Source organism: Tasmannia lanceolata, unplaced genomic scaffold, assembly GCF_043159265.1.
Source record: "Tasmannia lanceolata isolate RefF3 unplaced genomic scaffold, GAP_Taslan_0.1 ptg000008l, whole genome shotgun sequence".
Taxonomy (NCBI): domain Eukaryota; kingdom Viridiplantae; phylum Streptophyta; class Magnoliopsida; order Canellales; family Winteraceae; genus Tasmannia; species Tasmannia lanceolata.
In genome coordinates, this window is record NW_027518685.1 from 65,718,867 (window position 1) to 65,824,835 (window position 105,969).

The following is a 105,969-nucleotide window of genomic DNA, read 5'->3' on the forward strand; positions in this document are numbered from 1 at the left end:
TTTCCTGGATTTCTTCAAGGGTTCGAAGCTCTGAATATACACCGAAACAATGTGCATACACCTAGAGAGTGTAAAAACTCAACGGGGACAGAGAGAGAGAGAGAGAGAGAGAGGTGTGTAAAAGCACTTACCCCCCTCCCTATTTATAGGGAGGGGGTAAGAATATCTGGTTCGAACCCAAATGATGATGTCGCCCCCGGGCAAATTTGGGATGACATTATCTGGATAGGACCATATGATGTCGCCCCCGGTTCGCACGATAGTTTGTCTCTTCTCTAGTTTGTTTTTAGTGGTTTTCGTCTTTTATAGGTTAGTTTCGATTGTTCGTAACTTTTCCGATTGAACTCCGATTCGTACGCGGTCAGATCCGTTGGATTTCTTGTTTCAAGAGCTTTCCAATGAATCTAATATTGTACGTATTTGGAAGACGAAGTATCCTTTGGGTGTGAACAGAAGCTTCTGACCCAAAGTTAACTTACCGATTGGAATGCCGTGTGCAAACAGGCTTACTAGTTTATGTCGTAAAAGGCGGGTGTTGTATAAAACAGGCTTTTGGTTTGCCGAAAAAGGAGGGTTTTGTGTTAAAACAGGCTTTCCGGTTGTTTAAAACGGTTTTTGGAAATTGTTGGTTACCCTAAAGAGAGATTGGGAGAAATACAACTGGTGCTCTGCGACTCGTCATAAGGTTCTTCCTCGCGACACCTATCATTAATATTGCCTTGACAAAATTGGGTGTCTACAGATGCCCCTCTTTGGTAGAGGGTGCAAGGCACCTGAATGCCAAAGTAAGGAGAAAGCAAAATTTTGTCACTAGAGACTAATGATAAGCTTGCAAGATTCACATCAGATCCTAAGGCGTGCAACCCTCACCGATGAATCTTGCTGTCTGGTCATTGAGTGGAAACCTCTCGCCGATAGTTTTGGGCTTTCGAAAATATGACCGTTAGAATGAGCCATGGGATGGACGTCATTACTAACAATCGGGAGGGTCATTGATAGTCAGGTTTAGGACACCTGACTTGGGGAGGGACCTCGAGGGATGTCATTTTGACATCCAGTGCGGACACTGATAACAAGAATGTCAAAGCGACACATGTTGATTGATACGATGGATCGTACGCATGATTTTGATATGATACTGTGTTTTAAACAGTGTTTGATTTCGACGAGATACCGTGTACAAACGGACTTACTCGGGCTTTGATTTGATTTGTAGGATCACTTCATGTGATCAGACCAATTTTAATTTGGAGGGTTACCGCGTAAAAGAATGGACTTACCCTGGAAAGCTTACACCTCGGAACGAGTATGCTTGTATTTGGATACAGTGTGAAAGCGGGTTTACACCGATTTAGAGGGTTAACGCGTCGGAACGTGCTTACCCTGAAGAGCTAATGCGTCAAAACGAGTTTGCTCATATTACGATACTGTGTGATAATGAGTTTATATTGGTTTGGAGGGTTAACGTGTAGGAATGGGTTTACCCTAGAAAGCTAACGCGTCGGAACGGATTTGCTCAGATTGGATACCGTATGATAATGAGTTTACATCGGTTTGGAGGATTAACACGTCGGAACGGTTTCCCTATAGAGCTAACACGTTGGAACAGGTTTGCTCAGATTAGATACCATGTGATAACGGGTTTACATCAATTTGGAGGGTTAACGCGTCGGAACGGGTTTTCCCTGGAGAGCTAACGCGTCGGAACGGGTTCGCTCGGATTAATACCGCGTGATAACAGGTTTACTCTGGAGAGCTAACGCGTCGGAACGGGTTCGCTCAGATTAGATACCGCGTGATAGCGGGTGTACTCTTGAAGGCCAACGCGTCGGAGCGGGTTTGCTCGGATTGGATACCGCGTGATAACGAGTCTACTCTGGAGAGCTAATGCGTCGGAACGGGTTTGCTCGGATTAGATACCATGTGATAACGGGTCTTCTCTGAAGAGCTAATGCGTCGGAACGGGTTTGCTCGGATTAGATACCGCGTGATAACGGGTTTACTCTGGAGAGCTAATGCATCGGAACGGGTTTGCTCGGATTAGATACCGTGTGATAACGGGTTTTGCTCTGGAGAGCTAACGTGTCGGAACAGGTTTGCTCGGATTAGATACCGCGTGATAACAGGTTTACTCTGGAGAGCTAACTCGTCGGAACGGGTTTGCTAAGATTAAATACCGCGTGATAACGAGTTTACTCTAGAGAGCTAACGCGTCGGAATGGGTTCGTCGGATTAGATATTGCGTGATAACGGGTTTACTCTGGAGAGCTAACACGTCGGAACTGGTTTCCTCGATTAGATATTGCGTGATAACGGGTTTACTCTGGAGAGCTAACGTGACGGAACGGGTTTGCTCGGATTAGATACCGCGTGATAATGGGTTTACTCTGGAGAGCTAACAAGTCAGAACGGGTTTACTCGGATTAGATACTGCGTGATAATTGGTTTACTCTGGAGAGCGAACGCGTCGGAATGGGTTTGCGCGTGATAATGGGTTTACTCTGGAGAGCTAACGCATCGGAGCGGGTTTGCTCGGATTAGATACCGCGTGATAACGGGTTTACTCTGGAGAGCTAACGCGTCGGAACGGGTTCGCTCGGATTAGATACCGCGTGATAACGGGTTTACTCTGGAGAGCTAACGCGTCGGAACGGGTTCGCTGGATTAGATACCGTGTGATAAGGGGTTTACTCTCATTTTGAAGGTGTTACTAGAGGTATGATGCTAGGGATGATGCCTCGGGGGACTTATATAGGTTTTGAGTGCCTGGTTCGGCCACAAACTCTGTTGTGGATTTGGGTACAAACTCCGATGGAGACTTGGGTACAAATTCCGCTGGGGATTTGGGTACAAACTCTGCTGGGGATTTGGGTAAAATCTTTGAGATCATACGTCCTACACTGAGGGCCAAATACAAAAGATTCTATTGGGATGCGAGGTGCATAACTCTCTGGGAATATAAACTGCACAACTCTCTGGGGATTCGAATATTTCAAGGAAGGAAAAGTCGATGTTACCTCGACAAATTAAAGAATTGACTTTGAAGGGGATGTAAACATCCACCGATAGTGTCAGAAGTGGTTGTGTCTGACCGTGCCTTGATGAATCCGCTAACAGACGGACTGTACAAGCAGGGAATTGTGTCGAAAGGTATTGAAAGGTCTTCCCTCACCTTGACGTCACTAGGGATTGCTCGTCCAGTTGGGGAAGAGGACCAAGGGTATACGTTCTCCATTGGGAGTTTAAACGTATGCGGCCCATTGGTGAGGATGATAAACAACAACGGTATTTGCCAGGGATAGAAAGCTTCTCCGACGGTCAACCATCTTGGCAGAGGCCGCATGTTGTTCGGACTTTTGATGGGGACAACGGCAAAAGTCAGGATTTTCTTGATTGCTTCGAACGGAGTTCGGATTGATAATCGAATGAATCCAACTATGTTGGGGAATCGACGTTCTGTCGAACCGATGTAGAACTTTGACTCTACTGGGAAACATGATTGCTCTGCTGGGGAGGCTTTGGGTGGCAAAGGCTGCCTTTGAGTTCTTCCAATAGTGAGTGAACATTGGCATATCCAGCTGGGAAGAAAACGGGACGAGTTCATGTCCCTGATTAAGTTTGATGCGATGTGAGACTCTTTTGGAGTGATTGGACTTTGCCAGAGATGGATGCAAGATGCACTGGATTACCTCCGAGGATCTCGGAATCCTGATGTAGGAGATCTTTAGATGCACGACATATCTATGGCAAGGACCAACAACTGAATGGTTTATTAGATCATCAAAATCGGTGCTCTCCATTATTCTTTTGGCTTCAAGCGGCAGCATATAAGAACTATTTGGTTAGGACCCCAGATAATCGGGATATATAATAAAAAAAATAGAATATAAATCACAACAAAATGAATAGAAATGTCATCTGAAGTATGTAGTTTGGATTCGGATGGTCGGACTGTCTGGGTCCAATGATACCTCTAGTTGCAGCCCCAATTGTCGCCCCAATTGTTACATACATCTACTTTGTGCAGCTGGACAATGAAAAGATTCTTGCAAGTTAAAGCAACTTGCAATAATCTCATGCCTGTTTTGGCCAGGGATGAGAACTATTCAAAGTGTGAGTGAATATTTATGTATGAATTATGATCCCCATCAAGTACAACATGTAAAATGGTTTGTGACTAGAAACGATAAGCCTAGTTGTTTGATTGAATGGCCAAAATTCTTTGGACAATATGCTTAATAAACGTTGATTTATAGCTGCAGGAATGGAAGGGCTAGGGCTGGCAATTTCACCCGTTTTAACGGGGATCCGCCCCGCCCGAATGGGGCGGGGACTTGAAAATTTCCCCGAAGCGGGACGGGGCGGGGGATGGACCCACCCCGCCCCATTTTAATATGCAAGCCATTATTAATATCCTCTTATTTTAGTATTATTTTAGTGTTTTTTAAGTTCACAGTAAATATTTTTTTATGCTAGTGATATTGGCACTACCAGGTTTTGATAAGTGCACTAACACGGCTTGTCTTTTTCTTTTTTTGGGTGCTAAAAAGTTTTTTTTGAGGTGAGGCAGAGATGGGGGCGGGGATGGGGAATGCAACATCTTGCCCGGCCCGGCCCCGTTGCCAGCCCTAGGAAGGACTAGGGATCTCGTTCAAATGAATAATTAGGACCGTACGGTTAATAAGTTTTTCAGGCGAAGGGAGACTGAAAGGCTTGTTAGATGAATGCCTCAGATTGATGAATGGGTCCCTCCTAAAGAAAAAATGCGCATCACACGTGCTAACCATTGTAAAATGAAACGGTAATAGGAAATACGGGTGCAACTTGGGTCGGGTTGAGGCCAACCCCAACCCAACCCGAGGTAGCATTCCCTCAACCCTAACCCAACCCGAACCCAACCCGTTTTCAAATCGGGTTTGGGTTGGGTTGGGTTCGATTCATCTGGGGCAGACATAAAAATACAATTAAAATAACATAAGCCCGAAAAAATTATGACAAAATTAGAGGACGGGTTTGGCTCATATCAGTTACCAATGCCCCAGCCCTAACCCAACCCAAAATTAAGAGAAAAGTACGGAATGCGGGTAATAGTTTCGAGCGGTTACAGATTTTGGGTACTTTTTAAAACAATCATCAAACATGGGTGATCCTTCAAAATAGGGTGGAAAAAAGACCTCATTACCTTTATGACATTATCAGAACCAAGATGGAGTCCTCGTATGTTGGTCCTTCATGATTCCACTTTTCCTTAATTTAGTATTTTCTTTGTAGAGAAAATCCCCCTATATATAATGCATCTCACCCCATTTACATTGGCACACTCTACTGGGCTTCTTTTGGTTCGTCTGAATGTGTATTTGAACCGATAGAACTTTGGGTTCGTTTGGATCTTGGCTGTCGGAAATAACTAGAGACGGAAGGATGCTTGACACGTGTTACAAAAACTTTTTGGAACGTTGGCGCCTTTATTCACAGCTGGTTTGGTTTGGATTTGATATTTCCCTTTGAACCAAGAGACCCTTGGGTTCATTTAAATCTTGGTTGTCGCCAATCTGTATAGACGGCCAGATCCACGACACGTGGACATCAATATGGAACGATGGCGTCTTCTAATAATACCGTCATCTCTCTGTATGGGATTCCGCTAGCGTACTCTAGAATCCGGCGGCGTACTTGATATATTTGAACAATGGGTGATTATTGAATCCGGCGGTATACTTGATATTTCGGCTGCGTACTCTAGAATCCAGCGGCGTTCTAAGCCAAAAGAGACGTGAGAAATAATAAAATATTCAATAACGTTGCAGTTCCAAGCCAAAAGAGACGTGAGAAATAATAAAATATTCAATAACGTTGCAGTTCCAAGCCAAAAGAGACGTGAGAAATAATAAAATATTCAATAACTTCGCCGTTGTAAGGCAAATGTGACTTGAGAAATAATAAAATATTCACAATGCCGTCGTTCGCAACCAAAAGACATGTTTAAATAATAAAATATTCAATAACGTAGCGGTTCTCAGCCAAAAGAGAAGTGATAAATAATAAAATATTACTTTAAAGCTAATGATTGACGTTGGATTGTGAATTTGTCAGGAAGGGCAACATACGAGGGCTCTGATCATGTCAGAAGGGTATTGGGGTTTTTCCACCCGTATTTGATGATTGTTGTAAAAAGTTCCCTCAGAAATGTTATCAGCACTACTATATTTTGATGGGGGTACTCCTCACTTTATTAAAAGTATGGTATGACCCGCACTATAAGATGATCCAAACCGTTCATTAGATGGGCCACAGCCAAAATAGGTTGTGCCCCTAAAATTATTTATATAGGTTGATCCTAACCCTCCGATCTATAAAGGGTTAGGATCAACACTCTAACATTCAAATCGGAGGGTTAGGATCAACCTTTGGAAATGATTTTTGGTGCTCAACCTATTTAGGCTGTGGCCCATCTGATGGACAGTTTGGATCATCCTATGGTGCGGGCTATACCTTACTTTTAATAAAGTAAGGAGTGCCCCCATTGAAATACAGATATGTAGTAGTGCTGATAACATTTCCCAATCCGTAATTGCCCACATTCCGCAAATTAAATCAGCCCTCGTTACATTTACCTTTGTTCGTTCTTGGGCTCTGCAGTAGAGGGAAAATGGTTTCCACGATCGCCAAATCAAAACCCAGGTGGCCAAAAATCAGAAGCTACTTTCTGATATTGCTCATGGCTCCTTCTCATTTGTCTTCATCTTCTTCTTCTTCTTCTTCTTCTTCGACCATGCATACTAACAATTGGGCTGTCTTGGTTTGCACCTCTCTGGTACTCATTTATATTTTCGTTGATTTTTTATTTAATTTTTTTTCCCTTAGATCAGTGAAAAATAATCCTGTTCTAATGTAATGGGTATTTTGAATTTCATGTGATTATGTAAGGAAATTAAGAATGATAAGGTTTTTTGAGATATGGGTGAAGTTTTGATGATGGTGCCTAAAAAACTTATGTTATTAGATTAATGAAAATTTTGAAGTTTCTTAGTTTTTGGATGTATTTTTGTCCATTCATGTAGCCACCAGCACACAGACGTAAATATGGGGATCTGATTTGAATCCAGCATTGTGTTTCATATGGTTTAGGTATTTTATCATACCCAATAATGAAAGGAAGTGAGCACAGATATCACCTTTGCATTGAACTGTGAATCCAACAATTGATGGAGACGCATACAATATAATGCCTAAAGATATACTTTAAGTAAAGTCAGTGGAGAGTTCTGACGTATTTACAACAAAGAAACAACAATTGAGATATTCCTTGAATTTAACTTCTGGTTTTTCAGTTCAATTGTGGTATGATAAACTGTTACATTGAGAATCGATGTTCCTTCGATTCAACCTCCAGTTTTCAGTTCATTTATGGTATGATACACTGTTATTTTGAGATTCCAATATAAATATTGAGCATCTTTTTTGTGTGAAAATGAAAGTTCTTTTTTATTTTTCAGATGATTATGGTGGCTGGGTGTATTTATGGCACATTTTAATATGGAGGTTATGAACAAAATCAGGGTTAATATATTATGTCAATAACTAATGTATAATTCTAGAACAAAATCAGGGTTAATATATTACAGAAATGATATCAACACTGCTATGTTTTTATAAGATGCGCGACGCATCTTGTCGTGCAGTATTTAAAGGGCTGTGTTACATGCATAATTGGCCGTAACGGAAATAAACGAACGGAAAATAGAAAAAGAGAGGGTGAGAGGTTGATTGGAGGCAACTGGACCTCCTAATGGCTCGATTCGAGAGGAACCATGACTCTCCTACAAAGTTTCCTTTGCTGTAAAATTCTCTTCTTCCCCATTTCATTAAAATACATAAACTTAAATACGAGCACAATGAGAATGCCACATCATCAACCCACTTACCAATAACATGATACATAATAAAAGCTAACACCCATGACTCTAAAACCAAGGAAGCAGGATTCTTCCCTGGGAGCCTTCGATTCCCGCTTTCGATTCCCGCTCTGGCAACCTTGTCTAAAACACATACCCACAGACCTAAAATGCAAATCCCAACAATAACTACCTCGCAACTACGTCCTATACACCATACATATACATATCATTACTTCCCCCTTATAAACGACCTTGTCCTCAAGGTTGAATTATTGAATAAAATACTTTAATCCACCGGGGTCCCAAATCATAATGGCCGTGATTATTTGAACTCCGCCTACAAATTCCATTGTGATCAAAGTTGGAAGGGAATAAGGTTTTTCATGAAGACACTTCAAAATGATGAAATGATCAAGATGATCCTTGGTGGTGTCTTCGACAAAACTATCTTTGTCGCCATCAATTCTCGCATTTTTCTTCACAATCAACACTTTCAAGATTTAACTTTTCTATCTTTACACATTTCTTTGATCTCTTTGTTGATTTTTTTCCAAGGCTTCTGCAAATCACCGGTGTTCTTTCATCATTTTCATAAAAAACACTTTGATTTACTAGAAATCATCGCATAGGGATTCCAAAATCTCTGAAGGCGCAGCCATGGCATAGGATCTACTGCTTTGATACCACTTGTTACGTGCCTAATTGGCCGTAACAGAAATAAACAAACGGAAAATAGAAAAAGAGAGGGTGAGAGGTTGATTCGAGGCAACTGGACCTCCTAATGGCTTGATTCAAGAGGAACCATGACTCTCCTACAAAGTTTCCTTTGCTGTAAAATTCTCTTCTTCCCCATTTCATTGAAATACATAAACTTAATACAAGAACAATGAGAATGCCACATCATCAACCCACTTACCACTAACATGACACATAATAAAAGCTAACACCCATAACTCTAAAACACATACCCACAAACCTAAAATGCAAATCCCTACAATAACTACCTCGCAACTACCTCCTATACACCATACATATACATATCAGGCTGTCAGTAGAATATTGCAGTTCTCAAAAACCTTTTACAAGCCCTCTAAATACTAAACGATAAGATGCTTTCGCGCATCTTATAAAAAGAGTGGAGTGCTGAAGTCATTTCCCATATATTATTGTCAATAACTAATGTATAATTATTGTCAAGAACAAAAACAGGGTTTTTCTGTACGAGGATGAACATATGGTGCTCGTAGAAGACTATTTCAGATATAAATGTCTAGCTAGTTAGCAAATTGGAGAGTTTTCATGTAGCTGATTTTACACTATGGGAAAAGGAACCAAGGAGGCAGAAATATTAAGATAATTAGAATTTTTGAATATGAGAGGAATTACTCATTTTGTAGGGATTGTGGGTTTGAACCTAATACAACCTGATATTTTCTTAAGTCATGCTATACCTCAACATGAATGAAGTACACTTCAAGGTATCATAACCAATGTTTTTTAGGGTTGCTTCTTTCATTGGAATTAGAAGGGTTATTAAATTGCAGAGAAGATGTATTGCAATAGCTTGAGTAAACTTCGTTTTACTGTTAAAGGCCAAATTGTATGGGACATCCGATTGAGGTGAAATCTAAAAGATTCGGAGATTGTTCTCTTCGGAAACCTTTTGGGCCAATTGTCTTCTATATATTTATCTGTGAATAAGGAGGATCGTTGCGTATGGACTCCGGATTCTCAAGAGGGATTCTCTGTCAAGTCTTTTTTCCGTAAGCTCAACGACGATCAGGGCAATCCTTCTAGATACGTCAAAATATGGAAACCGGTCGCTCCTCCTTGCGTTTTGGGCCTTTTGGCTCCATGTGGACTCTACTTCACAGAGGTATCAACACTGTCGACAGGCTAATGAGTTGAGGATTAAGTTTCGCCAATCGATGTGTTCTATGCAAAAACTCCGGTGAGTCCCTGAACCACATGTTTCTGTTATGCCCGTTCTCCTTCCAGGCGTGGATGATGATATTTAAAGCTTTTGGTTTCTCATGGGTTATTCCACTAAGCATACGCAGATTAATTTTGAGTTGGAGAGGTGCTTATGTTGGTTGTACTGGTGAAGATATATGGTCATCAATTCCATATGCTCTCGTATGGCACATATGGGCGGAACACAACAATCGGATTTTTGTTGGCAAAGAAAGGTGCCCGGTGAAGTTTACCTTTGCAGATTAATTTTGAGTTGGAGAGGTGTTTACGTTGGTTGTACTGGTAAGATATGTGGTCATCAATTCCATATGCTCTCGTACGGCACATATGGGCGGAGCGCAACAATCGGATTTTTGTTGGCAAAGAAAGGTGCCCGACGAAGGTTACCCTTGACATTAAATTATCCATCATCAAATGGGTCAAAGCTAAAAGTGGCATTCATTATGCAGTGGGTGACATTCTTCGGCATTGGGCTAAAATTGTAGGGGAGAGGAAACCTAAAAATATCATATCTCCTCAATGGCAACCACCTCCCGAAGATTGGCTGAAATTAAATTTTGATGGGAGCTCTCGTGGGAATCCGGGGAGAGTGGGAATTGGTGGAGTTTTACGCCATCGTTTGGGTATTACCCTCATGTCTTTCTCCGGTCTGGCTGGGATTTGCGATGCGAACGAAGCTCAGGTATCGGCTCTCTTGTTCGGTCTTCAATGGTACGCGAAACACAAAACTAACCACGTGATTGTCGAAGGTGATTCCTCCAATACTATTGCATGGGCCTCCAATAATTCCAATGGTCCGTGGCGTATTGCGAACAAACTTGACGAGATTAGGGACTGATTTCTCTGATCCGTCCTAAACTACAACACCAGCACCGATCGGCAAACGACCTGGCGGACAATCTTGCGCAGGAGGGAGTGGACCGGGAATCAATTATCGTTTCTGTTCAAGGTCCCCTGGATCTGTAGTGGTTTCTGACCTTATGCAAGGTCTTTGATGTATTTGGGGGATGTCTTGTCTCCTTGTACCGATTGTCATTTTTGGCATTATTAATAAATTGTCACCTTTATAAAAAAAAAAATAAAAAAAAATCCACATCTTATTCTCTTAGTTTCTTGTGGGGTGGGGTTTGTTTCCACATCTAGTTGTCCCATACATTTTATTAGTTCACTTGACGATTTTACTTCTTAATAACACATTCTTCTACACATGCCGATCTGTTAATCTATTGGAAATAAGTGTGTATGTTATACATCTCCATGCCCTCACATACCATCTCAAAATAGAGTTGTAGAGTGTACGCAATGACATAAAACCGAGGCTGGTCTTTTGATGCCATTTCACTATGGGGGCTCCACAACACCTATAGGCAGACAAGCTTTTCATACAACTACTCCTATGTTTAGTGTGCTCCCCTTCCCTGTCTTGGGGCAAATATCCCCTCTACAGATCCTTACATTTACAACACAATTCCAGATTACTACACATTATGGCATGGGTTTTTATTTGCTATGTTCACGTTCTAGCCACAACCCACAAGAAAATTTATCCTAAGGCCATTACTTGCATATTTGTCAGATACAATGATGAGCAAAAGGGGTATCAATGCGATTCTCCTAATATCACGCCGTGTTTCTTTCAGTGAGTCTCTCTTTAATGCCTCTCCAAAGTCCAAACGTTGTCTGTGCGATTAAAGGGAAGACCAGTACTGCTACAATACCTATTTGTGTGCCATCTTTACCTGTAGAGTGACAAGCAGTTGGGGGGTCGAGATAGTAGATGTATCGCGTGTACTTGATAAGAAAACACAAGTAACCTTAAACTATTTGAATAGTCAAGGCAGCTGAATCGTCTTCATTTATAGAAGAAGTGGACAATGACAACTCACATGTGGTTTGAATCCATGGAAGAAGACATGGATGCTCTGTACAGGATTGATACATGGGGCAGTGTTGCTATACTTGAAGATAAAGGCATAGTGGGATGCAAATGGGTATATAAACTGAAGGAAAAACCTGATGGAACTATCGATAGGTGCAAGGCTAGATTGGTAGCCAAGGGCTACAACCCGCAATATACTGGATTATGAGAAGACTTTCAGCATGGTCATCAATGAGGCTTATTTTGGCTCTGGCTAACTCTTTTGGCTGGAAACAATTCAAGAAGGGCGTTAACATGCCTTTCTGCATGGGTTCGTAATTGAAGAAGTTTATCTGGAACAACTGTAGGGGTTTAAAATGACATAGAAAGATACTTCCATGTGGAAGCTCAAGAATCCAATTTATGGGCTGAAAAAGGCACCAATTGCCCGATTTGGCATGCTTAATGAACCTTTTGAAACAAAATGGTTGTAAAATAAGCATGTCAGGCAATTGTCTCTTCATCATACACTCACTCATTTATGCTTTTTTATTTGTCTTTGCAGATCATTATTTTAAAACTCTCCGAGTCAATCAACAAATTGCCCGAGTTGACTAATTTTAACGTTGGCGGAGTTCTTGTCTGAGTCTGAGTTTTGCTCTGCCAAATCAATAAAAATACTCCTTTGACTTGCCCGAGTTTATGAAAATCTGATTGTGTCAATCGTTGACTTACGAGAGTTTAACTCCGTTTGGCGTCGGCCAAATTCTTATACGAGTCCGAGTTTTTAAATACTGATGAAGATGACATCATCATTATTAGAAGTGTGAATCTATAGATCCAGGGACTGAAAGATGGCCTTAAAGAGAACTTCAACATGAATTCGAAAAAAAAAACCAGCTTAAAGAGTTACTACTTTCCTAGGGTTAAGGTAGATAGAACAAAGGAAGGCATGTTATTGATGCTGAAAAAGCATTCCATTGATCTTCTCTGCTGGCTTCTTATGCTAATTAACCAAACAACAATGATACTTTACTATAAAAGGCTAGTAGTAGTAGTAAGGAGAAACGATGAAGGATCCTCTTACCCATTGTATAATGGTGATAGCTCAACAATACCTCACTTTTACAAGACCTAATATTAGATATGCAATAAATCAAGTTTACCAATTCCTACATGACCCAAGGGAGGGACACTTGCAGGGAACGAAGAGGATTGTGAGGTATATTACAAAGACTCTAATTCACAAGAGCTTCACATGGGATTAAATTCCTGGCTAAGGCACCTTTTTCAAGAGCTTCACATGGGATCAAATTCCCATATCACAAAACCCAATCTTTCATGCCAATACGAAACAGATAGAAATACACTATTATTTCGTTTGAGAGCAAGTAGAGAGTTGTCAGATCCTTTAGATCTTTGTTTTGATTGGAGATTAGGTTGCTGATATTCTTACAATGGGTGTCACAACCGATTATCATTTGCATTTGATTGTCAATGTGATCATGTTCCAGGGAACATTTCAGCTTGAGGAGTGTTCTAGTGTATGTGTCATATGATTTAGTGGATTGCCCCTCATTAAGTGTATTTTGGTCTTTTGCTATGATTTGTGGACACGAACACGAGTGTCGCGTGTCGACACGGACAAGGAGTGTTGGACACGGCAAACTCCTAAAATTTAGAAATGGGGAAACAACTAAAATTAAAAGTACAAATATAATCATGATTTGTGGACACAAATTTGTGTGCCGAGTTTCAACACAGGTAAGATGTATCTGACTTGACAAAACCTAAAAATCTAGAAATAGTGGCATGCTCATTCACACACATACATATAATGCTACTAAAGTTACTAACACTTCTAGTAGTACATTTAAAAATGTCTAAAGGAGTGTCAACACGTGTGGACACGGGTGTCGTGTCGGACACGACACGACACGGGTCTCCACAATAAATTTAAAGTGTCGGCTGAATCATAGGTTTTTTGATATTCTTATATATAGAAGTTAATGTTCCTCTCCTTAGAAAATCAATGAAATAGAGTACACTTCTCCCCCATGACTTTTCACCGTCTCTATTCTTCCTTCCATCATATGAATTTTTTTTGACTGGTGAAAAGATTTCATTACTGAAAGCGAGACCGAGAGGGTCCCAAAATACAACAAAGGAGGGAAACAGAATTAGAGAGAATAGTACAATGATAAAAATAGGAGTTACAGAGGAAGAAAATCAAACAGCTCCAAGCTCTCCCTTGAGACTCCTTTTCTTCCATCATATGATTAAAGGAACTTTTATGTCTTCTTGTTACTTTGTTATTCAATATGTTTGTTATCATGGTATTAGGGCAGGTGAATTATTATCATTGTTGTTCCATGAGACTCTTTAATTCCAGATTTAGGTTTTATATTAGGATTTTTCTCCGAATAATTCATTTTTGTCCTAATTGGACTTCGTAAATCAACACAAGTACCATTGAGTAGTTTGTGAATTACAAGTATTTACAGGGATCATTTCTTTTAGCATGCTTTATGGATAGTGTTATCTTTGTGAGAATATCCTGTTTATCTGCGGCTAAGTTCCAATTCAGAGAAGTGTATAGTCAAGCAGTAGCTTTTAGAAATACTTTCAACGCATTCTTTATGCCAATTCCTGGTTTCTCAAGAAATAGAAACAGTTGGCGATTTTCGCTAGCAATCTTTTTCTTTCTTTTTTTTTTTCTTTTTTTTCTTTTTGAAAATGTAGCTTGCAATCACTATTGGCAGAACAAAATATGAATGTTTTTTTTTTGAATGGTAACAAAATATGAATGTTGTGGGCTGTTAAAGTATAAAAGATTAAATAACGCCTTCTCCAACAGCTTAAGCTTTTGGAGTTATTGGTTGTTTGACATGCTATCAGAGCAAAAGTGCTGGGCTCAAAATCCGTGATATTAAAAATCCACATCTAATGGCCAACCCAAAAAAGGGGCCACATGTGCCACGTGTAGGCCAACCCTAAAAAGAGGGGCCACACGTGGTATAAAAGATTAAATAACGCGTTCAAAATCTGTGATATTACAAATCCACATCTAATGGCCATCCCAAAAGAGGGGCCACATGTGCCACGTGTAGGCCAACCCTAAAAAGAGGGGCCACACGTGGTATAAAAGATTAAATAACGCCTTCTCCAACAGCTTAACTTTTGGAGTTATTGGTTGTTTGACATGTGTTTTAGAATATCAATACTTGTCCTCCAAAAAGGTCAGATAGTTTTCCATTTGGTCTTTCCTGACTCATGAATGTTAAAGTTTGCTCTTATGCACAATTCCATTCTGAAAGTACAAGGGCAACTTAAGCTTTGTTAAACGAATTTTTATTTGCATTCTTCTCAATGATTCGCCAATATCAACCGGATCAATACAAAATTACAAACATCAATAGTTGCATGAGTTACTAATAGTGCCCAGCTTATTCGAAGTCAGCAGTTTAATTGCTGTGTCTTGTGTGCCTTACTTTTTTTTTAATGGTGTCTTGTGTGCCTTCCTTAATCCCAGATAAACTATTTTTGGTGTTTGTCTGATTCATGGAAGGCCAACAGCAATCAAGGAAGTTTCGCTGATAATGCCTTTTTATTTTTGTGAAGGTGTTTTACTAGTAGCTTGCCTTAGATTATATGATCCATTTCCTATGAATTCAACAGTTTATTATCATGCTAGATGATGACAACATTACTGAAGAACAATATTTTTTATCAGTAATATGAGCTCACTGCCCATTCAGTCTATTAAGACTCAAGTATATCAACACCAATGTCTAAATTTATTTATTACCTAACTATTTATAGTTATTTCACTTTTTAACTATGCTGGTTAATCTAAATTTTTTATTTTTTATCAGGTTTAATTACCGGCACGTGGCCAATACTTTATCCTTGTACAGGTAAACAGAATAGTTTTCTGGAACTTTTCATAATTTTTATTGTTGCAGAACTTGTTCAAGTAAGTGATTTGTTTTACTTTTTCCAGGACAGTAAAACGGCTAGGAATACCTGATGAGAGGATTATACTTATGTTGGCAGATGATATGGCATGCAATGCTAGGAACAACTACCCTGCCCAAGTTTTCAACAATGAAAATCACGGCCTTAACTTATATGGAGATAATGTTGAGGCGAGTTATCCTTTGCGTCAGTATTCTAAAGAAATTGCATTAAGCTTTCCCTTAACAATCTAGGCATTAGCATGCTAGTTTTAAGTGGGCATCATGATCCATTAACTTCACCTTATTACTTAACAGTGAATTAGACTTTATGTTGCACGAAATAGAATATTTACGATGTCTCTGCATGTGCACTCTACTTTTATAGACCCTCTGATAGGATTTATTAAGAAATTTTCATTAAGAAAGTGGGATCTTCGACCTTCGGCCTTCCTTGTGCAATTTGGGAAGGCACCCTCTGCCGTTGGCATCCTTAGCAAATGTCCAAGGGTAGAAGCATTTTCTGATTTGCTTTTTGGTTGTGAATTGTGATCCTTGGTCTCCCTTTTTACGATTCACTGCGTTGGGTCCAAATTTTGGATGGAGACTACCATGCTTCCATTTTTGTTGGAGTTTTTGAGTGGGATCTTTATGGATGTGCAAGAAAGGATATCACCTTTTCCATAAACTAGGATTCCATTATACTTTTCTAGTTCTACACTATCTTTACTATTTGATTCAGTGTGATGATGCTGTCTAATCCTGGCTTCTCTCCTTCAAGAATGCATAGGTCAAATCTAATTAATATTGCATGCCATCTTTATTCTTGACATGCATCTTGTTATTAAGCATTTATACTATGTAGTCTTATATTGTATGTATTTTGTGCAAGGTTTTAAATTTCGGTTTCCGTTTCAGTTTCAGTTGCCTCAGAAATGGAAATGTTTTGTTTTCAGCTTGAAATTTTGGTGAAATTCCCGTAAAATCATGAAATCGTATGGAAACAGATGCAAATGTTAGGCTCTATTCACTTCTTTTCCCTGGTGCTGTTTTCCCTGGAAAACAACCTTTTTTTTCCTTGACAAGACCTTGACAAGACAGAATTTCTGTGTTCACTTCTTTTCCAAGGAATAATATTATCAGATGTGGAATTTCTTATTTAAAATCTAAAAATGACATGGAAATTGACTTTTTCCCTGTTACTCGAGATTTGGTTTCTGATTAAATATATCGGAAAGAGGCTTTCCAAGGAAAACAAAACCTTTTCCTTTACAATTTCCCTGGATTCCTTTTCCTTCTGCCATGTCACCTGGAAAGGAAAGGAAAACGAAATCCTTTCCTTTCCTTTCCGGGGAAAAGAAGTGAACAGAGCCTTAGGGAATTAAAAAAATCATATTCAAATGATAGAATTTTAAGATGAAACTTAAGTAAATGCTAGAATAAGCACAAATACACTTAGAAGTCATTAGACAAGTAAGATAGTCATCCACAAATGTAATTGAGTAATACATACTGGTATAGTATGCCGCTATTACACATGCGGTTTTGGTTTCAGTTTTAGTGGGGATGGATATTGGAACATTTCAGCCTTTTCGAGTCAGTTTCGGTGGAAATTTCAAACCAAGGTTGCCAGAGTGGGAAGCGAAGCGGGGAGCGGGAAGCGGGAAGTGAAGGCTCTTAGGAAGGTGGGAAGCGGGAAGTGTGAAGGGTTGGGGAATTTTTTTAATAGTTAAATATTTAAAAAATTTAAAAATAAAAAAGTAATAAAAAATATAGAAATAATTTTATGATCCAAATATTAAAAAAAATACTTTTTATTAAAAGATCCAACATTTACTTAAAAGGAAAATCACTATCAGTTGAAATGTCTGTGTTGACCAGTGCCATACAAGAAGAAAAATGTTTAGAAACCAAAATTTGAGATTTTATTACCAGACTTTTGAGATAATAATGTTTGGACATGATAGAATTTATGAATTTATAAATTGGAAAAATACCCCATCGTTTGGAAGTTAAGATTTTGACCTGACCCGTTTTTTTCGAATTTTGTACTAGAACCGAAAAGTTGACTTTTTATCCTTTTAGATTTGGGTCTTGGTACTATTTTTTATAAATCCAAATGGGGGTTATTCCCTTATTTACATGTAAATTTTAAGTACTTAAATTACTTTACATGTAAATACTAAGAAGAGGAAGAGAAGAAGACTAACAAGAGACAACGAGGGTAGATAGGAAACACGCTTCCCATAGAGTGGGATACACGTTTCCCATAGAGTGGGAATCAAATTTCCCATAGAGCGGGAATCATGTTTCCCACGTTTCCGAAACGGGATTCCCAAAAATCGGAGAATCGATTTTCGCCTTTCGGGGAATTGAGATTCCCCATTTTGAGTAGATTCCTGCTTCCTTGCTTCAAACTATCCCCAAGAATAATAGTTTGGTTTCATGCTGTGACCATAAGATGTGTTGATTCCAAGAAATATACCTCAATCTTCAGAAAGCTCATTATCTTCTAAGGGGGAATCCTTTCATGCTGCAATATAACTATCAGTTAATGTTACTTGAGATCACATTTTCTTTCTATTTATCACAATTTGTTTGTCAGGCAACAAACTATATGTTAAAACAAGGAAGCAAGAAAACAGCAAAGAAAATAACGAAGTGACTGATTTTTAACAGTATTATTACTGCCTATGCTTGTACTGTGTGCATTTATGGTCAACAATAATTGCAGCTATCTATGATATTTTCCTTTTTCTAAATAGGACTTCTCCATGATCTGTTTCAACTTTAAATCTTCAGGTAGATTATTGAGGCTATGCAGTAACTGTTGAAAACTTTTTACGGGTTTTGACTGGGCGCCATGACACTGTCGTTCCAAGGTCAAAACGTCTTTTAAGTGAAGAAGGAAGCCACATACTTCTATACATGACCGGGCATGGGGGAGACCAATTTTTAAAACTCCAGGACTCAGAAGAGCTTCAAAGTCATGATTTAGCTGATGCTGTAAAGCAAATGAAAGAGAAGCATAGGTGAGAATCTGTCTGTCATGTTTATTGTGGCACACCACCTCCCCTCCCTTCTCCTTTTGCTTCATTTAATTTTGATTTGAAATGAATTCAAGTTATGCATTATGACTAAAAAAACCTTAGTATATTTTAGTTTATCTTTAGAAGAATCAATTGCTCATTATAGATGGGTTACTACATGGTCTTTTCTAGAATAATGCATGTGGTCTGATCAGCTCATTTCTATTCAATGCCATCTCTTCTGTTCAGATTCAAGGAGCTGCTGATAATGGTAGAGACTTGCCAAGCTGCTACCCTCTTCTCTCAGGTTTGTTGTTCGCTTTATTATTATTTTTTTTTTTTGAGATTTTGCGTGAATTATTATCTTCAGCAGTTGCAAATGTTTGTAGGGTCTTTGGAAATGACATGTCTATAAAATAGACTATTGTTCAGCAAAGCAATTGTATTAGTTCCTTGGTAAATTTTTCAGAAACATGTTTTGAATGAAAAGCTGATTAATTTATTCAATGAGAAGAGAGTTGTTAGGAAGACACTTGTGTCAGGGAAGTCCCTGACAGCCCTCCCTATTCTGCCATTTCTCAAGGATACATTGCTTTAAGACAAAATTACGCCTACCTTGACTAACCTATCCCTGCTGTCTGGGACAACCTCGACATAAGCGTGTCTTCATATCATTTCCTGTGAGACAATATATGCACTTCAACAGCCAAAATAGGCAATTATAAATATGTAGGATTTCAGGAAGATACATAAATGGGGGGATATAGGGATGCTAACCCCTGGAATGAGTGTAGGATGATAAGAATAACATCGTGTAAACACGACGATCTTAACATGCCACTGAAACATGTTTAAGACTGAAAGGTTGGTTCCTAATTCATTGAGGGGAAATATATAAACATAAAAAGGCTAGCCACTTGCCATTGTGCAATGAACCAAACATAAATAGAGGAATTTGCATTCAATTTTCCACACACACAAAAAAAAACTACAGAAATTATGGTCATATAAAACTCTTTTGACTTTGGCTTCGACGCTGAAGAATGACAATGTTGTCTGTTCTTTTACTTGTGTGTCTATGGGTTTCTCCTTTCTGAATGCTTTGGTTACAAAGACCAGTCCTCTTTTGTTCCTTGCTTTTAATTGTTGGATGCAACCTTTGATTTGTGTTCATGTTGTCACAGAACTTGTCTATGGGTCAGATTGCACACTGCTAACATAGTTTAAAATTATTTTATTTATTTACTTACTTTCTTTTTGAAGTTTCATGGCATTTATTTCAAGAAACCCTAGATCTGGGTGTGAGAAAACTCCAAATGACCCCCATCCCCACCACCCCACACAGAACTCCCTCTCTCTCTCTCTCTCTCTCTCTCTCTCTCTCTCTCTCTCTCTCTCTCTGCTATCTTTCCATCCTTTAAGCTGTGATTTACATGACTCAATCAAGACGACTGATTCTTTGAGTTGATTCAAATTGATCAAACTATGAGTTGGGTCGAGTTTTCAGGTTTTTAAATTATGCCTTACACATCAATAGTGAACAGAGATCAGCTCAGCTCACTGGGGGTGATTTTGCCGCTCATTTTCTTGCCAATGACCTAATCCAAGCCATGGATGATCTCCTGCTTTCCCATGTATCTGGGTTGTACTTAAGCATGCATTTTTTTACGCCAGTGTTCCTGTTGGTGGGACATCCAAACTCCCAGAATCTCTGTCCAGTAATTTTACAATACATAGATAGGAGCAACCTATATGCCATATTGGATGCTCCTTGGATAGGCAGCATATATGTTATTTGTACCAGTTAAATTTAACTTGATATTCTTGAGAAACAAATGCAACAAACTTTCACAAAATCTAGTGCGGAAGCCAGGTATAGAGTGCTTAACCTGTATCCCTAAAATCTACTCATGGGACACACATATTTCTCTCTATATGGAGTCTGTCTCTGCTTTTCTAATCAATCAGATTAGCTGGTCAGTATTGGACCTCTTCTTTCTCAACAGCATGCCATCTTATGTGGCGGTCTTTGCAATTCATACTTTACTACCATTGCATTATGCATTTGACTATTTGTTTAGCCACGGATAATTCATACTTCATAGCATGTAATTTTCATGCATTCGAATAATCAATGCATGTAATTGTCATGCATTCGAATAATAAATGAATGCATAAAAATAACACACCCGCTTTTTTTGTGCTTCTTCGAATACTTATTGATTTTGTCCGTAAATTGACATTGCATTTACAGTTTTGTGTTGCTGACCTTTATAAATCTTTGGTTTGGAAATCCGATGACACCTCTACCTCTTTTATTTCTGAACTATCTATTGTACTTCCAGCCCCTATTATTAAAAATTTGAGCATATCTACTCTTGTTCTTGGGGTTGTTGTTTTTGCTGATCCGAATTGTTTGAAATATGCTGTATTTGCTTAGGATAGGACCTGAAAAGCTTAAAAGGCAATGTGTCTGCATTGATCCTCTCAATCTGCTTGATATAATTATCTGTCTAAATAGTACTTTGACTTTTCCTTGACATTGTGCAGCTTCATTCGCCTGGTGTTTTGGTTATTGGGAGTAGTATGAAAGGAGAAAATTCATACTCTCATCACCTCGACTCAGATGTAAGAGCAGCTTCATTCTCTTTGCATGGGAAACTTTGTTGATCCAGTGAATATCTGGCGTGTGGGTTTCTGTATATAGATTCACATTAAGTGCCTATGGAAGCAAAGTTTGAATTCCTCCTGGTCAATTTGTTTCTTCCATGCAGGTTGGTGTATCTGTTGTGGATTGGTTCACTTTCTATACCCTTGCCTTCTTTGAGAGGCTGAATATGTACAACAATGCTTCATTGAGCAGGTAAATATTTGGCCTTTTTGAGTCTAAATGTGTTGGTGGTATCATGTTTGATATTATTGTTCAAAGGAGTGATGAAATTATTGGTTGAGGAATAGAAAGTTCATATCTTTGTTGTAACTGTCTAGACAGGGTTGATTTATAATACTTCAAAAATATAAAATTAATTTTCAATTCATAAAAAAAAAACTGTCTAGACAGGGTTGATCAAATCTTATGGCTCTATGAGCTAAATCTGTTGTTTTAGGAAAAAAACTTGATAAGATTCTTGGAAAGCTCATGTAATTAGTACTTCAGTTAAATGTTCTCTACAAAATTGGTAAAGGATTTGCTCAAAGAAAGATATAAACCATGGCACTAAAAACGGTGGGACCCTAACCGGCTTCAATTGGAACATTTTAAAACATTGTTTCATCACGACTCCAAATATCTATTTTCTTTGTCATCCATAAAGGCTATAATTTTGTCAGTGACCTTCAGAAAATGATTGATACTAGGAGGAATTTGGTCTAGAAGGGGAATTTTAAATAGGATGAATTTGAGTGTTACTTGAGTCTTCGAGGTTGTTGGAACTTAGAAGAAGGTTTATATGTCATCCAATTATTTTTGGGGTTATGACCCCTCTCCAAGTAGAGATTTTTTGTTGGATGACATTTGGAGGTAAACTTAATCTCACATGTGAGATGTTTGTGAGAAAAAGTATATGCTTTATGGTAGATGCATTATGTGTATGGAGGCAGAGACCAGATATCACTTTTTTCGTAAATCTGCTCATGGTATTTTGGGTTATTTATTCAAGCAATTTTTTAAAGTTTCATGGTTAATTCCAAAATCGGTGAAGTTATCCATTGGTGGTACGGTCGAGACGCCCATTTGGAGAAAAAAGGTGGGTTCTTTGGCAAATATCCCCTTTTGCAGTCATATTGGGTATTTGGAACGAGAGTGACAGATCTATTTTTGAAGATCCTCACAAGTCTATTAGCTTGTTATCTGTCCATTAAAAAAAAGCTTGTTATCTGTGATCTACATATCCATAAATGGGCAATGGTTGGGAGAGAATTTTGAGGCCTTTGCACAGGTGTGTCTTCCGCAATGGAAGATTAATACGTGGAGCCTTTGTTGCATGGATTCGGATTCGCATGTCGGGATCCGACACGGATTCGAGGTCTTGGATTCGGCAAGCCCCCAAAAGTAGGATCCGGATTCAGTAATTTTTAAATAAAAAAGAATTTTCAAAATTAAAAATATAAATATATATATATATATATATATATATATATATATATATGAGGAAACTGTTGGTGCGCTTAAGCTCACCGAGCTTATGGTGTGCTTAAGCGCCCAATCACATGGGTCCCACATTTTCTGTGGTGATCCAAACCATTCATTTGCAAGGTCCTATCGTAGATAGGGGGTGTACCAAAAATCAGCTCCAAAGGATCATCCTAACCCCTCCATTTGTGGAGGACAAAACTGGGCAGATTTGTGGACAAACGATGTCTGTCCATTTTGACCTCCAAAAATGGATGGGTTAGGATGATTCTATGGAGCTGATTTTTGGTACACCCCCCATCTATGTAAGGGCCTTTCAAATGAATGCTTTGGATCATCCTAACAAAGTGGGCCCACATGTGATTGGGCGCTTAAGCGCACCATAAGCTTGGTGAGCTTAAGCGCACCAACAGTTTCCTCTATATATATTTGAAAGGCCTTTACATAGATGGGGGGTGTACCAAAAATCAGCTCCATAGAATCATCCTAACCCATCCATTTTTGGAGGTCAAAATGGACAGACATCGTTTGTCCACAAATCTGCCCAGTTTTGTCCTCCACAAATGGAGGGGTTAGGATGATCCTATGGAGCTGATTTTTGGTACACCCCCTATCTACGATAGGACCTTGCAAATGAATGGTTTGAATCACCACAGAAAATGTGGGACCCATGTGATTGGGTGCTTAAGCGCACCATAAGCTTGGTGAGCTTAAGCACACCAACAGTTTCCTATATATATATATGTGTATATATATTTATATGCATATGTATATATGTTCATGAAAAATTTTGAGGGTAGAGGGTTGTTGCGAGTCTTGTATTAAGAGAGTTGAAGGAGGAAGGGGGTCGATGTACGATTGTCGAGGCACTAGCGTTTTTATTAAAAGAGTACGGGTTGTGCTTTCATATAAAAAAGTTAAGAAAACACATATAAAGGGAAAATATACATGATTCGCATTTTAAAAGAGACAGCGATGACACGGATTCGCATGTGGAGAAGCGTTGACATGGATTCGGCGTAGGGGGCAAAGAATCCATGCAACATAGCGTGGAGCAATAGATGCTCAAATAGAGCTGTTGCAAGATGGAATCCCTCCATTGAAAGGCATACAGGTTGTGCAACATGCAGAGTAAAGGACGAAGAGCTTGAAGGTTTCAATCGACGACAATGGACAAGGAAATGGGAAATTGGCAATCAACATTGCTGTCGAGTTTGATGAGTTTTGCAAGGTCACCAAAGCGCATCCCTCCATTGATGAGATGTGCGAGATATTGGATAAACGATTGATTTGCAATTGCTCATGCAAAGGGTTTTATAGCGAATGGTAAGAATTGCACATACACTATCAGGGACCGAGCAAGAAAGAGAAGAAAGAAAAAGAGAGAAGAGAGAGGAGAAAAAAGAGGGGAAAGGGGTCGATGCGTTAACCCTCAGGAAGCTTTTTCCTCGATTGGGGTTTCCAGCAGTTGCTGTCGGAGTTCCTTGATCGTTCTGGGCCAAAGGGGAATTAGAGATGTTCCCTCGTGGCGCCCTCCCAGATCTTTCCCCCGATCTATCGGAAGCAAAGAAGATGTGGATCTGTTGACTCGACGTCTTGATCTCAGAAATGGCTTCGCTCGCTTAAAGCAGTTTGTTTCATCTCCTAGTGACTGGAGATGTTACAATAATTTTGGAACTAGACGCATATGTAGAAAATGTTTGGAGCCGAAGACTAGGAATACCGCTGAAATCGGTAGAAAGTCAGCTTTAGGCCAAGTATGGATACCGAAGATGCCCTCCCAAAACATCTCGGAACCCTCTAGGGAAGGCAACCCTGCAATATCTATTCCTAGTGAAGTGATAAGCGAAAGGAAGAATTTTCTGAAAAATTGTTTGATTGGTACCTTGAGAAATAGAGCCCTCTTGGAGGAAATCTGGTCTTGGGCCAAAAGATATTGGGCTTTGCCACAGCTTAGCAAGCCCATTTGTTTGAGCCCTTTATCGGTGCTCTTTCCCTTTGAGTCTCAGCGTCAGGCTACCTCTATTTTGTGTTTGGGGGGGTGATGCTTTGGGAGGATACCTCTTGTCCCTCCAACCCTGGTCTCCGATTTTGAATATGGATGCAAGATCGGTGAACCTTAGATTTTTTAATATCCCCCTTCACGCCTGGTCCTTAGCCACGGTGGAGAACTTGGGTCAGCATTTTGGTCAGATCCTGGATTCGCAACTGTCGGGTAGTCACGATCATTGTATGGAATTTGCCACCGTCAAAGTATTAACTCCCTTGTGGAATTGTCAGCCATCTTTCATTAATATTATGGTAGATTCCATGATTTCCCCAATTGGAGTTAGGTTGGTGGAAGAGCCTTCAAAGCCCATTAATGCTCCTCCTCCAGAAAGGCAACCGGTGGTTTCGGAGGAAGACGATCCTGTCGATTCATCTCCGGTGGAAGTTCTGGTTCCGGTTGGGCCTCATCTCGTTGCCAAGGTTTTAAATCTCGGTTTCGGTACGAAATCTTGTAAAAATTTCACCGAAATTTCCGAAATTTCACCAAAGTTTTATTGAAACGAAACGTTTCGGCCGAAATTTCCGAAACGTTTCGGCGAAGTTTGGTACTTTTCTGACTCACTGTGAATTTCGTTTCGTTTGGTACTTTTCCGAAATTTAAAACCATGCCCGTTGCCTCCGGGGGTATTTTTGACAATTCCACTGGGAAAGATCCGTTTGGAATACCTACCCCAGAATTTGAATTTTCTTCCTCCTCGGGAATAGTTGCTCAGAAAGTAGAAGCGAAAGGCCCTGTCCCATCACCGAATGGGATTGTGGTCAATCCCAAGGAAATATCGGGTCAGGGTACTCAAAAACCGAATCTAGCATTCCAACGGGGAAAAGTGTAGAAAGGACATATTTGACAGCAACCTTCAACTTGTGTCAATAGAGAAGTCGGTAAAGATCAAAAATCGCTTTTTCAGAAGGAAGAAAAATAAAATTATCCAGAAAAATTCAGCAAAGAATACTGATAGTCGAAATTTGAAAAACTGTACTATCATAAAAAGCGATAAGCCCCAAAAAGGGTTGCTGGGGCGCGGGACGAATATCGAGAAAAAATACTTATTGGCAACAAAGGGCGGGTTGTCTCTCTTCAAAAGAAATCTCTTGGGTTCTTGTAAGAGAGAAGCACCAAAAAAACTGTCTAGCGTCCAAGTTCAAATCTCTCCTTAAAGATTTTGACAAGCCTTTCTGCCTTCTTGCCCCTCCTATGGATTCTCCCGCTCCTTCTCTTACCTCTTCTTAGGAGGCAATCATGTTTGAAGTAAGTGATCTTCAGTTCCTCCGAGAATTACAGTATGATGAGGTTCTGGCGGCCAAAGAATGCCCTACGCCCAAGGAAATCTATATGTCTATCTTGAAGAATAAGTGGAAGCAATTCAAACGGGAAGCTATGGCTAACAAAGAAAGCTTCTTCCAGATTTCAGGCATGTCCGATCAAAAAGAAGCCTTTGTTCAAATCTACAAGATGAATTTTTTCCAGGAGGCCCTAGAAGAAGAGCGTCTTGTGCGTTGTCAACGTTGGGAAAAGAATAAGGCGGCATAGATTGAGAGGCTGGAGAAATTAATAGGCTCCTCCAAAGAAGTCTCGCTGGAGTCTCGAGACACTCTTGACAGGGAAGTTAGCTCTGAGATTCGCAAGCGGATGGATGAGAAGGTGAATAGACAGGAGATGGATTCTAGCCCATTAGACTTCTTGGAATCCAAAGAAGACTGGGTTGTCCCTCGTGAAGAAATGGATGAGCTCTTGGCGGTAGGAAATGTTCTTGGATTCGATTTTGATGACAATTTGGAAGCAACAAAAAATATGTTTTGAGATATGGCTATTAGGGCTTTGAAGGAGCACAGAGAAGTTGGAAGGGAGAAGGAGTTTAAGGGGGCCGAGGGTATTAACCCTGAATGATATGTCTTCTGGCCCCGAGGAAGTAAAAGGAAGAAGAAAGGAGAGAAAAGAAAATTACTGAAATAAAGGAAGGATTAGAGAAAAGGAGTAGAAAAGGTGGAATGAGGAAAGGAAAGCAAGAAAAGGATAAAAGGATTAGGGGAAGACAATAGGAGTAATATGTTTTAGTTCTGAGAGATAAGAAGTTTGATTTTAGGATAGTTTAGGTTGGTCTCAATGGTCTCTGGGTAGGCCATGCGAGCCATAGATTCAATGTTCAGGTTTAAGAATTTGAAGTACGTTCTTCCTCACGATTTATGGATTAGTTGCCGGTTGCTAAATGGCCAGAATTCTTGTAGCTTGAGAGAATTGTTCTTTCGCTTCGCTCTGTCTGGTCATTCTAGTTGGGTCTTTCCTGAGAAAGAAGGAGTCTCGAAGTGCAGGGGTCACAGGGCGTAATATTATCTAATTCCCACTCTCGTAAGATGCAGTTCTTAGGTTCCAAGGTATGGCCAAGTAGTGTGTGCTTGTTGGGTGGCCTAATTATGATTAGATGGTACATATTTTGCGGTTGAAAGATACTGTAAAGATTACAGTTTTTGTGAAGTATAGGGATATACATAATCCAATGTCAATGCTATCTTTTTCTTGGACTGGGGTCGGCATGTCGGCCCAGTCCACCTTAATATTTTGTAATGCAGGATGGGACTACTGGTCCCGATTGCTATCTTAATATTAATGAAATATGTCAACTTTCAAAAAAAAGATGGGGGAAAGGGACGAGAAGAAAGAGAATGAAAAATCCTTAATTGTTAAATATCGTAGAATATCGGTGTTTAAAAACGCGGATGTGACATGGAACGCGGCCAAGAAAAATCCTTGTCGACTTGGCGCGGATGCGGCCAAGATCGCGGTTGACGCAGCGGAGTACTCGGTTGACACAATCATAACTCGGGAGAGTCGAAGGAGTTTTTATTGACTCTGCAGGGAAAAATGCGGAATGCGGATGCGGTGCAACACAGAACGCGGCCAAGGAAAAAAGTGAGTCAACTCGGGGGAGTCAACGGGGACGCGGAGGAGTTTTAGTGGGCTAGATTGATACTGATACGTGGCTTATATAAACGATATAATGCCGATATTTGATACCATGGATCATATTACTTTCAAGTTACGTTTTCCAACCTCCCTCAAGGTCATTTCATCATTTCATCGTAATAAAATGTACAAAGCTTGGAGGGCTTGTGAGTTGTGATTATTATTATTATAAGTAGTAGTAGTTAGTAGTATTATTATTATTAGTATTAGTAGTAGTAGTAGTAGTAGTACTATGACTACGACTACGACTACGACTACGACTACCACTACTACCAACCACCACCACCACCACCACCACTACTACTGCTACTGTTATGTGGAAACTTCATCTTCCCTTTAGCCACAAGAATGTCATTTAGCCCCTTCAAAGTTTGAAACTTTTTTTTCATAGGAAACAGCCAAAGAGCAAAACATTTTCCTGAATAGTGTAAAAGGTACTTCTCATATTAGTGCACCATGCTGGTTTTATTTCCTCTTGATTTTTTGTCTGCTTGCTTCAAATAACGCCTTGAGCCCCAGCCTACTTGGGCACAATTGCAGTTAAAATTGCAAGAATCAGAACTCTGTAGATTGGCCACCAACTATAAGCATATAGAAACAAGACTCCACCGAGGGCTCTCAAACAAATCCTAATGTGGAAAGATGACCTCCATTAAATGCCGCTAGATCCTTATTAGTTTTGGCTTTTATGGTGATTATTTAGATGCATAGTTAATATGATTATTTTGCCCTCTACTACTTTATATTTTTCTCTTTTCTATGTTTTGTAATAATTAAATGCTCTCTATCCTCAAAATTGACCTTTGGGTTCTGATTTATGGAAATTTCTCTCCCTGTAGTCTTTTCAATTCATACAATCCAAGTATGTTGATGTCAACTGCATACTACCAAACGGATCTATATCAACGACCTTTGGACAAGGTATGGGCTGAATTTATCTCATATGCTTTTGATCTCGGCATTTCAAATTTCTATATACTTAATGCTTCCATAATCACTATTTGCATCTTTGTTTATAGCATTTATCCTAAAGTCTGGAAAGGTAATTCCTCGAGATCCTTAAATGGATAGACACATTTTATGGATGATACTCTGAAATTAAATGATTTTCTGAACTTGTGATTTATGCCAAACTCCCATCTCTATAAGGAAGACTTGGTTCCCAATGTTTATTTGATTGACTAGCATGATCTAGTAACCAGAACTTGGGCACCATGTACGATTTAATTTCAGTGAGAGCTGATCTTACCGTCATCATCTCAGGTACCCGTTACAAATTTTTTTGGCTCAGTCATGGAAACAATTCACACTGATTCAGCTTATATGGGCCTCTCATTTAAAGACCCTTTCATTCCCCAAATCAAAATGCCAATAGATCCAGCGGAGGGAAGAACCTTGACTAGTGCAACTGCTGAAGACAAAACAAGTAACATGAGCATACAGGTGAGACTTTTAGTTTCTTTCCCTATCTTCCAAAGAGGCTTCCTTTCTGCTACTTAGATGTTTGAGAAGCTATGAATTGTGAATCTGCAGGAGGAAGATGATATTCTCCTCCATATATTGAAGCTTTTGCATAATCATGTCGAAACAATGGACGATGCCGACACCCTTGTGAACTATGGTTTGGTAATCATGGTTGTAATGGTGGCAGTTTCCACTTGGCTATATCACGGTAAATATGCTAACCAACATGTTCCCGATTTTTTTAACCTTGTGCCCATGTTTGTGTATCATCAGATTGTTTTGAAAATCTAAGATCAAGAGGAGCACAGAAGTAGTTCAATTCCATTTTTACAAAAGAAAACCTGTTTTCCTTTAGATTTGTTGGGCAAGTTGCCTTATTTCCCACCCACAGTGGTTGCTTGGGTGGGAAGGCAAAGGCAAAAATAAAAATTTCTATTTTTAGCTTTTGGGGAAAACTAAACTATAAAAAGAGAATTGTTGTTCTCTTGGATTGCGGCAAAGCAAGAGTGAAGGGGTGTGTCGGCTGCCTCTTGGGGAAGAGAGAAGAGAAAGAGAAGAAAATAGAAAAAGGAGAGAGAAGAAGAAAGAGGATGTGGGATTCTTGTTGGGGTTCCTTCTCAGGGTTTTCTCTTGGGTTTTCTCTTGTGGGTTTTTCTCGGGTTACTCTTGTACGGTCTTGGGTTTGAGAAGCAAGGAAAGGGTTGCGGGTTTGAGATTAATCCATTGTAATCCTTGTATATTGTTTTCTCATAGTGGAAGATCGTGTTTCTCGCCCGTGGAGTAGGCTTGGCCGAACCATGTAAAATCTTGTTGTTCATCTTGTGGCTTGCTTGTTTGTTTACTTTTATCTTTTCCGTTTAATTTGTGCACGATTGGATTGTTTTGCCCGACGGAAAGTGGTATCAGAGCTCAGGTGGAGTGATCGTCAAGGCCGGGTGGAGTGGTCGTGGGTGTTGTGGTTGGATCGCGCCTAGAGCGATTTTTGGGAGTAGAAAGATTGTCTAAGAAAGATTCTCGTTCGAGGTGGAGCGCTACACCGTGAAGTGCTGAGTAATCTAAGATGGCGGTAAAATCAAGTTCTACTTAGTTCAACATCGACAGATTTGACGGAAAGGGTAGTTTCAGCCTATGGCAAATGAGGGTGAAGGACATCCTAGTTCAACAGGGCTTGGCTAAGACGTTGAAGAGAAAGGATGGGAAGCCGGAGAAGGTGACAGTACCTGTGTTGGGCAGGATTGATGTGGACTGGGTCCCCGGTCAAAGTCCAAGGGTTTATGTTAGTAGAGTGCCTGTAGTCTACTAGTAGTATTCGTACATTGTAGTAGGGGTATGTGGTAGTTTGGAACAGATTTGAGGGCCTTTATTACTAAGGGTAATGTGGTAGACAAGTGTAGGAGGTAGACATGTAGTAAGGGGTACAATGTAGGGGTGAAAGTGTGAAGGCAATGGGACCACAAGATTGGGCCAAGACAAGAGTGACACTTGGCAATTGGAACCATCATGGTAGCTACCCACTTGAGAGGGCGACAAGTGTATTTGGGACCACCTCAAGTGGAGGACAAGTGGCAGCCCTCATTCATCCATGCTTCCTATAAATAATGATGCATGGCCTTCATAGGAGGGGGTTTTTTGGCGTGAGATTTTGAGATTGTGTTTCGCCCAAGGCTGACGGGAAATTTTCCATCCCCATTAGGGAGTTGATGGCATTTTGGAGGGGAAGAAGGGGAAGCTCTCGGTCATGTAAGAGATCTACTTTCCTTCTCACCCTTTCTACTATGAATTCCTAGTCGATTCATCATCCTTCTCTTTCTATCTTGTTCCATATTGTTTTTCTTTGTTAAATACATGTCTGATTTCTATCAAATTTCTTGACTTTTGCTCGTTTTTCCCTCGCTATCTCCATGAAAGCAATTGCTTTATTCTTGTAATTTTTCCGGAATGTCTTCTTCTGTTGTGCTACGCTTCGGATCCACATCAAAATTGGTACCAAAGCTGGATTTTGCAAGAATTTTGTCTTCTTGCAGATCCTGAAAACCCTAGTGAGATGGATCTATTATGATCTGTTCGAGATCTAAGCTCAGCCGTGCTTAACCAGAGTTCAGATCAAGTAATTCCTGTTGTGACTGGCAAAATATCGGCAAAATATCTCACCATATTTGTATTCTAGATCTGTTCGTTTGCCTATATAAGTCAGACCCACGTGATCTTTGAAGGATTCAACTTCTATTTCTTATATTCTGCAAGAACACAGAAACAGAGCACCAGATGGCACTCTGTTATTGAGAAAATTCCGTGTTTTCTGGTTGTTTGATCCATAAACTGGTTCCTCTCAATTTTGTTTGAAAATTTCCCTTACAATTGAGGAATATCACTCTCGTCATCAATTACAGATCTAATTTAGATCTCAAATTTTAAGACAGAGGCTATACGAACAAAATTCCACCTACAAAAATAGCAACGGGGGGAGAAATTGTTCACTAACTCACGAATTTAGAAGCATTCCAGCAGCAATTCTGAACCACAAATTCCACTCAGAAAGCACACGACTGTCTCTTGAGCCGAATTCTACGCCATTGACGGTCTTGGTGACGTTTCTTTAAGGAATTTGATCTTGTCTCTGCGCATCTGTAAGCACCTACAAATTTAGGTTCTAAACTCGCTTGGATCTCAAAGTTGTTGGGTGTTAATTGTATGCTCGGAGTATGTTCATATTTGTGTGAAAAGCAACCTGAAGCTTCTTCCTAGTGTCTTGTTTCAACTCAAACTTAGTATTGATGGTTATCCATTCTTGGAGCTTTTATGCATGCCTTGTGTTTGATTAAATGTGCCTCTTGAGAACTAGAAATTAGGTTGCCAGGTTTCATTATAAAACCCAAAGTTACCACCTCAACAGTGATATTTTCAGGTAAGATAATAGCAAGGTCTACATTCCTTATTACATGGATGCTCAAGACCGCCTAGTTACACTTCTTTAGTTGGAAGGAGTATTCCAATCAGCTATTCATCTTATCAGCTTGGCAAATATTGAACTAAAGAGTCATTCTCAGTCCCATTGTTCTTACAAGTCTTCTCACCTTCCAAGACAAGTGGCAAGCACTGCTTGCTATTGTCAATTCTCTGAAGTATCTGAAGCACGAACCACACGCAATGTTATTTCTCTCTTGATCTTGCAATAGAACTTTATATTTTGAGAGCAAATTTTCCTCAGCCGAACATCAACAGGAAGTGATTCCGTGGTGTAAACCAGAGAATTTTGATTTGTCTCCATCACAATTTACATGTTGGAAGAAGGCATCAGTTCTACATGGGCATGTACTAGATTGGGTTTTTTTTCCTTTTGTCATCTTGAATCAGTTTGCCATAGTCCTTCCTTCCAGAGCAAATTCATTATCATCCGTTGAAGATTCTGGAGATTCAGAGCTAGATTCAGCTCTAGCTAGCTTGAAGTGTTTGCAAGTACCTTTCCCTATTGCAAACTACGTAAGTGTCTCTGTTGGAATCAAGCTAGTTGAGTGTGTGGGACCAAAGATTAACTATAAATCACCTTTAAGCAGAACGACGGATCAAGCTTCAAAATTTCAAAGCATGGATCTGTTTCAGTGATCCTATTATTACTTTAACCAAGTTCAGAATTTTCTGAGGCTTCAGCTGCATCGTGAGCTACTACGGTGGAACATGAATATTATTTCTTGGAACTCAGAAGAACTGAGAAGGTTCAATATTATTTCTTGGAATATGAATGCTTGGTTTAGTTATACCTGATCCAATCAAGGTCCATATTTTTTCTTTAGTTTCTGGACTGAACATTTAGCTGAAGGATCTTCTTGAGCTGGGAGTAATTATTGCCCATTGAAATTTGAGCTTCGACAAATCCTTCAACACCTATACAGAATTTCATTTGCAAAGTGCAGCAAGACTTGGAAATCCTTTGAGAAGCTGCAGATTACATATAGCAGCAGCGAGTTCCTTGTAACAGAAGAAGAGAGGTTTTCTAGTCTACAGCTCAATTAAGTATCCCCTGAGCAGAGGTGGCTTATAGAGAGCAGGCTTTCTGTGTCTTCTAGCTTAAGCAACCATCAGTAGCCTTTCTGCTACCTAAGAACCAGTAATTTCGAGGTTGTTCCAGGAAAAAAAAAATGGTTGTCTTCCGCTTTAGACGGCGAGGGAATCGGTAGAGGGACTTCCAATTAGGCATCGGCTTTAGTAACTTCATCAACTGTCCCAAATCAATTACAGCCAGCCATGTTCATTTTGCTATGCAAGCCTCTCCTAGGCTTCTTGGACCAAGGATCGAGAGAGTGACAAAGAAAGACACTCAATTGCACAATGACTTGGATACAAGAAAACAGATTCATGCGAGTTCGGTAAAATCGGCGTATCTCCTTCAATATAGGCCAGAATGACCTGATTCGAAAACCAAAATTTCAAGGACTCAATGATCTAGAACTTTGATGAAGAAAGTTTTCTCAGAAAAATACTGTAAGGCAGTCGAAAACAAGATGGAAGTGGGGGTGGTCCAGCAAAGACTAAAATCTGGGTAAAGATAACAACTTCAATGGCTACTCTTCTAGGTTGCCAAGGAAGGTGGATAACATCAATTCTTCAAGATTGATGGTTTGCAACTCTTCAAGGATGCAAACAATAGAGGAAAGCTACTACTCTTCAAGGAAGGAGTGAAACTATTATAGGTTTCAAGGTTGAACTCTTCAAGGTTCAAGGGAAAATGCACAAGGCAAAATTTTCATTCAATATTCACTAAAACTCCATTACATATGTTTGATACTCTTCAAATAGAGAAATACATGAGAAAATTTGTTCAAACTAGTCCACTAACTAGTTTAGGGACTCACATACATCATTAATAGCTTAGGAACTCTAAACACATTGACTAGTCAAAGCTAACAAACACAGTCTACCAAAATAGCCATAACTCTTAAACCACTGGGTCAAATTAAGAGAGCCTTTGGCGGTCGACCGTGAGTGACTTTGCAAATGTTTTAAATAGCCTAACGGCTAGTTTAAACTATCCATTACAGAGCCGTTGGGGGTGTCCCCAACGGCTAGTTTTTGGGTTTTTGCCTATAAAAGGGTTCTCAAACCACTTAGACAAAATCAACAAGCTCTAATATATACTTAGGGCATCGCTTGAGTGAAAAATCACTCCTTGTGCCTCTCTTCGAGAAATTTTATGAGGGATTGGATTCGAGGCTTAAAATTGTATATCTTTATGAGAGCATCTCGTGTAATTGCCCTTGAACAAGGCATTCTTTCATTCTTTTAATCTTATATTTGACAAGTACTCAGAGACGCAGAGCCTTCTCCGAAGGCGAGTGTTGGGAGACAGAGATCTATCTCTGTCGACACGTGTTGAGGCGCAGAGCCACCTCGTTGTATTGGTTTGATCTTCACTGTTAAGAAGAGCGGGTTTTACTGAAGCCATCAACAGTTGTGGTGGAGTGGATATAGGTCTGGCGTTTTAAACCGAACCACTATAAAATCTCGTTGCACTCCTTCCCTTATCTCCTTTACTTGTGCATTGATTTTAAGTTCTTTGTGTTTATTGTTAAATTTTTCTTTGATTTAATTTCTTAATCGATCCTTTAAAAGGGCACAATTTTATAAATCTAATTCGCCTCCCCTTTGGGTTGCAATCACCCAGGCCTACACATATTTATTTTCAGATTCCTTGCAAGATTCCATTTAGCGCCATGTATTCGGCCTCGGTACTGGATAATGCAACCGTTGGGAGCAAGTTTGACGTCAAACTAATAAGACCATTCCTGAACTCGAATACATAACCCATAATAGATCTTCCTTTGTCCATAACATTAGCATAACTTGCATAAAAAAAACCATGCAACGACTTCGAATCCTTCTCATATGTGATAGCATAATCACTAGTACCTCTTACATAGAAAAGCACTCATTTGACTGAAAGTTGGCAGTGGAATCAATACGCACAGCGAAAACAAGATTGAGCTAAAAACAAAAACTTTTTCAATCCACCAACCGAACCAAGATCTTTGTTACTAGATTAATCAATGGTGATGAATTGAAATTCAGATGGTTAAGAGCACGTACCAATTGGTTGACCGATACTGCCAATCTCTGCTTGATCTACTCCCCATTAGGTACCTGACGTTTCTCAAACCAAAGCTGCTCCGGAAGTCGAAGTAGTGGCTTCTCACACCATGCGGTTGAAGGAGAAATAGGAGAAAACTTGGAATCCAATCCCAAATTGAAACCAATAAGGCTTTCAAGTTCTTCTAAAGAACTAGAAACAAAACTAGGAGAGAGAAGAAGAAAGGAGAAAAACGAAATTGGGAGGGGAGATGGGCTAGACGAATTTTGCATATGGGTTTCGAAATTGTGCAAGTAATCCAAACCGTCCTCCCATCCCCTCCGTTTATAGAGTTCCCTCAAGCAATTCGTTCCCTTGTATGTGTCCCCTTGATTTTGGAAACTAAATTCAATTAAAACTCTTTGTTTCTTAAACATGTAAAACACATGGATACTCAAAACTATTTTTTCTTATTGAATGTTACCAATAACCAATGGGACTTTTAGAAATAGGAAACCTTCTCCAACTCAAATTCTCTCTTTTCCTTTTTAAATTTCCACCAATAGGAAATTAGAATAAATCAACCAATACGATCTCTCATAACTCTTATACAATAGGATTTGAGCATTAAATAAGCACATGTTAATTAAGACATGTACACACCATAATATGGTGCATCTCATCTTTAATACATGTGTATGCACCCTATGTATGGTGCGCTTCCTCCCTGTATCACATATAGTGGATCCAATCCATATCACACATACGGTCAAATCTGAAACCCATATTGTCCAACAATCCGTAAGGGTCTAGCAAGTTGTGAGTGCGATCGTCCTAGGGATCCAATGATCACTTTTGCAGGGTCCACAATGGGCCCTACTGTGATCTCATGCAATGTAGTCCAACTACAATAGCATTAGGCAAGTGAACCCCACCATGACGTTACCCTGAAGAAGACCATTAGATCAAATTACCCAAATCACATCCAATGTGTTGTCCTTCATCCGATCCTACATTTACCGAGTTGGGTCTTGTGGAGGGTGAACATCAATTACGCCATGGGCTCACTCAATGGTATACTTTTCTATCTATCAAGCTTGGGCCCGCAAATGCATTTGCAAATCCCTTCTGAAACAATCAATGTTTTTGAAAAACTTTGATAAACAATTTATCAAACGGATAGGCCAGTCATTATTTAATGGCCTAGCTGAGATCGAAATTGTAAATGATTTTCCTCTATGGGAGGGGTGGAGGATTCCATGTTAGGCATCACTATTGATCACATGGGTTTACCCCATGACCCGGCACTACTCGCTGGTAATCCCGGACCGGGGAGTACTGTTAGATAGACCAAAGCCATAAGGTGCGCCCATAGACTAAAACTATCCCTCAGGTGTAAGGACATATCCAACGGTCCTGACATAATAACCTTATTCAAATCCTTGTCCACAGGTTATTTTACAAAGCCATCCGTTCAGTGTGTGGTCCAAACATTTCGCCCATTCCACCTACTTAGAATCAACTACCCCAGTGACCTAGATAGGCCACCCCAATGCGTATATGGAGGCATGTTCGATTCTAGTAGTGTACAGGTTCGAGATGTCCAATCTCAACCCCAACCAAGAACATTCTAGCCCTGCAAAGAACCTGAAGATCATATCTCACCACCACATAATCTCATTGTGCATGACCTATCCTACGATGCCACCTAAGGATAAAGGTGTGTCTAGAAGCACATTACACACCCCAACAAATACCCAATAGATGTCATGTAACAATAAATAATAGTTGCAACATTACAACAACTGGCTTTTAATTAGGGCACACACCCTAACAATGACGGCTTCTGAATGCGTTTTACCCAGATTCCCCATAAACCGGCTTAAAACTCCAACCGCGTAAGTAATTTCCGGCCTAGTATATACCATGGCAAACATCAAGCTCCCAACAAGGGTAGCATATGGGATTCGATCCATTTTCTTCACATCCTCTTCCGATTTTGGGCACTGATTGGAACATAACTTAAAGTAAGCTGCTAATGTGTCTTTATCGGCTTAGACTTGCTCATCCCAAACCATTCAAGCACCTTTTTTATAAACATCTTTTGTGAAAGCAACAAAGTTCCAAGGATAAAAGGAATGGAACTTTGTTGCTTTCACAAAATATGTTTGTAAAAAAGGTGCTTGAAAAGTCTGGGATGAGCAAGTCTAAACCGATAAAGACATCATTAGCGGCTCACTTTAAGATATGTTTCGATCAATTCCCGAAATCGGAAGAGGAGATGAAGAAAATGGATTGAGTCCCATATGCTAACATTGTTGGGAGCTTGATGTTTTTCGTGATATGAACTAGGCCGAACATTACTTAAGCGGTTGGAGTTTTAATCCGGTTTATGGCGAATCCAGGTAAAGCACATTCGGAGGTCGCCAAATTGGTGCTTCGCTACCTAAGAAGTACTACAGATTATGTTATCAGATATGGAGAGGATTCGAATCCATTGCATGATTTTGTTGATACAACTTACGCTAATGATATGGACAAAGAAAGATCTACTACGGGTTATATATTTCGGTTTGAGAATGGTCCTATTAATTGGATGTCAAAGTTGCAACCAACGGTTGCATTATCCACTATCGAGGCATTAAGTTAAAACCTATGGTTTTATTTTGTGATAACATGAGTATCATTTATTTGGCCAAGAGTTCAGTTCCCCCCCTCACACACACACACACACACACACACACACCGATATATATATATATATATATATATATATATATATATATATATATATATATATATATATCGGTTCAATATCACTACATTTTGGAAGTCATTAAAGATGGAAGGATCTATTTGTTGAAAGTGTGAACCAAAGAGAATGTGGTGGATATGCTCATAAAGATGGTTCAAGGAGAGAAGTTATATTGAAGTTTATCTTCTCCCACTCTCAAGAAGGAAGGGTTGATAAGCTGGTGATTATGCATCAAGGTGGAGATTGTTAAAATGGTGACGCATGAGCACCATTTTTTTATTTCTTTTTTGGAAGTCGGTATCACTTGGTCTTTTAAATGGGATGTTTTCCTTGCCTCTCTCATATGGTTTTTTAAAGGCAAGAGATAAATAGGGTTTAAAAAAGGAGAAGAGTGAGAGGTTTGAGAGGAGAAAAGGTTAAGATTAAAAAAGAAGGGTTTCCTCTTGGGGCTTTAGGAGGGCTTTGTGGTAAAGCGAAAACAAGTTTTTTCTTCTTGGTTTTCCAAGGTGTGTTCCTCTTCTTCCATTCTTCAGCTCCATTAGTTTTTCCTTGAAGCATAGCTTTGGATGGTATTTTAAAGACGGTTTTCCTCATACTCAATGTAGAGATTTGGGGTTATTTTGTGGTTGTATAGAATGTTAGAGAGAAAGGTTTTTTAGTGGCTTTTACCAAGGTAGAGATAACACTGTACTATTCGGTTTGAAATAATGGATTTGCGTTGCCTTGTCCATGGATGTAGCCTATAGTGGTGAACTACGTATATTATTCTCTTCTTGTGGTTGCTTCTAATTTATTCTTTTGCTCCTTTTGTGGTTGTGATTATTTGACACATATTTTCTCCAATCTTATTTAGGCAAGATCTTCGATATTTTCTATATATTCGAAGGTAGAAGATTCACCGGTGTCAATGGCAGTGGGTAGTGACCACAACAGTCAATATCAAAGTTTTGTACAAAATCAAATGTCCTCTTTCGAACACTGTACATATACAACGAGTATTGTGGCTATTTTGAGTGGGCCATCATCTTTTGTATTAGACTGAGGTAGGGGTGTAAACGAGCCGAGCCGAGCTTGGGCAGGCTCGGCTCGGCTCGGCTCGTTAAGCTCAAAGGCTAGGCTCGGGCTCGGCCAGGCTCGGCTAGGCTCGCGAGCCTTATCGAGCTTGGGTTATATTAAATTCAGTACAACATTTTTGGAAAAATTCTGGAATATACGTGACATATCAAATGAACGGTTTGGATTATCACAGTGAGAGTGCCCTCGTAAGAAAACCGTAGTTGATAACATTTTTTTTTTAATAGGAATTTGCTAGCAAACTTCTCCTATGCCACTTCTCGGGCATGTGACTATCTTTGGTGCAGAGATTCGCACATACCAAAGGTGGCTAGCAAAAGCAAAAATAATAAAAAAAAGTAATCATTACGAAAAAAAAGTAAAATAGGTATAAAGTTTTAAATGAAAAATTACCAACAGAAGGTAGAAAGTTATGACAATTACCAAAAAAATACCAACAAAAAAGTAGGAAGTCATGACAATTACGGAAAAAAGTTATGACAACACAAATTATATTTATATTATATTTAGGACTATTGTTTTATACGGGTTTTCTTAACGAGCCTTAAGAAGCCGAGCCGAGCCTGGCCTAACTCGGGCTCGGCTCGTTAAGCTTAACGAGCCTGGCCAGCCGGCTCGGCTCGGCTCGTTAAGGATTCGAGCCGAGCTTCCGAGCCCGAGCTAAAATTGACACCCCTAGACTGAGGACTAGGCAACAGGGCTTTGTCAAATAAGTTCAATGTGATTTTAAATATTTTCTACATTTGTCTTAGGGAGTTATACACGCCATTAATATTTGAAATCACTAAGTCACTCATACAGATAAGTGGGTAGTTCACCCTTTCTTATCAAAAGAATAGTAGACCTGGTCATTTCATACGAATGGCATCCTAGGGTTACATGTTAGACATTTTCTAAACATAAAATACACAAAACAAGAGGCACAAAAGACGTCGTGAGGAGGCCTGATACTTGTAGACATGTGCCATGTGACCAATTCAGAGAGAGAGAGAGAGAGAGAGAGAGAGAGAGAGAGAGAGAGAGAGAGAGAGAGAGAGAGAGAGATGGTTTTGTTTTGTAATATTGTCAAGCAGTAAAGGTTTGCTAGAAGATCTCTTAATTTGACAACATATTTCTGAATTAAAGTTTATTATGTAAAGGATATTAACAATTATGGATTTGCTAGGAACCATCGCAGAAGGCATTTCACGGACGGGCTGTTGCATGTCCGTCGTGACCATATAGGATGAATTAAATGAATAAGGCAAAAAGAGAGCCTGTGCGATGGTCCCTAGCAAACCCCATAATATAGATTGGAAGAAAATTCCATCACAGAATTATCCTAAAACATCAAATTGTCAAAAAGATTTCCCAAAAGGAAATGATTTATGCACCTTTTTTTTACTTGGGACAACCTCCTCTAGTGTAAAAGAGTGGTCATAAATACACTAGAGGGGGCTGTCCCATCCAAAAAAAAAAAAAAAAACACTAGAGGGGGCCGTCCCAAGTAAAAAAAGGTGAATATGTCACTTCCCTTTGCCAAATGATTTTATATGAATTAGTTCTTGAACTAGTCCTCAATTTCTCAGCATATCCGAAGGAATACATGGTGTGAAAATTAGCAACTGATGTAACACATTAATAATCAGTTCAATTGATGTAACACATTAATAATCAGTTACTGGGCTAGAAATTTGGCAAGGTGGTTTTCCACATCACAACCACCACGTCAGCTAGTTTGGTGAAATGATGTATACTTGGTCAACAAAATAAAATTACATCTTCAAGCTCTTAAAAAAATTATTTGCTTCGTTTTATATGGATGCAAGCAATGGAACGATAAGAGAGAGAGAGAGAGAGAGAGAGAGTGAGAGTGCATGTAGTCCCTTAGTAAATCAGAGCACAATGCAATGATGTTTACACCAAACAGTGGGATATGCTTGGATTTTCTTGAGGGTGATGAATATGGGGCTGGATTTGGGGTTTTTTGAAGGTATTCGGTTGTATAGATGCTGTAAGTTTTTTTTTACACAACCAAATTGTCAAAGGAATTTAAAATATATTTACTTTCAATTTAACTAAGTTTTGGCAAAGAGTCTTTAATAGAAGTTACTAAAATAACAAATTTTATAGACGGTGTAAGTTTTTTTTACCAATTACAAGTGAGAAAAAAAAAAAAAAACACAAACAAAAGGTTGAAATGTAGCCATTCTTTAGAAAAGATAAACAAGAGGGGTGGAAATGGTGAAAAACGATCGGGAAAAATCAAGTTTCTAATTAGAATGGTATTTACCAACCTTAAACAATTAAGGACTGCAAAATAGCAATCAAATGGGTGGGCATTTTGGGAATACACGGTATAAATAGGGGAGGCATGGTTCGATACCATGTAGGAGATCACCCAGTTTGATTTCAGCATGTCCATCGCTCGGCTAATAGTGTGGCGGATGGGATGGAGTGAATTGGATTTTCGATTTTTTTCCCTCCATAATATGCCATTTCCTATTTTTATTCATGACCAGCTCCGTCGTGGGGCTTGCCCCATTTACTAATTCAGATCTTACCATTTCAAAACATAAAATTGGGAAGGCATTGTTTCAACTCAGATAAGTTGCATTTTTAATTTAGGTAAGAAAAGGATTGTTTCAACTTTCAACTAAAATGACATTTACACAGAAAAACGAGTCCGACGACTGCTTCTAGTAGGATAAAAAATTAGATTAGATAGCGTAGTTGTTAAAACATATATTGATTTGCTAGTAACAAGACCATTTCCATGAAATCACATGACCCTTAAGCCATGCATCTCTCTCTCCTTCTCCCTATAAATATGCACCCTTTCTAAGCTTCTTTCACACCATCAAAACATTTGCACCCAATATTCTTCTTTAGGTTGATAAAATGGAGATGGCTACTCCCCTCCTTGTACTTGTATTCCTTTCCTTGGCTTCTTCTCTTACCTTTGCCGATGATCCCAGTCCTCTACAGGACTTTTGTGTTGCTGACAATATGTCTCCAGGTACAAATGCTTTTTTATTTTATTTCTCAATTTAACTTCCATTAGTATCATGATAATCACGTGTTTGTGCAAACTAAATTCCATTTTTTTGTAGGTAATGTGGGGTTTGGCTAGATGACTTAAGAAATATTGTTTTTGCATTTACTTTGTGTGTGGAGACCGGCCCTAAGTGCATGGGTTATGTTTTTTTTCTATTGGCTGATCTTTTTATGATGTTTTTCCTTCTCAGTGTTAGTCAATGGCGTGGTTTGCAAGGACCCAATGCTCCTTCAAGCAAGCGATTTCTTCTTCCCAGGGCTTGACATGCCACGCGACACAAATAACCGAGTTGGGTCCAATGTGACCGCAGTGAACGTGGTCCAAATACCAGGACTCAACACTCTTGGCATCTCCATGGCTCGCATAGACTTTGCACCCTATGGACTAAACCCTCCCCACACACACCCAAGGGGCACTGAGATGATTGTAGTTCAAGAGGGTACCCTCCTCGTTGGTTTCGTCACCTCCAACCTGGCAAATGGCGAAAACCGGCTCATATCAAAGGTCCTCAATAAGGGTGATGTGTTTGTGTTTCCAATAGGTCTCATTCACTTCCAATTCAATGTCGGACAGACCAATGCGGTGGCCATTGCCGCTCTGGCAAGTCAGAACCCAGGTGTGATCACCATAGCTAATGCCGTCTTCGGATCAAACCTGCCCATCTCCGACGATGTTCTCGCCAAGGCCTTCCAACTTGACAAGAAAGTAGTTGATTTTCTTCAGGCACAGTTCGGGCCCAAAAACTAGATAACTACGGACAGGGATCCCATACATTAACTACCATAGTGTATTTGAATAAGCAAACTTGATGTTTGCATTTCTTAAAGTAGTAATAATAATACAGTTTGAATATGTCACTGAGGAAATCAAGGGATTGATTGACTATACAATATTGTTTTTCATGAATTCGTCTCTCTCTCTCTCTCTCTCTCTCACACAGACACACCCTGATCCGAGACCCAGGCCGGGCAAGCGACGGTGCCGCATAACGACGACGCGAACCTCACAATCTTTTTATTGAATTTAAGAACCAAATACTGAACACAAGAAGACAATAAAAGAACTTTTACTGAAGGAGAAAATAAGAACACTAAATTATGGTGGAATTTTTTTCTGATCAAAACTACTGTTTCATAACTCTATTCCAATTATTAATAAAATAAGTACAACAATCTTTTATAAAGATTAAAGAGCTGCTCCTTTGTACGGTGAATAGCCATATGACCAAACTCTATAAGATAAAGTTAAACTAGACTTGGGTGGGCCCCACACAGAAATTCACTCTTTAAAATTACTTTCCAACGCGCCCCCTAATTCAAACTAGGTGAATGATTGTACTCCCATCATCTGACGAAATTTCTTGAACTTTTTTTCTGGCAAAGCTTTGGTGAAAATATCCTCCACTTGATCTTCAGTGTTGCAATGTTTTAGTTCTAGTTTTTCTTTGGCTGTGACTTCTCTAATGAAATGGTGACGAATTTTAAATGTGCTTCGTCCTCGCTTGAAGAACTAGATTCCTTGTGAAGGCAATTGTGGATTTGTTGTCACAAAACATCCACGCAGGCCAACTTTCTTCGTCTTTCAAATCACGCAAAATCCTTCGTAGTCAAATTGCTTGAAAAGCTGTAGTTGTGGCAGCGATATACTCGGCTTCCGTGCCTGAGAGCGCCGTAGTGAGTTGCTTCTTAGATGCCCAAGCTATGACACCCGATCCAAGGCTAAAACAATAGCCCGTTCTGCTTTTCCGATCATCTATGAAACCTGCCAAATCGATCACTATGAGAAAACTAAATCAATTTGTAGTTAGTGGCTTTTGAGTACACAATACCAAAATTGATTGTGCCTTGGATGTATCTTATAATTTTCTTTACTGTCCCAAAATGATGCTTGCTTGGACTGTGCATAAATCTGGAATTAATGCTAATAGCAAACATAATATCTGGCCTTGTATCTGTTAGATAAATCAAACCACCAACTATGCTTCTAAAATTCTTCTCGTCTGCTTTTTCAACCCCATCTTGTAAAGTAAGTTTCTCATTAGTATTCATAGGTGTTTTTGTAGGCGTACAATTTGCCATACCAAAATTTTACAATAAATCCAAACATACTTTTTCTGAAATATTAAAATTCGATTAGATCCTTGAATAACTTCAATTCCAAGAAATAATGCAATTGACCCAAATCTAACATTTCAAAAATTTTCAACATGCTTTCTTTAAATTCCTTAACCATATCAGGAGAACTCCCAGTGTCTATCATGTCATCCACAAATAAACAAACAACTATGATATCATCACCATGAATTTTAACATAAAGAGTTGGTTCACTAGCACTCTTTTGAAATGAGCTTTCAAGAAAATACCTGTCAATTTTACTACGCCATGCTCTTAGTGCTTGTTTGAGCCCATAGAGTGCCTTCTTCAATTTGTACAGTTTACGCTCAATGCCTTTGATTTCAAAGGCTTGAGGTTGATCCACATACACTTCTTCCTCAAGTTCTCCATTTAGAAAACTGATTTCACATCAAGCTGAAAAACTTGCCAATTCTTTTGAGCAGCTATAGCCAAAATTGTTCTAACGGTATCCATTCTAGCCACAAGTGCAAATGATTCAAAGAAATTAATACATGGCTTTTGGGCATAATCCTTTGAAACTAACCAAGCTTTATGCCTTTGAAGAGAACCATCGGCATTGAACTTGGACTTGTAGATCCACTTAAGTCCAATTGCTTTTTTATTTGGAGGCAAATCCACCAATGTCCAAGTGTTGTTTTTAGTAATTGTATCAATCTCTTCCTTCATTGCTTCACACCATTCTTTCTTGTAGGGTATTTACCGAGTAGAACTCAACCCTAAAAGCTAGCTGTTAGAGGGAGGGTGCTCATTCCCTCATAACCCATCCACATCCACCTCACATGTCCGATGTGGGACTATTGCTTTTGCGTGGAACCCTAACAATATCCCCCCTCCACGCGGAAGCAACGTTGACAATCTCGCCCCTCCACGCGGCGGCAACGTGGGAACTACGAGATCTTCTCCGAGGGAATTCCACCGTCCTCGGAGGCACATTGGGGTTACCGAGATCTTCCCGGGTTACCACGCCCTAGCTTTGATACCACTTGTAGGGAATTTACAGAGTAGAACTCATCCCTAAAAGCTAGCTGTTAGAGCGAGGGTGCTGATTCCCTTATAACCCATCCACATCCATCTCACATGTCTGATGTGGGACTATTGCTTTTGCGTGGAACCCCAACATTTCTTTTTAACTGCATCTAAAACTAGAAGGCTCCATTGCAAAACATGCAAACTCACATCAATCATATATATCAGCAAGACTTCTCATTCTCATGGGAGTTAAATCACTCATCAGGATTTGGTAAACAAATCTCAAGGGAAGGTGGCTCACATGATGTGTTTTCATTTAGAACACATATGGGGGCTTCTACACCATTTTTCCATTTCCAAGCATCTTTTTCATTAAAAATAACATCACGACTTATAATCTATTCTTTAGAAATAGGATCATAAAGCCGGTACCCTTTTGTCTCCACACTATAGCCAATGGAAATACACATTTTACTTTTATTATCTAACTTTTATCTTTCTTCAGATAGAACAAAAGCATAGGCTATAGAACCGAAAACTTTAAAATGACTCACATTGGGTTTTCTTCCACTCCAAGCCTCATATGGAGTTTTTCCTTGAACTGCTTTTGTAGGAGGACGATTGCATATGTATACTGTTGTGGCTACAACTTCAGCCCAATAATCATTAGGCAACCCCTTGTCTTTAAGCATGCTTCTTGCCGCCTCAACAAATGTTCTAATTTTCCGCTCTGCGACTCCGTTATATTGTGGGGTATAGCTTACTGTCAACTGCATGTCTTTTGATTCCACTTTCTTTGTAGAAATCCTGAAATTCCTTGAGAATAAATTCACCACCACGGTCAGTACGAAGAGTAATAATAGAATGACAACTTTGGTTTTCAACAAGTGCCTTGAACTGTTTGAAGATAGAGAAAGCCTCATATTTTCGTTCCAGAAAAAAAATGTGTCATCCTTGTGTAATCATCAACAAATAGAATAAAATATTTATTTCTGCTCAAGAATAAGGTTTGCATAGAGCCACAAATATCGGCATGTATAAGCATCAAAAGCTTATATGCCCTCCAAGACTTACCACTTCGAAATTGCTCACGGTGGTGTTTTCCCAAAACGCAAGCTTCACACACTTTTTCACCATATTTCAAAGAAGGAAAACCAACAATCATATTCAACTTTTGCAATAAAGACAATCCACCAAAATTCAAATGTCCATATCTCCTATGCCATAACATAGAGTCATCATCAGATGCACTAAAAGCATTTAATACTAGTTTTGACAACACTAGTGGAAACATCTTAGTTTCTGTCATCTTAATAGGGAACACTAATTTTATACTTTTCTTCTCATAGAGTTTACATTCTCCTTCATCAAAGATAGCACGCTACCCCTTTTTATCAATTGTCCCAAATTTAGCAATTTTATGCCAACCCAGGAACATACATAACATCATGAATTTGTTTCTTGCCGACCATTGTAGAAACCACGATGGGACCAATTCCATGGGCATTAACATGATTGTTATCACCTATTCTTACTCTTGGTTTGACAGTTTCATCTATTTCAAAAAAATAATCCTTGTTCCCGGTCATATGGTTACTAAAACCACTATCTAAATACCATATTTCATCATTCAATTCAACATTGGCTTGAAATAATGGATCTGTATTACTTTGTCCGTGGAGATAGCCCATTCTGGTGAACTGTATATATTATTGTCTTCTTGTGATAGCTTGTGATTTATTTCTTTTGCTCACCTTAAAAACTGGGTTGCTGTTGGATCAAATATCAAGGGCGGTACCGCCCACATGAGACTTGACTGTTGGGCACCGTATTAAAAATCTTGTTTTATAATATTGTCAAGTAGTAACGGTTTGCTAGAAGAACCCTTAATTTGACAATATGTTTTCTGAATTATATTTATTATGTAAAAGATATTAACAAGGGAAAAGTGTTACTACTCGGTCGAGTAGATAACGTTATCTACTCCGTCGCATGAAACACAGTGGGCCCACATTGTTTGGATAATCCAGAGCATTCATTTGTTAGGCCCTGCGATAGATAGGGTGTCACCAAAAAATCAGCTTAGTAGGATCATCCTAACCCTTCGATTTGTGGATAGGTTAAAAATGGACAGATTTGTGGAGGTTTATAGCCGTCCATTTTTAACCTCCACAAATAGAAGGGTTGGGATGATCCTATGGAGCTGTTATTTATTTATTTATTTGGCACACCCTATCTATTGCGATCAGGACCCAAACAGTGTGGGCCCCATTGTAATTTTGGCCAACGGAGTAGATAACAAATCTACTCCGCCGTGTAGAAACACTTTTCCCTTTTAACAATTAGATTGGTAAGAAAATTCCATCACAATATTATCCGAAAACTTGAAATTATCAAAAAGATTTCCCAAAGGAAATGATATATGTGCCCCTTTTTCTCTTGGGACAGCCTTGTCTAGTGTAAAAGAGTAGTCATAAATACAATAGAGGGGGCTCTCCCAAGTAAAAAAAAAGGCGAATGCGTCACTTCCTTTTCCCAAATGATTTTATACGAATCAATTCTTGAACTAGTCCTCAATTTGTCAGCATATCCAAAGGAAATAATGGTGTGAAAATTAGCTAAGATCTATATTGACATGACTATCCACTCCTTTGAAGTATAATAAGTTCAATTGATGTAACCCATCAGGGAGAGTGTAGGAAATTTCGCACGGCATCCTAGGGATACACATTAGACATTTTCTAAACATAAAATACACAAAACAAGAGGCACTCAAGACGTGCGGATAGCGGTGCAACTTGGGTCGGGTTGGATCGGGTCGAGTCCAAACCTAACCCAACCCGAGATAGCATTCCCTCAACCCTAAGCCAACCCAACTCGAGCCTCGGGTTGAGGATGGTCAACCCTAACCCAACACGCCTCTAAATCTCTCAACCTAACCCAATCCATCTAACCCGAAATCGGGTTGGGTTGGTTCGGGTTCACCTTAGGCCAAACAGAAATATACAATAACCAAAAGAAAATCAAGGTAAAATCAGAGGACGAAGGTCGGGTTCGGGTCAGGTAAGATTGCCAAGGCCTCAACCCTAGCCCAACCCGAAATTAAATCAGGTTGGCTTTTCCCAACCCTAACCCAACCCAACTTGAGGAAATGCCAACCCAACCTGAGCCAAATTTGGGTTGAACCCGACCCAAGTTGCACCCCTACGTGCGGAGGCCTGATGCTTGCAGACATGTGCTTGTGACTCATTGAGAGAGAGAGAGAGAGAGAGAGAGAGAGAGAGAGAGAGAGAGAGAGATGGGTTTTTGTTTTATAATATTTTCAAGTAGAAAGGGTTTGCTAGAAGATCTCTTAATTTGACAATATATTTTCTGAATTAAAGTTTATTGTCTAAAAGATATTAACAATTAGATTGGAAAAAAAATTCCATCACAGAATTATCCGAAAAGTTGAATCTGTCAAAAAGATTTCCCGAAGGAAATGATATATTCGACCCTATTTTACTCGGGACAGATTCAACTAGTGTAAAAGAGTAGTCACAAATACACTAGAGTGGGCTGTCCCAAGTAAAAGACGGCGAATATATCACTTCGCATTCCCAAATAATTTTATATGAATCAGTTCTTGAAACTAGTCCTCAATTTCTCAGCATATCCAAAGGAAAATATAGTCAGAAAATTAGCTAAGATATCTATATTGACATGACTATCCGTTCCTTTGAAGTATACTAATTTCAATTGATGTAACACATTGGGAAGAGTGTAGGAAATTTGGCAAGGTGGTTTTCCACATCACAACTACCACGTCAGCTAGTTTGGTGAAATGATGTATACTTGGTCAACAAAATAAAATTACATCTTCAAGCTCTTAAAAACATTATTTGGTTCGTTTTATATGGATGCAAGCAATGGAACGATAAGAGAGAGAGAGAGAGAGAGAGAGAGAGAGAGAGAGAGAGAGTGAGAGAGATGGCCTTTTGGTGTGAATGGGGGTGAAAACTTAAAAAAAAAAATTCTGAGATCCCACTTCAGCCAAGAGTGCATGTAGTCCCTTAGTAAATCAGAGCACAATGCAATGATGTTTACACCAAATAGTGGGATTTGATTGGATTTTCTTGAGGGACGATGAATATGGGGCTGGATTTGGGGTTTTTTGAAGGTATTCGGTTGTATAGATGGTGTAAGTTTTTTTTTACACAACCAAATTGTCAAAGGAATTTAAAATATATTTACTTTCAATTTAACTAAGTTTTGGCAAAGAGTCTTTAATAGAAGTTACTAAAATAACAAATTTTATAGACTGTGTAAGTTTTTTTTACCAATTACAAGTGAGAAAAAAATAAAAAACACAAACAAAAGGTTGAAATGTAGCCATTCTTAAGAAAAGATAAACAAGAGGGGTCGAGAATCAAGTTTCTAATTAGAATGGTATTTACCAACCTTAAACAATTAAGGACTGCAAAATAGCAATCAAATGGGTGGGCATTTTGGGAATACACGGTATAAATAGGGGAGGCATGGTTCGATACCATGTAGGAGATCACCCAGTTTGATTTCAGCATGTCCATCGCTCGGCTAATAGTGTGGCGGATGGGATGGAGTGAATTGGATTTTCGATTTTTTTCCCTCCATAATATGCCATTTCCTATTTTTATTCATGACCAGCTCCGTCGTGGGGCTTGCCCCATTTACTAATTCAGATCTTACCATTTCAAAACATAAAATTGGGAAGGCATTGTTTCAACTCAGATAAGTTGCATTTTTAATTTAGGTAAGAAAAGGATTGTTTCAACTTTCAACTAAAATGACATTTACACAGAAAAACGAGTCCGACGACTGCTTCTAGTAGGATAAAAAATTAGATTAGATAGCGTAGTTGTTAAAACATATATTGATTTGCTAGTAACAAGACCATTTCCATGAAATCACATGACCCTTAAGCCATGCATCTCTCTCTCCTTCTCCCTATAAATATGCACCCTTTCTAAGCTTCTTTCACACCATCAAAACATTTGCACCCAATATTCTTCTTTAGGTTGATAAAATGGAGATGGCTACTCCCCTCCTTGTACTTGTATTCCTTTCCTTGGCTTCTTCTCTTACCTTTGCCGATGATCCCAGTCCTCTACAGGACTTTTGTGTTGCTGACAATATGTCTCCAGGTACAAATGCTTTTTTATTTTATTTCTCAATTTAACTTCCATTAGTATCATGATAATCACGTGTTTGTGCAAACTAAATTCCATTTTTTTGTAGGTAATGTGGGGTTTGGCTAGATGACTTAAGAAATATTGTTTTTGCATTTACTTTGTGTGTGGAGACCGGCCCTAAGTGCATGGGTTATGTTTTTTTTCTATTGGCTGATCTTTTTATGATGTTTTTCCTTCTCAGTGTTAGTCAATGGCGTGGTTTGCAAGGACCCAATGCTCCTTCAAGCAAGCGATTTCTTCTTCCCAGGGCTTGACATGCCACGCGACACAAATAACCGAGTTGGGTCCAATGTGACCGCAGTGAACGTGGTCCAAATACCAGGACTCAACACTCTTGGCATCTCCATGGCTCGCATAGACTTTGCACCCTATGGACTAAACCCTCCCCACACACACCCAAGGGGCACTGAGATGATTGTAGTTCAAGAGGGTACCCTCCTCGTTGGTTTCGTCACCTCCAACCTGGCAAATGGCGAAAACCGGCTCATATCAAAGGTCCTCAATAAGGGTGATGTGTTTGTGTTTCCAATAGGTCTCATTCACTTCCAATTCAATGTCGGACAGACCAATGCGGTGGCCATTGCCGCTCTGGCAAGTCAGAACCCAGGTGTGATCACCATAGCTAATGCCGTCTTCGGATCAAACCTGCCCATCTCCGACGATGTTCTCGCCAAGGCCTTCCAACTTGACAAGAAAGTAGTTGATTTTCTTCAGGCACAGTTCGGGCCCAAAAACTAGATAACTACGGACAGGGATCCCATACATTAACTACCATAGTGTATTTGAATAAGCAAACTTGATGTTTGCATTTCTTAAAGTAGTAATAATAATACAGTTTGAATATGTCACTGAGGAAATCAAGGGATTGATTGACTATACAATATTGTTTTTCATGAATTCGTCTCTCTCTCTCTCTCTCTCTCTCTCTCTCTCTCTCTCTCTCACAAACACACACACACACCCCGATCTGAGATCCAGGCCGGGCTAGCGATGGTGCCGCATACCTGCAACGGGAACCTCACAATCTTGTTGTTGAATTTAAGAACCAAATACTTAACAAAAGAAAACAATAAAAGAACCAAATGGTTAACAAAAGAAAACAATAAAAAAATTAGCTATGGTGATCACAAAAGAAAATAATAATACAGTTTGAGTATGTCACTGGGGAAATCAAGGGATTGATTCACTATACAATATTGTTTTTCATGAATTCCTCTCTCTCTCTCTCTCTCTCTCACAAACACACACACACACCCCGATCCGAGATCCAGGCCGGGCTAGCGACGGTGCCACATACCTACAACGCGAACCTCACAATCTTGTTGTTGAATTTAAGAACCAAATACTTAACAAAAGAAAACAATAAAAGAACTTTTATTGAAGGAGAAAATAAGAACACTAAATTTTGGTGGAATTTTTTTCTGATCAAAACTACTGTTTCATTACTCTATTCCAAGAGTGAAGGGGTGTGTCGGCTGCCTCTTGGGGAAGAGAGAAGAGAAAGAGAAGAAAATAGAGAAAAGGAGAGAGAAGAAGAAAGAGGATGTGGGATTCTTGTTGGGGTTCCTTCTTAGGCTTTTCTCTTGTGGGTTTTTCTCGGGTTACTCTTGTACGGTCTTGGGTTTGAGAAGCAAGGAAAGGGTTGCGGGTTTGAGATTAATCCATTGTAATCCTTGTATATTGTTTTCTCATAGTGGAAGATCGTGTTTCTCGCCCGTGGAGTAGGCTTGGCCGAACCACGTAAAATCTTGTTGTTCATCTTGTGGCTTGCTTGTTTGTTTACTTTTATCTTTTCCGTTTAATTTGTGCACGATTGGATTGTTTTGCCCGACGGAAAGTGGTATCAGAGCTCAGGTGGAGCGATCGTCAAGGCCGGGTGGAGTGATCGTGGGTGTTGTGGTTGGATCGCGGCTAGAGCGATTTTTGGGAGCAGAAAGATTGTCTAAGAAAGATTCTCATTCGAGGTGGAGCGCTACACCGTGAAGTGCTGAGTAATCTAAGATGGCGGTAAAATCAAGTTCTACTTAATTCAACATCGACAGATATGACGGAAAGGGTAGTTTCAGCCTATGGCAAATGAGGGTGAAGGACATCCTAGTTCAACAGGGCTTGGCTAAGGCGTTGAAGAGAAAGGATGGGAAGCCGGAGAAGGTGACAGTACCTGCGTTGGGGAGGATTGATGTGGACTGGTCCCCGGTCAAAGTCTAAGGGTTTATGTTAGTAGAGTGCCTGTAGTCTACTAGTAGTATTCGTACATTGTAGTAGGGGTATGTGGTAGTTTGGAACGGATTTGAGGGCCTTTATTACTAAGGGTAACGTGGTAGACAAGTGTAGGGGTAGACATGTAATAAGGGGTACAATAGCTACCCACTTGAGAGGATGACAAGTGTATTTGGGACCACCTCAAGTGGAGGACAAGTGGCAGCCCTCATTCATCCATGCTTCCTATAAATAATGATGCATGGCCTTCATAGGAGGGGGTTTTTTGGCGTGAGATTTTGAGATTGTGTTTCGCCCAAGGCTGAGGGGAGATTTTCCAGCCCCATTAGGGAGTTGATGGCATTTTGGAGGGGAAGATGTGGTGGAGAGTAGGGGAAGCTCTCGGTCATGTAAGAGATCTACTTTCCTTCTCACCCTTTCTACTATGAATTCCTAGTCGATTCATCATCCTTCTCTTTCTATCTTGTTCCATATTGTTTTTCTTTGTTAAATACATCTCTGATTTCTATCAAATTTCTTGACTTTTGCTCGTTTTTCCCTCGCTATCTCCATGAAAGCAATTGCTTTAGTCTTGTAATTTTTCCGGAATGTCTTCTTCTGTTGTGCCACGCTTCGGATCCACATCAAAATTGGTACCAAAGCTGGATTTTGCAAGAGTTTTGTCTTCTTGCAGATCCTGAAAACCCTAGTGAGATGGATCTATTATGATCTGTTCGAGATCTAAGCTCAGCCGTGCTTAAATAGGTCAGACCCACGTGATCTTTGAAGGATTCAACTTCTATTTCTTATATTCTGCAAGAACACAGAAACAGAGCACCAGATGGCACTCTGTTATTGAGAAAATTCCGTGTTTTCTGGTTGTTTGATCCATAGACTGGTTCCTCTCAATTTTGTTTGAAAATTTCCCTTACAATTTGAGGAATATCACTCTCGTCATCAATTACAGATCTAATTTAGATCTCAAATTTTAAGACAGAGGCTATACGAACAAAATTCCACCTACAAAAATAGCAACGGGAGGAGAAATTGTTCACTAACTCACGAATTTAGAAGCATTCCAGCAGCAATTCTGAACCACAAATTCCACTCGGAAAGCACACGACTGTCTCTTGAGCCGAATTCTACGCCATTGACGGTCTTGGTGAAGTTTCTTTAAGGAATTTGATCTTGTCTCTGCGCATGTGTAAGCACCTACAAATTTAGGTTCTAAACTCGCTTGGATCTCAAAGTTGTTGGGTGTTAATTGTATGCTCGGAGTATGTTCGTATTTGTGTGAAAAGCAACCTGAAGCTTCTTCCTAGTGTCTTCTTTCAACTCAAACTTAGTATTGATGGTTATCCATTCTTGGAGCTTTTATGCATGCCTTGTGTTTGATTAAATGTGCCTGTTGAGAACTAGAAATTAGGTTGCCAGGTTTCATTATAAAACCCAAAGTTACCACCTCAACAGTGATATTTTCAGCTAAGATAATAGCAAGGTCTACATTCCTTATTACATGGATGCTCAAGACCGCCTAGTTACACTTCTTTAGTTGGAAGGAGTATTCCAATCAGCTATTCATCTTATCAGCTTGGCAAATATTGAACTAAAGTGTCATTCTCAGTCCCATTGTTCTTACAAGTCTTCTCACCTTCCAAGACAAGTGGCAAGCACTGCTTGCTGTTGTCAATTCTCTGCAGTATCTGAAGCACGAACCACACGCAATGTTATTTCTCTCTTGATCTTGCAACAGAACTTTATATTTTGAGAGCAAATTTTCCTCAACCGAACATCAACAGGAAGTGATTCTGTGGTACCAGAGAATTTTGAATTGTCTCCATCACAATTTACATGTTGGAAGAAGGCATCAGTTCTACATGGGCATGTACTAGATTGGGTTTTTTTTCCTTTTGTCATCTTGAATCAGTTTGCCATAGTCCTTCCTTCCAGAGCAAATTCATTATCATCCGTTGAAGATTCTGGAGATTCAGAGCTAGATTCAGCTCTAGCTAGCTTGAAGTGTTTGCAAGTACCTTTCCCTATTGCAAACTACGTAAGTGTCTCTGTTGGGATCAAGCTAGTTGAGTGTGTGGGACCAAAGATTAACTATAAATCACCTTTAAGCAGAACGACGGATCAAGCTTCAAAATTTCAGAGCATGGATCTGTTTCAGTGATCCTATTATTACTTCAACCAAGTTCAGAATTTTCTGAGGCTTCAGCTGCATCGTGAGCTACTACGGTGGAACATGAATATTATTTCTTGGAACTCAGAAGAACTGAGAAGGTTCAATATTATTTCTTGGAATATGAATGCTTGGTTTAGTTATACCTGATCCAATCAAGGTCCATATTTTTTCTTTAGTTTCTGGACTGAACATTCAGCTGAAGGATCTTCTTGAGCTGGGAGTAATTATTGCCCATTGAAATTTGAGCTTCGACAAATCCTTCAACACCTATACAGAATTTCATTTGCAAAGTGCAGCAAGACTCGGAAATCCTTTGAGAAGCTGCAGATTACATATAGCAGCAGCGAGTTCCTTGTAACAGAAGAAGAGAGGTTTTCTAGTCTACAGCTCAATTAAGTATCCCCTGAGCAGAGGTGGCTTATAGAGAGCAGGCTTTCTGAGTCTTCTAGCTTAAGCAACCATCAGTAGCCTTTCTGCTACCTAAGAACCAGTAATTTCGAGGTTGTTCCAGGAAAAAAAAAATGGTTGTCTTCCGCTTTAGACGGCGAGGGAATCGGTAGAGGGACTTCCAATTAGGCATCGGCTTTAGTAACTTCATCAACTGTACCAAATCAATTGCAGCCAGCCATGTTCATTTTGCTATGCAAGCCTCTCCTAGGCTTCTTGGACCAAGGATCGAGAGAGTGATAAAGAAAGACACTCAATTGCACAATGACTTGGATACAAGAAAACAGATTCATGCGAGTTCGGTAAAATGGGCGTATCTCCTTCAATATAGGCCAGAATGACCTGATTCCAAAACCAAAATTTCAAGGACTCAATGATCTAGAACTTTGATGAAGAAAGTTTTCTCTGAAAAATACTGTAAGGCAGTCGAAAACAAGATGGAAGTGGGGGTGGTCCAGCAAAGACTGAAATCAGTGTAAAGATAACAACTTCAATGGCTACTCTTCTAGGTTGCCAAGGAAGGTGGATAACATCAATTCTTCAAGATTGATGGTTTGCAACTCTTCAAGGATGCAAACAATAGAGGAAAAATCCTACTCTTCAAGGAAGGAGTGAAACTCTTCTAGGTTTCAAGGTTGAACTCTTCAAGGTTCAAGGAAAAATGCACAATGCAAAATTTTCATTCAATATTCACTAAAACTCCATTACATATGTTTGATACTCTTCAAATAGAGAAATACATGAGAAAATTTGTTCAAACTAGTCCACTAACTAGTTTAGGGACTCTCATACATCATTAATAGCTTAGGAACTCTAAACACATTAACTAGTCAAAGCTAACAAACACAGTCTACCAAAATAGCCATAACTCTTCAACCACTGGGTCAAATTAAGAGAGCCTTTGGCTGTCGACCGTGAGTGACTTTGCAAATGTTTTAAATAGCCTAACGGCTAGTTTAAACTATCCATTACAGAGCCGTTGGGGGTGTTCCCAACGGCTAGTTTTTGGGTTTTTGCCTATAAAAGGGTTCTCAAACCACTTAGACAAAATCAACAAGCTCTAATATATACTTAGAGCGTCTCTTGAGTGAAAAATCACTCCTTGTGCCTCTCTTCGAGAAATTTTATGAGGGATTGGATTCGAGGCTTAAAATTGTATATCTTTATGAGAGCATCTCGTGTAATTGCCCTTGAACAAGGCATTCTTTCATTCTTTTAATCTTATATTTGACAAGTACTCAGAGACGCAGAGCCTTCTCCGAAGGCGAGTGTTGGGAGACAGAGATCCATCTCTGTCGACAAGTGTTGAGGCGCAGAGCCACCTCGTTGTATTGGTTTGATCTTCACCGTTAAGAAGAACGGGTTTTACTGAAGCCATCAACAGTTGTGGTGGAGTGGATATAGGTCTGGCGTTTTAAACCGAACCACTGCACTCCTTCCCTTATCTCCTTTACTTGTGCATTGATTTTAAGTTCTTTGTGTTTATTGTTAAATTTTTCTTTGATTTAATTTCTTAATCTATCCTTTAAAAGGGCACAATTTTATAAATCTAATTCGCCTCCCCTTTGGGTTGCAATCACCTAGGCCTACACATATTTATTTTCAGATTCCTTGCAAGATTCCATTACCGCAATGTATTCGGCCTTGGTACTGGATAATGCAACCGTTGGGAGCAAGTTTGACGTCAAACTAATAAGACCATTCCTAAACTCGAATACATTACCCATAATAGATCTTCCTTTGTCCATAACATTAGCATAACTTGCATAAAAAAAACCATGCAACGGCTTCAAATCTTTCTCATATGTGATAGCATAATCACTAGTACCTCTTACATAGAAAAGCACTCATTTGACTGAAAGTTGGCAGTGGAATCAATACGCACAGCGAAAACAAGATTGAGCTAAAAACAAAAACTTTTTCGATCCACCAACCGAACCAAGATCTTAGTTACTAGATTAATCAATGGTGATGAATTGAAATTCAGATGGTTAAGAGCACGTACCAATTGGTTGACCGATACTGCCAATCTCTGCTTGATCTACTCCCCATTAGGTACCTGACGTTTCTCAAACCAAAGCTGCTCCGGAAGTCGAAGTAGTGGCTTCTCACACCATGCGGTTGAAGGAGAAATAGGAGAAAACTTGGAATCCAATCCCAAATTGAAACCAATAAGGCTTTCAAGTTCTTCTAAAGAACTAGAAACAAAACTAGGAGAGAGAAGAAGAAAGGAGAAAAACGAAATTGGGAGGGGAGATGGGCTAGACGAATTTTGCATATGGGTTTCAAAATTGTGCAAGTAATCCAAACCGTCCACCCATCCCCTCCGTTTATAGAGTTCCCTCAAGCAATTCGTTCCCTTGTATGTGTCCCCTTGATTTTGGAAACTAAATTCAATTAAAACTCTTTGTTTCTTAAACATGTAAAACACATGGATACTCAAAACTATTTTTTCTTATTGAATGTTACGAATAACCAATGGGACTTTTAGAAATAGGAAACCTTCTCCAACCCAAATTCTCTCTTTTCCTTTTTAAATTTCCACCAATAGGAAATTAGAATAAATCAACCAATACGATGTCTCATAACTCTTATCCAATAGGATTTGAGCATTTAATAAGCACATGTTAATTAAGACATGTACACACCATAATATGGTGCATCTCATCTTTAATACATGTGTATGCACCCTATGTATGGTGCGCTTCCTCCCTGCATCACATATAGTGGATCCAATCCATATCACACATATGATCAAATCTGAAACCCATATTGTCCAACAATCCGTAAGGGTCTAGCAAGTTGTGAGTGCGATCGTCCTAGGGATCCAATGATCACTTTTGCAGGGTCCACAATGGGCTCTACTGTGATCTCATGCAATGTAGTCCAACTACGATAGCATTAGGCAAGTGACCCCCACCATGACGTTACCCTGATGAAAACCATTAGATCAAATTACCCAAATCACATCCAATGTGTTGTCCTTCATCCGATCCTACATTTACCGAGTTGGGTCTTGTGGAGGGTGGACATCAATTACGCCATGGGCTCACTCAATGGTATACTTTTCTATCTATCAAGCTTGGGCCCGCAAATGGATTTGCAAATCCCTTCTGAAACAATCAATGTTTTTGAAAAACTTTGATAAACAATTTATCAAACGGATAGGCCAGTCATTATTTAATGGCCTAGCTCAGATCGAAATTGTAAATGATTTTCCTCTATGGGAGGGGTGGAGGATTCCATGTTAGGCATCACTATTGATCACATGGGTTTACCCCATGACCCGGCACTACTCGCTGGTAATCCTGGACCGGGGACTACTGTTAGATAGACCAAAGCCATAAGGTCCGCCCATAGACTAAAACTATCCCTCAGGTCTAAGGACATATCCAACGGTCCTGTCTGACATAATATCCTTATCCAAATCCTTGTCCACAGGTTATTTTACAAAGCCATCCGTTCAGTGTGTGGTCCAATCATTTCGCCCATTCCACCTACTTAGAATCAACTACCCCAGTGACCTAGATAGGCCACCCCAATGTGTATATGGAGGCCGGTTCGATTCTAGTAGTGTACAGGTTCGAGATGTCCAATCTCAACCCCAACCAAGAACATTCTAGCCCTGCAAAGAACCTGAAGATCATATCTCCCCACCACATAATCTCAATGTGCATGACCTATCCTACGATGCCACCTAAGGATAAAGGTGTGTCTAGAAGCACATTACACACCCCAACAAGTACCCAATAGATGTCATGTAACAATAAATAATAGTTGCAACATTACAACAACTAGCTTTTAATTAGGGCACACACCCTAACAATGACGGCTTCTGAATGCGTTTTACCCAGATTCCCCTTAAACCGGCTTAAAACTCCAACCGCGTAAGTAATTTCCGGCCTAGTATATACCATGCCAACATCAAGCTCCCAACAAGGGTAGCATATGGGATTCGATCCATTTTCTTCACATCCTCTTCCGATTTTTGGCACTGATTGGAACATAACTTAAAGTAAGCTACTAATGTGTCTTTATCGGCTTAGACTTGCTCATCCCAAACCATTCAAGCACCTTTTTTATAAACATCTTTTGTGAAAGCAACAAAGTTCCAAGGATAAAAAGAATGGAACTTTGTTGCTTTCACAAAATATGTTTGTAAAAAAGGTGCTTGAAAAGTCTGGGATGAGCAAGTCTAAACCGATAAAGACATCATTAGCGGCTCACTTTAAGATATGTTTCGATCAATTCCCGAAATCGGAAGAGGAGATGAAGAAAATGGATTGAGTCCCATATGCTAACATTGTTGGGAGCTTGATGTTTTTCGTGATATGAACTAGGCCGAACATTACTTAAGCGGTTGGAGTTTTAATCCGGTTTATGGCGAATCCAGGTAAAGCACATTCGGAGGTCGCCAAATTGGTGCTTCGCTACCTAAGAAGTACTACAGATTATGTTATCAGATATGGAGAGGATTCGAATCCATTGCATGATTTTGTTGATACAACTTACGCTAATGATATGGACAAAGAAAGATCTACTACGGGTTATATATTTCGGTTTGAGAATGGTCCTATTAATTGGATGTCAAAGTTGCAACCAACGGTTGCATTATCCACTATCGAGGCATTAATTAACATGAGTATCATTTATTTGGCCAAGAGTTCAGTTCCACCCCTCACACACACACACACACACACACACACCGATATATATATATATAGGAAGTCATTAAAGATGGAAGGATCTATTTGTTGAAAGTGTGAACCAAAGAGAATGTGGTGGATATGCTCATAAAGATGGTTCAAGGAGAGAAGTTATATTGAAGTTTATCTTCTCCCAGCCTCAAGAAGGAAGGGTTGAAAAGCTGGTGATTATGCATCAAGGTGGAGATTGTTAAAATGGTGACGCATGAGCACCATTTTTTTATTTGTTTTTTGGAAGTCGGTATCACTTGGTCTTTTAAATGGGATGTTTTCCTTGCCTCTCTCATATGGTTTTTTAAAGGCAAGAGATAAATAGGGTTTAAAAAAGGAGAAGAGTGAGAGGTTTGAGAGGAGAAAAGGTTAAGATTAAAAAAGAAGGGTTTCCTCTTGGGGCTTTAGGAGGGCTTTGTGGTAAAGCGAAAACAAGTTTCTTCTTCTTGGTTTTCCAAGGTGTGTTCCTCTTCTTCCATTCTTCAGCTCCATTAGTTTTTCCTTGAAGCATAGCTTTGGATGGTATTTTAAAGACGGTTTTCCTCATACTCAATGTAGAGATTTGGGGTTATTTTGTTGTTGTATAGAAGGTTAGAGAGAAAGGTTTTTTAGTGGCTTTTATCAAGGTGGAGATAACACTGTACATATACAACGAGTATTGTGGCTATTTTGAGTGGGCCATCATCTTTTGTATTAGACTGAGGACTAGGCAACAGGGCTTTGTCAAATAAGTTCAATGTGATATCACTTTTAAATGTTTTCTACATTTATCTTAGGGAGTTAGAGTACACGCCATTAATATTTGATATCACTTAGTCACTCATACAGATAAGTGAGTAGTTCATCCTTTCTTATCAAAAGAATAGTAGACCTGGTCATTTCATACGAATGGCATCCTAGGGATACATTAGAGGGGGCTGTCCCATATACACTAGAGGGGGCTGTCCCATCCAAAAAAATAAAAAAATACACTAGAGGGGGCCGTCCCAAGTAAAAAAAGGTGAATATGTCACCATCCAAAGTAATACATGGTGTGAAAATTAGCAACTGAAGTAACACATTAATAATCAGTTCAATTGATGTAACACTTTAATAATCAGTTACTGACCTAGAAATTTCGCAAGGTGGTTTTCCACATCACAACCACCACGTCAACAAAATAAAATTACATCTTCAAGCTCTTAAAAAAATTATTTGCTTCGTTTTATATGGATGCAAGCAATGGAACGATAAGAGAGAGAGAGAGAGAGAGAGAGAGAGAGAGAGAGAGAGAGAGAGAGAGAGAGAGATGGCCTTTTGGTGTGAATGGGGGTGAAAACTTAAAAAAAAAAATTCTGAGATCCCACTTCAGCCAAGAGTACATGTAGTCCCTTAGGAAATCAGAGCACAATGCAATGATGTTTACACCAAATAGTGGGATTTGATTGGATTTTCTTGAGGGTGATGAATATGGGGCTGGATTTGGGGTTTTTTGAAGGTATTCGGTTGTATAGATGGTGTAAGTTTTTTTTTACAATTACAAGTGAGAAAAAAAGAAAAAACACAAACAAAAGGTGGAAATGTAGCCATTCTTAAGAAAATATACCATTTAGGAGATCACCCAGTTTGATTTCAGCATGTCCATCGCTCGGCTAATAGTGTGGCGGATGGGATGGAGTGAATTGGATTTTCGATTTTTTTTCCTCCATAATATGCCATTTCCTATTTTTATTCATGACCAGCTCCGTCGTGGGGCTTGCCCCATTTACTAATTCAGATCTTACCATTTCAAAACATAAAATTGGGAAGGCATTGTTTCAACTCAGATAAGTTGCATTTTTAATTTAGGTAAGAAAAGGATTGTTTCAACTTTCAACTAAAATGACATTCACACAGAAAAACGAGTCCGACGACTGCTTCTATTAGGATAAAAAATTAGATTAGATAGCGTAGTTGTTAAAACATATATTGATTTGGTAGTAACAAGACCATTTCCATGAAATCACATGACCCGGCCTTAAGCCATGCATCTCTCTCTCTCCTTCTCCCTATAAATATGCACCCTTTCTAAGCTTCTTTCACACCATCAAAACATTTGCACCCAATATTCTTCTTTAGGTTGATAAAATGGAGATGGCTACTCCCCTCCTTGTACTTGTACTCCTTTCCTTGGCATCTTCTCTTACCTTTGCCGATGATCCCAGTCCTCTACAGGACTTTTGTGTTGCTGACAATATGTCTCCAGGTACAAATGCTTTTTTATTTTATTTCTCAATTTAACTTCCATTAGTATCATGATAATCACGTGTTTGTGCAAAATAAATTCCATTTTTTTGTAGGTAATGTGGGGTTTGGCTAGATGACTTAAGAAATATTATTTTTGCATTTACTTTGTGTGTGGAGACCGGCCCTACTCGCATGGGTTATGTTTTTTTTCTATTGGCTGATCTTTTTATGATGTTTTTCCTTCTCAGTGTTAGTCAATGGCGTGGTTTGCAAGGACCCAATGCTCGCTCAAGCAAGCGATTTCTTCTTCCCAGGGCTTGACATGCCACGCGACACAAATAACCGAGTTGGGTCCAATGTGACCGCAGTGAACGTGGTCCAAATACCAGGACTCAACACTCTTGGCATCTCCATGGCTCGCATAGACTTTGCACCCTATGGACTAAACCCTCCCCACACACACCCAAGGGGCACTGAGATGATTGTAGTTCAAGAGGGCACCCTCCTCGTTGGTTTCGTCACCTCCAACCTTGCAAATGGCGAAAATCGGCTCATATCAAAGGTCCTCAATAAGGGTGATGTGTTTGTGTTTCCAATAGGTCTCATTCACTTCCAATTCAATGTTGGACAGACCAATGCGGTGGCCATTGCCGCTCTGGCAAGTCAGAACCCAGGTGTGATCACCATAGCTAATGCCGTCTTCGGATCAAACCTGCCCATCTCGGACGATGTTCTCGCCAAGGCCTTCCAACTTGACAAGAAAGTAGTTGATTTTCTTCAGGCACAGTTCGGGCCCAAAAACTAGATAACTACCGACAGGGATCCCATGCATTAACTACCATAGTGTATTTGAATAAGCAAACTTGATGTTTGCATTTCTTAAAGTAGTAATAATAATACAGTTTGAGTATGTCACTGGGGAAATCAAGGGATTGATTCACTATACAATATTGTTTTTCATGAATTCCTCTCCCTATCTCTCTCTCTCTCCCTCTCTCTCTCTCTCACAAACACACACACACACACCCCGATCTGAGATCCAGGCCGGGCTAGCGATGGTGCCGCATACCTGCAACGGGAACCTCACATTCTTGTTGTTGAATTTAAGAACCAAATACTTAACAAAAGAAAACAATAAAAGAACCAAATACTTAACAAAAGAAAACAATAAAAAAATTAGCTATGGTGATCACAAAAGAAAATAATAATACAGTTTGAGTATGTCACTGGGGAAATCAAGGGATTGATTCACTATACAATCTTGTTTTTCATGAATTCGTCTCTCTCTCTCTCTCACACACACACACACACCCCGATCCGAGATCCAGGCCGGGCAAGCGACGGTGCCGCATACCTACAACGCGAACCTTACAATCTTGTTGTTGAATTTGAGAACCAAATACTCAACACAAGAAAACAATAAAAGAACTTTTATTGAAGGAGAAAATAAGAACACTAAATTATGGTGAAATTTTTTTCTGATCAGAACTACTGCTTCATAACTCTATCCCAATTATTAATAAAATAAGTAGAACATAGAGCTGCTCCTTTGTACGGTGAATAGCCATATGACCATACGTTTCTTGACTTTCATGGTTGTAGTAGAACTCCTCCTAACACCATGACTCTTTAAAGGATAAGAATAAACAAATACTACTTCACACTAGGAACTCATGACCGACTCAAGCTCTATAAGATAAAGTTAAACTAGACTTGGGTGGACTTGGGTGGGCCCCACACAGTAATTCACTGTTTAAAATTACTTTCCAACACGCCCCCTAATTCAAACTAGGTGAATGACTGTACTCCCATCATCTGACGAAATTTCTTGAACTTTTTTTCTGGCAAAGCTTTGGTGAAAATATCCTCCACTTGATCTTTAGTGTTGCAATGTTTTAGTTCTAGTTCTTCTTTGGGTGTGACTTCTCTAATGAAATGGTGACGAATTTCAATGTGCTTCGTCCTCCCTTGAAGAAATAGATTCCTTGTCAAGGCAATTGTGGATTTGTTGTCACAAAACATCCACGCAGGCCAGCTTTCTTCGTCTTTCAAATCACGCTAAATCCTTCGTAGTCAAATTGCTTGAAAAGCTGTAGTTGTGGCAGCGATATACTCGGCTTCCGTGCTTGAGAGCGTCGTAGGGAATTGCTTCTTAGATGCCCAAGCTATGACACCTGATCCAAGGCTAAAACAATAGCCCGTTGTGCTTTTCCGATATTCTATGAAACCTGCCAAATCTCTATGAGAAAACTAAATCAATTTGTAGTTAGTGGCTTTTGAGTACACAATACCAAAATCGATTGTGCCTTGGATGTATCTTATAATTCTCTTTGCTGTCCCAAAATGATGCTTGCTTGGACTGTGCATAAATCTGGAAATAATGCTAATTGCAAACATAATATCTGGCCTTGTATGTGTTAGATAAATCAAACCACCAACTATGCTTCTAAAATTCTTCTCGTCTGCTTTTTCAACCCCATCTTGTAAAGTAAGTTTCTCATTAGTATTCATAGGTGTTTTTGTAGGCGTACAATTTGTCATACCAAAATTTTACAACAAATCCAAACATACTTTTTATGAAATTTGAAAATTCGATTAGGTCCTTGAATAACTTCAATTCCAAGAAAATAATGCAATAGACTCAAATCTAACATTTCAAAAATTTTCAACGTGCTCTCTTTAAATTCCTTAACCATATCAAGAGAACTCCCAGTATCTACCATGTCATCGACATATAAACAAACAAATATGATATCATCACCATGAATTTTAACATAAAGAGTTCGTTCACTAGCACTCTTTTGAAATGAGCTTTTAAGAAAATACCTGTCAATTTTACTATACCATGCTCTTAGTGCTTGTTTGAGCCCATAGAGTGTCTTCTTCAATTTGTACAGTTTATGCTCCATGCCTTTGATTTCAAAGCCTTGAGGTTGATCCACATACACTTATTCCTCAAGTTCTCCATTTAGAAAAGCTGATTACACATCAAGCTGAAAAACTTGCCAATTCTTTTGAGCAGTTAAAGCCAAAATTGTTCTAATAGTATCCATTCTAGCCACAAGTGCAAATGTTTCAAAGAAATTAATACATGGCTTTTGGGCATAACCCTTTGCAACTAACCAAGCTTTATGCCTTTGGAGAGAACCATCGGCATTGAACTTGGACTTGTAGATCCACTTAAGTCCAATTGCTTTTTTATTTGGAGGCAAATCCACCAATGTCCAAGTGTTGTTTTTAGTAATTGCATCAATTCCTTCATTGCTTCACACCATTATTTCTTGTAGGGAATTTACCGAGTAGAACTCAACCCTAAAAGCTAGCTGTTAGAGGGAGGGTGCTCATTCCCTCATAACCCATCCACATCCATCTCACATGTTTGATGTGGGACTATTGCTTTTGCGTGGAACCCTAACAATATCTCCCTCCACGCAGAAGTAACGTGGACAATCTCGCCCCTCCACGCGGCGGCAACGTGGGAACTACGAGATCTTCTCCGAGGGAATTCCACCGTCCTCGGAGGCACACTGGGGTTACCGAGATCTTCCCGGGTTACCACGCCCTAGCTCTGATACCACTTGTAGGGAATTTACAGAGTAGAACTCACCCCTAAAAGCTAGCTGTTAGAGGGAGGGTGCTGATTCCCTTATAACCCATCCACATCCATCTCACATGTCTGATGTGGGACTATTGCTTTTGCGTGGAACCCCAACATTTCTTTTTTACTGCATCTAAAACTAGAAGGCTCCATTGCAAAACAGGCAAACTCACATCAATCATATATATATCAGCAAGACTTCTCATTCTTATGGGAGTTAAATCACTCATCAGGATACTGTAAACAAATCTCAAGGGAAGGTGCCTCACATGATGTGTTTTCATTTAGAACACATATGGGGGCTTCTACACCATTTTTCCAATTCCAAGCATTTTTTTCATTAAAAATAACATCACGACTTATAATCAATTTTTTAGAAATAGGATCATAAAGCCGGTACCCTTTTGTCTCCACACTATAGCCAATAGAAATACACATTTTACTTTTATCATCTAACTTTTATCTTTCTTCAGATAGAACAAAAGCATAGGCTATTGAACCGAAAACTTTAAAATGACTCACATTGGGTTTTCTTCCACTCCAAGCCTCATATGGAGTTTTTCTTTGAACTGCTTTTGTAGGACGGCGATTGCATATGTATACTGTTGTGGCTACACCTTCAGCCCAATAATCATTAGGCAACCCCTTGTCTTTAAGCATGCTTCTTGCCGCCTCAACTAATGTTCTATTTTTCCGCTCTGCGACTCCATTATATTGTGGGGTATAGCTTACTGTCAACTGTCCTTTGATTCCACTTTCTTTGTAGAAATTCTGAAATTCCTTGAAAATAAATTCACCACCACGGTCAGTACGAAGAGTAATAATAGAATGACCACTTTGGTTTTCAACAAGGGCCTTGAACTGTTTGAAGATAGAGAAAGCCTCATATTTTCGTTCCCGAAAATAAACCTGTGTCATCCTTGTGTAATCATCAACAAATAGAATAAAATATCTATTTCTGCTCAAGGATAAGGTTTGCATAGGGCCACAAATATCGGCATGTATAAGCATCAAAGGCTTATATGCCCTCCAAGACTTACCACTTGGAAATTGCTCACGGTGGTGTTTTCCCAAAACGCAAGCTTCACACACTTTTCCACCAGATTTCAAAGAAGGAAAACCAACAATCATATTCAACTTTTGCAATAAAGACAATCCACCAAAATTCAAATGTCCATATCTCCTATGCCATAACATAGAGTCATCATCAGATGCACTAAAAGCATTTAATACTAGTTTTGACAACACTAGTGAAAACATCTTATTTTCTGTCTTCTTAATAGAAAATACTAATTTTATACTTTTCTTCTCATAGAGTTTACATTCTCCTTCATCAAAGATAGCACGGTACCCCTTTTTATCAATTGTCCCAAATTTAACAAATTTTGAGCCAACCCAGGAACATACATAACATCATGAATTTGTTTCTTGCCGACCATTGTAGAAACCACGATGGGACCAATTCCATGGGCATTAACATGATTTTTATCACCTATTCTTACTCGTGGTTTGACAGTTTTGTCTATTTCAAGAAAATAATCCTTGTTCCCGGTCATATGGTTACTACAACCACTATCTAAATACCATATTTCATCATTCAATTCAACATTGGCTTGAAATAATGGATCTGTATTACTTTGTCCGTGGATATAGCCCATTCTGGTGAACTGTATATATTATTGTCTTCCTGTGATAGCTTGTGATTTATTTCTTTTGCTCACCTTAAAAAGCTGGGTTGCTGTTGGATCAAATATCAAGGGCAGTATCGCCCACACGAGACTTGACTGTTGGGCACCGTATTAAAAATCTTGTTTTATAATATTGTCAAGTAGTAACGGTTTGCTAGAAGAACTCTTAATTTGACAATATGTTTTCTGAATTATATTTATTATTTAAAAGATATTAACAAGGGAAAAGTGTTTCTACTCGGTCGAGTAGATAACGTTATCTACTCCGTCGCATGAAACACAGTGGACCCATATTGTTTGGATAATCCAGAGCATTCATTTGTTAGGCCCTGCGATAGATAGGGTGTGCCCAAAAAATTGGCTTAATAGGATCATCCTAACCCTTCGATTTGTGGATAGGTTAAAAATGGACAGATTTGTGGAGGTTTATAGCCGTCCATTTTTAACCTCCACAAATAGAAGGGTTGGGATGATCCTATGGAGTTGTTATTTATTTATTTATTTGGCACACCCTATCTATTGCGATCAGGACCCAAACAGTGTGGGCCCCATTGTAATTTTGGCCAACGGAGTAGATAACAAATCTACTCCGCCATGTAGAAACACTTTTCCCTTTTAACAATTAGATTGGTAAGAAAATTCCATCACAATATTATCCGAAAACTTGAAATTATCAAAAAGATTTCCCAAAGGAAATGATATATGTGCCCCTTTTTCACTTGGGACAGCCTCGTCTAGTGTAAAAGAGTAGTCATAAATACAGTAGAGGGGGCTCTCCCAAGTAAAAAAAAAGGCGAATGCGTCACTTCCTTTTCCCAAATGATTTTATACGAATCAATTCTTGAACTAGTCCTCAATTTGTCAGCATATCCAAAGGAAATAATGGTGTGAAAATTAGCTAAGATCTATATTGACATGACTATCCACTCCTTTGAAGTATACGTTCAATTGATGTAACCCATTAGGGAGAGTGTAGGAAATTTCGCACGGCATCCTAGGGATACACATTAGACATTTTCTAAACATAAAATACACAAAACAAGAGGCACTCAAGACGTGCGGATAGCGGTGCAACTTGGGTCGGGTTGGATCGGGTCGAGTCCAAACCTAACCCAACCCGAGATAGCATTCCCTCAACCCTAAGCCAACCCAACCCGAGCCTCAGGTTGAGGATGGTCAACCCTAACCCAACAAGCCTCTAAATCTCTCAACCCTAACCCAATCCATCTAACTCGAAATCGGGTTGGGTTGGTTCGGGTTCACCTTGGGCCAAACAGAAAAATACAATAACCTAAAGAAAATCAAGGTAAAATCAGAGGACGAAGGTATGGTTCGGGTCAGGTAAGATTTCCAAGGCCTCAACCCTAACCCAACCCGAAATTAAATCAAGGTGGCTTTTCCCAACCCTAACCCAACCCAACGTGAGGAAATGCAAACCCAACTTGAGCCAAAATTGGGTTGAACCCGACCCAAGTTGCACCCTTACGTGCGGAGGCCTGATGCTTGCAGACATGTGCTTGTGACTAATTGAGAGAGAGAGAGAGAGAGAGAGAGAGAGAGAGAGAGAGAGAGAGAGAGAGAGAGAGAGAGAGAGAGAGAGATGGGTTTTTGTTTTATAATATTGAAGTAGAAAGGGTTTGCTAGAAGATCTCTTAATTTGACTTTATATTTTATGAATTAAAGTTTAGGAAATTTGACACAGGGGGGACAAATAAATGACATAATATCACAGGGGTCAAGTATTTGGTGAAAATCACAAAAGGGGGTCAAAACCCTGTTAACAAAAATTCGAATGACTAGAATGCCCCTCTGCAGAAACAGAGTGATTTGACTTAGAAAAATAAAAAAAACATTTAAGTTTTCCCGCTTCTCTCCTCTCGTCTTTGTTTTTTTTTTTTTTCGTCCTCTCCTCCGGCGATCTCTACGGCAATCTCTCCGGCGATCTCGACGGCGATCTCGACGAAGGTGAAGCACGTATGAACGGTTGCGGTTCAAAAAATGTGAGTTATTTCGTCTCTCTCCCTCTCCTAACTGCCATGCCATATTTTTTTTTATTTTTTTTCTTCACCTATGTAACCATGAACTTTTTTTGATGGGTAATCTTTGATTTGTAACCATTTTTCTGCTAATTTGTGCTTGGATTTGTGATAGGATTTCAATGGTTGAAATATAGGATTTTTGAAGTGTGATGAGTGTCGGATTGAATCAATTGAAATGACTAAAGTTTCCAACAGTTGTGCTTGTTTAGTGTTTGATGAAAGTTGTGACTTAGCAATATCTTATCTTCCACAAAATTTAGACAATAAAACATGTCACCAAGTTTCCTTCTTGTTCCTTCTCATGATTTGTCTTCGGTGTGAACAGAATTTTGTCCAAGAGCTATTAATTTTACCTTAGAAAGTAATTGTTATCACTAAACATAAATCTTACTTTCGAAACATTTTGTAACAGGGGAACATTCAACTATACTATGAGGGAAACCATTCTTTAGGCCACATTAGGTATGAAAAGAAAACAAGCATTAAAAAAGAAGGTGTAAAAGGGGAACATTCAACTATGCTACAAGGGCAACCACTCTTTGGGCACATTAGGTATCAACAGAAAACAACCATTGAAGAAAAAAGGTATCAAAACAGGTTCATATGTCTTCTAATTCTTCATCTCAAGTGCAAACATCGTCCGAATGACATCAATCTCTAATTAGTTGCATTTATGCTTTTGAACTTTCCATGAATAAAAGCTTTCTTAAGATCCATTTATCTTGAGCATCAAATTCTTCAAACTAACAAATAAAGATTAATGTTAAGGAAATTGATGCTTTAACAATAGGGGATGAGTGTATATTTAGAAAAAAAAAATACCATTTGTGGCAAACACACCGTTCTTACAGTTGGGGTACATGTTTCCAGATGGCATTCTTATACAATCACATATCTTTGTCCGTTGCCTTCACCCCCTTGTTATCTTTCATATTATTTTCTTTACTATCTGAAAGAAATAATTTCTAAAGATCTTATTTAAGGCAATTCTGGCAGTGTGATATGATAATGCGCAAAGGGTGGTTGTGGTCCATAAGATATTGCTGTTATTAGTAATTCAAAACTCATGCTATCCCATTTAGCTTTGGTGTTAAATGTGAAAGTGCCTGCGAAAACAAGACAGACATGAGTTTGATGAGTGTAGGGGTTGAATTTTTCATGTTGTGATTTGTTAGTGACATAAGAGATTCGGTCCCTGTTTGTATTTAATTTTTAATATCCTCTCTATTGAGCATTGGGTAAAACAAATGGCAATGATTTCATCTTGCAACTCATATTAGAAGTCTCATGTGGCGATTTGAAAAGAGGAAAAGAGCAGATTCAATGTGTAGGAGAAACATCACGATTTGAAGTATGACGGTAATTCAAGTCATTTGAGATTGAGAAAGCCAAGTCTATGGTTCGCTTCTATCAAAATAGGCAAAGAAAATATCCAGGTGGGTCGTGGCAATGCTCCAATTGGATGAATAATTTATTGTTGAGAGCTTAATTTTTTAGAACTCCAATTTCAGCCCCTTTTATTTCTGCACTCTATCATCAGTTGCACCTGCAATTCTATTCCCTAGAGCAATTCGAGATCTTTCTCATTCAATATCAGGCTTTCATTATACTACAATTATCACCTCTATTGGCTTTGATACAAACCTTTTAGCCCTCTAACAATGATCAGGTCTTATTTATCTCCAATTTCATCAAACTTTAAAACCCCACTCTCTCTCTCTGTTCGTTAAACATTGCCTATTTTTAGAACTTGTTAGAGGATGATGAAGGAGCTGCATTTGCAGATTTTAGAGAAAAAAAAACGGAACAGATTTACAGCCATCATTCCCACCATTTTCTCCGAGCTTAAACCAGGCAAGAAAAAGCAAATAGGAAAATAGGAGTGATCAGCCTACCTCTGTTTATGCACAAGATAAACCCATGAATCAGCTCCTGTTTTGCACAAGTTCCGATCTAGGATTCCCATTTATGTAGTTGAAAACCCTTGAGTTTGATGGGCCCTCCATGGTGACTTATTCAACCCCATTTGAGGGCCCATAATCCCTTCTGTAATACCATGTTCAGCTCCCCTCTATTGCCCTTGAGAAGCCCCCCCTCAGGTACTAGGAACCCCATTTTTGTAGCTGAAAAGCCATGACTTTGAACTTGATGAACATCTTCTGGATTTGATGGGCCCTCCAAGGGTACTTCTTCTACCCCATTTGAGAGGCCATAATCCCTTCTGTAATACCATGCGCAGCTCCCCTCTACTGCCCTTGAGAAGCCCCCCTTAGGTACTAGTAACCCCATTTTTGTAGCTGAAAACCCATCACTTTGAACTTGAGGAACATCTTCTGGATTTGATGGGCCCTCCAAGGGTACTTCTTCTACCCCATTTGAGGGCCCATAATCCCTTCTGTAATACCATGCGCAGCTCCCCTCTACTGCCCTTGAGAAGCCCCCCTTAGGTACTAGTAACTCCTTTTTGTAGCTGAAAACCCATCACTTTGAACTTGAGGACCATCTTCTGGATTTGATGGACCCTCCAAGGGTACTTCTTCTACCCCATTTGAGGGCCCATAATCTTTTGTAATACCATGCGCAGCTCCCCTCTACTGCCCTTGAGAAGCCCCCCTTTAGGTACTAGTAACCCCATTTTTGTAGCTGAAAAGCCATGACTTTGAACTTGAGGAACATCTTCTGGATTTGATGGGCCCTCCAAGGGTACTTCTTCTACCCCATTTGAGGGCCCATAATCCCTTATGTAATACCATGAGCAGCTCCCCTCTACTGCCCTTGAGAAGCCCCCCTTAGGTACTAGTAACCCTTTTTGTAGCTGAAAACCCATCACTTTGAACTTGAGGAACATCTTCTGGATTTGATGGGCCCTCCAAGGGTACTTCTTCTACCCCATTTGAGGGGCCATAATCCCTTCTGTAATACCATGCGCAGCTCCCCTCTATTGCCCTTGAGAAGCCCCCCTTAGGTACTAGTAACCCCATTTTTGTAGCTAAAAACCCATGACTTTGAACTTGAGGAACATCTTCTGGATTTGATGGACCCTCCAAGGGTACTTCTTCTACCCCATTTGAGGGCCCATAATCCCTTCTGTAATACCATGCGCAGCTCCCCTCTACTGCCCTTGAGAAGCCCCCCTTAGGTACTAGTAACCCCATTTTTGTAGCTGAAAACCCATCACTTTGAACTTGAGGAACATCTTCTGGATTTGATGGGCCCTCCAAGGGTACTTCTTCTACCCCATTTGAGGGCCCATAATCTCTTCTGTAATACCATGCGCAGCTCCCCTCTACTGCCCTTGAGAAGCCCCCCTTAGGTACTAGTAACCCCATTTTTATAGCTGAAAACCCATGACTTTGAACTTGAGGAACATCTTCTGGATTTGATGGGTGCTCCAAGGGTACTTCTTCTACCCCATTTGAGGGCCCATAATCCCTTCTGTAATACCATGCGCAGCTCCCCTCTACTGCCCTTGAGAAGCCCCCCTTAGGTACTAGTAACCCCATTTTTGTAGCTGAAAACCCATGACTTTGAACTTGAGGAACATCTTCTGGTTTTGATGGACCCTCCAAGGGTACTTCTTCTACCCCATTTGATGGCCCATAATCCCTTCTGTAATACCATGCGCAGCTCCCCTCTACTGCCCTTGAGAAGCCCCCCTTAGGTACTAGTAACCCTATTTTTGTAGCTGAAAACACATGACTTTGAACTTGAGGAACATCTTCTGGATTTGATGGGCCCTCCAAGGGTACTTCTTCTACCCCATTTGAGGGCTCATAATCCCTTCTATAATACCATGCGCAGCTCCCCTCTTATTGCCCTTGAGAAGCCCCCCTTAGGTACTAGTAACCCCATTTTTGTAGCTGAAAACCCATGACTTTGAACTTGAGGAACATCTTCTGGATTTGATGGACCCTCCAAGGGTACTCCTTCTACCCCATTTGAGGGCCCATAATCCCTTCTGTAATACCATGCGCAGCAACCCTCTACTGCCCTTGAGAAGCCCCCCTTAGGTACTAGTAACCCCTTTTTGTAGCTGAAAACCCATCACTTTGAACTTGAGGACCATCTTCTGGATTTGATGGACCCTCCAAGGGTACTTCTTCTACCCCATTTGAGAGCTCGTAATCCCTTCTGTAATACCATGCGCAGCTCCCCTCTACTGCCCTTGAGAAGCCCCCCTTAGGTACTAGTAACCCCATTTTTGGAGCTGAAAACCCATGACTTTGAACTTAAGGAACATCTTCTGGATTTGATGGGCCCTCTAAGGGTACTTCTTCTACCTCATTTGAGGGCCAATAATCCCTTCTGTAATACCATGCGCAGCTCCCCTCTACTGCCCTTGAGAAGCCCCCCCTTAGGTACTAGTAACCCCATTTTTGGAGCTGAAAACCCATGACTTTGAACTTGAGGAACATCTTCTGGATTTGATGGACCCTCCAAGGGTACTTCTTCTACCCCATTTGAGGGCCCATAATCCCTTCTGGTGTGATTTATTTAAGAAAATATTATATCCTTGCCAGATCTAACATGTGAAACTAATTTCTGGTACATTTCGTCTTTAAACTAGATTTGGTATTGTGACCTGTATACTTGAAATGCAATGTTCACTTAAGTGCAATTATTTGCATGCTTTAGTCTGGTATTAAATGTACTCTAAATAAAAATGTTATCATCTTCTTGTCATGTTTAAGTCTTAACCATATCATATACTCCTTTTGCAGACAAGTTCTCAATCAGGAAGCTCATATTTTGTTCTTTCAAGACCAGAGTCGTCTGGTTCACCTCCTCAACGTGTGCCTCCCAATGTTTTGGTTAAGCCGGCCTCTACTTATTCGCCTTAAGAAGCCCCCTTTACGTAGTGGTTCTTATGATATCTTGTTGGCCCTTTGCAGGTCTTCGTAAAGTGGCACGCACAATGGTTTCTGTACTGTTACACTATGATGGCATACTGAAGGATGAAGTTAATTGTGAATATGTTGGTGGGAGTAAGAAATTCTTATTGGTAAGTCCCCGAATGAATCTTAAAGAATTGGAGGCTCTAATCCACAGTCGAATTGGGAGTATTGCAGGACGGGTGTCACTATCCATCAAATGTCGATATGTTGTTGATCCATATATAAGCACTCTAATCGACGTTGATAGCGATGATATCTTCCAAACGTTGGTTAAGGTGCTTGAGAAAGATACTTTCAACTCTGTGATGCTATACATAACAAAAATTAACAATGGCCTATACAATGTCATACCTTCTACTTCAAGAGGGCACCCTCCTCGTTGGTTTCGTCACCTCTAACCTTGCAAATGGCGAAAATCGGCTCATATCAAAGGTCCTCAATAAGGGTGATGTGTTTGTGTTTCCAATAGGTCTCATTCACTTCCAATTCAATGTTGGACAGACCAATGCGGTGGCCATTGCCGCTCTGGCAAGTCAGAACCCAGGTGTGATCACCATAGCTAATGCCGTCTTCGGATCAAACCTGCCCATCTCCGATGATGTTCTCGCCAAGGCCTTCCAACTTGACAAGAAAGTAGTTGATTTTCTTCAGGCACAGTTCGGGCCCAAAAACTAGATGACTACCGACAAGGATCCCATGCATTAACTACCATAGTGTATTGGAATATGCAAACTTGATGTTTGCATTTCTTAAAATAGTAATAATAATACAGTCTGAGTATGTCACTGGGGAAATCAAGGGATTGATTGACTATACAATCTTGTTTTTCATGAATTCGTCTCTCTCTCTCTCTCTTTCTCTCTCTCTCTCTCTCACACACACACACACCGATCATGAAGTCTGCAACAGGATGATCCTAACCCACTGATGGGAAATAGAAAGTCAAAGTGAAGCCCAAACTTAAAGCGAGGGATACACTACACATTCTGATGGTTATCTTTTATAGTTCATCACAAAGAAATTCACATAGGGTTCATCACAAGTGATTTGGAACCACACAAAGTATACTTAAGACAAGGTAAATAATCAAGGATTCATATTACCACAAATCGATAAGAGCCAAAATAGAACATACAAAATTTACATGTAGAAACCGAAACTGAAATGTGAAGCATGGCCACAATAATAAGAACCGAAATAGGAGGCAAGGACCAATGTGAAGTAAAATAGGCATAGAATGAGTAATCAGAGAATCATTTTGCCAAGATACGAACCAAACAGGATCAAATCACATCCCGAGACTAAAAATGTAGCTGAAACTGAAACATGCAACGAGAAGCATGGTCGCGTATTTCAAAAGTTCACAGTGGAGATTTACAAGCATGATCAAACACAAGTAACTAAGATCAAAATATACGAATGAACAAAGTCGCGATATTCAAAAGGATTCATATATCACGTGACATAAACGATGTCTTCATCATAGTAGACCAAAACTGAAAATTAGCACCTTTAAACAAAGGAACGTTTTGCTGAAAACTTGAAGAATTGGTATTGCCTGCCATATTGCCAACTTACCGAACCCGTGCCGGTCTTCTTTCGAAATTGTCCTCAGCCTTTCTGCTCTGATACCACTATGTAGAATTTAAAGAACAAGTAATACAGAAACACAGAAGAGAACAGAACACAAAAGAACTTTATTATATTGCTGAATGTATTTAACACACACGAAATAGCCTTTCAATAAGACTTTGACTTTGTATCTCGCGGCCAATCCATAAAGCATGTTTCCTATCTACTTTTAACCGATACAACACTACTCCAATCCGGTGTCTCTCTCTCTCTCTCCAACGTGCATGAACTGTTGGTGGGCCCAATAATTAATTTGTTTTAATTTGTGAGGAAGGTAGGTCCCACCATAGGATGATCCAAACCATCCATTCGATGGCCCACAACGTAAATAGGTTGCACCGCGAAATATTATTTCCAAAGCTCTGATCTAAAGAGAAACCTCTATAGATTTGAGGGTTGCGATCATCCCTTGAAAATGATATTTTGAAAATGATATTCTGGAGTGAAACCTATTTAAGTTGTGGGCCATCGAATAGATGGTTTGGATCATCCTATGGTTCAGGTCTTACAGTAACATTAAGGCCCAATTGTAGGTAGGGGTGGTTATTCGGTTTTAACCGAACCGAATAGACCGAAATTTAGTAACCGAAATAATTTCAGTTACCAAATTTCGGTAACCGAAACCGAACCGAATAAAAATTCGGTTATTCAGTTATAACCGAATAACCGAATTGTAGGAGAAATAGAGGGGAAAAATTAAAATCTCGGTTTGGATCGGAGGGCTAGGATCATCCGATCAGAATGATTTTTTGAGCACAACCTAATTAAGTTGGGATCAATCAAATGGACGGTTTTAATCATCCTACGGAGTGCACATATAGCACTTTTTTTTGGAAAAAAAATGGTTTTCATCCATAATTTTGGTTATTCGGTTAACCGATTTTTTTTTTAGAAAACCGAAACCGAATTTCCAAAAAAAAAAAACCAAAACCGAACCGAACCGACCAATTCGGTTCGGGTATTCGGTTTTAACCGAATAATGCTCACCCCTAATTGTAGGCCCCACTTATATTTTTCAAAATGAACTGTACGGTCCACACAATAGGAGGATCCAAGCCGTTCATTTGATGGGCCGCAACGTAAATAGGTTGTTCCCCCAAAATCATTTCCACGGGATGATCTCAAACCTCCGATCTATAATATTTTGGGGTGCAACCTATTTATGTTGTGGGCCATCAAATGGATGGTTTGGACCATCCTATGGTGGGGCCTACCTTGCTTGATGTAGTGTTGTACAGCTGTAGAGTAGAGTGGGGTGATTTTATCCTGGAAGGGGAGAGAAAAAGGAAATGACTGCTTCGTCGGTAAAAAGTAGATGGGAATCGTACTTTATAGTTAGTGGGCTGTCGAGAGGGAAACTAGCCTCCAAGGGGGCCGTCAAGGGCGAAAATATCAGCGCCCTAAAAATAAATTAACATGCAATAGGAGTTTTGTATGCTTTCTAGATGACTATACGATGGACTTGAATTAGGTGGGCCCCACAAGTTTTTAATTACTTCATCTAACAATCTCGCAAGGGGGTTTTCCACATCACAAGTTCACAACTACCTCGTCACCTAGTTTAGTGAAATGACGTATACTCAGCTCAACAAATCAATAATTAGTGGGAACAGAAACTTTGAAAATGTATAAAACTGGACGTGGCATGGAATTGCATTGTTCTCTGTCGTTGGAGGATACACATCCTTGGATAAGCAATTCTTTGGATTGGCCTTCTTTCATATATAATTTCAAGACGAAAATGCTAAAATGAATGGTGCCCTTGCAAAAAACCATCTGCATGGGCGCTCCTATTGGGACTTCTGATCAAGGTGGATTTCTTTTTCCATTAATTTAATATCTGTCCGTGCCATTTTCATATTTTTCTGTGCTCTTTCAAATGATTTTTGTTGGGATGGACCAATGTGGAGCGACCTTTAGCTGGTTTTTGCAAGGCAGCCATTCCCATTATCATTTCTCTAATTTATATATGGAATAAACCCCTTGGATTAGCTACATATAGAGTATGCCTTTCCCGCTCAATAAGTGGTGCCCTTTTTCAGATAAATAGGGCATTAATTAAAGGGAAAAATACAGGATACACCCCCTCAACTAGGGCGAAATTCCACTTCTAACCCCGTGGTATCGAAGGTACCAAAGGCAACCCCTCAACTTTCTGACATTTTTAAGTAGATCCCCTACTTTTCACCCTATAGTTCAAAATCCATCAAAGACACCCCCTAACAATTTATTCGTTCCTGTACACCCCGTCATATAACAAGCATTATTGAAAACTAAGGGGGTGTCTTTGGTACCTTTGATACCACGGGGTTAGAAGTGGAATTTTACCATATTTGAGGGGGTGTATCTGTAATTTTCCCTTAATTAAATTATCCAACCTAATGAAAGTCAAGTTGGGAAAAAAGATGTATTAGGTAGTAGTAGATATACTATTGGAGCCATATTGGTACAAATATATAGATAAGGGCGTCTTAGTTGCCCCCAAAATTTATGATATTAAGTTATTGAAAAAATCGTTTTTAAATTCTTTAAGACGTTTTTTGAAAAATTTGCCATCAGTGGGTTAGGATCATCCTACCATAGTTTTAGCGTAGATGATGGATGGCCTTTCGGTGTGAGTGGGGGTCCACCAGATCAACAGCTTCAACGATAGAAAATCGACGCCATTTTTTTTTCTCAAATTGCATATTTGAAAAACAACCAAATGGTAAAAGGAGTTTAAAATATATTTATTATTTTATTTACAATCTAACTAAGATTTCGCAAAGAATCTTTAATAACGAAGTAACTAAAATAAAAATTTTTAGAGATGCCATAAGTTTTTTTTAATAATTACAAGTGAAATTTTAATTTCTACCTCATTCCTCAGCATATCCATCCTTTTGTTTGTGCTTTCTTGGAAATGACTATTTTCAGAGAAAGGCAAACAAAAGGTGGAAATGTAGCCATTCTTAAGAAAAGATTAACAAAAGGAGAAGGAAATGCTGAAGAGGGGTCGGGAAAAATCAATTTCCTAATTAGAGTGGTATTGGCCAACCTTAAAAAAAGGTCTGCAAATTAGCAATGAAATGGGTAAGTATTTTGGGAATATATACATGGTATAAATAGGGTAGGCATTGTTTGAGGCCGTGTGGGAGATCACCCAGTTTGATTTCAGCATGTCCATCCCTCGGCTAATAGTGTAGCGGACAGTTTTGCGAGAGATGGAGTGAATTGGATCTTTGGTTTTCTTCCTGCATAATATGTCGTTTTTTATTTTTCTTTGTATACTTACGACCAGCTCGGTCGTGGGGCTCGCTCCACTTATTAATTTAGATCTTACCATTTCAAAATATTAAAAACAAAATTTACACAGAAAAACAAGTCCGACGACTGCTTCTATTCTTTGCTGGAAAAGATCTACTTGGATAAAAAATTAGATTAGATAGCGTAGTTGTTAAACCGTGTATTGATTTGGTAGTAACAAGACCATTTCCATGAAATCACATGACCCCTAAGCCATGCATCTCTCTATCTATCTCTCTCTCTCTCTCTGCTATAAATATGCACCCTTTCTAAGCTTCTTCCACACCGTCAAAACACTTGCACCCAATACTCTTCTTTAGATTGATAAAATGGAGAAGGCTACTCCCCTCCTTGTACTTGTACTCCTTTCCTTGGCATCTTCTCTTACCTTTGCCGCTGATCCCAGTCCTCTACAGGACTTTTGTGTTGCTGACAATATGTCTCCAGGTACAAATGCTTTTTTTTTATTTCTCAATTTAACTTCCATTAGTATCATGATAATCACGTGTTTGTGCAAACTCAATTCCATTTTTGGTAGGTATTGTGGGGTTTGGCTAGATGACTTGAGAAATATTGTTATTGCATTTACTCTGCGTGTGGACACCGGCCCTACGTGCATGGGTTATGTTTTTTTTTATTGGCTGATCTTTTTTTGATGTTTTTCCTTCTCAGTGTTAGTCAATGGCGTGGTTTGCAAGGACCCAATGCTCGCTCAAGCAAGCGATTTCTTCTTCCCAGGGCTTGACATGCCACGCAACACAAATAACCGAGTTGGGTCCAATGTGACCGCAGTGAACGTGGTCCAAATACCAGGACTCAACACTCTTGGCATCTCCATGGCTCGCATAGACTTTGCACCCTATGGACTAAACCCTCCCCACACACACCCAAGGGGCACTGAGATGATTGTAGTTCAAGAGGGCACCCTCCTCGTTGGTTTCGTCACCTCTAACCTTGCAAATGGCGAAAATCGGCTCATATCAAAGGTCCTCAATAAGGGTGATGTGTTTGTGTTTCCAATAGGTCTCATTCACTTCCAATTCAATGTTGGACAGACCAATGCGGTGGCCATTGCCGCTCTGGCAAGTCAGAACCCAGGTGTGATCACCATAGCTAATGCCGTCTTCGGATCAAACCTGCCCATCTCCGATGATGTTCTCGCCAAGGCCTTCCAACTTGACAAGAAAGTAGTTGATTTTCTTCAGGCACAGTTCGGGCCCAAAAACTTGATAACTACCGACAAGGATCCCATGCATTAACTACAATAGTGTATTTGAATAAGCAAACTTGGTGTTTGCATTTCTTAAAATCGTAATAATAATACAGTTTGAGCATGTCAATGGGACAATCAAGCGATTGATTGAATATACAGTCTTGTTTTTCATGAATTCTCTCTCTCTCTCTCTCTCTCTCTCTCTCTCTCTCACACACACACACACACACACACACACACACCCAAATCCGAGATCCAGGCCGGGCAAACGACGGTGCCTCATACCTACAACGCGACCCTCACAATCTGGTAAGGTAATTAGAATCATATATCGGAAATAAATCCAGGCATATATCAGAGTAGTAAAGCCAATGTAAAACTAAAACATCGATATCCATCAATACTATTAAAAGATGTATACACGCTCAAGTGCAAATTACTAGTCCTTTGACCAAATAAAACGAGGGTACGCTCCCACTCCAGATCTTTGCACAAGTCCAATTTCAATATCTGAAAATTTTAAACTACGAGTGAGCTAACGCTCAGATAGTAAACAAGCATTACTCTAGCTGGGTCTAGCATGGTAGGGAAACAGAAGGCTGCAACAGAAAGTCAAAGTGAAGCCGAAACTTAGAGTGAGGGATACACTACACATTCTGATGGTTCAACACAAGTAATTTTGAGCCACACAAAATATGCTTAACACAAGGTAAATAATCAGGGATTCATATTACCACAAATGGATAAGAGCCAAAATAGAACATACAAAATTTGCATGTAGAAACCGAAACTGAAATGAGAAGCATGGCCACAATTATAAAAGCCGAAATAGGAGGCAAGGAGCAATGTGAAGTAAAATAGGCATAGAATGAGTAATCAGAGAATCATTTTCCCAAGATACGAACCAAACAAGATCAAATCACATACCTAGACTAAAAATGAAGCTGGAACTGAAATATGCAACAAGAAGCATGGTCGCGTATTTCAAAAGTTCACAGTGGAGATTTTACAAGCAGCATGATCAAACACAAGTAACTGAGATCAAAATATACCAATAGACATAGTCAGGATATTCAAAAGGATTCACTTATCACAAGACATAAACAAGGTCTTCATCATAATATTTTGAAGAAGATCAAAAGTTTGAACCTTCTTCCAAAAATGATTTTAGTAAAGAACTTGAATATTTGAAGAAAGAAAATGAAACCCTCAAGGAAGAAAATGAGGGATTAATTCTTGAATTTTCTTATCAAATTGTTGAATTAAAAAGTGATCATGAAAATTAATAAATACTCAAACAGGGAAAATCAAGAAGAAATTAATGATTTTTTAAACCAAATTCAAGATCTTAAAAGAGAAAATGAAAAGTTGAGAATATGTCTAAATAGGTTTATTAATGGGGATAGAATTGTAGACATTATTCTTAAAAGATCTAGATGCACAACTTACTATAGAACATATTTTGCATCTAGAAGGCATGCTAACCCATCCATAAGATGTCACTATTGTGGATCTTATGGACATTATAAATTTCAATGTGAGCATAGAAATCAATATTCTAAATGGGTTAGAAGGAATGGACCCAATAAAACTTGGGTTCTAAAAGCTCCAACATGAATCATTGTTTGAGTTTTTACTCAGATTTAGGGGCTGGAGCTAAAAATTGAAAAATCTTTACAATTTGAAAATGAATGTTGAAAATCATTTTGAGATGATGAGTTAAGCCGAAGGTTGAACTTAAAATGAAAATTCTAGAGTCCTTGGCAATTTCTTTTTGAAAACCCCCTCTTATATTGAATTTCTAAATAAAAAAAGAGGGAGTTGTAGTTTTAAATTCTATTTGACTAAGGCGAACCTAAAACTTATGTATTAATATTTCAAAACCCCTTGATATTTTGATATGCTCTCATCTCTTCTTTATGTGGATGACAAAGGAGGAAAGAAATTTGGTGTTATGTTTTAAAGTTCTAAGTTGGAATATCATTTACTTCAAAACATATTTTATTGGAAAATCCCTTGTATGATGTCATCAAAAAAGGGGGGAGATGTAAGCCTAATTGTTCAACCCTTGGCTATCTTCTATTTTATGATGATTCAAAACACAAATGATTATATGTACTAATTGTGTTTGTTATTTAAGTTGAAGGTTCGTCAAGGTTCAAAGTCAAAGCAAGAGGAGATCCATGAAGTTGAAAGGGACTAGAAGACACAATTTGAAGAAGATCAAAAGTCAAGTCTTGTGTCAAATAGAATGTAAAATCCAATCCCACACTTAGGATCCAAACAAGGCATCAAAAGAGGGTTAAAATACCCCAAGTAAGCTAATGGAATGAAGAAAATCAAGCGGACCAAGTTCCCAAGGCAAAACAATAGGAAAATATGAAATGGCCAAAATTCAGGGGGGGGGGGACGATCGATCGAGACATGGTCGGTCGACCGGTGCCATTCTGATATAAAAAAAAGGAAAAAAATACATTTACACCCCCTCTTGTTTCTGACAACTCTAACCCTGACTTTCAAAACGTGACAAGTACACCCCCTGAGGTTTCAATTTGTGACAAGTACACCCCCTCCTTCAACTGTCCGTCGGTTTAACCTGATAGAAAGACTAAAACTAACCATGGTTAATATTTTGACGCCAGAAACACCCTCATTTGCAGAGGGATTAGGGTTACGCCATTTTCCACTGCTGCCGTCGCCACCTTCGGCCACCGCCGACACCTCCGGCCACCGCCGTCACCTCCACCACAAACAATGAAACCCCACCCATGGCTACATCAAAGCCACATTTCAAGAAAAAAAATAAAACAAAAAAAGCCCTAAAATATTAGGGTTTATGTGCAATTCATGATAATGGTGCGAATGAAGATAAATAAAACTCCTAAATCAAGGGTTTATGTTGATAAATAAACAAGGGTTTGAATCAAACCCTAATTTCAGTTTTTAAGTAACCCTAATTTCAGTTTTTAAGTCTGAAAACCTTAATTTTCAGTTGGGGAAGACGAGGGCATTTTGGTCATTTCTACCTCGCCATCTACTCCGTCACGTTAAAACAACTTCAGGGGGTGTACTTGTCACGTTTTGAAAGTCAGGGTTAGAATTGAATGTGTTAGAAACTAAAGGGGGTGTGTCTGTATTTTTCCCTTAAAAAACATGAGAGAGCCTCTGGCGGTCCACCGTGAGTGACTTCGCAAGTATTTTAAATAGCCTAACGGCTAGTTTAAACTATCCATTACAGAGCCGTTGGGGGTGTCCCAAATGGCTAGTTTTTGGGTTTTTGGCTATAAAAGGGTTCTCAAACCACTTAGACAAAATCAACAAGCTCTAATATACACTTAAAGCATCTCTTGAGTGAAAAGTCACTCCTTGTGCCTCTCTTCGAGAAATCTTATGAGGGATTGGATTCAAGGCTTAAAATTGTATATCTTTATGAGAGCATCTTGTGTAATTGCCTTTGAACAATGCATTCCTTCATTCTTTTAATCTTATATTTGGCAAGTAATCAGAGATGCAGAGCCTTCTCCGAAGGTGAGTGTTGGGAGACATAGATCCGTCTCCGTCGACAAGTGTTGAGGCGCAGAGCAACCTCGTTGTATTGGTTTGATCTTCACCGTTAAGAACAGATTTTAGTGACCATCAACAGTTGTGGTGGAGATGTAGGTCTGGGGTTTTAAACCGAACCCCTATTAAATCTCATTGTACTCCTTCCCTTATCTCCTTTACTTTACTTGTGCATTGATTTTAAGTTCTTTGTGTTTATTGTTAAAATTTTCTTTGATTTAATTTCTTAATCAATCCTTTAAAAGGGCACAATTTTATAAATCTAATTCGCTTCCCCTTTGGGTTGCAATCACCTAGGCCTACACATATTTATTTTCAGATTCCTTGCAAGATTCCATTGCCGCCATGTATTCGGGCTCGGTACAGGATAATGCAACCGTTGGTAGCAAGTTTGACATCAAACTAATAAGACCATTCCTAAACTCGAATACATTACCCATAATAGATCTTCCTTTGTCCATAACATTAGCATAACTTGCATAAAAAAAACCATGCAGCGACTTCGAATCCTTCTCATATGTGATAGCATAATCACTAGTACCTCTTACATAGAAAAGCGCTCATTTGACTGAAACTCGGCAGTGGAATCAATATGCACGGCAGAAACAAGATTGAGCTAAAAACAAAAACTTTTCGATCCACCAACTGAACCAAGATCTTAGTTGCTAGATTAATCAATGTTTATGAATTGAAATTCGGATGGTTAAGGACATTTACCAATTGGTTGACCGATACTGCCAATCTCTGCTTGATCTACTCCCCATTAGGTACCCGACGTTTCTGAAACCCAAGCTGGTCCGGAAGTCGAAGTAGTGGCTTCTCAAACCGTGCGGTTGAAGGAGAAATAGGAGAGAACTTGGAATCCTCTCCCAAACTAAAACCAATAAGGCTTTCAAGTTCTTCTAAAGAACTAGAAACAAAACTAGAAGCGGGAAAAAGAAAGGAGAAAAATGAAATTGGGAGGGGAGATGGGCTGGACGAATTTTGCATATGGGTTTCCAAATTGTGCAAGTAATCCAAATTGTCCACCCATCCCCTCCGTTTATAGAGTTCCCTCTAGCAATTCGTTCCCTTGTATGTGTCCCCTTGATTTTGGAAACTAAATTCAATTAAAACTCTCCGTTTCTTAAACATGTAAAACACATGGATACTCAAAATGATTTTTTCTTATTGAATGTTACCAATAACCAATGGGACTTTTAGAAATAGGAAACCTTCTCCAACTCAAATTCTCTCTTTTCCTTTTTAAATTTCCACCAATAGGAAATTAGAATAAATCAACCAATGGGATCTCTCATAACTGTTATCCAATAGGATTTGAGCATTTAATAAGCACATGTTAATTAAGACATGTACACACCATAATATGGTGTATCTCATCTTTAATACATGTGTGTGCACCCTATGTATGGTGCTCTTCCTCCCTGTATCACATATAGTGGATCCAATCCATATCACACATACGATCAAATCTGAAACCCATATTGTCCAACAATCCATAAGGGTCTAGCGAGTTGTGAGTGTGATCGGCCCAGGGATCCAATGATCATTCTCACAGGGTCCACAATGGGCCCTACTGTGATCTCACGCAATGTAGTCCAACTACGATAGCATTAGGCAAGTGACCCCCACCATGACGTTACCCTGAAGAAGACCATTAGATCAAATTACCCAAATCACATCCAATGTGTAGTCCTTCCTCCAATCCTTCATTTACCGAGTTGGGTCTTGTGGAGGGTGGACATCAATTACCCCATGGGCTCACTCAATGGTATACCTTTCTATCTATCAAGCTTGGGCCCGCAAATGCATTTGCAGCTCCCTTTTGAAACAATCAATGTTTTTGAAAAACTTTGATAAACAATTTATCAAACGGATTGGCCAGTCATTATTTAATGGCCTAGCTGAGATCGAAATTGCAAATGATTTTCCTCTATGGGAGGGGTGGAGGATTCAATGATGGGCATCACTATTGACCCCACGGGTTTACCCCATGACCCAGCACTACCCGCTGGTAACCCCGGACCGGGGACTACTGTTAGATAGACCAAAGCCATAAGGTGCGCCCACAGACTAAAAATATCCCTCAGGTCTAAGGACATATCCAAGGGTCCTGTCTGACAGAATAACCTTATCCAATTCCTTGTCCACAGGTTATTCTACGAAGCCATCCGTTCAGTGTGTGATCCAATCATTTCGCCCATTCCACCTACTTAGAATCAACTACCTCAGTGACCTAGATAGGCCACCCCAATGCGTATATGGAGGCAGGTTCGATTCTAGTTGTGTACAGGTACGAGATGTCCAATCTCAACCCCAACCAAGAACATTCTAGGTCTGCAAAGAACCTGAAGATCATATCTCCCCACCACATAATCTCAATGTGCATGACCTATCCTACGATGCTACCTAAGGATAAAGGTGTGCCTAGAAGCACATTAGGTTAATGGTTTATCTATCTTTTAAGGGTTTCTAACATCTAAAACCTAAGGCTCCATGGGTTGACCAGTCTCATGCTTGGGTTGCATTCATGGAAGAGAATTGTGTCTCCACCCTTAAACAATTGGGCATATAAGTTAATAATATATTGTTGCCAGGCATATTCTCACGATTCACTCCAACAAATACCCAATAGATGTCATGTAACAATAAATAATAGTTGCAACATTACAACAACTGGATTTTGATTAGGGCACACACCCTAACAATGACGGCTTCTGAATGCGCTTTACCCAGATTCCCCATAAACCGGCTTAAAACTCCAACCGCGTAAGTAATTTTTGGCCTAGTATATACCATGGAAAACATCAAGCTCCCGACAAGGGTAGCATATGGGATTCGATCCATTTTCTTCACATCCTCTTCCGATTTTGGGCACTGATTGGAACATAACTTAAAGTAAGCTGCTAATGTGTCTTTATCGGCTTAGACTTGCTCATCCCAAACCATTCAAGCACCTTTTTTATAAACATCTTTTGTGAAAGCAACAAAGTTCCAAGGATAAAAAGAATGGAACTTTGTTGCTTTCACAAAATATGTTTGTAAAAAAGGGGCTTGAAAGGTTTGGGATAAGCAAATCTAAGCCGATAAAGCCATCATCAGCGGCTCACTTTAAGATATGTTCCGATCAATTCCCAAAATCGGAAGAGGAGATGAAGAAAATGGATCGAGTCCCATATGCTAGCATTGTTGGGAGCTTGATGTTTATCGTGATATGAACTAGGCCGAACATTGCTTATGCGGTTGGAGTTTTAATCCGGTTTATGGCGAATCCAGGTAAAGCACATTCGGAGGCCGCCAAATTGGTGCTTCGCTACCTAAGAAGTACTACTGATTATGTTATGATATATGGAAAGGATTCGAATCCGTTGCATGATTTTGTTGATACAAGTTATGCTAATGATATGGACAAAGAAAGATCTACTACGGGTTATATATTTAGGTTTGGGAATGGTCCTATTAATTAGATGTCAAAGCTGCAACCAACGGTTGCATTATCCACTATCGAGGCATTAAGTTAAAACCTATGGATTTATTTTGTGATAACATGAGTATCATTTATTTGGCCAAGAATTCAATTTTTCACAAAGGACCACATATATATCGGTTCAATATCACTACATTTAGGAAGTCATTAAAGATGGAAGGATCTATTTGTTGAAGGTGTGAACCAAAGAGAATGTGGTGGATATGCTCATAAAGATGGTTCAAGGAGAGAAGTTATATTGAAGTTTATCTTCTCCCAGTCTCAAGAAGGAAGGGTTGGCACGCTGGTGATTGTGCATCAAGGTGGAGATTGTTAAAATGGTGACGCATGAGCACCATTTTTTTATTTCTTTTTTCGAAGTCGGTATCTCTTGGTCTTTTAAATGGGATGTTTTCCTTGCCTCTCTCATATGGTTTTTTAAAGACAAAAGATAAATAGGGTTTAAAAAAGGAGAAGAGTGAGAGATTTGAGAGGAGAAAAGGTTTAGACAAGAAAAGAGGGGTTTCCTCTTGGGGCTTTAGGAGGGCTTTGTGGTAAAGCGAAAACAAGTTTCTTCTTCTTGGTTTTCCAAGGTGTGTTCCTCTTCTTATGGTGTGCCCATCAAATGGATGGTTTGGATCTTCCTATGGTGTGGCACGTACAGTACTTTTTGGCAAGTGGGATTGGAAATTAGGGATCTGCTAGGGACTATCGATCAATTAAATGAATCTGAGAGCAACCATCGTTGTCCCCAGGTTAATAAAATGAATAAGACAAAATCTTAGCCTGTGTGGGTTGTGTGGCTACTCTCACATGCAACAGCCAAGCCGCAACATGCCTGAAGTGATTGTCCCTAGTAAATCTTTAGTTTTAAACCTAACATTTAACAAAGTAAAGTGATTGTCCCCAAAGGATGTGGGGCGGGGATGGGGATTAGATATTCCCCATGGGGAGGGGAGGGGGATTCCCCATGATCCCCGCAGTGGGGAGGGGAAGGGGAGGGGGAAAATTCCCCGCATAGGGCAAGGGGTAGGGGACCCCAACATCCGGCCCCGACCCGCCCCGTTGCCAGCCTTAAGAAAGATCTCTCAAGGAAGAAGATGCTAGTGTGTTTAAATCTGTCAGTGATAACAAACTGATCTTGATCAGTTCTTCTTCATGCATTCAACAAGAAAATAATGGAATGAAGAGAAAAAGGACTATAACACTAGTCTACAATTCCAATTCATTAACAAGGAAAGAAAGAATAAAGGAGAAGAGCCTCTCTCTCTCTCTCTCTCTCTCTCTCTCTCTCAAATCAATGTCATTCTCAGAAATGAAATGAGATTGGCTTCATATAGACAGCCCTTACAACTAACATCAACCAACATAACCCCCAATGGTAAAGAGACTAAAAAAGGACATGTATAATAATCAAATGATTAATAATGATGACTACTAAATATAACAAAATATGGAAGGACAATAGTATAATAACATTACTATTGCAAGTAATGGTGAAGCAGATGCACCAAAGGATGTAGTGCATCACACTTGCCTTCTTAGAAAGAACTCGGCCCTGAGTTCACATAAATTCCACCCGGGAATTAGTCCACCTGGATCAAAGATGAAGATATACACACTCTCGTCCCAAGGAATATAACCTCCCACCTTAATTCTCTTATTGAGTTGTATCTTACCATGTGATGTGCGTGGGCTAGTAGAATACCTATAATCCCCAATTCAATGTCTGCTGAATATGACATATGTGTAGTAGTCCGCTGTTTAAACCAAATATGACATATGTGTAGCAGTCCACTATGTAAACGTATCATATATAGAATTGACAACCATTAGCCCCATCTCCTTCTCTTTGAAATGACAAGTGTAAGGGCCGTCTCTCTCTCTCTCTCTCTCTCTCTCTCTCTCTCTCTCTCTCTCTCTCTATCAGCATTAAAATCATTAAATGTTAAAAACGAAATAAATGTAAAGTGTAATGATAAAGGGCGGTGAAACTTTGAGAAATTCGGGTGATAGAATTTTTTTTTTTAATACTTTATAGGTTCTAATAGTTTATATAAAAATAAGCCATGGAAAATATTAATTATAAGGGCCGTGACTACAAGGTTCTAATGCTTCACACGCACACACACGCACACGCACACGCACGCACGCACTAGCACACTGGCGCACACGCACATAGGGATTTGCTAGCATTCATCGCAGAAGCCATTTTACGGCTGCGCTGTTGTATGTGAGGGCAGCCACCTCGTGAATGAAGACAAACTCTCACATCGCGGATGGTCTGTTGATGGATGCTAGCAAATCCCTACGTACACTCACACACGATATAGTTACTTAACTTTTAAAGAGGCAATTCCTTAATATTCTATTTGTAGATACGATTAATTTAAAATTAACCTATTTACACATTATGCCCCTTCGTATTTGATTGTTTAAGGCGTTCATATATTTGGCCCGATTGCGGATGGACCATTGTTTCAAAAATCTCCATTGTGAGACAATCTTAGAATCTAAATTTATGGCGTATAAATGGATGAAAATGAATGATTGTAATTTAAAAAAAAAAAAAAGATTAGCGGCATTAACTTATCTATTTTAGGAATGTTTTAAAAGATCAAGAATGGTAGGGATTATTATTTAAAAACAAGAATAAGTCGCACCCTTAGCGAATTCATCAGAATGATATGGATTCCTCTTCAAAATTTGGGGAGTTTTCTTAAAAAAATTGGACCATTTACAAATCCTAATTATAAGATATATAAGACCATATGTAAATACATAAGACATGAGAGATATAATAGCTTATATTACGAAATTTTATTAGTTTTTTTATAAACACATAAGATATAAGAGATTTACTCTTGGCATTTACACTTATCTGTTCAGATTGTATAATTATCTTCGTCATATGCAAAAGAAAATTTAGGGCAGAATGTGAAATTCTCATCATTTTTTTTTGTACCATGAGCTTTATCTTAAATGCGAATGATTTTTTAAATTAAAAGAAATTTTGTGTAGTTGTTTGATTTTTTAACTTTTAATAATTTATGGACAAAGGAAGATCTATTATGGGTTATGCTAATGGGAATGGTCCTATTAGTTGGATGGCAAAGTTGCAACCAACGGTTGCCTTATCCACTATCGAGGCCGAGTACATGGAGACAGCGGAAGCTTGCTAGAAAGTAGTTTGGCTTCAAGGTTTGATGGGTGAGATTGGCATCGAGTCAAAACCCATGGATTATTTTTTTGTGATAACATGTGCATCATTTGTTTGGCCATGAATTCGGTTAATCACAAAAGGACCAAACATATATCGGTACAATATCACTACATTCAGGAAGTCTGATGGAAGGATCTATTTGTTGAAAGTGTGAACCAAGGAGAATGTAGTGGATATGATCGTAACGATGGTTCAAGGAGAAAAGTTAGATCGAAGTTTATCTTCTCTCGGTCTCAAGAAGGAAGACTTGGTATGCCGATGATTATGCATCAATGTGGAGATTGTTAAAATGGTGACGCATGAGCACCAGTTTTTTCATTTTTTGTTTTTTTGGAGCGGGTCTCACTTGGTCTTTTAAGTGGGATGTTTTCCATGCCTCTCTCATATGGTTTTGTAAAGGCAAGAGAGAAAAAGGTTTTTAAAAAGGAGGAGAAGAGTGAGAGGTTTGAGAGGAGAAAAGGTTACTACAAGAAATGAGGGGTTTTCTCTTTGGGCTCTAGGAGGGCTTCTCTGGTGAGGCGAAAACATGTTTCTTCTTCCTGGTTACTTAGGGTGTGTTCCTCTTCTTTCATTCTTCATTTCCATTAGTTTTTCCTTGCAACCCTAGCATAATGTTGGAGGTTTTTTTAAGGGGATTTCTCCTCATACTTAGTGTATAGATTTGGGGGTTTTTTGTGATTGTATAGAAGGTTGGAGAGAAGGGTTTTTCGGTGGTTTTTACAAGTGTGGAGGTAACGTTGTGCTATTTGGTTTGAAATAATGGACCTGTGTTACCTTGTCGTTGGATGTAGCCCATTATGGTGAACTGCATATATTGTTTTCTTCTTGTGATTGCTTGTGATTTATTTCTTTTGCTCCTCTTAAAAACTGGGCTGCTGTTGGATCAAATATCAAGGGGGTACCGCCCACATGGGACTTGACCGTCGGGCACTGTATTAAAACTCTTGTTTTATAATATTGTAAAGTAGTAACGGTTTGCTAGAAGAACTCTTAATTTGACAATATATTTTCTGAATTATAGTTTATAATGTAAAAGATATTAACAAGGGAAAAGTGTTTCTACTCGGTCAAAAGTAGATAACGTCGTCTACTACGTCGCATGAAACAAAGTGGGCCCACATTGCTTGGATAATCCAGAGCATTCATTTGTTAGGCCCTGAGATAGATAGGGTGTGCCCTAAAACTCAACTTCAAACGATCATCCTAACCCTTCAATTTGTGGAGGTTAAAAATGGGAGGTTCATAGCCCTCCATATTTAACCTCCACAAATAGAAGGGTTGGGATGATCTTATGGTTTTTTTTTTTTTTTTGGCACACCCTAACTATTGCGATCAGGACCCAAACAATGTGGGCCCCACTGTAATTTTGGCCGACGGAGTAGATAACGTATCTACTCGGCCGTGTAGAAACACTTTTCCCTATTAACAATTAGATTGGTATGGTAATTCCATCACAATATTATCCGAAAACATGAAATAGTCAAAACGATTTCCCGAAGGAAATGATATATTAAGACGTTTTTTGATAAATTTGCCATCAGTGGATCAGGATCATCCTATCATAGTTTTAACGTAGATGATGGATGGATTTTTTATGTGAGTGGGGGTCCACCATATCAACAGCTTGAACGACAGAAAATCGACACCAATTATTTCTCAAATCGCATATTTGAAAAACATCCAAATGGTCAAAGGAGTTTAAAATATATTTATTTACCATTTAACCAAGTTTTGGCAACTAATCTTTAATAGTGAAGTAACGAAAATAATTTTTTTTATAGATGCTGTAAGTTTTTTTATAATTACAAGTGAAATTTTATTTTCTACCCAATTCCTCCGCATTTCCATCCTTTTGTTTGTGCTTTCTTGGAAATGACTATTTTCAGGGAAAGGCAAACAAAAGGTGGAAATATAGCCATTCTTAAGAAAAGATAAACAAGAGGAGGTGGTAATGCTGAAAAGGGGTCGGGAAAAATCAATTTCCTAATTAGAGTGGTATTGGCCAACCTTAAAAAAGGTCTGCAAATTAGCAATCAAATGGGTAGGTATAAATAGGGTAGGCATTGTTCGAGACCATGTGGGAGATCACCCAGTTTGATTTCAGCATGTCCTTCGCTCGGCTAATAGGGTAGCGGACCGTTTCGCGAGAGATGGAGTAAATTGGATCTTTGATTTTCTTCCTCCATAATATGTTGTTTCTTATTTTTCTTTGTCTGTACTCATGACCAGTTGGGTGGTGGGGCAAGCCCCACTTATTAATTTAGATCTAAGCATTTAAAAAAAGGGCAGGCATTTTTCAACTCAGATAAGTTACATTATAATTTAGGTACGAAAAGATTGTTTCAACTTTCACAGAAAAAAGAGTCTGACGACTGCTTCTATTCTTTGCGGGGAAAGATCTACTTGGATGAAAAAAATAGATTAGATAGCGTAGTTGTTAAACCATATATTGATTAAGTTGTAACAAGACCATTTCCATGAAATCACATGACACTTAAGCCATGCATCTATTTCTCTCTCTCTCTCTCTGCCTATAAATATGCACGCATTCTAAGCTTCTTCCACACCATCAAAACACTCGTACCCAATACTCCTCTTTAGATTGATAAAATGGAGAAGGCTACTCCCCTCCTTGTACTTGTACTCCTTTCCTTGGCATCTTCTCTTACCTTTGCCGCTGATCCCAGTCCTCTACAGGACTTTTGTGTTGCTGACAATATGTCTCCAGGTACAAATGCTTTTTTTTTATTTCTCAATTTAACTTCCATTAGTATCATGATAATCACGTGTTTGTGCAAACTCAATTCCATTTTTGGCAGGTATTGTGGGGTTTGGCTAGATGACTTGAGAAATATTGTTATTGCATTTACTCTGCGTGTGGACACCGGCCCTACGTGCATGGGTTATATTTTTTTTTATTGGCTGATCTTTTTTTGATGTTTTTCCTTCTCAGTGTTAGTCAATGGCGTGGTTTGCAAGGACCCAATGCTCGCTCAGGCAAGCGATTTCTTCTTTCCAGGGCTTGACATGCCACGCAACACAAATAACCGAGTTGGGTCCAATGTGACCGCAGTGAACGTGGTCCAAATACCAGGACTCAACATTCTTGGCATCTCCATGGCTCGCATAGACTTTGCACCCTACGGACTAAACCCTCCCCACACACACCCAAGGGGCACTGAGATGATTGTAGTTCAAGAGGGCACCCTCCTCGTTGGTTTCGTCACCTCTAACCTTGAAAATGGCGAAAATCGGCTCATATCAAAGGTCCTCAATAAGGGTGATGTGTTTGTGTTTCCAATAGGTCTCATTCACTTCCAATTCAATGTTGGACAGACCAATGCGGTGGCCATTGCCGCTCTGGCAAGTCAGAACCCAGGTGTGATCACCATAGCTAATGCCGTCTTCGGATCAAACCTGCCCATCTCCGTTGATGTTCTCGCCAAGGCCTTCCAACTTGACAAGAAAGTAGTTGATTTTCTTCAGGCACAGTTCGGGCCCAAAAACTAGATGACTACCGACAAGGATCCCATGCATTAACTACCATAGTGTATTGGAATATGCAAACTTGATGTTTGCATTTCTTAAAATAGTAATAATAATACAGTCTGAGTATGTCACTGGGGAAATCAAGGGATTGATTGACTATACAATCTTGTTTTTCATGAATTCGTCTCTCTCTCTCTCTCTCTCTCACACACACACACACCGATCATGAAGTCTGCAACAGGATGATCCTAACCCACTGATGGGAAACAGAAAGTCAAAGTGAAGCCCAAACTTAAAGCGAGGGATACACTACACATTCTGATGGTTATCTTTTATAGTTCATCACAAAGAAATTCACATAGGGTTCATCACAAGTGATTTGGAACCACACAAAGTATACTTAAGACAAGGTAAATAATCAAGGATTCATATTACCACAAATCGATAAGAGCCAAAATAGAACATACAAAATTTACATGTAGAAACCGAAACTGAAATGTGAAGCATGGCCACAATAATAAGAACCGAAATAGGAGGCAAGGACCAATGTGAAGTAAAATAGGCATAGAATGAGTAATCAGAGAATCATTTTGCCAAGATACGAACCAAACAGGATCAAATCACATCCCGAGACTAAAAATGTAGCTGAAACTGAAACATGCAACGAGAAGCATGGTTGCGTATTTCAAAAGTTCACAGTGGAGATTTACAAGCATGATCAAACACAAGTAACTAAGATCAAAATATACGAATGAACAAAGTCGCGATATTCAAAAGGATTCATATATCACGTGACATAAACGATGTCTTCATCATAGTAGACCAAAACTGAAAATTAGCACCTTTAAACAAACGAACGTTTTGCTGAAAACTTGAAGAATTGGTATTGCCTGCCATATTGCCAACTTACCGAACCCGTGCTGGTCTTCTTTCGAAATTGTCCCCAGCCTTTCTGCTCTGATACCACTATGTAGAATTTAAAGAACAAGTAATACAGAAACACAGAAGAGAACAGAACACAAAAGAACCTTATTATATTGCTGAATGTATTTAACACACACGAAATAGCCTTTCAATAAGACTTTGACTTTGTATCTTGCGGCCAATCCATAAAGCATGTTTCCTATCTACTTTTAACCGATACAACACTACTCCAATCCGGTGTCTCTCTCTGTCTCCAACGTGCATGAACTGTTGGTGGGCCCAATAATTAATTTGTTTTAATTTGTGAGGAAGGTAGGTCCCACCATAGGATGATCCAAACCATCCATTCGATGGCCCACAACGTAAATAGGTTGCACCGCGAAATATTATTTCCAAAGCTCTGATCTAAAGAGAAACCTCTATAGATTTGAGGGTTGCGATCATCCTTTGAAAATGATATTTTGAAAATGATATTCTGGAGTGAAACCTATTTAAGTTGTGGGCCATCGAATAGATGGTTTGGATCATCCTATGGTTCAGGTCTTACAGTAACATTAAGGCCCAATTGTAGGTAGGGGTGGTTATTCGGTTTTAACCGAACCGAATAGACCGAAATTTGGTAACCGAAATAATTTCAGTTACCAAATTTCGGTAACCGAAACCGAACCGAATAAAAATTCGGTTATTCAGTTATAACCGAATAACCGAATTGTAGGAGAAATAGAGGGGAAAAATTAAAATCTCGGTTTGGATCGGAGGGCTAGGATCATCCGATCAGAATGATTTTTTGAGCACAACCTAATTAAGTTGGGATCAATCAAATGGACGGTTTTAATCATCCTACGGAGTGCACATATAGCACTTTTTTTTGGAAAAAAAATGGTTTTCATCCATAATTTTGGTTATTCGGTTAACCGATTTTTTTTTTTAGAAAACCGAAACCGAATTTCCAAAAAAAAAAAACCAAAACCGAACCGAACCGACCAATTCGGTTCGGGTATTCTGTTTTAACCGAATAATGCTCACCCCTAATTGTAGGCCCCACTTATATTTTTCAAAATGAACTGTACGGTCCACACAATAGGAGGATCCAAGCCGTTCATTTGATGGACCGCAACGTAAATAGGTTGTTCCCCCAAAATCATTTCCACGGGATGATCTCAAACCTCCGATCTATAATATTTTGGGGTGCAACCTATTTATGTTGTGGGCCATCAAATGGATGGTTTGGATCATCCTATGGTGGGGCCTACCTTGTGAAAATCCGATGTAGGGGGGATGTAGGGGGGTCCCAAGTTATACTGGATTGGCAACACAATGAGGAGGGAGAATATGGTTGTTTAAGAAATAGAATCTACCAATTTAAAACCTTTAAACCGATTTTAAGATTAAGAGATCAAGAATCAATATTCAAGTTAAATCTAATGGTGCAATGCAAATAAAAGAGCAAAGAGATAGAAAGAGTGCACCCGAGATTTAAAGTGGTTCGGTCCTCAAATCCGAGGCCTACTCCACTCCACCAACCAAACCCGTTGATGGCTTCACTATTTGATCTTCTTAACCTTGGCGAAGATCGAATGCCAATTACAATAGCTTTAACTTTGGTGGCTATCCTCACCCCAATAGCTTTAACCTAGGTGGCTATCCTCACCACGGAGAATGGGCTTCGCTTCTCCGAATACTCGCCCGAATACAACACTCGAAGGTTTGAAAGAAAGAAATGAAAAATCCCTCACAAGGGTTACAAAATGGATGTACAAATTTGAGCCTATGATCCAAATCCTAAAGATGGTGATGAGAGGCACAATTGAAGTTTGATTCACTCTTGGATATTCAAATGAAGTTTTAGAGTGTTAGGATTTCATATATTGAATGTTTAGAACACACATATTTATAGGAAAAACAAAATATGACCGTTCAGTGGCATTACGGTAATTTCTGGAAAATTCCCAACGGCTCAAAATCCGACCGTTGTAGTGTTCTCGGAGTTCCGAGAATATTTCTCGGAGTTCCGAGCAAATTCTCGGAGTTCCGAGAAAAAATCTCGGAGTTCCGAGAATACACACAGAAGTTGGAAAATAGTCTACTGAACCATTTCTCGGAGTTCCGAGAATAATTCTCGGAGTTCCGAGAAGCCTATGCAGAGCAGATTTTCAATTCTGTTTGGGCTTCCAATTCTCAACCAAGATGGGATTGCTATGAGGGTTCCAAGGTGTTGGAACACACAAATACAATCACTTGTTTATTTAGGGTGTGTGAGATTAACTTAATTATGCCTCTAAAAACCTTAATCTAGGTTTGGATCAATTACATTCTAAAAGACAAAAAATGGTCTTCAATATGAATTTCTTCATGTCTTCAAGTCTTCATGACTTCTTGCTTGATGACTTTGGCATTCCAATTAGTGGTCCAATGTGGGCTTCTTGGCCTTTAATCCAAGCATCCTTGATCTTAATTTTTCATGATCTACAACTTAGATAAACAAACACATTAGTGATAAATGATCACTTGTGTGTTGGAATCATCAAAACAAGATGGGAATGCCAAGGTAAAAACCATTGGGCTTACACCTTGCTTGATGTAGTGTTGTACAGCTGTAGAGTAGAGTGGGGTGATTTTATCCTGGAAGGGGAGAGAAAAAGGAAATGACTGCTTCGTCGGTAAAAAGTAGATGGGAATCGTACTTTATAGTTAGTGGGCTGTCAAGAGGGAAACTAGCCTCCAAGGGGGCCGTCAAGGGCGAAAATATCAGCGCCCTAAAAATAAATTAACATGCAAAAGGAGTTTTGTATGCTTTCTAGATGACTATACGATGGACTTGAATTAGGTGGGCCCCACAAGTTTTTAATTACTTCATCTAACAATCTCGCAAGGGGGTTTTCCACATCACAAGTTCACAACTACCTCGTCACCTAGTTTAGTGAAATGACGTATACTCAGCTCAACAAATCAATAATTAGTGGGAACAGAAACTTTGAAAATGTATAAAACTGGACGTGGCATGGAACTGCATTGTTCTCTGTCGTTGGAGGATACACATCCTTGGATAAGCAATTCTTTGGATTGGCCTCCTTTCATATATAATTTCAAGACGAAAATGCTAAAATGAATGGTGCCCTTGCAAAAAACCATCTGCATGGGCGCTCCTATTGGGACTTCTGATCAAGGTGGATTTCTTTTTCCATTAATTTAATATCTGTCCGTGCCATTTTCATATTTTTCTGTGCTCTTTCAAATGATTTTTGTTGGGATGGACCAATGTGGAGCGACCTTTAGCTGGTTTTTGCAAGGCAGCCATTCCCATTATCATTTCTCTAATTTATATATGGAATAAACCCCTTGGATTAGCTACATATAGAGTATGCCTTTCCCGCTCAATAAGTGGTGCCCTTTTCAAGATAAATAGGGCATTAATTAAAGGGAAAAATACAGGATACATCCCCTCAACTAGGGCGAAATTCCACTTCTAACCCCGTGGTATCGAAGGTACCAAAGGCAACCCCTCAACTTTCTGACATTTTTAAGTAGATCCCCTACTTTTCACCCTATAGTTCAAAATCCATCAAAGACACCCCCTAACAATTTATTCGTTCCTGTACACCCCGTCATATAACAAGCATTATTGAAAACTAAGGGGGTGTCTTTGGTACCTTTGATACCACGGGGTTAGAAGTGGAATTTTACCATATTTGAGGGGGTGTATCTGTAATTTTCCCTTAATTAAATTATCCAACCTAATGAAAGTCCAGTTGGGAAAAAAGATGTATTAGGTAGTAGTAGATATACTATTGGAGCCATATTGGTACAAATATATAGATAAGGGCGTCTTAGTTGCCCCCAAAATTTATGATATTAAGTTATTGAAAAAATCGTTTTTAAATTCTTTAAGACGTTTTTTGAAAAATTTGCCATCAGTGGGTTAGGATCATCCTACCATAGTTTTAGCGTAGATGATGGATGGCCTTTCGGTGTGAGTGGGGGTCCACCAGATCAACAGCTTCAACGATAGAAAATCGACGCCATTTTTTTTTCTCAAATTGCATATTTGAAAAACAACCAAATGGTAAAAGGAGTTTAAAATATGTTTATTATTTTATTTACAATCTAACTAAGATTTCGCAAAGAATCTTTAATAACGAAGTAACTAAAATAAAATTTTTTAGAGATGCCATAAGTTTTTTTTAACAATTACAAGTGAAATTTTAATTTCTACCTCATTCCTCAGCATATCCATCCTTTTGTTTGTGCTTTCTTGGAAATGACTATTTTCAGAGAAAGGCAAACAAAAGGTGGAAATGTAGCCATTCTTAAGAAAAGATTAACAAAAGGAGAAGGAAATGCTGAAGAGGGGTCGGGAAAAATCAATTTCCTAATTAGAGTGGTATTGGCCAACCTTAAAAAAAGGTCTGCAGATTAGCAATGAAATGGGTAAGTATTTTGGGAATATATACATGGTATAAATAGGGTAGGCATTGTTTGAGGCCGTGTGGGAGATCACCCAGTTTGATTTCAGCATGTCCATCCCTCGGCTAATAGTGTAGCGGACGGTTTTGCGAGAGATGGAGTGAATTGGATCTTTGGTTTTCTTCCTGCATAATATGTCGTTTTTTATTTTTCTTTGTATACTTACGACCAGCTCGGTCGTGGGGCTCGCTCCACTTATTAATTTAGATCTTACCATTTCAAAATATTAAAAACAAAATTTACACACAAAAACAAGTCCGACGACTGCTTCTATTCTTTGCTGGAAAAGATCTACTTGGATAAAAAATTAGATTAGATAGCGTAGTTGTTAAACCGTGTATTGATTTGGTAGTAACAAGACCATTTCCATGAAATCACATGACCCCTAAGCCATGCATCTCTCTATCTATCTCTCTCTCTCTCTCTGCTATAAATATGCACCCTTTCTAAGTTTCTTCCACACCGTCAAAACACTTGCACCCAATACTCTTCTTTAGATTGATAAAATGGAGAAGGCTACTCCCCTCCTTGTACTTGTACTCCTTTCCTTGGCATCTTCTCTTACCTTTGCCGCTGATCCCAGTCCTCTACAGGACTTTTGTGTTGCTGACAATATGTCTCCAGGTACAAATGCTTTTTTTTTATTTCTCAATTTAACTTCCATTAGTATCATGATAATCACGTGTTTGTGCAAACTCAATTCCATTTTTGGTAGGTATTGTGGGGTTTGGCTAGATGACTTGAGAAATATTGTTATTGCATTTACTCTGCGTGTGGACACCGGCCCTACGTGCATGGGTTATGTTTTTTTTTATTGGCTGATCTTTTTTTGATGTTTTTCCTTCTCAGTGTTAGTCAATGGCGTGGTTTGCAAGGACCCAATGCTCGCTCAAGCAAGCGATTTCTTCTTCCCAGGGCTTGACATGCCACGCAACACAAATAACCGAGTTGGGTCCAATGTGACCGCAGTGAACGTGGTCCAAATACCAGGACTCAACACTCTTGGCATCTCCATGGCTCGCATAGACTTTGCACCCTATGGACTAAACCCTCCCCACACACACCCAAGGGGCACTGAGATGATTGTAGTTCAAGAGGGCACCCTCCTCGTTGGTTTCGTCACCTCTAACCTTGCAAATGGCGAAAATCGGCTCATATCAAAGGTCCTCAATAAGGGTGATGTGTTTGTGTTTCCAATAGGTCTCATTCACTTCCAATTCAATGTTGGACAGACCAATGCGGTGGCCATTGCCGCTCTGGCAAGTCAGAACCCAGGTGTGATCACCATAGCTAATGCCGTCTTCGGATCAAACCTGCCCATCTCCGATGATGTTCTCGCCAAGGCCTTCCAACTTGACAAGAAAGTAGTTGATTTTCTTCAGGCACAGTTCGGGCCCAAAAACTAGATAACTACCGACAAGGATCCCATGCATTAACTACAATAGTGTATTTGAATAAGCAAACTTGGTGTTTGCATTTCTTAAAATCGTAATAATAATACAGTTTGAGCATGTCAATGGGACAATCAAGCGATTGATTGAATATACAGTCTTGTTTTTCATGAATTCTCTCTCTCTCTCTCTCTCTCTCTCACACACACACACACACACACCCAAATCCGAGATCCAGGCCGGGCAAACGACGGTGCCTCATACCTACAACGCGACCCTCACAATCTGGTAAGGTAATTAGAATCATATATCGGAAATAAATCCAGGCATATATCAGAGTAGTAAAGCCAATGTAAAACTAAAACATCGATATCCATCAATACTATTAAAAGATGTATACACGCTCAAGTGCAAATTACTAGTCCTTTGACCAAATAAAACGAGGGTACGCTCCCACTCCAGATCTTTGCACAAGTCCAATTTCAATATCTGAAAATTTTAAACTACGAGTGAGCTAACGCTCAGATAGTAAACAAGCATTACTCTAGCTGGGTCTAGCATGGTAGGGAAACAGAAGGCTGCAACAGAAAGTCAAAGTGAAGCCGAAACTTAGAGTGAGGGATACACTACACATTCTGATGGTTCAACACAAGTAATTTTGAGCCACACAAAATATGCTTAACACAAGGTAAATAATCAGGGATTCATATTACCACAAATGGATAAGAGCCAAAATAGAACATACAAAATTTGCATGTAGAAACCGAAACTGAAATGAGAAGCATGGCCACAATTATAAAAGCCGAAATAGGAGGCAAGGAGCAATGTGAAGTAAAATAGGCATAGAATGAGTAATCAGAGAATCATTTTCCCAAGATACGAACCAAACAAGATCAAATCACATACCTAGACTAAAAATGAAGCTGGAACTGAAATATGCAACAAGAAGCATGGTCGCGTATTTCAAAAGTTCACAGTGGAGATTTTACAAGCAGCATGATCAAACACAAGTAACTGAGATCAAAATATACCAATAGACATAGTCAGGATATTCAAAAGGATTCACTTATCACAAGACATAAACAAGGTCTTCATCATAATATTTTGAAGAAGATCAAAAGTTTGAACCTTCTTCCAAAAATGATTTTAGTAAAGAACTTGAATATTTGAAGAAAGAAAATGAAACCCTCAAGGAAGAAAATGAGGGATTAATTCTTGAATTTTCTTATCAAATTGTTGAATTAAAAAGTGATCATGAAAATTAATAAATACTCAAACAGGGAAAATCAAGAAGAAATTAATGATTTTTAAACCAAATTCAAGATCTTAAAAGAGAAAATGAAAAGTTGAGAATATGTCTAAATAGGTTTATTAATGGGGATAGAATTGTAGACATTATTCTTAAAGATCTAGATGCACAACTTACTATAGAACATATTTTGCATCTAGAAGGCATGCTAACCCATCCATAAGATGTCACTATTGTGGATCTTATGGACATTATAAATTTCAATGTGAGCATAGAAATCAATATTCTAAATGGGTTAGAAGGAGGACCCAATAAAACTTGGGTTCTAAAAGCTCCAACATGAATCATTGTTTGAGTTTTTACTCAGATTTAGGGGCTGGAGCTAAAAATTGAAAAATCTTTACAATTTGAAAATGAATGTTGAAAATCATTTTGAGATGATGAGTTAAGCCGAAGGTTGAACTTAAAATGAAAATTCTAGAGTCCTTGGCAATTTCTTTTTGAAAACCCCCTCTTATATTGAATTTCTAAATAAAAAAAGAGGGAGTTGTAGTTTTAAATTCTATTTGACTAAGGCGAACCTAAAACTTATGTATTAATATTTCAAAACCCCTTGATATTTTGATATGCTCTCATCTCTTCTTTATGTGGATGACAAAGGAGGAAAGAAATTTGGTGTTATGTTTTAAAGTTCTAAGTTGGAATATCATTTACTTCAAAACATATTTTATTGGAAAATCCCTTGTATGATGTCATCAAAAAAGGGGGGAGATGTAAGCCTAATTGTTCAACCCTTGGCTATCTTCTATTTTATGATGATTCAAAACACAAATGATTATATGTACTAATTGTGTTTGTTATTTAAGTTGAAGGTTCGTCAAGGTTCAAAGTCAAAGCAAGAGGAGATCCATGAAGTTGAAAGGGACTAGAAGACACAATTTGAAGAAGATCAAAAGTCAAGTCTTGTGTCAAATAGAATGTAAAATCCAATCCCACACTTAGGATCCAAACAAGGCATCAAAAGAGGGTTAAAATACCCCAAGTAAGCTAATGGAATGAAGAAAATCAAGCGGACCAAGTTCCCAAGGCAAAACAATAGGAAAATATGAAATGGCCAAAATTCAGGGGGGGGGACGGTCGATCGAGACATGGTCGGTCGACCGGTGCCATTCTGATATAAAAAAAAGGAAAAAAATACATTTACACCCCCTCTTGTTTCTGACAACTCTAACCCTGACTTTCAAAACGTGACAAGTACACCCCCTGAGGTTTCAATTTGTGACAAGTACACCCCCTCCTTCAACTGTCCGTCGGTTTAACCTGATAGAAAGACTAAAACTAACCATGGTTAATATTTTGACGCCAGAAACACCCTCATTTGCAGAGGGATTAGGGTTACGCCATTTTCCACTGCTGCCGTCGCCACCTTCGGCCACCGCCGACACCTCCGGCCACCGCCGTCACCTCCACCACAAACAATGAAACCCCACCCATGGCTACATCAAAGCCACATTTCAAGAAAAAAAATAAAACAAAAAAAGCCCTAAAATATTAGGGTTTATGTGCAATTCATGATAATGGTGCGAATGAAGATAAATAAAACTCCTAAATCAAGGGTTTATGTTGATAAATAAACAAGGGTTTGAATCAAACCCTAATTTCAGTTTTTAAGTAACCCTAATTTCAGTTTTTAAGTCTGAAAACCTTAATTTTCAGTTGGGGAAGACGAGGGCATTTTGGTCATTTCTACCTCGCCATCTACTCCGTCACGTTAAAACAACTTCAGGGGGTGTACTTGTCACGTTTTGAAAGTCAGGGTTAGAATTGAATGTGTTAGAAACTAAAGGGGGTGTGTCTGTATTTTTCCCTTAAAAAACATGAGAGAGCCTCTGGCGGTCCACCGTGAGTGACTTCGCAAGTATTTTAAATAGCCTAACGGCTAGTTTAAACTATCCATTACAGAGCCGTTGGGGGTGTCCCAAATGGCTAGTTTTTGGGTTTTTGGCTATAAAAGGGTTCTCAAACCACTTAGACAAAATCAACAAGCTCTAATATACACTTAAAGCATCTCTTGAGTGAAAAGTCACTCCTTGTGCCTCTCTTCGAGAAATCTTATGAGGGATTGGATTCAAGCTTTAAATTGTATATCTTTATGAGAGCATCTTGTGTAATTGCCTTTGAACAATGCATTCCTTCATTCTTTTAATCTTATATTTGGCAAGTAATCAGAGATGCAGAGCCTTCTCCGAAGGTGAGTGTTGGGAGACATAGATCCGTCTCCGTCGACAAGTGTTGAGGCGCAGAGCAACTTCGTTGTATTGGTTTGATCTTCACCGTTAAGAACAGATTTTAGTGACCATCAACAGTTGTGGTGGAGATGTAGGTCTGGGGTTTTAAACCGAACCCCTATTAAATCTCATTGTACTCCTTCCCTTATCTCCTTTACTTTACTTGTGCATTGATTTTAAGTTCTTTGTGTTTATTGTTAAAATTTTCTTTGATTTAATTTCTTAATCAATCCTTTAAAAGGGCACAATTTTATAAATCTAATTCGCTTCCCCTTTGGGTTGCAATCACCTAGGCCTACACATATTTATTTTCAGATTCCTTGCAAGATTCCATTGCCGCCATGTATTCGGGCTCGGTACAGGATAATGCAACCGTTGGTAGCAAGTTTGACATCAAACTAATAAGACCATTCCTAAACTCGAATACATTACCCATAATAGATCTTCCTTTGTCCATAACATTAGCATAACTTGCATAAAAAAAACCATGCAGCGACTTCGAATCCTTCTCATATGTGATAGCATAATCACTAGTACCTCTTACATAGAAAAGCGCTCATTTGACTGAAACTCGGCAGTGGAATCAATATGCACGGCAGAAACAAGATTGAGCTAAAAACAAAAACTTTTCGATCCACCAACTGAACCAAGATCTTAGTTGCTAGATTAATCAATGTTTATGAATTGAAATTCGGATGGTTAAGGACATTTACCAATTGGTTGACCGATACTGCCAATCTCTGCTTGATCTACTCCCCATTAGGTACCCGACGTTTCTGAAACCCAAGCTGGTCCGGAAGTCGAAGTAGTGGCTTCTCAAACCGTGCGGTTGAAGGAGAAATAGGAGAGAACTTGGAATCCTCTCCCAAACTAAAACCAATAAGGCTTTCAAGTTCTTCTAAAGAACTAGAAACAAAACTAGAAGCGGGAAAAAGAAAGGAGAAAAATGAAATTGGGAGGGGAGATGGGCTGGACGAATTTTGCATATGGGTTTCCAAATTGTGCAAGTAATCCAAATTGTCCACCCATCCCCTCCGTTTATAGAGTTCCCTCTAGCAATTCGTTCCCTTGTATGTGTCCCCTTGATTTTGGAAACTAAATTCAATTAAAACTCTCTGTTTCTTAAACATGTAAAACACATGGATACTCAAAATGATTTTTTCTTATTGAATGTTACCAATAACCAATGGGACTTTTAGAAATAGGAAACCTTCTCCAACTCAAATTCTCTCTTTTCCTTTTTAAATTTCCACCAATAGGAAATTAGA

The 105,969-nt window shown here is 39.3% G+C and overlaps 5 protein-coding genes, 1 non-coding gene and 1 pseudogene across 8 annotated transcripts; all 7 read left to right on the top strand.

Moving 5' to 3' along the window:
- The first annotated feature begins 6,564 nt into the window (after positions 1-6,564).
- LOC143883175 (uncharacterized) lies at positions 6,565-43,152 on the top strand (annotated as a pseudogene). Its single transcript, XR_013252342.1, has 15 exons — positions 6,565-6,814; positions 7,332-7,410; positions 10,322-10,554; positions 13,170-13,274; positions 14,074-14,078; positions 15,606-15,647; positions 15,734-15,878; positions 18,489-18,718; positions 18,965-19,022; positions 21,266-21,343; positions 21,490-21,578; positions 28,695-28,776; positions 29,119-29,298; positions 29,389-29,527; positions 42,437-43,152. The product of XR_013252342.1 is annotated as an uncharacterized LOC143883175 (transcript).
- LOC143885701 (small nucleolar RNA snoR83) lies at positions 15,256-15,380 on the top strand. The gene has a single exon (XR_013253564.1). It is a non-coding gene; the product is annotated as a small nucleolar RNA snoR83 (small nucleolar RNA).
- Positions 43,153-50,361: 7,209 nt separating the features above from the next.
- On the top strand, positions 50,362-51,457 carry LOC143883739 (germin-like protein 8-2). The gene is made up of 2 exons (XM_077387059.1): positions 50,362-50,512; positions 50,742-51,457. Exons 1-2 carry the CDS (start codon positions 50,395-50,397, stop codon positions 51,296-51,298), a joined length of 675 nt encoding a protein of 224 aa, XP_077243174.1. The 5' UTR covers positions 50,362-50,394; the 3' UTR covers positions 51,299-51,457.
- A 1,589-nt stretch (positions 51,458-53,046) lies between these two features.
- On the top strand, positions 53,047-63,244 carry LOC143883740 (germin-like protein 8-2). Of its 2 annotated transcripts, none has more exons than XR_013252498.1 (2): positions 53,047-53,169; positions 62,545-62,680. XR_013252498.1 is itself a non-coding variant. In XM_077387060.1 (2 exons), exons 1-2 carry the CDS (start codon positions 62,198-62,200, stop codon positions 63,099-63,101), a joined length of 675 nt encoding a protein of 224 aa, XP_077243175.1. In that variant the 5' UTR covers positions 62,165-62,197; the 3' UTR covers positions 63,102-63,244. The 2 variants fall into 2 exon arrangements, 1 of the variants encoding a protein (XP_077243175.1); XM_077387060.1 differs by lacking the exon at positions 53,047-53,169 and adding an exon at positions 62,165-62,315 and having other exon boundaries at positions 62,545-63,244.
- Positions 63,245-79,762: 16,518 nt separating this feature from the next.
- Positions 79,763-80,692, top strand: LOC143883177 (germin-like protein 8-2). The gene is made up of 2 exons (XM_077386527.1): positions 79,763-79,880; positions 80,106-80,692. Exons 1-2 carry the CDS (start codon positions 79,763-79,765, stop codon positions 80,690-80,692), a joined length of 705 nt encoding a protein of 234 aa, XP_077242642.1.
- Positions 80,693-93,490: 12,798 nt separating this feature from the next.
- Positions 93,491-94,406, top strand: LOC143883178 (germin-like protein 8-2). Its single transcript, XM_077386528.1, has 2 exons — positions 93,491-93,624; positions 93,850-94,406. The coding sequence occupies exons 1-2, from the start codon at positions 93,507-93,509 to the stop codon at positions 94,404-94,406; spliced, it is 675 nt and encodes a 224-aa protein (XP_077242643.1). The 5' UTR covers positions 93,491-93,506.
- Positions 94,407-100,279: 5,873 nt separating this feature from the next.
- Positions 100,280-101,195, top strand: LOC143883179 (germin-like protein 8-2). The gene is made up of 2 exons (XM_077386529.1): positions 100,280-100,397; positions 100,623-101,195. Exons 1-2 carry the CDS (start codon positions 100,280-100,282, stop codon positions 101,177-101,179), a joined length of 675 nt encoding a protein of 224 aa, XP_077242644.1. The 3' UTR covers positions 101,180-101,195.
- The last annotated feature ends 4,774 nt before the right edge of the window (positions 101,196-105,969 follow it).

What these genes read in the sequence shown, in the direction of transcription:
- LOC143883740 (XM_077387060.1), top strand. Translation starts at nt 62,198, where the DNA reads ATGGAGATGGCTACTCCCCTCCTTGTACTTGTACTCCTTTCCTTGGCA. An exon ending in TGCTGACAATATGTCTCCAG is followed by an intron (nt 62,316 to 62,544) that starts GTACAAATGCTT and finishes TTTCCTTCTCAG; the next exon opens with TGTTAGTCAATGGCGTGGTT.
- LOC143883178 (XM_077386528.1), top strand. Translation starts at nt 93,507, where the DNA reads ATGGAGAAGGCTACTCCCCTCCTTGTACTTGTACTCCTTTCCTTGGCA. An exon ending in TGCTGACAATATGTCTCCAG is followed by an intron (nt 93,625 to 93,849) that starts GTACAAATGCTT and finishes TTTCCTTCTCAG; the next exon opens with TGTTAGTCAATGGCGTGGTT.
- LOC143883177 (XM_077386527.1), top strand. Translation starts at nt 79,763, where the DNA reads ATGGAGAAGGCTACTCCCCTCCTTGTACTTGTACTCCTTTCCTTGGCA. An exon ending in TGCTGACAATATGTCTCCAG is followed by an intron (nt 79,881 to 80,105) that starts GTACAAATGCTT and finishes TTTCCTTCTCAG; the next exon opens with TGTTAGTCAATGGCGTGGTT.
- LOC143883739 (XM_077387059.1), top strand. Translation starts at nt 50,395, where the DNA reads ATGGAGATGGCTACTCCCCTCCTTGTACTTGTATTCCTTTCCTTGGCT. An exon ending in TGCTGACAATATGTCTCCAG is followed by an intron (nt 50,513 to 50,741) that starts GTACAAATGCTT and finishes TTTCCTTCTCAG; the next exon opens with TGTTAGTCAATGGCGTGGTT.
- LOC143883179 (XM_077386529.1), top strand. Translation starts at nt 100,280, where the DNA reads ATGGAGAAGGCTACTCCCCTCCTTGTACTTGTACTCCTTTCCTTGGCA. An exon ending in TGCTGACAATATGTCTCCAG is followed by an intron (nt 100,398 to 100,622) that starts GTACAAATGCTT and finishes TTTCCTTCTCAG; the next exon opens with TGTTAGTCAATGGCGTGGTT.